We start from the raw sequence: 144,179 nt of genomic DNA, 5'->3' as shown, positions 1-144,179 counted from the left end.
GGACGTTTCATACTTCAAGTGATGAAACGCGCCACGATTCTCGGTCGCCGAAGCTCTTGACGATGCATGATAGAGTTCTAGGCATTTATGTGTTTCTTATGCATTCATTTTACATTGATTTGCACATGTTAGATCTTTGGCCATCATGCATTGAGATGCGTGATTGATGGTCTTGGATCCAATTATGCCTCTCTCTTAATGTTTTGAGGTGATATGGAGTGGCATAATGCATACATATCCTTGGGAGACCCTCCATTTTATCTATTTTGTGCTCTGCTGCAGCTTGGTGTCACAGCACACCAGTGGCCGGCACCCTCTTGTTGTTGGCCGGCAGTTCTTCATTCTTGGCCGACAGTACCTGCTCTTGGTCGGCAGGGGGGTCGGCAGAAGCTCCTCATGGCCGGCAGGCCACTGGTGCACTCATTAGCACTGTTTTGGTAAGTTTCAGCAGCAAGCACTAGAAGACACCCTGCAAACAGAGCCTCTAAAGAGCATTTGGAGAGCTTTCTGGATAGAAACCGAGCATGCATCTTCTACCTCTTCGAGCAAAGCTGGAGCAGCTTAGTCTAATGCTTACTTTGTTAGTTAGCTTCAATTTGTGATTCAATTAGTTAATTTGTTAATTAATTAAGTGCTGTAATAATTAGTAAGTAGATTTGCTTATTATTCAATTTGGTTGTGTAATAATTAATTAGCTTGTTAGTTAGTTAATTAGTTGGTTTGTATTATTTATTCGGACCCTCCGTCGAGAGGGCGAATTTTGTAATAAGTGTGCGTGTGTGCGATGCATGTCTTCCAACCCCCATTTCTTTCTCCATTTTACTTACCTGCTTTCAGTGGTTAGTTTTAGGGCATATTTCAATTAGCATCCTTATGCTTGCATGCGTGCATCCATTCATCTGTCTTGCATGCACCGGGCTCGACGCATCATACAAACTGCATTGCATTTCAATTCCGATTTGAATACATGATTATCAAGCTGCATTTCACATGTCATTCTAGAATAGCCGAGTCTATTTTAGTTACATTCTCGCATGCGTTGCATTAGCCATCTTAACATGAACTAGGGTCATGCATGACTTCTAACTAGTTTTTTGTTTTGGCTCGAAGTACACTGTGAGTGTTTACGCTTTAGCACACTGCATGTGTGTTATTGATTGACATGGCAGCATGCTTACCATGAGGTTATTTGCTTAAATGATATAACTGCCTGAATGTCTATGGGTGAAGGTTGGATAACTTGAATTGGAACAATTCATCAAATCCTTGATTTAGCCTACTTGCGAGTAGCAAACTTCAAACCATTTTCAAACAAACGGATATGCAACATTTTGTTCCAAATTAGGCGATCTAGTCTATACTTGTTTGCTGTGTGTATCACGTAGTAAGATTAGCTAATTAATCGGAATAAGAGCACACGTGTTTTCAAAAATAAGATATCATGTTAGTAAAGGTCGATCTTTGATCGGGCGAGCGGGGGTGCTTATTGCATGACCTTCTCCTCTCGTACCCAAGTTCCCGAGCCGAGGCAACTTTGGTGATGACGGACACATGGCCTTAGGCACGAGTCAGGATTTCCTAAATTTCCCAAAACAAAATATTTAGGTGACGACTCTATATCTGGAAAAACAGTCCATATGTGGCACTTCTTTATAAAAATTAGTTTTTCAAAACGATTTGTTGGATTTCGACTCTTTGGTGATTTATCGGTCTTGCATTGCACTTTGCGAGATTAGATTCAGAACCGTGACATAAGTCCGAACTGTAGTAGTAAGCTCAATGAACAAAATCAGATTTTCGCGCCAATTTCACGTGCGGGACCCGTGGCGTTCGGGCGCGTCTACACTGTCAAAACACACACTCACACACAGCATCACATAACATCACAGATTCCTGGGCAAAGACACACACACACAACATCTACTATTGTCAAATTTTAGTTCCAAAACTGAATCTAAATTCATCAGGTGGACTGTGACCTTTTACCTCATGTATTTCGAACCTTCTTGTCGGGGACGGCGGGGTAGGGCATCAGCATCGGCGTCGGCGGGGTGGGACGACGATGCCCTCCTCTTTCTCTCCTCTTACTAAATCGAAGAAGGTATGGGTTTGTTGCAAAACAAAGACCTAAAATGGGAAAGGAGGATGATGGAGCGGGAGATGAAGGGAGGAAGACAGGAATAGAGGGTTCGAGTTTGGGTCTCCGGCGAGGGAGAGGAGAGGTGGTCGGTGGTCATCACAAGAGAAGAGAGAGTAGCGTATGAAAAAGATAGGAGGAAGAGAGAGATGTATCTGTGAAAGAGAGATGTATTCAAGAACAGAGAGGGAGAGGGAAAGAGAGATAGAAAGGAAAGGTGGGGAGGTAGACGTAGGTAGGTGGAGAGAAGTCTTGGGCGAGAGATCTATTGATCTGAACCATTGATATAAACTTGGAATTAATCTCAGCCATTAAATTAAAATGTATCTCTCATACATTTTATATATTTTCAAAAACTCTCTTCCCTTATTATATAGATTTTATAATTTAATATATATCATATAAAATTATTATATGATAATTTCACTTTTATAATACAATAGAACTAAAATTATTAAAAATATACAAATAATTTAACTAAAATTAATATGTACATATATAAGTATTCAAATAATAATTTTATAAAATAATAGTGTCAATATTATCAAGATAAATAATTAAAATTATATTTTAATTTTAATTTAAAATTAAATACCATTAAATTTTTTTAAAAAAAATAATAATAACACGTCCATTTATACAGATCAACGACTAGTTATAAAAATGAATTAGAGCGTGCGACCCGGCCCAGGGTGGTCTCTCACTGTCCCTTTCGAATCGTTTACAATGCTGAGATTGGGCTCAAATTTTCTGCGGAGAACCCTAGCTTCCCCGAACCGCCAACGAGACTGGTTCGCGCGCTGCATCACCGGTTCGGCCTCGAACCCGGCCCTGTCGATATGGAGGCGCAAGAAGGAGATGGGCAAGGAAGGGTTGATCGTGGCCAAAGAGCTCAAGAGGCTTCAATCCAACCCGGTTCGGTTCGACCGGTTCATGAAGTCCCATGTGTCTCGCCTTCTCAAGTCCGACCTCTTAGCCGTCCTCGCCGAGTTCCAGAGACAAGACCTCGTCTTTCTCTGCATCAAGGTTCGTAGATTTTAAAATTTTCTTTTTGTTGTTTGTTTGCTGAGAAAATGTCGGTGGAGAAAATATAATTGATGGAATAAAAAAATGAATTTTCTTTTTCTTTTTGTTTTTTTGGATTGTTTCTGTTAAAACTATATATTTGGTTTCCAAGAAAATTTAGGAATAGGAAAGCAACAGGATGTGAAATTGGGCATCTTTCTACCTCATGTCCTTTCCTTTTTTCTTTTTTCTTTTTTCTTTTTTCTTTTTTGGTAATTTGTGTGGAGTGGATGCAGCAAAATGTGGAGTGGAAGTATGGCTACCCTTCAAATATGATTGCCAAAAACATTTAGGTAGTGTTTGGTGAATGATCATTCTATCAAAATATTCATTCAGGTAGACTTAAAAAATAATGACAAATGCATTACAAATGAAATCATCTTTTACCGTTTTAAAAGAATGGTCATTCCATAGGAAAGCTGGAATCACAATTCCCTCTCATTCCAATGAACCAAATACAGCACTAGTAACCTCTGTTTTTCACAGTAATGTAGGAAAAGAGAAAAAAAAAAAAAGAATGTGAAATGTCATTGCTCACCGATCTTCGGATCTTTGTTTAGTTGCTGGGAAAATCTGATGAAAGATAATAATATGTTTTTTTTTTAATTTTTAAAAAGCAAAAGGATTGAATTGTGTTGGAATCTTTAAGTTATTTAATTGAAACTACTAGTAGATTTAGGCGACATGGAATGAATGTTTGAGTACTACAGAGAACAATAATTGTTGATTTGTAACTGCTTTGGGGGTATCCCGAATATCCTCATCTTATTACATTTGTAAAAGAGCATTTGCTGTAATGTGTTTTTAAAATTAATGTTCATGGAAGAGGATGTGTTCATGTTTACCAACATATTTTAAGATTGTCCTCACATAATGCACCAAAATACCAATGGGCTAGGGTGGAGCCCTTACACAACTCAAATATTATGGATACATTCATGTATATTTCGTGTATGATTTAGTTTGTGAAAATAAAAGATATCAATTCCTCATTTTACTTTTATTTGGAATTAGTTGCATACAATTTAAGGCTGTGATATCAATTTTTCATTAATTCACTAGCCGACACTTTACGGTAGTGCAAGGTTGTGTGCCACGTGCCTTGAACGGTTACCAAAGAAGCCTGCCAAAGAATACTAGCGCACACACACACCCACAGTGCACAAGTGAGCAACAAATAAAGGTACAAGATAGCATGCAACATAGAAGCACAATAAAACAACAAGGAGCACACTTGAAGGCAACAAAAGCACCTTTATTAATGGAGCAAGTATCCAGACAACAGTTAGAAAGGCGGGGCATGTAAGCTAACACAATGCACAAGGGCTTGAACCTATGAAGCACGAGCACCTCTCTAGAAGCAACGTATGGGTGTCCGACACGGACACGCAGTGGACATGTGTCGGACACTCTACCTAACGTGTCCCTTTTTTTTCTTTTTTTCTTTTTTGAATTTTTGCAGCAAGGCACGCTTGGGACACTCTTGAACACCTTAAGGACACGTTTGAGAGAGAGAGAGAGACCCTAACCCATTGAAGACAGAGAGGTTGAAGCCCTAGATCGAGGTATCTTCTTCAAATCTATTCTTCTATTTTCTTCTTTTTTCATCCTTTCTTTCTCTGTCACTGTGTCTGTGTGTTCAAATCTGTTCTTTAATCTTCTTCTTTTCTTCATTGTTCTTCTTCTTTCATCCTTTTTTCTATTCGTCACTCTCTATTGTTGTGTTTGTTTGTTTGTTTGTCTCTCTTCCTCTCTATCGTTGTGTTCGACTCCCTCTCTCTCTCTCTCTCTCTCTTCCATTCGTTTTTTCTTTTCTTCCCTCCCCCCTCTCTCTCTCTGATGAAATTTTTTTTTATAGTTTTTTTTTTTTTTGGGTAACAAAAACCTTTCTTTCCTCTTTTTTTCCTTTTTTTCTTTTTTTCTTTTGGATATTCTTGTTTGCTAAATATTAACATACATAGAATAAATTATTTGTATTTGTAGAAAACAATTAATTTGTGAATGATATTTGATATTAAAGTAAATAAATAAATAATATAATATAAATAAATAAAAATTAGGGCCGTTAACAAGACCGAATCACCCGACACAACCAACCCAGAACGACTAGACCGACCCTTTCACGAACGGTTTCGAAAAGCTCTCGATTGGCAACGGTTCAAATGCATCAAAATTCTGCAAATTTCGGTCGGCCATCAAATTGCACACAACATAAACCGTTAAACCCAACCCAACCGAACTATATATATTTATTTATATAGTGCAGTGAGTTACGTGCAGGGGTGTGCGTGGTACGGTTCGGACGGTTTGAGAGTAAAATTACAAACCGAATGGCAGATTGACGGATTAGCAGATTAGCAGATTAAAAAATATTCTAACTAATTATCATACATTTGCATAATATACAACACTAATTTGTATAATACTTTTTAAATACATAACACAAAGTAATTTTACATAATATGTTTCATATATATAATCACTAATTTGTAATAAATTTCATATCTTAAATCTTTCTCACACTCATTTTTACATTGATATTTCATTGGAAGTTAAAAAATATATATGTGTGAACTATAGCGGAGCAGTTCGGTTGGCGGATTATAAATTTTAAAGTTTAAACCGCGGTTAGCGGTTAAAGCAATGCGGATTGATGCGGATCAGTGCAGTTTTAGCAGATTGGGCGGTATTTTGCATACGTATTGAAGCAGCAGTGTAGACCTCCTAGGGAATCCCTAAGGTTACAGATTATCTTCCCAAGATCTGTCTCATCCCCCCAGACTCTGACATCTCCTCTCTCATGAAACCCTTTCGTCTCCTCCACTCATCCTCATCATGTCTGTCTCTATCTCTCTCACCCTCTCATCTACCCTCTTCTCTCTCAAGTTTGAGATGTACCAAACCCAAAACCCAAAAGCCATTGAACCCTCTCTCTCTTTTACCCTTTCATCATCTTCGAGTCTTAGATCTACCGAAATCAAAACCCTTGTGCCGGAAGATCAAGAATCGTACATGGCGGTGATGTATAGTAGTGATGACGGTGACATTGTGCCATGGCAAAAAGATATGTATCTTCTCTCTATTTTCAATTTTTACTTCATTCTTTCTAGTGTGTGAGAGAGAGTTTGTTATCTCTGAGATTTGTATAATTTGCTACTGTAATTGTGTTGTGTTGCATATATGTATGGTACTGTGATTTGTGTGAGAAAGGAAGGGACAAAAGCCATGGAATTGAAGCAATAAATGGAAGATTAGTGGGCCGATAACCGCCTGCCAAACCGAGTGCCCGATGTCCACGGTTTCGAGCAATGTTTGGGTCGAAATCAAATGAACACTCCTGTAAACCGAGGTCGGTTCGACTGACGGTTCAGTGTGAAACCGACTCGACTCAACTCGTGAACAACCCTAATAAAAATAATATATTTTTTTTAATTTTGCATATAATAAATAAAAATATAGATATTGAGCGTGTCCCTAGCGTGTCGTGTCCCTCATTTTTTGAAAATTTGCGTGTCAACATGTCCGTGTCCGTGTCCTATCGTGTCCCGTGTCTATGTCCGTGCTTCATAGGCTTGGACTCACCTCGCTTACACTCCCTTATATATGTTTTCTAAGCCATTACAAAACAGACAGGAGGTAACATCAAATTGTTTGAACAATCATAGTGGGTCTTAAAAAATAATTACAAGAGATTTGCTTGAACCGGTTGGAATACAACTATATGACCCTAAACTCCTTTGGAAAAATTACAACACATCTTCTTGATATGGCTCTGACACAATTCTTCGGTCCACCACCCTTTTCATTGGAAAATCGACACATGCTCCTACTACAAGATGTGCATAATTGGACACTACTACCTATACAAAAAGATTTGGGTTGGCAAGAGACAAGAAAATAAGGGCATGGTCCCATGCTTGAAGCTTGGCTTGTGACACATTGCAAAGTGAAGAGAAAAATGCCTAGCTAAAAAGAGGAGGGAGAAAAAGATAAAGAAAGATTAGATGTGCCAATCATCTTGAACTTATTGGAAAACCCTGATTTATTTGGTTAACTTTATTCCTCCATCTTCAGATTGCCCAAATTTTCTTTCTGACATTGAATAGAAGTGGTGATAAAGGATTTTCTAGTATGGTAGTCACAGGTTTGTTTGCAACCCACTCCTTAAGATCAGGTTCTTACATTAACTTTAATGGATAAAAAATTGATTACCTTACCTAGAGGCTGCTGCGTTAAGAGAAAATTGTTTCTGGGAGAGCTGCATTTATTCAAAACCATTATCTTACAATGGATTTTATAAAGCGTCGTCTATAAATTAAGTTGGTTGGAACGGAATAAGCGAGTTTTTCAGAGTGTGTCTCATTTGGTTTCTTGTTTAGAGAAGCAGTTTCTTATGGTGTTACATAGTTGGGTTATGGGATCGGTTGATTTAGATGTTTTGGCTTTTGTAAATTTTGTGGATAATTTGATTTCTTCGCTTTGCTAGGCCTTTGGGGGTCGTGTTTTTGTGTTCTTTGCATCATCTTGATGTTTTTCTAATAAAGTTTGTTTAAACCAAACCAAACCAAATCAAGCCTTAAGTCCTATCAAATAGGGTCGGCTACATGAATCTTTCTTCTCCATGCAGCCCTATAAAGTTTGTTTATTTATCAACAAAAAAAAAAAAAAAAAGGTTAAGTGGGTTGTACAGTCAGTGAGACACATTCTCACATTCCTGTTCACCGGCACCCATCCACCACTATCTCCTTCGTAAAACAAAGACAATAAGTTGAAATAAAAAAAATGTTTATATTATGATGAAGAAGTCTAGTGAACACAAAAAATGGAAAATAAACAAGTTGAGCGTTCCCCAGATGAGACTTCTCAATACTTTCAATTTAAAATGGAGGAGGTGGGCGAAAAAAAAAAAAAAAGTTTTGAGCGATTCTTTGAGTAAGCCATGTATAGTGGTTACTAATTACTAGGGGGGTGATAACTCTAGGCCCGTTGCTTTTATCCTCTACTGTTGAATATTATTTTGAGACATTCTTTGGTAAAATCCTCCTTGTAGCTCTAGGTTTGTGCTCCTGAACAAGAAAAGAAGAACATGCAAGAGAGTGCTCCCATTTGAGGCTCAATAAATACTTCCGGTCTGAAATTTTGAGAGGTGGAGAAAGGCCAGTGGATGGATCACCAAGACCAAATAGTCATGGTGTGAATGTTTCTATAAAGGGAATGATACCTCTAGATCTATACATTTACCCATATACATTTGAATGGCATTTGATGAGTCATTCTTTGTAAAAATGCTCCCCTCAGCTGTGAGCATTTGCATTGTCCAGATAGCAGTTAACAAGAGGCTTGAGTTCAGATCAGCTATTAAGGGAGAGGTCTACCTAATGATTGAAGTTGTCTAGACCTCTTAATATGTAATGTCAGATTACCTCTAGCTGTTGGTTCCCAACGTTTCTGAATATGTTCTGTAACGCCCTCAAAATAATAACATTAAACCCATCAATATGGACATACATTAATATATATAAAAGTTCCACATTCTTCTATTCATCAGAGTTTCATGACAAAAAAAAAAAATATTACATGTTAACGACAAAAGCAAATGCCCTAAAGGCTTACAGCTTTCCAAGCTAACACTTGGTTACAACAAAAGAGTACTAACTCATCTACACATTAAGCCCTTGGCTTGAATATACATGTAATACATCAAAGGGAAAAGACAACAAAAGTCTGCCCGCCTCTAGCCTCCCAAGTTACGTCCTTGGAGGTGGCATGCTACCTGTACCTGAAAATGATGTTCCCATATAGGGTGAGCCACAGCCCAGCAGAGATATACTAAACCAACTATGAGCAATGACTAAAAGATTAGCAATTGATAGATGGCCAACACCGATACATCCGCATATATCACGTCACAATTTCATAACATACGAGTCTAGGTCACTTTCCATTTTCCATCCTTATTTAATAGATAAACATATTAGCTATATCAACACATCAACAGATAAACATCTTACGCATCAACAGATAAGCATATAAGCTGTATCCACACTTCACTAGATAAGCATATGAGCTGTATCTATACTTCACTAGACAAGCATATGAGCTGTATCTACACTTCTCAAAGATAAGCCTATGAGCTGTATCTTCACTTCTCTAGACAAGCATATGAGCTGTGTCTACGGAGTTCATACCCCATCTCCTCCAATCCTATCCGGTTTAGAGGTACATCCCCCATCTTTCCCTAAACCGCGGAGTGCATCCCCCATCTCCTCCTCTACACACAACGCATATAAACACAAAGGTTCTATACACAATCAATCAATACATAGAATTAATGTATTCAATTCACCGTCATACTCTATGACACATTCAATCGATTAGTTTTAGTTTGCCTAATCATCATGCATTGTCTACAACAATCAAGACTATCCTCCACCGATAACCCAAAGCAGTTATTTCTATACAGAAAATAAATGCAACAATGGATATATAATCAACATTCCAACTCGGTGAGTGATAAATAATCCAACTACACCCTTTTATCCCATGACTTCCCAAATCAATTCCTCATTTCTCATAATTAATTATGCAAATTAATTAACCAATGTAATTAGGGCATTTTCCATAATTTACATTACAACCCTTTGGTTCCATTTTCATTAATGTCTTAACATTAATTTCACATTTTCCATGCCAAACATGCATCTAGGTTTGATATAATTAAAACCCCAATTCTTGTAAATTTACACAAAAGTCCCCAAACTTTCACAAATTACTAAACCAACCCCAACATCTCAAAATACTAAAATTTAAAGACAAAGCTCATAAAGAGGAGTAGGATATCCCTACTTCAAAGTTCGAGCTCCAATGGAGATGAAGACCAAAACCAAAACGCTTCAAATTCCGAAATTTTCAGATTAAAATGTAGCCCTCGACGATCAACACAACTTTCGTAAAGACCAAAAGTGAGCAAACAACTCCTACTAGATCAAATCTAAGAGAGAAGGGCCGGTTTTAGAGGGAGAAGTTCCGAAAATGGCTTTTTGGAAAAGTAAGAGAGGAAAGATCTTGAAAAAGTGATCCAAAAGTCGGATCTCGGGTTTATATAAAAGTCGCCCCGCTCGAGCGTCACTCACAGACTCCCGCTCGAGCGTCAACAATCCCGCTCGAGCGGCGGATACACACTTCCAGAACTTTTACAGAACCAGGTCTCCGCTCGAGCGTCAAACCTCCCCGCTCGAGCGTCACACACAACAACCCGCTCGAGCGTCAAAACTCCCGCTCGAGCGCACAACACTGCAGAGGAGATACTGGAAGATGAAAAACTACGCTCGAGCGTCAACAACCCCGCTCGAGCGGACAGACATCAACGAAGGGCCCGCTCGAGCGTCAAAATCCCCGCTCGAGCGTGAAGGCCAAAATCTGGGCAACTACACTTGGTTCCTAAGCTCAACCAACCTGTTATACACCTGCCCAACACAACCCAAGACTCAAATACAAAGAGTAAAGGATGTAAACGAGATGTACACCCCAACCAATGAAAAGGGAAACCGGGATCGCTATATGTTCTTTGTGAAGTGACAAATCACAGCATGTCCACATGTTTTGCTGATTTTTTAGATACGATATTTCATGAAATAGTTCTGTTTATATCATTCTGGCTCTGATACTCCGAGTCTCCTGGAATCATCCATCCGGAAAAAAAAAACCACTGTTCCTATTTCAGACTGAACTCCAGACCCAGTGAATTTCTGGGTTTATAATTGATCTAACCTGGGCTTTCTGATTATTCTGCCTTTACTTTTTCATACAATTTATTACTCAAATTTTATGCTGAAATTCAAGTGAGAAATTTGATTGAATGTATTTTAATTCAATGAAAAATTTATATACTGTCTCATACTTGAAGTTATTGCCTATGTTTTGCTATAATAATTGTTTCTGATTTCCTCTTTAAAAATTAGTTGCTTACTAATTCAAGCAAGTAGAACATGCATTGTGGTGGACTGTAGGTCCAATATTAGCTGTTTTTGACATTCATATTTCATTCTGCAGTTGTATGATGTGGTGCGTAAAGAAATATGGTATCGACCAGACATGTTCTTCTACAGAGATATGCTTTTTATGCTTGCAAGGAACAAGAAAGTGGATGAAGCAAAGCGGGTGTGGCAAGATCTGAAGCGAGAAGGAGTTCTTTTTGATCAGCATACCTTTGGTGACATTATGAGGGCATTCTTGGATAGTGGATTGCCCTCAGATGCAATGGACATATATGATGAAATGAGACAATCTCCTGATCCCCCACTTTCTTTGCCTTATCGAGTCATACTAAAAGGACTCATTCCATACCCAGAATTGAGGGACAAGGTGAAAGATGACTTCTTGGAGCTTTTCCCAGATATGGTTGTGTATGACCCACCCGAAGACCTGTTTGAAGATCAGGAATGGAGAAGAGAGAATGAAGAGGATTAGAGGATGCTACAATTCACTGTCATTAGCTCACCTTGGACTTTCCTAGGGCAATAGCCATTGATAGGACTGGATGCTTAGTAGACAAGATTGGAAAGTTGTTGATGAGTTACTACAGATATATGCTTCCAAATGATACTAACTTGTTCCAGTAGAATGCTTGCGCTTAGGAGCTTGATCTCCAAGAAATTAGGGTTGACATGATGAGATTCTCATTACTTGAAGCATGGTTAGGGCAGAAATTATCTAGTAGGTACGGTGCACCACGTGTCTGTCTGTGTGCCAATCCAGTAACGCCTTGTGTTTTTTGTCTCATTTTTCAGACCCTCTAAGTATTGAATTTATGGAATACAGGATGATTACTCTAGTTAGAGACTTGATTCGTAGTTTATGCATGTTTTTGGATCATGCATTTGACTAGAGATTTAAAAAGAGAAAAAAAGAGAAATGAAAAATATAAATAAAATATAAGCTAAATTTAAATTTTTTTAAAAAAAATTCTCACTTTTTCTTTTATTTTTTCAAATGTCGACTTAAATTTATGCTTCTAAACACATCATAAATGATTTTCTTTTATAAATGACTTCCGTGGAAATATAAAAATGTTAGAAACATCAAAAGTTTTATTAAAAATTTTATCAAATGTCTTACATAAGTGTAGGATTCACATGGAATTCATATGATATGGATTCTACACCTATATGAGACATTTAATAAAATTATTAGAGTTTCTATCATTACTCGTGGAAATATACCAGTGTCAGAATGCGGAACAATTGCTGTAACATTTATTTGATTAATTAAATTTGACATGTGTGGAGAGTTATTGGACAAGATTGGCTTTTTGGCAAATTTCTTTCTTGAACCATTTTGTGCTCCATTTATGGACACCGGTGAAATGCTGGTTGACAGGCGCATGGTTTGAGCGTTATTTTACCGTGAGTTGTCATTTGCAATTATTTATTTATTTTATTTTATTGGTGCATCTTATTTACAAAAATAAAATAATTATTTGCAATTTTTTTGAGTGCCTCGTTTACCGTTATATTTGCTTAATCATGTTGCACATGCCAATGTAGGTATGATGTTCTGATATTGATCTTCTGTGAAACTTCTTTTAACGGGTTGTTTGGGATTTGGGTTTTTTTTGACGTTTTTATGAGGTTAAAAATTTTAGTGAGTTTTGAGGAGTTGGGTGGTTGCTGTTTAGTTTTTAAGATGTATTAAGTGAAACATATTTTTAAAAAATTAAATTAATTAAATATTGTTTGTCTTTTCATTAAATCATTGTGATTTGATGAAAAAGTTTATGTTTACTTAAACATTTGATGAAAGGTTCACTTACTTAAAACATATTCTTTTCTTTTCTTTTCTTTTCTTTTTTTTTTTTTTTTTTGGTTCTTTCAAAATACAAAAACATTTTATTACATCACCATCTTTACTTTTTTTTACACGTTTTTTTTTTTAAAAAAAAAAAATCAAATAACTAATTAAAATAATTTATTCACAAACCACATTTAGGCTTCGTTTGAGAAGCCCAACTTGGGGTTTTTTAACTATTTTAGTCACAAAAAATAAAATAGGCTTTTTAGCTCAATAAGACAAAACATCACCTCTAACCCATAATCATTACATTCTTTCTCTCACAAAAAAGATCAAAAAAGTTAAAAAAATCAAAAGTCCTTTCTAAATCAAGTTTTTTAGTCCCAAACTAAAATAGTCAAAAAAAATTAAAAAACCAAAAAGCCAACTCAATTTCCAAATGAACCCTTAGGTTTTAGGGTGGCTGACAAATAGTGACCACAAGTCAATCATGCATCTCTCATGTCTCTGTGCGAACAAAATGCTCAAGGATTTGTATCTTGGATTTGGACCTCGCTTCCCGCTTAATGCTTAAGGATTTGTATCTTAGATTTTGGTTTTACAATAAATTTATGAATGAAACTAATTAAAAAAAAATTAAGAATTTTTTTAAAAAATAAATTATATTATAAATAATTTTTTTTGAATAAATTTAAAATTCAAGGGATTTTTATTGATAAATCCCATTTATGGGTGTTCTAACCTAATAAATCCTTGAAGAAAATTTATAACCTAATTAGTCCCATGTGTTTTTGTTGGACTATTATACTTTTATATTTATTGTTGATATACATTACAAACAAAAATGATATACACGTTTCCTTTTTCATTATCCTTTTGTTTTGGCAGTTATCATGATTCACGCTTTTGATTGTGATTCAGTTTCACTCTCATTATGGTGTTATTTATTGTGTTGGGGTTTCGTTGGTGTTGGAGGAAGATGACGAATCAAGACTACATTAGTGTTATTTGTTTATACTCGGTTTTTTTACGTAATTTTGCAAAGCCAAACATTGATAAGAGGGATAAAACGAGTAGATAATTTCGTCTCAAGATTAGTATTATTTTGTTTAGAGATGCATGTTCTATGTTTGGATTATATAAAGAATTGTATGCTCTGTTTTTTTCCTTTGAACTTCATTTTCTGGAATAGATGGAGATGCAAGTTTATTTTCGCTGAATGAGGTTATGATTTTTGTTTGGTAATACGTTCATATAGGGCTCTATTTTTGTTTTTATTTTTATTTTTGATGTTGTGAATGTTCACATTGCGTGATTATATCATTATGGGGGAATGTTTACATGTTTATTGCCATTATATTTGATGGTGTGAATTTGAACTTGTCTAATCTATAATGATGTGTAATGATGGCAATATAATTTTCAGTTTGGGATTAACAATACAAAATATGGACATAACTATATTTTTTTGAAGAGGTGAATGTTCATATATTATTGGTCATTTCATGCTTATGGTATTATATTATTATAATGTGGGGTGTTCACTTTCTTATTTTTGTGTTTTTGCAACAGATGTATACCTTCATATATTAATGTATGTATGCTTATTGGGTGAGTATTTTAGTGAATGTGAGCGTTCACATTAACTGAAGTTATTATTGTTATGAATTATCATATTTTAATATTTTACATTTTATGATATGAACTTCAACATTAGAAACATGTGATGGTTGCATGACGTGTAATGTAGAGTAATGATTGCATGGTTATTGCATAATGTGAATGTTTACATATCACTGGTTATTGTATGAGTTTTACATGATTATTACATAGTGAATTATTACATTGTAATGTGTTGCAATTGATGTTGTGACCATCACACTATTAATCAATGTTAATATTCATATTTATAAATAGTCATACAAGCGTAAACAATATTAATGTGTTATTTTACCAACATACTTTTATAATGTGAAAGTTCATATCAACATTTATTTACCACAATTTATATTAAGCCAATTGTTATGTGTGTACAAATACAATTAACCACCAGCAATGTAGATGTTCACGGTGCCTACACTTCGATCGATGTGAATGTTCACAGTGTTGTTTCTTCACGTCGGAGTAAGGTAGACGATTTAGGATTTTGGGAATGTGAGAGATTTTCTCCCTAAAATAAGAAAGAGATTTTTTCCATAGAATAAATGAGAGATTTCTCCATTAAATAAGAGAGATTTTCTCACTAGAATGAGAGGGAAATTTTCTCCATGAAATGAGAAACAATTATTATTTTTTGAGAAATTTGCTGATAAGTCTCATACACAAAATTCAAAATCCATCTAATCCCAAAATAAAAAACTTGTACCAATTAGTCCTATATATTTTTAATTGTTACCAAAAAAATCTTTGTTTTTTTTTTTTCAAAAAAATTTAAAGATGATGCTATATCTCATTACCACTGGAGTTTCATCAGAAGGTCATCGGAGACTCGCTAAAATGTTCAACATCATCGGGAAGTCACCGGAAAATTCGCCAGAGTATTGCAGAAATGTTTTGAATGTCACCAGAAGGATGTCGCCGAAGATTCACCGGAATGTTCTGAACGTCACCGGAAGTCGTTAGAATGTCTAGAATGTTCACTGGACGTCAAGAATATCGTTGGAAACTCACTGGAACGTCTATAATATTGCCAGAAAAAGAGGAAGAAGAAATTGAGAAATTAAAGTGAAAAAACATAGCAAAATGTGCTAAATATTGATCCAAAAAAAAACCTAAGAATAACAAACAACAATGGAAAAAAAAAACATATGTTATTTTCAATTTTTGTAGGGTTTAAGCAAATAATTTCTAATATTGATTAAACTGAAAAACAAGCTTTGAAAATGTAAAATATTACATTTTCAAAGTATGATTCTATTAAATATTTATCTTTATTAATCAAACTGAAAACATATGTTATGAAACTGCAAAATTTTACAGTTCTGAACAGTAAAATTTTACAACTTTCACTACCTGTAATTAAAACTCGAAAACAGCTTGTTCAAAACTTGAAAATTTTCTTCATTACAACAGAAAAATAGAAGTGTGTAGTACATAAAAACTATTAAAACTGATTGAGAGATCGAAGGAAAAAGATAAATATAGAGAGATGCTTATACTCCGACAACTATTTTTTTTTTTTTTGGTTTAGATCTAGTTGGATCTAATGTAGATCTACTTCTTCGTCAAAAACTCATCTTTTTCACCATCAGTGAACACGAAGTAAGGAGTTGGTGCCTGGTGGTTGCCGTGAACCCCAATCAATGATGGCCGCTGGTCGCCGGTGACTATAGATTAGAAAGAGAGAAAAAAGAAAAGACAAAAAAAAAAAAAGGAAGGCACGGTCATCGTCGTCATCGATATCAGAGAAAAGGAGATAAAGAGATAAAGAGAAGAAGCAAGGGGTAGGGAAGAGATGATAAGATAAATGGGTATAGGACTTTTGGGTCTGTCTAAAAAGTTTTGGAATTAAATAGAATACACACTTTTCAGAAGGGGTATTTTTTTTAAGGTCCCTGATATTATGATTTTATAGTATAAAGGACATCAAATATTTTCATGATGTCTAAGGTCCCTTAACAGGATCCAGAGAAATTTCAGTCCCAGAGAAATTCTCTCCAAAGAAAATTGAAATCCAGAGAAATTTCAGTCTCAGAGAAATTCTCTCCAGAGAAAATTGAAATCCAGAGAAATTTCAGTTCTAAAGAAATTCTCTCCAGAGAAAATTGTGGAAAGGAAATTTGTATGGCTATCCAGGAAATTTCTTTGACTTCGCAAATTTCTCTGGCTCTATTAACTACAATTAAACCCATGTCTAACAAACCCACAAACCCACAAATTTCTCTGGTTCAAAACCAGAGAAATTCTCTTCAAACCAGACAAACTAGAGAAATTCTCTCTATTTACAGTAAAGTTGTATTTTTATGAACAGAACTTGGTGATTGAGTTCAAAAACCAGAGAATTTCTCTGGTTTCAACCCAGAGAAAATTCAGTTAAAAAATAAAGAATTTCTCTAGTTTCAACCAGAAGATCACTTTTCTCATTAATCTACACTTGGCTTCAATTTCTATTTTTGTGAACTTAAGAATATAGGATTCAGATCCTCCAGTACAACAGCACACCAACATTTCAATAGTCAATGTATTGCTTTTTGTCAAAACATAATTGGAAATGCTAAAAGAGAACAAATACACATCCAGAGAAATTTCAGTTCCAAGGAAATTCTCTCCAGAGAAAATTGAAATTTCTCTGAGTACCAAATAAATCCAGAGAAAATTGTGGAAAGGAAATTTGTATGGCTATCCAGGAAATTTCTTTGACTTCGCAAATTTCTCTGGCTCTATTAACTACAATTAAACCCATGTCTAACAAACCCGCAAACCCACAAATTTCTCTGGTTCAAAACCAAAGAAATTCTCTTCAAACCAGACAAACCAGAGAAATTCTCTCTATTTATAGTAAAGTTGTATTTTTATGAACAGAACTTGGTGATTGAGTTCAAAAACCAGAGAATTTCTCTGGTTTCAACCCAGAGCAAATTCAGTTAAAAAATCAAAGAATTTCTCTAGTTTCAACCAGAAGATCACTTTTCTCATTAATCTACACTTGGCTTCAATTTCTATTTTTGTGAACTTAAGAATATAGGATTCAGATCCTCCAGTACAACAGCACACCAACATTTCAATAGTCAATGTATTGCTTTTTGTCAAAACATAATTGGAAATGCTAAAAGAGAACAAATACACAGAACTGTACGTGTAACTTGGAACAAAATAGAACCACACCAAGTACTTGACTCCATACGGGTATCCATCTTTATTGGAAGTTCATCAAACAAAATAATTACTGTGTTAGATATAAACTGTAATATTCAACAAAGACGACTTCACCTAGAAGAATCTTTAGAAGTGAACTTAAGTGAAATACTATTGACGCAACCAGTACCGATCAAAAATATCATAGAGTATAACCCAGCGCCGTCGGAAGCGAACCTGGATCAACGCTGCACCAAAACACATGTCCGGAGCCGACAAAATAGCTCGATGTCGCGGATCTTCAGTCCGGCGTAGGAGATGAAGATGAGCGCCTGGATCACGAGGGCTTCGGAGACGAAGATGTATGCGATTGCGATGAGAGGAAAGGAGAGAAGGAGAACGAGGCCGGGAATCTCCACTGGGTAAAGCTTTGGGAAGTATTGGAAAATGAGGAGGACTGAGAGTCGGGTTGTTGGGGATGGCAGTGGGTCAGATGATGAAGATAATATAAAGGACTGAAATTTCTCTGTTGTATGTTTAGGGATCTTAGACATCAAAAAATAATTTTATGGATCTCTTCCATTATGAAAAGTGGGAGAGGGACCTTAGACCAATTTTCCCTTTTCAGAAAGGATTTCTAGGTAATTTGCCCTAATTTTTTATTGTATATTAGTTTCAAAATGGAAACATGCTCAAAAATTTTGGAAGGATGATTTGGTCATATTACCTTAAACAAAACCTAATAGAATATTAAAAAAGAAAATGGGTTAAATGAAATACAATATTTAAGAATAAGACTTTCTGAAAAATGACCCAAATTCAAACACAACTAAATGCGAAAAAGAATATTTTTGTTTAATTGATAGGAGGAGAATGGTAGCTGGAGATTTTGGAGAAGTAGATATAAATTTGAGAGAGTATGTCCTAGTCACCAGTGAAACCATCTCCTGTCATTATTTTTATTATTTTATTTGAGTAAAATTTTCATTTAAGATGAAGCATTCAAATGGAAAATACAAATATTTTCTATTATTCATTTTGCAAATTCCTATTATATCCCAAATAATGATAATTTGTAAATAACTAAGGTAGACATAATTATTGTTGAGTATTTGAGTCTCACTTTCTTGGTATAAAAAAAATGTCCTTAATTTGCTATGGGCTTGAGTTAATGATTTTAGAGGGGTTTTGAGTATTTTTTACTCAAATTTAAATTTAGAATCAAGGTTTAAGTAAGTATTGAAAATGTTTCGATTTTTTTGATTTATTTTTATTTCAATCATCACTTGCACATAAAAAATATATATTTATCTATTACAAAAGTGATATATGAAAAGGCTTGAGACGGTATTACTAGATTTGATATTTCATTTTTTAAAATGTCATGTAACCTGTTTTATAAAGAAAATTTATATAGTGACATGGATGGGGCTCCAACTCAAGACCTTCGGTCTAGGAAACAACATATATATTTTTAAATGAAAATTAAATTTTATATTTTATAAATTTAACAGTACATTCACTAGTCTATTATAACATTAAGGGAAAATTTTATTTTCACACACCTACATACCTCAGTACATATCATTTCTTAGTACACACTTATTAATTTGATTATTAATTATTTTTCTCAATCCACACAATAAATATTCAATTTTGCCCTTTACTCATGCTATTGTATCCCTCCTTCCACACACTTATTAAGTAGACCACTGCAAACTTGTTGAGCAATTCGAGAGCTCTCTAGCACTGCAGGATCCTTATTCGACTCGGCATTGACCTTTATAACCCTAACAATACATACAAATATATGTATGCAAGAATATGCAGCCGCAAAAAATATGTATATATATAGTTTATAATGAAGTACAAGGAAACCTCTTTTTCTCTCCTTTTTTGTTTTTGTTTTTTTGCTCAAACCCTAGAGAGAGAAAATTGTTGTGCTGTTTTGTTTTCATCATTTGTGAGTTTGTTTTGTTTTGGAGGTGTGAAGGACATGTGGTTTCGTGTTTTTTTTTTTTTACATACAGTGTTTTTGTTTTGTTCAGTGATGGCATAAGTTAGAGTAGGTATTTGCTTGTGAAACCTACAGAAACCGAATATAATGTAATAATTCAGTATTACTTGTTCGATTGAAAATCGCAAAAGAAAAAAAAGAAGAAGTTATGCATGACAAAACTAATATATTTTTATGACTAATATAATATAAATTTAGAGATTAAAATAATATGAGAGTTGTTATGAGAGTATTACTTTGCAAACAATAAATGAGTATAGAGTATGTAGGAAGCAAAGTGACAACAACGAAAAAATTAGAGTTTAGTTTTTTTTTTTTTTTTTTTTTTACTCAAAATGTGTACATTGAGATTTTTTTTTTTATTTTTAAAAGATATGTATAGAGAATATTTTCATATAATATTGTGAGTGTTAGTGAATGTCTATTATGGTCATTTTAGTTTAGGATATAATTGCCATTAAAATAATATTTCATTAAGTGTATACACTGAGATAACTAGGTATGTGGAACATTAAGGTTTCTCATGATGTTGGCACAATGTGACATTTTTATTTTTTGAAAATACCCTTGTAGCCTATTTATGGTACAAAATTATACAGTGAACTGAATGGGATTCGAAGCCCTTGACCTTAAGTCTGAAAAATAAGATCTTTACCACTTGAATAATACACAATATATATACTTTTAAATCAAAATCAACTTTATATTTTACAAATTTAATATCACACTTATCATATGAACACATGCCCACTAGTATGTATATTTTCACTTCATTTTCTCCTCTCATTTCCTTTTCACTCATTTTCACCATCCAAACATAATAAAGTACCCATTCCCTCTTAGAGCATATGTTTCGTGTCACAACCCAAACTTGGTACTTAGAGGTTAGCTGTTGCGACAAAACAACAACTGAGGTCATAACCAATTAATAGTGCAACAAAGTAAAAGAAAAGGGCGCCCAAATATTTATTTAATTAAAAATATACATTTGAGCTTTTAGTTATTGGCATTGCCAAAGCTACACTATGTTTACAAAGGGTCTTGTGCCTACCCTACCCAGTGGTCCTGCTACTTCCACTTATGAACAAGGAATTAGTACTCCTCCCTAAGCCTCATCACCTGAAAGTGTTTAACAGCTATAAGCATGTGGCAAAATGAAAAATATTATATCGAAAGCATAAGGCTATATAAATCACTACAGATAATTATTTAGGCTAGGCAGCGAATAGTTCGGTTTGAATGAATAAATTATTTTAAATAACAGAAATATAATACAAAAATCATATAAACAGAGTAATCATAACCATGGTACAGAATAGAACAGAGGGTTAATGGTTACAGATGTATGGACTCAAGAGGTGGCTCGTACGGACTCTAGAGGTGGCTTCGATAGCAGTGTAGCATTTAACTTCGTATAGCATTTTGCTCCACACCAGAGGCCACCCAAGTGACAATCAGTGTGTCATTAAAGTGACAAGTCAGAGGGTCAATGGTTAAATTAGCCCCCAAGACATGGGACAGTTAGAGGGTCACTAAAGTGACTATTCAAAGGGCTAATGGTTATTAAGCCTCCCAAGGTAAGGGACTTCCGTGGTAATATTTACAAAATACATAATAAAATATCAAATCAAAATCAGATTTAATAATCAGTTTATATTCGTGAATTTATTTTTTTTTAAACAAATAAGGTTCATAAAATAAATAACATAATTGACATGTTAATGTAATTTCTAAGACATGATTTGCGTAAAATAATTCATAAAATAATAAAATAATTTATAATTACTCAAAATATAATATAACCCACTTTTATATCAATTCCTACTTTTTATTTTCTATTTTCCCCGATCTCCCCCGTGACTCCACTTCTTTACTACTATTTCCATTGATTTATCTTCTTCTTTTTTTCCTTAGCTTGCTGCTCCAGTTCCCTTATATACGTGGGTTTAGGTAATGACTCTTCACCTTGCAATCATGACTTCTACATGTGGTTTGATTTGGAGCATCCGGGCAATTGATTACCTTTCTCTCCAATTTCAACTTGACCCAAATATTAAGATAATTTCATGGTTATGTTTTGGTTTGGTCCAAAAAATATATTGTTATGTTTTAGTAATAACAATGTCCTTAATTTTAAATTAGATTACTTTTTAGCACTTATAACTATAGGACTAAATATATTCATTGTGTTTGGTTTGAGTTTTTTGGATTAAGTTTTTTGAAAATTGAGTTTTTTGATTTTCGTTTTTTTTTTTTTGTTTTAGTGAATATTTTTAAAATTTTAAACATTTTTTTACTTTTTTAGATGCACCTTAACTAGATGTATTTAAAAAGTAAAAAATTTGTAAAAAAATATTTTAAAAAATTAATAAATACACAAAAATACAAAAAATGTACTAAATTCTAGTTTTTTTTATTTTTGGTATTTAGTGAATTTTAAAAAAGTTTTTTCACAAATTTTTTACTTTTTAGGTATATTTATGTTAGGTATGTCTAAAAAGTAAAAAAAAAAATTGCTTAAAATATTAAAAAAATTAAGTAAAAACAAAAAAAACACGAAAAACAAAAAAGTAGAATTTTCTAAAAAGTGTTTTTGGAAAAGAGGCACCAAGCAGAGTAAATTAATTATTATTATTAGATTAATTAAACATTTGAAGTGTCATATTTCCCCCTTCTAAATAGAAATTTGTTTCCAAAACTTATTAACTATGATTTTTTTTTTATCCAAGCGTTAATTTAACTATTTTATATAATAAGATAAATCCTAATTTAACTTAAGGCATTCAAAAATAGATAATAGTATGATTTTCTTAAATAGTATTATTCGGGGTGTTATATTTAGTACGATGGAAAGAAATGAAATGAGAATAGAATAAGAGTGAAAATGGAATACTAGATTGAATGAAATGGATTGTCCATTCCTATTCCATTATTTGGTTGCCAACATGGAATGAAGTAGGAATATGATGATAATTCTTATTCTCATGTTTGGGTTATACCTATTAAACTCATTAAATGGAATAAATTTTTATTATTTATTTATTTGTTTAACAAGTTAGTAACTAATAAATTTAAAATTTATATAGATCATGATAATATTGATAGTTGTGGAAGTGATGGTGTGAGTCATAGTAGTGGTGGCGGTGGCGGTGTCGGTGGCGGTGGTGGTGGTAGTATTAGTATCAGTGGTGGTGGTAACAATGATAGTTGGATGATGGTGATGGCAGCCAACAATAGTAGAGTGATGGTTCTCATGATGGTGATGGTGGTGATGTGATGTTTATGAAGGTGGTATATAAGTGGTAAGGTAGTGCTTGTGGCAATAGAGGCAGTGGTGGTAATGGGAGCGGTGGTAGTAGGGTAGTGGTTCTAACGATTGTGATAGTGGTGGTTTTATGGATGTGGATGTTGTGGCGGCAGTAGTGGTGGTAATAAAGCGACATCGGTAGTACGGTGGTGGTAGAACGGTGGAGTGGTGGTTGTGGTGGCGACCATGGTGGTGGTGGTGGTGATAACGGTAGGGTGGTGGAGTAAGTGGTAGGAGAACAGAATGATGGTAGTAGCTAAATAATAATATTTTTTTAAGTGTTAACCAAAAAAAAATAATAATAATAAAATTTTATAGTAATTCAATGATGGAATGGAATAACTATTCCTTAAGTTGGAAGAATAAATAGGTATTCCTACATTTTGTTGGAATAATTATTCTAATGGAATGACTATTCCCACTTAGATAAGAAGTACCAAACAAGGGAAATGGACTACAAAGTTAAAATAGACATTTCATTTCAACCCATTCCATCGTACCAAATGTGCTCTTACATTCTTCTCCAATAATTCCATTAAAACAGTGTTAAGTTAACCAAAAAAAAAAAAAAGAAAAAAAGAAAAGAAAATAGAACACTCTCTAGAAACTGTAATTGTAACCCACAAGCATCTTTAAGTCATGTTTAATAATTAATTAAGATTTAATTATAATAAGTTAAAATTAAAGGAAACAAAACCCCACTCAGTTGCAATTTTCCTTCTTTCTCAAATCTTGTTACCGTCACTCATTCTCCTCCCTACCTCACCTCCTTTTGCGATTGCCCTTTCCCTATATCTCATTGTGACTACCTATTCCATTGCAATCTCCCATTTTCTCTTTCGCCATCACCAAACCTAGTTTGATAGTTTATGTACAAACCATCACCATTAGTTCAACACTGATTTTCTAGATTAGGGACTATGGGTTCAAATAAAAGGGAGAGGACGACAGAGGTATGGTGGAGGAAGGCATTAGGTGGTTGTGCACGTAGCGAGAATGGCAATTGGTAAGGGGAGTAGATAAAAAGTTAGGTAAGGGGAAAGGAGCTGGGAGGTCATTAAAGTAGGGTGAGAGAAGGACTAGGGCTAGGAGTATGCGAGGTACAGTTTGAATGATTTGAGAATAAAATTATAAATCAAATGACATATTGACAAATTGACTGATTAAAGAATATTTTAACCAATTATCAAACATTTATATAATATATAATATTAATTTGTATAATATTTTTTATATATATAACACATTAATTTTACATAATATTATATATATATATATATAACTATTGATTTGTAAAAAATTTCACATCTGAAATCTCTTTCACACTTATTTTTACTTTAATATTTCATTAGAGGTAAAGAAATATGTATATATTAACTATAGTGAAACGGAGCGGTTTCGAAGGCGGACTATCAATTTTAAAGTTTAATCCACGATTAGTGGATAGGATGGTGCGGATTGATGAAGATCAGTGCGATTTTAACAGATTGTGCAGTATTTTGTACAGTTAGGGTTGGCGAGGGAGTAAGAGAGGAGTGATAGAGAGTGAAAAGGGCTTAGGTATGATAAGGGGAGTTAGAAGGATATAAGAGGGGGCTATGGTGGCTATTAAAGTTGGCGGTGATTGTTATACGAGGGATAAGATAGTGGTAGTGCGTTACTTGATTTAAGGGATAATGGTTTTAAAAAAAATAAAAGTAAAAACTAAATTTAGGCTATAAAGGCTATTTGGTTAGTCACATTAAAAAGATTCATATTTCTATTTATTATACTAACCCACATCAATCTAGGTCCGTTCCTTTTCCTAATATTTCCCTTTGCTGTCATTATATCACATATCTTCACTATTGTTTCCGTTAGTCTCCATTGTATATGACCAAACCATCTTAATCTATTATCTCTTAGATTATGTTCTATCGGTGCTACTCCTACCCATTTACAAATATACTTATTCTTAACTTTGTCTTTTCTAATCTTGCCACACATCCAACTTACTATCCTAATTTTAGTAACACTTATCTTATTTATATGTTGTTTCTTAGTTGCCTAAAATTTTGTCCCATACAATATCATTAGTCTAATAGCCATTTTGTACAACTTTTCTCTTGATATAGTGGGTACTCGTTTATTGCACAGTACTTTAGATGCACTCCTCTACTTAAGTCACCTCGTCTTAATTCTATGGATTACATTTTCTCCAACCTCCCCAATAATCCGTCTTAAATAACGAAAATCACAGAGTTTGCCTCTTTTAACAAAATAAATCTTGAATTTTTAATCTTGTCAATTTAAACTTAAACTTTTGATTAGTTTTTAATATAAGCTATTTGCCTATTTTCATTAAGGGTTGTTTTGGGTATGACTTACAAGTTAATTTTTTTTTTTTGTTTATTACAAAAATACGTGTAAAAAAATAAAAAAGGTGATATAATCTAAGGCCTCGTTTGGGCACAAATTATTTTAGTAGTTTTTTTGGCTTTTTACTAAAAGATGTGCAGAAAAATAGAGAGAGTGATGTGACAACTTATAGTAACTTTTTGGCTTTTTGACTAAAATTGAAGGTTGCCAAATGAGGCCTAAGGCTTCATTTGGGAATATGCTATTTTAGTAACTTTTTGACTTTTTACGAAATGATGTGCAGAAAAGTAGAGAGAGTGATGTGATAACTTAGGGTTCGTTTGGGATGTGGGTTGGCTTTTTGATTATTTTAGACTGGGGTTAAAAACCCCGTTTGGTATAGGTTTTTTGGCTTTTTTGAGAGAAAAAAATGAAATGCTTATAGATTAGATGTGATATTTTGTTCTATTTGGCTAAAATAACTTATTTTGTCATATATGACTATTTTAGCCCAAATGGGCATCCTAGACGGTGCTACTGACTTTTTGATTAAAATAGAAGGTTGTCAAATGAGACCTAAATAAGCCAATAATTTGACTTTTTTAGTTCATCCCAAAAGTGACCTAAGTAAATGTAACCAATTTTTTTTTTAATCATTAAATTCAATAAAAAAGAATATTTTAGATATATTATGCACACCTTTAGCCTCTGTTTGGAAAGATGGCTTGGGTTGGGTTTGACGCTATTTTAGCCACAAAATGACAAAATAGGCTTTTAGTCCAATAAGATAAAACATCACATCTAACCCATAATCATTATATTCTTTCTCTCACAAAAAGTCAAAAAAGTCAAAAAATTCTTCCTAAACGAAATTTTTTAGCCCTAGGCTAAAATAGCAAAAAAAGGGGTGATTTGGAAAGATGGTAAAAAGTTAGCTTTTGACTTTTTACCAATTTTTTTGATTTTTTTGGAAAGTGATTTGGAAAGTTGGTAAAAAACTGCTTTTGACTTTTTTAGTTAATATTTATTTATGATGTCACATCACAATAAAATGACCAAACTACCCCACCAAATTTAGAAAATTTATATTTTCACTCATGTATAACCCCAAATAATATAAAGGGTATAATTGTAATTTTATATGTAGCTTTTTTTCACCTTGCCAAATGACTTTTTGCTAAAAAAGTCAATGTAACTTTTTTGGAACCAAATTGCAAACACAGCTTTTTACCATGTTGCCAAAAGACCACAAAGTCAAAAAGCCAATCCATTTCCCAAACGAATCCTTAGTGGGTGTTTGGGAAGTGAGTTTTTATGTAGGTTTTTTTAGTTGTAGGATATTATTGGAGAAATTTGTTTTTGTTTTTGGGAAGATAGTTGAGTTTTTTTGTGGTTTTATGTGATATTTGTGAGAGAAAAAGTGAAATGATTATGGAGTTAGATGTAATATTTTGTTTGGATATGTTTTTTTTTTTATTTTGCAAAAAGTTTGTCTTTTTGTGATAAAAAAAAAAAACACGAGTCCCAAACTTCCCAAATGCCACCTAATAATTAAAATACTTTTGCTCTTTCACTTGGTTTCGTTTGGCATAAAAAGCCTAGGCTAAAATAGTCACAAAAAGACAAAATAAATTAAAAAGTTAATAAGACAAAACATAACATCTAAATCATAATTATTTTATTTTTTTCTCATAAAAGTAAAAAAAACAAAAAAATTTATCCTAAACAAAACTTTTTTAGTCTCAGAGTTAAAAAGTCAAAAAAGTAAAAAAGTCAATTCACATTCCAAACGAAGACTTTATTTAACAAAAAATTAGTTGATGATATAGATTAAAAATAAATTAAGAGATCAGATTTAAATTGATAAAAAAAAATTTAAGATTTATTTTATTATAATAATTAAATTTTAATTTTTTTATAATAATAATGTTTGGGTGTAGAAAAATAAAAAAATGACTAAAAAAAAACAGTAGTGAAACAACACGGAACGCAAGGCAACACCTGGCAGCGACGATGGACCGAAAGCTTGCCGAGGAAGAACAAACCTTGACCCCTCTCTCTCTCTCTCTCTCTCTCTCTCTCTCGTCAATCAAATTCCCCGCATTCACAGCCAAAAGGTGAAAACGGGAAAGCAAAGTAATAATCACTTACAAATTGCAATCTTTACCTAATCTACTAGTCTAATCCTTCAAAGCAAAATTTGTCTAGAGTGAGAGAGAGAGAGAGAGAATTGGCAGCTCTACCCTCTGTTGGGTGCTTCTCTTTCTTCTCCTCACGTGTCCATTCCGAAAACCCTAGTTTCCCAAATCAAGCTAGCAATCTTACCGTCATATATCTGCGAGCTCAATGGTTGATTTGGAGGACCCTTCTGGTTGAAATGTTTGGCTCTTTTGGGAGCACTTTCAACTGGGTTGATTACAGTTTTAATGTCTTGGTTCCAGTTTTGGTATTAGCGTGTCAAAATGTCGATATCCCGAGCTCACAACGAGGTATGTTCTCCTTTACTTTTTCTGTATTAGCTCCTCCGTTTGGTTGCTGAGAAAAGAAAGCAGAGAATTTTGAATCTTTCTACTTGGAAATCTGAGAATTCACGATTGAAGTTTCCCTCTTTGTTTGCATTTTGTCATTAACCAATTGAAATGTACTGTCAGCATCGTCTTTTGGAGAGAGAAATCAAACTACTTTAGAGTATGTACAATTGCCTATATATAGGTGTTGTTTGATGAAACTAAAAATTTTTCAGTACTGAAGACTTAATGCCGAATTGTTTAGTTTGAAAAGTTGTTTGGTATTTTCTAAAATTTGAGTGCTTGATTTAATCAAGTTGTTCTACATGTAAAAGAAGTTGAGATTTGAAATTTATTAATTTTTTCTTACACTTTATATTTGTGGTGGTGGGCTAGTGGTAGCCACATGGTGATAGTGGTGGTGTGGTAGTGGCCGCGAAAGTGGTTGTTTGGTGGTGGAGATGCCGATGGTGGTAGGGTGGTGGTGTTTGTGTGAAGTAGGATAGAGTTGGCAAAGATGGTGGTTGTGCTGGTAGTGGAGTGATGGCGACAATGGTGGTTGTGTGGTAGTTGTGGTAATTGAGTAGAGATGGTGTGGTGGTCGTGTTTGTGACAATGTCGTGATGGCAGAGGTACATGTGTAGCGCTGACAATGGCGGCGGTAGTGGAGTGATAGTGGTGGTGGCAACAGGGATGTTGGTTATGTGGTGGTGATGCTATGATAGTGGCAAGTTAAGAAGCACGGACACTTCTTAGTCAGACACCGACACTCTTCAAAACGTGTTCTATTTATTTATTTGATTTTTTTTTTAAAGACCCTCGATACTCTTTGGACACATGTATCTATCATTTAAACGCCCGTGTCTATCGATTAGACATAGGTGAAACTAATTATAAGTTTGAACAAAACAACTTAAGATACAATAATAAAACAAAACTATATAAATTTATAGGAATTAGTGTCATATTGCATTTTTTATTATCTTTGAATGGTATATTGATATGTATATAACATACAACAGATAAATAAAAAAAACAACGCCCAATTAGTGCGCATTAATATGTGTTTGGGAGGAAATTATATATTTCATGCGTGTCCTCCACGTGTTGAGTCTTGTATGTTTTGAAAATTGACGTGTCGGCGTGTCTGTGTTGTGTCGTGTGTCCGTGTCCATGCTTCTTAGGTGGTGACAGTAGTAGTGATATGGTGGGTAGCTGGCAACAGTGGTAGTGGAGGTGGAGGGTGGTGGTAGACTGGTAGTGGTAGTAGACTGATAGTGTTGTGGTAGCATCGGTACATCTCAAAGATGGTATAACCATGAGAGGTTGAACACATGCTTTTTTGGATCAACAACAGACAAAAATTTTATTAAAATAGAAAAGAAAAGAAATAGTACAAAAGGAGGACAAGAAGTCCTCAAAAGCAGAAAAATAAAATTCTAAGAGACACACACGGACTTCCAATCACTTGAGATCAAGAAAAGCGGAATTCCCCTAAATGGAGAAGCCAATGATGCCCAAAAAGATGCCAAGAATATGATTTTCTCCCACAATGAGAAGACATCAACACTTCTATCCTCAAAGATCCTCGCATCTCTTTCCAGCCATATGACCCATAAAAATGCAAAAACTGCACAAGGCCCCAGCACCCTCGCTTTTTTATTTGAGCCCAAAAATTGGAAATCGGTAAACAACATGGAACTAGATGATTCGGGAGCCACCCAAGCAATGCCACCCAATGAGAAAAACTGTTGCCACAATCTCCTTGCCACTGGACAATGTAAAAAAAGATGGTCCAAAGTCTTCCCCTCGCCCTTACACATAATGCACCATTGAGGAAAAAGATAATGATTAGGCCTTCTCTTTTGAAGAACATGGTTGGTCAAAATGCTTCCATGAACCAAAGATCATATAAAAAACTTCATTTTGAGAGGTGCAAAAGACTTCCAGATTCTTTTGTGAAAGGGAAAGAACGGTGCACTTGAATTTTCAATGATTTTATCAAAAACAGATTTGCATGAAAAGACACTGGACGAATACAAGAGCCAAACTTGTTTGTCACTCGAGGAAGAGTTCAAAGACAAATGATCAATACGAGATAACAAGGATGCTAACTCACAAACTTCCCTATCAGTGAGATGTATAGAGAATCTGAAATTCCATGCTACTGGAGCCAAACTAAAACATGCTAATGATGCAATGGAGGAATCATGGGAATTTGCAACTCTATAAAGACCTGAAAAGTCCCTAGCAAAAGAGGAATTTCCAACCCAAATGTCCTCCCAAAACCGAGTCTTCTCCCCATTTTCAACCCTCATAGAAAGGAAACTAGAAAAAAGGGGGAAAATATGAGATATTGACTTCCAAGGAGCTCGACAATTACCCCTCAAAACCACATGAGCAGACCTATCAAAATATTGAACCCCATACTTGCTCTTAACAATACAATGCCATAATGAATCACTCTCCAATAGAAATCTCCATAGCGACTTTCCTAGAAGAGCAAGATTTCTTGCTTCAATGTTGCCTATTGCGAGCCCCTCCTTATCCCTAGATAGAGAAACAGTCTCCCATCTAGCCAATTGCATCTTCCTACCCTCATCCTTTCCTTCCCATAAGAAATCCCTCATTAAACCTCTATTGATTTTGCTATCCTCACCGGAATCTTAAAAAGGGATAAAAAATAAATGGGAATGCCACTTAGGACAGATTGAATCAATGCGTACCTTCCCCCTTTCGAAAGCAAAGCTCTCTTCCAACCTTCAAGCTCTTCCCTATCTTTGCCACCACTAGCGACCAAAAGGATTCACTCCTAGGATTACCCCCAAGAGGAAGCCCCAAATATTTCATGGGAAGCTTCTCGATGGAACACCCCAAAATAGCAGCCAAACTGTGAACATGACTCTGTTGCAAATTAATGCCCACAATACTACTCTTGCTTAGATTAACCTTAAGACCTGAAACATCCTCAAACATTTGTAAGAGCGATAAAATGCACCTCATCTTACTTTCCTCCCTTGACAAAAAAAAAAACGTAGTGTCATTTGCAAATTGGAGATGGGAAACACAAACTCTGGCTCTATTTGGTTTAGTTTTAGAATTATGATTTGAGTATGGAGTTGTGATTTAAGTATGTAGTTGTGAGTTGAGTTTTGAAAAAAGAAAATTTGTTTGGTTATGAGTTTTGAAAAGAGTTTTTGAATTTTGAATTTTGAATTTTGAAAGAGTTTTGAGTTGTATTTTGATTTTTTTTGGATTTATTTTTGTAAAATATTTAAAAATGTTTAAGAAAATTTTATTTTTAATTTTAAATATATAATTTTTATTTAAATATTTTTATTTTAAATATTTTATTTTATTTTGTAAGTATTTTAATTTTTTTAATATTTTAAACTTAAAATACAATTCTACACTCAAATCGTAACCAAACACATAACTCAAAACTTAATTCAAAAATTATTTTCAAAACTCATAATCAACACATAACTCAAAACGCAATTCAAAAACTCTTTTCAAAATTCTATTAAAAAAAAATTCAAAAAAATATTTTTTATTTTGTCCTTTAAAATTATTTTTTATTTTATATTTTTTTTTGAATTTTTTTTCAAAAAATATTTTGTTTATTTTTATTTTTCAAGAAATATATATATATATATATTTTTTTTTTTCAAAAAATATTTTTTGTTATTTTTTTAAGTATTGACCAAATAATTTGTTGTGATTTAGATATATATGACGATCCAAATTTTTTTAAAATTTAAAAAATTAAATATTTAAAATACTAAAAATTTAAATATTTAAAAATATATTTATAAAATAAAATATTTAAAATAAAAAAAAATTTAAAATTTAAAATAAAAAAATAAAATTTTTAAATATTTAAAATGTTTAAAAAAATATAGTACACAAATGTATGAAATATTGTGCACATAAATATTTAAACTGTAAAATATTTACCCTAAAAAAATAAAGTTAAGAAAATTTTTAAATACTAAAAAAAATTAAATTCAAAAAATTTCAAAATATAACTCAAAACTCGTTTCAAAACTCATAACTAAACAAATTTTCTCTTTTCAAAACTCATAACTCAAAACACGACTTCACACTCAAATTATGATTCTAAAAGTAAGTTTAAAAACCAAAATAAAAAATATTTTTTTGAATTTTTTTCTTAAAGAAAAATAGAGTTTTGAAAAGAGTTTGGTTTTGAGTTTTGAAAAGAGTTTTGAATTGAGTTTTGAGTTGTATGCTTGATTATGGGTTTTGAAAATAGTTTTTGAATTGAGTTTGATATGTTTTTGAGTTGTGTGCTTGGTTATGAGTTTTGAAATTTTTTGATTGGAATCACAATTCCAAAAGAGAACCAAACACAAGCTATATCTCTCCCTACCATGAAGTTGTCCACTAGATGTAAATCTTTCGCCCTATCAATCAACGTACCTAACACATCCGCCACTAGGATAAAAAGGAAAGGAGATAAAGGATCATCCTGGCTTAAACTCCTTGTAGCCTTAAAAGAATTCCCAGGTTTCCCATTCACGATAACTGACATATTACAAGTTGACATTCAACACTCAACACTCAACATTCAAATTAGAGTAAGAAGGATGTGATTTAGAACTTTAGTCTTATTTTTAACGGGTGCTTAAAATTTTGAATGATATGAATTACGGTTATCAAATGAACTTATTTTATTTTCAATGAATATGTTCAGTTTAAAGCGATGAATTGAGTTATCAAATAACACCTTAACCTTTCTTTGCTCCGATCTATTTATTTTTTGGTTGAAGGAGGAGTTTTGTGGATCAGTTCTTTTGTTGGTTGATTTTATAGGAGAATTACATTTTTCGGAGAGCATAAAGTGGTGTGTTTTATTTATTTATTTATTGTTATTTTGATGTATAGGGGTGATGTCCCTTGGTGTCCATTTATTCTATTGCCATACCTATAAAAAAAGGGGACACTAAATCCTCCATTAATTAGAACCTACCACCCAAGAAGGTTTACTCTGCCATGGGATGGTATACCATTACCGATGTAGGACGAATAGGGACAGCACTGGATTTTCAAAACAGAGGTTATTTGATGGCCTAAACAGTGAGTAATTTATGGTTTCAAGAGTAAATTGAAGGCTAATGGGTAGGGGAAGGGATTAGGGTTGATTTGAGGGTGATTGGATGGAGTTTTGAGGTTGAAAAATGCACTTTTAGAGGGCTGTAAATAGTAATCCGAGAATAGTAAATTGAAACATAAAAGAAGAAGAAAGGAGAAGAAGAAGATAGGTCTAGGCATCACACCTAGATTTCATAGGCATCACACCTAGGGTTTGATTGCTTTACACAATCCATAAAGAAGCTTCAAAGCTCTTTAACTTTTTATAAAATATCAACTCTATTGAATTATAAACATTTCATGGCTTTATATAGGACTAAGAGACTTCCTAAACTGATTAGAACTAAAATAGGAAACTATCAAAATATCTTTGACTTCCAAAATTAATTTAAGACTAAATAAGAAACAAAAACAAAGACTAATTAAATAACTTGACTCACAAAACGACTCATGGGCGGCCCCTACAGCCCATGTAGGCAAATATAAAATTACCAAAATACCCCTCACCTAAAAATCCTAGAAACATAAAAATAATCATAAAATAAAGTTATAATAATATTAGAAAGATGATTATGTATAGTTCCTATCAATTTCTCTTTGAAACCATTCCAATTCCCAAATATCGCCGCTTCTTTAAATTTACTCTTCTTTGAGTTTCTTATATTCCGCATCAATTACTTTATCTTATTAAATTTGGGGGCAAACTCTTTAAAGAACACAGTAATTTCTTTGAAATTGAATTAACCAATTTTGTTGCCAAATAATCAAGGAAAATTAAACTAACCTGAACCATAATTGCAAAAGAACTTGTATATTTATTGAATTCTTGAAATTGCATTTAGCATCGAATTATGTTTACCGAAGTTTGGTATTTAAGATAATATTGAAAAGCAATTTGTGACACATTTTTTATTTTATTTTTATTTTGTTTTCCTCAGTTGACTTCTTATTCCCCACTTTAATTCTCACACTTTTCTTTCTATAATAAAGTTTTATTTTGCTTATAAAAAAAAAAAAATTTGTTTGAGAAATTTTATACTTCTGGATGCCAGTTTTATTAAGTCTCAGTTTTTAGACATGCTTTTAAAAATTTAGCGTATAATGTCCATCCATACAGTAGTTTTCTCAAAGTTCAATTTATTTCATGACTTGAAATGCAAATTACAATTCTCAAAATTGAAAAGAATTAGGCCAAATTCTGTAATTTTCAGCTGAAATTTTAAAAAAATTTTAATGGGTCGAAAAGCAAGCACTTCTTTTTTATGTAGGTTCAAAATAACATAGAACATAGGGGAAACACAGGTTTTCTCTGTGAATCAGGATACAAATGAAAAGGCCAAAGGATTTTTAACTTCAGGAAATTCATTGGAGACTCCATTGAACTTGTGGAAGTTCAGAGCACATATAGTTCTGTTCCACAGCCCTTGGAATGTAAGTTGTATGTTGAAGGCTTTTACTGAAACCCACCAATGCTTGTGTTACCTGCTTGAATATGTCTGTTCAATTCAATTCTATCCTCCTATGCTTACTTTGGAAAATAGTTTTGCTTAACACTAGTCAGGTATTTGTTCATGATTTTGACCTTCTGAGATAATTGACAATTTGACAGGTTATCAAGAGCGGGCCACTTTTCACAACATCCAAAGGTCATCTCTCATTTTTTTCTTTTGTAACTTTTTTCACTTATTGTTGGGGTCAACTTTTTCATATGATGCTAGAGTAATCATTATTTTATTTTATGCATTTACAACCATGGCTCATGCTTAGATACACTGCCTTCACATTGTAGTACTTTGGTTTATAGAAAGGCCTTACTTACTGCATTGGTTGAAATTAAGTATAAATTTACTCACCTGTCCTAAATAAACAACAAATTAAGACTAACTTTTTCGTGTGATGCTATGCTAATTGTTATTTTATTTCATGTATTTACACACATGGCCCATGCTTAGTATTTGAGTACATAGAAATGGCTTTCTTACCACATTGATTGAAATTATGAATCAATTGAAATTAAGAATACATTTTCTCATCTATTCAAAAGAAACAATATACACACATTTTTGGTAAACATTTGTGTATCATTGCATTAAAACTTAAGTATATGTAAATTTTTTTGTTTGCATTTACTCCAGTACTTGCTATTGTTATGCTCCATTGCTGGGATGAGCTGTAGACTGAAAAAAAACAAATGGCATCTCTTGGAAGTTGCTTGAGGACTTCTTCTGGGAATTGAAGTCCAATTTCAAAAGCCTGATGTTGATTGCCTTCTCATGCATGTCACTGGCTCTTAAATCTGTTATTCGGTTCTTCATGTAACAAAATTTTTTACAAGTAGATTGATTCACATGTTTTGGTAGCATGCTAGTTCATGTTAGTCTGCCAGTTTTGTTATCTGTCTAGGTCAGTGCTATATTTTGCTTACAATTACTAATTTACTAGGTTGTCTACTTGTGAGTAAAGGTGGTCTAGGTTTTGGTCATTTGATCTCGAGAACTGTTGCCCTCCTTGGAGAATTGATGTTGGAGAGTATAATTGAACAGAGTTTCCTCCGATATTTAAAGTAAAAATGACATTTTAAACAATATTTGGTTTCTAGAGCACAAACTGGTAGAGACATTCTTGTGAGAAATGAGTGTCACTTGGAAGTTGAGTTCTACTTGCGATCATAGGTAGCCATGCCATTTATTTTAGGCATAGCCAAAATTGTAGGCTTAATTTGTTGATTTTGATATTCTTAGGCTTAATTGAGAGTTTTATTCTTTCGTTCTTTTTATTTATTTCTTGTTTTGGGTTTACCTGTACATATTAGGTGTGATGCATGGGATTCCACACGTGGTTTTTTTTCAGTATGTTGGAATGTTGGTATTATTTTTCTTTTTCTTGATAAGCAACAAAAAAAGATTGTATCAGAGCACGTATCAAGGGGGCATCGAGAAAGAAAAAAAATAAAATAAAAAGAAAAAGTATAGAAAAAAAGTCAAATTACTTGTATCAAAAGGTCAAAATAACCCACACCCAACTATGAAAATACATTAATAAAGTGCCATCTTGACAAAAGGTTCTTTTTCAGAAATGGATTTCCATTTAGCCCCGCCAACTTTGCCAATAACCTTAACTGAAATGACATCCGGGTGCTCTTACTTACTCTACTTTCTCCTGAAATTTTCCATAAAGATAAGAAACCTCACTTTTCCCACATTCCCACCTGAGCTTCCATCAGTAACCTTAACATCACTTTTGCACGCTTGATCCCCTCTTCAAATGACTGTCATAGCTTATTGAGCATGAAACGTTTGACAGCTCCCTATCCTTCCTAGAGGACAATAAACTGTTAGCATATTATATTATTATCTGAGCTTTTTTTTTGGTTTGTAATTATTCTATGCCCTCAGGGCTCGACTTGTAATTGTCTCATCTTGTAAACCCTAATCTTCATTTATAAATAGGGGATGATATTCTATCAAACCCTAAGCTGGTTACTCAAGCTTCATGGTATCAGAGTAGAACCTCTAGAGTTTCAGCTCACCCTCGTTGGTAGACCTCTACACCAACGACACTCTAGGGTTCGAAGCTTACCTGGGTGGATCATCTGCTGAGTCGATCTTCAGCTCGTCGATCTTTACTTCGTCTTCATCACTCAGTCGCCGTTGTCACTCAGCCGCCTTCCTCTGTCGATCGTCACTCAGCCGCCTTCCTCAGTAGATCTCCTCAGCTCGTCTTCCTCACATCGTCGATCTCCTTCATCTTCGTTCGTCTGGTATACTCTCATCTCTGGTATACAACATACCTCATCTCTGTTTGGTATATATGTCGTGTATACACATGTATAAATAAATAACCTATATGCCTGTATCCGTACCAATACCTATATAAATAAATAAATAATTACTCAAAAAAAAAAAAAAAGAAAAAAAAGAAAAGGGAAGAAAACTTTATGGTTTCTTAATTTTGTTATGCCTTTATAGTGGTCATTGTGCCTATTCTTTTACCACCACCTTCCGGGTTTGTGATTGCCACTAGTTTTGTTGCGGGTTCGGTAGTATTGTATCCATGGCAGATTCCACCAGTGTGTCCCCTACTTCTCAAACACCGAGGAGTGAGAGTCTCATTATACCTACTACCATGACTGAGAACCCCAACCCTAGTTTGAAAATCACCACCTCTCTATTTAATGGTCAGAACTACCTAGCATGGTCTCAAAGTTTGACTATATTTTTGAAGAGTCGAGGGAAGATAGGGTATGTTGATGGCAGGATACAGGCACCTAGTACCACTGACTCGGGTTATGACCAATGGGAGATTACCAACTCTTTGATTATGGGTTGGCTTATTCATTCGATGGTTCCTGAAATTGGTGAGGGCTACTTGTCTATAGAGACTGCCCAGGATGTTTGGGATGCTGTGGTTGCCACCTATTCCCGCAAAGGGAATTTCTCACAAGCTTTTGAGTTGCGCCGCTCTATTGAGAGCTCACTTCAGGGGGAGCAGACTGTTCTTCAGTATTTCACTTTCCTCACCAATGGCTGGAAACGTCTTGACCACCTGGAAGACTATAAGCCCGTTTGCCTTGCTGATTCTGTCGGGTACAAGAAGTTCATCGCACGGGAACGGGTCTTTAAATTTCTGACAGGCCTAAATATGGAGTATGATCCAGTTAGGGGTCGAGTTCTGGGTATGGACACTCTTCCTTCATTTCAGGAGGCATTTGCCTATGTACAGAATGAGGAGAGTCGCCAGTCTACTATGATGTCCCCTGTCTCTACTAACCGCTCAGCATTACTGTCTACTCCTTGAGATGGCCTCAGCCTGACTCCCATCCCTCCGTCTGCTGCTAAGGAGTCTGTATTTTGTGATTATTGCAAGAAGCCGCGGCATACTCGTGAGACATGTTTGAAGCTTCATGGGACTCCATCCGGGGGTCGAGGTGATCGGTTTGGTTCTCGAGGAGGTCGGTCAGGCCAGTCTAGAGGACGTGGTTCCTATTCCCGGGCTCATCAGTCTAGTGCCGTTAATACACTTGATTCTAATTCTGCTTCTGTTGGCCAAGCTTCTGATACTGAGCTGGAGGATGCTTTGCGCCAATTGTTGGACCGTCGGTCTTCTACTGCTCTCAGTGCAGCTTCCTTGTCCTTTGCCCGCTCAGGTAACTTAGCCTCTTCTCCTTGTGTTTTCCTGTGTCATAAGTCTTTGCCTTAGATTATTGATTCCGGTGCCTCCGATCATATGTCTGGCTCCTTTGATCTTTTCTCTGTCTATAAGCCCTCTTCAGGTCAGGACAAAGTCAGGATTGCAGATGGTACTGTTTCTTCTATTTCTGGAAAAGGTTTAGTCCACGTCACTCCTACCATACATCTATCTTCCGTTCTCCATGTTCCCAATTTTTCTGTTAATCTGTTAGTCTTGAGTCGTCTTACCCAGGATTTGAATTGTAGTGTGACGTTTTTCCCTGATCATTGTCTTTTTCAGGACCTTGTCACGAGGAGGACAATTGGCAGTGGTAGTGCAGAAAATGGTCTCTACTTCTTGGATTAACCGAACAAACTTGCTTATTCTTCCACCATGTCTTCTACTACCCCCGCTGATTTATGGCTGTGGCATTGGCGTCTTGGGCATCCTTCCTTTTATTTACTTAAGCATTTATTTCCATCTGGTTTCGCAAATCATCATGTGTCTGACTTTCTTTGTGAGTCTTGTCAACTTGGAAAACAACACAGAGTTTCTTTTGCTCCCAGTTTGAATAAAAGTTTAGTTCCTTTTTGATTAATATATTCTGATGTTTGGGGTCCCTCTCGTGTTATGTCTGTGAAAGGTCATCGATGGTTTGTTACATTTATTGATGATTTTTCTCGTGCTACTTGGGTGTATTTCATGAAAGATAAGAGTGAGGTTTTCTCTGTATTTCGCAATTTTCATAAGATGATTTGTACTCAGTTTGGGGCCACTGTCAAACTATTTCATTCTGATAATGGCGGGGAATACATAAATTCTGGGTTAGGACAATATTTCTCTTCTCATGGCATTATTCATCAGACCTCTTGCACCAATACCTCTCAACAAAATGGGGTGGCGGAACGCAAGAATCGGCATCTTCTTGACATGGCTCGGTGCATGTGTTTTTCTATGAGTGTGCCTCGGCCCTATTGGGGCGATGCTGTTCTCACCGTTGCCCATCTTATTAATCGTCTCCCTACCCAGGTCTTGCAAAACCAAGCTCCTCTTCACGTCCTCCTAGGTTCTCAGTCCTTGTTTTCTACTCCTCCCAAAATTTTTGGTTATGTTTGTTTTGTTCATAATCACTCTCCTTCTCGTGGTAAGTTGGACCCTCGCTCCCTCAAGTGTGTTTTCCTTGGTTACTCTCCTACTCAAAGGGGGTATAAATGTTACCACCCTTCTTATTGTAAGTGGTTTGTGTCCATGGATGTTACTTTCTTTGAGTCCCAGTCCTATTTCTTGTCCTTTCCGGTGTCACCGTCCTCATTTCCGGGGGAGCCTTGGTGTGAAGTGAGTCCTGTGTGAAGTGAGCCGGGGGACCCAGTTGTTCTTGCACCATCCTCTTCTACGGTGCTTCCTACGGTGGAACCAGTTGTTCTTGCACCATCCTCTTCTACGGTGCTTCCTACGGTGGAACCAGTTGTTCTTGCACCACCCTCTTCTACTGGGACTATAGAACCCAATGTCACCAAGGATCAGGATGGGCATGTTTATGTCCGGGACATAGATAGATAACAAGTTAACTGGATACAAGGGACCACCTCTGCTCCTCCACTCCCATCTCCTGCTTCTGATGAGAGTCTAGGTAACTTTGAATCTCTTGAGTCCATTGATCTTGATGTTCCTATTGCCAAGAGGAAGGGTGTGAGATCTTGTACTCAACATCCTATCTCACAGTTTGTGTCCTACTCTCATTTGTCATCCTCATATAGAGCGTTTGTGTCCAATATTTCCTCTGTTAGCATTCCTAACCATTTTCAGGATGCTCTTGCTACCTCTGAGTGGAAACTAGCCATGATTGAGGAAATGAAAGCACTTAGGAAGAATGACACTTGGGAATTGACTGAGTTACCTATGGGCAAACGACCCGTGGGATGTAAATGGGTATATACTGTGAAACACAAAGCAGATGGGTCTATTGAGCATTACAAGGCAAGACTTCTGGCAAAAGGGTTTATTTAGACATATGGCATTGATTATCAAGAGACCTTCGCACCCGTGGCTAAGATGAATTCAGTCAGAGTACTTCTCTCTCTAGTAGCTAATCTAGATTGGCCGCTTTATCAGTTTGATGTCAAGAATGCCTTTCTCCATGGTGACCTCGAAGAAGAGGTATATATGGACATTCCTCCTGGTTTTGAGGATCATCAGACAAAAGGCAAAGTATGCAAGCTTCGGAAGTCATTATATGGTCTCAAACAGTTTCCAAGGGCTTGGTTTGAGAGATTCACTCAGGCTATGTTTAAATATGGCTTCAAACAGAGTCAGACAGATCACACCTTGTTTGTGAAACATTCCTCACGTGGTAAGACTACAACACTTATTATTTATGTAGATGACATAGTTCTTATAGGCAATGATAGTGGGGAAATACCTCTGTTGAAGAAATATTTAGCTAATGAGTTTGAAATCAAAGACTTGGGAAGCTTGAAGTATTTTCTGGGAATTGAAGTTGCTCGCTCTAAGGATGGGATATTTATCTCACAGAGAAAATATGTGCTTGACCTATTGAAGGAAACTAGGATGCTTGGCTACAAGGCACATGCCACTCCACTGGAACCCAATCAGAAATTGGGGGATGATGAAGGAGGAGAAGCTGTTGATAGGGGGAGCTATCAGTGATTAGTGGGTAAGCTCATTTACCTATCTCACTCCCGTCCTGATATTGCTGTTGCTGTCAGTGTGGTTAGTCAGTTTATGCATGCTCATCATATTCACTTTGAGGCTGTCATGAGAATCTTGAGGTACTTGAAATCTGCTCCTGGTAAGGGTCTTTATTTTTCAAAGTATGATCATCTTCGTGTGGAAGCCTATACAGATGCTGACTGGGCTGGATCAGTAACTGATAGGAGATCGACTTCAGGATATTGCACCTTTGTTGGAGGCAACTTAGTTACTTGGAGGAGTAAGAAACAGAATGTGGTTGCCAGGTCAAGTGCAGAAGCTGAGTTTAGAGCTATAGCACAAGGTGTGTGTGAACTTTTATGGATCAAGTTATTGTTGAGTGATCTAGGTATTGATCAGACGGACTCCATGCGGTTATACTGTGATAATAAGGCCGCCATCAACATCGCTCACAATCCAGTTCAGCATGACAGGACAAAACATGTTGAGATTAATCGCCACTTCATTAAGAAGAAACTCACTAGTGGTACCATTTGTACTCCTTTTGTCCAGTCTGGTGAACAACTTGCTGACATTCTCACTAAGGGGGTTGGGAACAAACCATTTCATGACATATTAGGCAAGCTGGGTATGAGAGATATCTTCGCACCAGCTTGAGGGGGAGTGTTAGCATATTACATTATTATTTGAGCTTTTTTTTTAGTTTGTAATTATTCTATGCCCTCAGGGCTCGACTTGTAATTGCCTCATCTTGTAAACCCTAATCTTCATTTATAAATAGGGGATGATATTCTATCAAACCCTAAGCTGGTTACTCAAGCTTCATAAACCCCTACTCTTCTTCTTTGTAACCTTCTGCCTCTTACTAATCTTGCCGCTAACTGAACCAATAGCCTTATCTCCACCAGCTAACTCCAGCAGCTGCGCCACTAAGTCATGAGGGTAGCAATAGTATATATTTTTGTAAAATTTTTTGAACATCCTACACATCACTTGTCACCTCCCAATTTTTTTTGCACACCTCGGTGCCAATTTGTCACTTTGGAAAAAAGAAAATTTGAACACCATGAGTTGTTGGTTTGAGCTCACTTCATTAAAATTTTGGACAACCTTTTTGTTTGAGCCAACTTCATTAAAATTTTGAACAACCATTTTATCTCTAGCCCACTCCATTTCAAAAAAAAAAAAAAAAAAGGTTTTGCTTTCTCTCTAACTTCCAAACCTGACTCTATCTTTTCTAATTTTTGAATGTTTACTAAGCTTAGTACATTGACCAAGAGTACATGCATCTCACTAGAAGATTAGAGGCTTGATATTGTCCACCTATGTGCTCCTTGTATTTGTTTGAGGTCTTTCTTATGTTTGTTGGGTTTGTTGGATATTTGTGGTTGTGTGGTGTCTAGGGCTGCAAATGAACCAAATTGTTCATGAACAAGCTCGGCTCGGCTCGGCTCGGCTCGGCTTGTTAAGGGCTCGGCTCGGCTCGTCTAGTAAACAAGTTGAGCTCAAGCTCAACTATTAGGCTCATTTTGTAAATCTCGAGCTCGCATAAGCTCGGCTCGTTTACCTTTATTTAAATTATATAATAAATATATTATTTATATATCAAATAATATATAAATATATATAAATAATAATATAAATACATTATTTATATATTAAATAATATAAATAATATTTTTTATTTAAATAATATAAATAATATTAAAAAAAAATTATTGAGCTAAGCCGAGCCGAGCTCGAGTTTTATTAATGTTAACGAGCCGAGCCGAGCTTGAGCCCAGTTTCTTATCGAGCCGAGCTCGAGCTCAATAAACTAGCTCGATAAGTAAACGAGCCGAGCTCGAGCTCGGCAAAGCTCGGCTCGGTTCGGTTCATTTGCAGCCCCTAGTGGTGTCATAGTTGAATGTTTAGTTTGATGTAATTCTCGTAATATTCATAAGGAAAGCTCTATTCATATATAAAATTTATACAAAAAAATCTCAAAAATGATGGGGCAATGTCATTTTTGTAAATATAACTCTCTTCGTAGGTGTTTTGTTTTAAAATGAAATATTCATAGTGAGCCACATCATTCTGTGCAAAAATTCTGTATAGATTTTCTGTTTGTACTATATTTGTAATTTATCATCTATTGATTGACCAAAAAAATGTCTACCTTGACAAAAAGTTTTTGAGTCGCCACTGGCTAACTCAATTGCCTTTGTGACAACATGTTTAATTTGATTATGACAAAGGAGTTCAAAGCTGGATCAATGACAAACTCGGGTTTTGAAGTTGGATTGTCATTGAATTAAGGCTTCGAAACTGTCGGTGACAAATAAGGCACTGTTTGATTTGAAAAAGCTTTGAGTCGTGTGCCGGGCCAGGTTGGGTTCCGAGATAGGGTTGTAACCAACTCTGATATGAGTGCAACTGTGATCTGATCAAGTGGTTTGGAAATTGGATTGCAATGAAAACTCTGGAATTGCGAAGGAGAACAATGCAATTGTGAAGAATGTGAATACTGTAAAAGTTCCTGACAACTTAGATTTTCAGCAATCTTGCTCTGATACCATGTTAACAATTATAGAAGAGTGCGAAAATTGTAGATTATTCTTTTAACATCACCAAACTTAAGTACATTGTTTTTGTAAAATAAATAGAAAGTAGAAAAGCAAAACTCTAATAATTCCTCAAGATTAAAATACCCCTATAGTAAAAATAAATAACCAAAAATACATTTCCCAGCCCCACTACTACTCATCAATTTTCTACACTAAGAAAATGATGAGACTGATTATTTATTGTTCTATTAAATTTGTTCTAATCTGTCAAACTTTACATTTGTAATATGAATTAGTCCTTGTTCTGCTTCTGCAGGGTTAGGTTGGAAATATTGGAAAAAACGTTGGGTTATACTCACACGCATTTCATTAGTGTTTTTCAAAAATGATCCTGTAAGTACAACTCCATTCTTTTTATTTTATTTTGAACTACATTAATGTGGAATGCCATTCCTTTATTGTTCTTTTATGTTACTTTTGCCATAGTTTTATGTTCGCATTGTTGAAGAAATGCCACTTGGCCCTAGTAGCAATCAGCATTGTTGCCACATCTATTCAATCATATCACCACCAACACAACCACTACTACCGCCACCGTCGCCGTCACCGTCGCCGTCACCGTCACCATCACCAACACCACTATTGCACCACCCCTGCCACCACCACCACCACCACCACACAACAACCATTGCTATTGCTACCACCACTACCACAAGGCCGCCCTTGTACCTCTACCATCAGGTTGCCACTGCTACCACTACATACCACAACTACTCTGTTACGACCACTTTTGTCATTATCACCATAACCACAACCAACCACCATCGCCGCCATCACTCCACTACCACCACCTTTGCCAACTCTATCGTACCTCACATAACCAATACCCTACTACAACCTCTATGCACCACTGCCGCCACCGTCATTGCCACCACTATCTTACCACCACACAACCATTGTCACTTTCTGCCAGCTCCCACACTCCACCACAGCACCACCACCCTACCACCACCACAGATATAATGAGTATAAGCGAATTATTTCTAAAATTAATAAAGTCCAAATTCCAGCTTCTTTACAGATCAAACAACTTGATTAATTCAACAATTATATTTCAGTAGATACCAAATGACTTTTTTGATTAAAAATTTAGCACGTAGTTTCCACTATTTAATTTTCAATATTCAGATTTCAAACTTCAGTTTTATCAAACAGTACCTAATTTTATGTTTCAATCTATGAATCCCCTGGGCACTCATCGCTGACCCTATGCATGCGTACAAGTCCAGATGATGTATTTTATGGGATAGACACTAATTATTCTTCTTTTCATGCAGAGCACACTTCCCCAGAGAGGCGGTGAAGTAAATCTAATTTTGGGTGGTATTGACTTGGACAATTCAGGAAGGTATAAATGATTTCTTCTACTCTTTGAAAAATACTAGTAAACATGGCTTATTTTGTTTTAAGGCCAACCTCATTGTTTTTATTTTCTTATTGCAGTGTTGTTGTTAGAGAAGATAAAAGGCTTTTAACTATATTGTTTCCTGATACATATGATGGACGGGGTGAACGGGCATTTACCCTCAAGGTGCTTCATTGACTTACTGCTCTCTCTCTCTCTCTCTCCCCCTCTCTCCTTCCTGAGTGCAAGGTGCAATTTGCTGTCTTACTTTTAAAACTTATTGTACCCAGGAGTCTTAAACTTTACGGCCTTCTCTTTTACTTTTCTTAATTCAGGCAGAGACATCCAAGGCCTTGTATGATTGGAAGACTGCTCTAGAGCATGCTCTTTCACAAGCTCCAAGTGCTACCTTTGTGATGGAATACAAAGGAATCATCCGTAACAATGTTAATGATACAATTGAAGGGTCTTTCCATCAATGTTTGTACATCATTATCTTTGCACTATAACTTTTTTTTGGTCATTTTCTTCAATTGGTTATGTGTAAGATCTATTTTATGTTCTTTTTGTTTTGGTCAGAATATATTGTTTATGTAGAGTACTGAAAATTTACTTCCATTCATACTAAATTTCTCTAGATTTTGAATATTTCAACCAGGGAGCAGGGACGGAGCCAATTAAGGCCCAGGAGGGCCCCTCCTCAACTTTTTGAAAATTACACTTAAGTCTAAGAATTTAAAAGTATCTTTTAATTTACCCCCTTTAAAATTATACATATCCTTCAAATTTGTTAAATTTTTAGCCCATTTCTTTTATACTTTTCAAGAAAACCCTACAATTTATCTATTTAAATTTGTATTGTATGCTCAAATAAATTATGTTGTTAATAAGATCATTTATCAAGTTAAAATTATGGAGATTTTGTTAAACAATGGATTGGTTGTTTGAATTATTAAGTTAAACTTTTTTCCCATTGTTCTTCCAACAAACTTGATACACCATTGACATAGATTGATTCTTTATTTGCTTCACAAGGAAATCTTAAAAAAATCTCTTTTATTATATGTATTTATTTGCAATTGATATTTTTATTATTGTACTCCTATTGGTTGATAGTTTTTTAGACTTAAAATGTTACATTAGTTTGTTGATTAATCAAAAAAAATAATAATAAAAAAATGTTACATTAGTTTGTTGTAGCAATGTGTATTCTGTTGTAATAGTTTCAAAATATTAATATTGATTTATTTATTATTTTACGAAACCAAAACAAACTAAATCAATCTGACCCAATATTTATCTTAATATTGCTCCCCCTTAGCAAAAATCGTGGCTCCACCACTGCCAGGGAGGGAGAAGCGTCCTGCTAAATCTATGGTAGTTGGACGCCCAATTTTGCTAGCTCTGGAAGACATAGATGGAGGCCCATCCTTCCTTGAGAAAGCTCTTCGATATCTGGAGAAGTATGGTAAGTTTAATTTCAATTGTGATTGGGATTCTTTGTTCTAGAATATCATTTTCACCTGCTGAATTCTGTGGATCCTGGAGCATTTTCTGCATCCTACTCTCTGACATTCTTTTCTTGTTAATTCTGATTTTATTTTTGTTTTTTCTGCTTTATTGATTTTTTTTTGGCCCCTGGGGCTCATTTGAATTGGTTAGTGGGTGTGCTCCCCACACACACCGACAATGGTTTGAAATCCCCCAACTAACTTGGTGTGTGGGGATGAGGATCATCGGGGGTTTATCTTGCAAGGGTGGGTCCTAAGGGCCTTGCCTTGGAGGGGTTCCTCACCAGCCCCCCCCAAAAAAAAAAAATAGTGAAGCAGTTGGGTTTTATCACCATTTATTAGTTTTTCAGTTTTATTAATTTTTTTTTTTTGACTTGTTAAATGTCTAGAACTGTGAAGCCTATAAGGAGTTTCCTTCATGGTATGAACCAATTTTGTAGTATTGAAGTTCAAGTGTATTGTGAATGCTTGTCTTTGTTAAATATATATCTTATCGCAATTCTGTGTTACATAGACTCTTCTATTTCCCCCACAATACCCGTGTCCACCGGATATGACATGGATAAGGGTGTGAGATATGTGTCCGACGCTCGCACCCAATTTAGACACTCAGATCCTTTAATTTGTAACAATACATGAAGAAAAAAGAAACTTGCATTTGTTAGTAAAACAATATTTTTAGGCTCCCACGTGAATTAGATATAGAAATTTCATATTTTTTTCTAAATCATATTTAATTTCTAATATATTTCTACATAATTTAAATCATCTCATCCGAGAATATTATATAATATGCAATATATATATGCATATGACGTGTCCCCGTATCCATATCCAATTTTGGATACATACCCCAAGATCCTAAGATTTAAATTTATGAAGGTCTGACGCTTGGATACACACCCGCACCCGACACTCATACCCGAGTCCATGTAACATAGTCGCAATTCTCTCAAAAGCCTTGCTATGAATGGGAAAAAGGGAATCCAGATAATAATATGAGAGATGAAAAAACAGATTCTAGAGGCAAAGTTTATCATTGTATTTACTCTCTTTAATACAATTTCATCTGATTATATCTTGATCTTTCCAACAGGAACTAATGTGGAAGGAATTTTGAGACAGTCTGCAGATGTCGAGGAGATAGATCGCAGAGTTCAAGAATATGAATTAGGTTTCTTTTGCTTTCCTCCAACCAATTACTATAGTTTGTCCTAAAAGTTCTTTTCAGCAAGGTCCAACCCACCCTCATTTCTCTCTTCTCAAGATGAGTAATAATTTTCTTAAGGACGCTTCTTTTTTGCTTGGACATAAGTAGTACAGAGCTCTAGTTCGGCTTATTTTCCCTGTATAGTTTTGCTGTTTTGCTTGTCTGATTTTTCTGAAATCTTGATCCTATATTTTGGGTGATGATTGATGAATCTGTATGACATTGGATTAAGAAGACATTATTGGGTATCAGTTTGGTTTCATTGGAACTTTTCTTTGTCTTTACGTCACTTGCAAGCTGAGTTGTTCTCTTATTTGTTTATAGGCAAGAATGAATTTGCTCCTGATGAGGATGCTCATGTTGTGGGTGACTGTGTTAAGGTACTTTTGGTACTTGCTGCAACTTTTGACTATCAAATTGTTTCATATCTTTAATGTTGTAGACTAGTATTCACTTGAGCTATTTCATCTGCAGCATGTTCTTCGGGAGCTACCTTCACCTCCGGTTCCTGCATCCTATTGCACTGCTTTATTTGAGGCATATAGTAAGTTCATTTGTTGATTATATCCACAAAAAAGATTTGGCTGAGTCATGGCATCACTATAGTTCTTAATAGATCCTAGTCCTCAATCACCTTCATCTGTAACAATTTGTTGGACATTCTTACAGTGGATCATCATTTAGTTATAATGGTTCTATGCTTTTTCTGTCTTTTTAGGGTATTCAAATTTTCTCAAGTAATTATTATTATTATAATTTTAGCATTTATCTTTGGTTTCCAAAATTTGTTCAAGCTGGTTTGAATATATCTTATACGTGCTTTTCTTTATGCATGCTTCCCCCAGAATCTCTCTCTCTGTCTCTCAAACCCTAATTTACTGTCTGGAAAAATCCTAGCAGTTCCACTGTCTATATCAGTGATCAGTGTACTCCAACTAATCTGTCTATTTCCCTCTTTCGTTTTGTGGCCCGATTAGGGTTTTGATTGGAGCCCTTCTGGGCTTGGATATTTGATTCTAAGGGTTTTGCTTAGTTTTTCTTGTGTTTTCTGTTATGGTATGTATGATCAATACCAAACCTCAGGACTTGAGCAAACAATCACACACACAACAAATCCAGAACGGAGAATTAGAAGAATAGAAAATTAAACTCACCAAAAGCAACACGAGATTTACATTGTTCACCCAAATCACGGGCTATGTCCACGGAGTCACTGTGGATTCACTAAGATCAATATGAAAGGAGTTACAAAAGTCTCTCACACCCAATCTCACAAACTCTCTCTTTACAATTATCTATCTCTCACTCTCACTCTCACTATTGTGTACCTCTCACTAAGAGCACAAAACTTATGAATAAAAAAATATAGAGCTACAAGAGTGTATTTATAGGGTTAGCCTCAATCCAAAAACATAAACTAATAAGGAAACCAAAACCTAAAATAACAAGGAAAAAAACCTTAACCAATAGGGAAATAGTTTAGAGTCCAAATTGAAACAAACACTAAGTGCTTGTTTGGGATCCCCTAAAAAAGCCAAAAAGCCAACAAGTTACTAAAAAAGCAAAAAAGTCTATACTATTTGGAAGAAGTGTGTGGGGGAAGTTAGAGGCCGAAATCGTAATTTTGCCCTTTGAATTATTCAGACTAACAGTGCACTCAGTGTACTTGAAATCTACATTTCCCAAGTGGTGTTCCACGTGGCACAATGCAAGCCACCAATTCCCGTTAAAATTTTTTTTTTTTGAAATGTAGTGTACTTGAATTAGTCCATACCACGTGGCCCGTTGAATTAGTCAGTTTACTTTGCATCTACAATATTTTAATACACATCTTTTTGTAAAAAGTCAAAAAGTTAACACAAACATACATATTTTTTTCCTCTATTTTTTTTACCAAAAAGTCAAAAAGTGCACTTATATAGTTCATTCCTAGCAACCCCTAATTTTCTTATTTACTTTTCCTTTTTTGATTAGGTTTAGTCTTGTTTTAGGTTCCACCAATAACATTTTCTTCATTGTTCTCTTCCTTTGGTGCTTTGTCTGCTGCGTTTTGGGATTCCTATTGCATTTCCTTTGTTGGGCCTCTTATTTGGTTGTGTAATCCTTTAAGTTCTAGGGTTTTGATTTTTAGTTGAGATGATTTTTGTTTCCCATGTTCTACGTCAGTGATAGTAAGATTTTAGTTGTCAAGAGTTATTCTTTGCTATGTTGTGTTTGGCTATGGCGCTATCTTCTATGGTCTTCTCGAGCTGAGGAGATGGATGGTTTTGCTATGACAGAGAAGAGGCGTGGTGGCTGTGTGAGTAGTAATGTTGGCTAAGGGATGAACAAAGATGGCTTTGTTTCAAGTCGAAATGGATGTTGAATAATTTCTGACCTTAAGAAGCTTTTGTTGGACCATGATGTGAGGTGAGTGTTGATTGGGGTGATTGATATATTAAAGGTGGTGGATATGGAGGAGTCTGTGAAAGGGAAGGAGGATGTAGTTTTTGAGGATATTGGTGAAGTAGGTCCTCATGATGGCTAGATTTCTAAAAAGAAGGCAATAGGGGATTGTGAGGGAAATGATATTCGTTCTATGGTGGTTAAAAGTGGTTCATAAAAGGTTGGTGGTGGAGGAGGTGAAAGGCAGTTGGTGGAGCATGGTATTCATGATAGGGGTGCGCGTGGCTTTGTGGAGCAGAGATCAAGGGGTGGTGGAGATGATGAGTCGGTGGATGTATCTGGGAGGAGGGTTTTGACTTTGAGGAATTGATGATGGGTAGTTGCTAGGTGGCATGATCTGGATATGGGTAGAAGAAATAATTTAACAGTGAGAAGGGGGTTGGTTAATTGTGGTCTAAAAGGCCGAATGGGTTTTGGCCCAGTAGATTAGTCATGGGAACAAGTTTCATGGGTTCAAAAATTATGTATGTGAATTAGAAGGGATGTTGGATGATTTGGGCCTATGAAGCACGAACACTTCAAAATAGGTGTCGTAGTAGTTTCAGACACAAGGACAGACCATGGACACGTACGGGTGTGTCCCATTTTTTATTTTATTTTTTTGGTATGGGACACAGTAGGACACATAATTGAATCCCTAGTTCGAAAAAAGAGAAGAGACCTACCTATTTTTGAAACCCGAATACCTATTTTTTGGTATCAGAAACCCTAATTTGAAGAAAGAGAAGAGACCTAATCGAAAATTAGAAGAAAAAAAGAGAGAAGAGAAAAGGGAACTTGTTCATCGAGCGAAGTCCTCAGTTGATCTCCATCGCAATCTCCATCGAGCTTTCATCTCAGTCGATCTCCATCACCTCTCTGACCTGGTAAGTCTCTCACCTCCTCTGGCCTTCTCTCGCCTCTTGTCTCTCTTATCTGTCGTCTGTCTCTTCTCTCGTCTCTTTCTGATCATCATCGCATCTTCTTCTCTCGTCTCTCTCTGTGTCTCTCATCTATCTGTCTTTATTTATTTATTTTTCTATTTATAATATATGGTTTTTATTTATTTATTCTGATTATACTCTCTCCCTCTTCTTTAATTTTTTTTTCTTCTGATTATACTCATATTTTTTGTATAATAAATATGTATTGTTTATTTTTATTTATTTATTTTCTTTATAAATTTATATATTGTATAATAAATTTTATTCTTTATGAATTTCTCTGGATAAAGTTAATTTATATTGCTTATAATTTATTTTTTCTTTATACTCTTCTCCTGTTGCTAAAATAAATTCCATCAGAGTACTGTTATTCCTTGCAGTAAATTCAGATTGGCCTCTACATCAACTTGACATTAAAAATGCATTTCTCAATGGTGATCTTGAAGAGGAGGTGTTCATGAGCCTACCGCCGGGATTTGAGCAGAGACTTGGAAGCGACAGAGTATGCAGATTGAACAAGTCATTATACGGACTCAAACAATCACCAAGAGCGTGGTTTGAACGCTTTGGGAAGGCAGTTATCAGTTGTGGCTTCTCGCAGAGTCAAGCAGATCACACAATATTTTATAAACATTCAAAAAACAGTAAAATTGCAATTTTGATTGTTTATGTTGATGACATCATTTTAACTGGTAATGATGAAGCAGAGTTAGCAGCCCTCAAAGAGAAACTCGCAAAAGAATTTCACATTAAGGATCTGGGAGCCCTCAAGTATTTCCTCGGAATGGAATTTGCAAGATCCAAGGAAGGTATATTCGTTAATCAGAGAAAATATGTTCTTGATCTCCTTGGAGAAACAGGTATGCTTGGTTGTAAGATGGTGGAGACTCCGATCGAGCCTAACTTGAAGTTACAAGCTGCTAAGGCTGAAGAAGTCAAAGAGAGGGAACAATATCAGCGACTTGTCGGGAAATTGATTTACTTGTCTCATACGCGGCCTGATATTGCCTTTGCAGTCAGTATGGTAAGTCAGTTCATGCACTCACCAGGGGCAGAGCACTTTGAGGCCGTTTATAAGATCTTAAGATATTTGAAAGGAACTCCAGGGAGAGGCTTACTGTTCAAGAAACATGGACATCTTCAAGTTGAAGTATACACAGATGCAGACTGGGCAGGAAGTGTTACAGACAGGAGATCAACATCCGGATACTGCTCCTTTGTAGGTGGGAACCTAGTTACATGGCGGAGTAAAAAACAGAATGTGGTAGCTAGAAGTAGTGCAGAAGCAGAGTTCAGAGCTGTTGCCCATGGAATTTGTGAAGTAATGTGGATTAAAAGAATTCTTGAAGAATTGAAGCTTTCTCACCCGACACCTATGAAGGTCTATTGTGACAACAAAGCAGCTATATCTATAGCTCATAATCCAGTTCTACATGATCGCACAAAACATATAGAAGTGGATAAACATTTCATCAAGGAGAAAATCAATGCTGGCATAATCTGTATGACCTACCTTCCAACAGGTGAACAATTAGCTGATGTGCTTACGAAATGACTACACAAGAAGCAATTTGATAAGCTGACTATCAAGCTGGCTATGGAAGATATCTTCAAACCAGCTTGAGGGGGAGTGCTGGAAATTTGTGTTAATGCATATAATTAGATAGTGGCATGTATAGAATATGATAGTGGTGTTGGTGGTAGATAGTGGCATGTATATAATATGATAGTGGTAGATAGTGGTAATATATAATATGTAAGTGGCATATAATGGGTTATAATGATGTTTGTAATATCTCCTATATAAGGAGTGTCATTTGGTCTTGTAAAATAAGAAGTTTTGAATATAACAGAAATATATTCCTTCTTCCTCATATTTTCGGAGTTCTTCTTCCTCATATTTTCTAAGTGTTTAAATGCCTTCTTTGTGACTTCTATTGTTGTTTGGTTGATCATGAATCCCTGTGTGTGTCCATTTTGTCTCGTAGCTCCAATTTGATCTGAGAAATGAATGAGAAATACACTTTATTTTTGTGTTTCATTGTTCTAAAATGAGTTATTTATTCATTTATTTTATCATGATTCATTTTAGATCCTCTTATGTGAATTATTGTATGTCATGTTGAACTTCTATTGCATGGTTGATGCGACAAAAATCAACTTTGTTGAAAAAAGGGCAAACTACATTGGTAGGCTCTACATTTTACCCCTTGTGATATTTTGGTCCCTACACTTTCCATTGGCTCAATTTTGACCCTTGATTTTAGACTTTATGTCATTTGGTTCAATTGATAATGCCGTTGGGATTTTTGAATGAAAATTATCATTGAGCTGGTTAAGGTTAACTCGTTGAGTTAATAAAGTTTACAATTTTGTTTGTAAAAATGTGACAAATGCCCACCCATATGCAGATTTTTTAATTATAAATTATTAAAAAAATACTAACTGTTGAATCAATTGGATCAAATTGAGACAAATTAAAAAATTCAGGGTCAAAACTGAGCCAATTGAAATTACAAGAACCAAATTAATACAAGGGCCAAAATATGGGGACTATTGATGTAATTTGCCCTTGAAAAAAAGAGAGGAGCTACACTGGAAAATCGCGTGATTGATGAACTTACTGATTTTCTTATCACAGAATGGTAAACCCACCGAGTTTGATAAGTAAGCTGGAAGAATGTTCGATATTTAGGTAAAATGAAAAGAATTTCTAGTAATCATTTTGAAACTTTCTATGAAATTCACTCGCTCTGTACATCATACTTTTCATAGAATATTTTCTTGTCTCTTGAAAGTGCAAAATGTTAGTGGTGCCAACTCTTATTCAGTCAAAATCAAACGATCTGACTGTTAAGAGCTCCAATATTCTCCCAAATACTTCAACGGTCTGATCTGAATAAGCAGGCCTATGTAATTCCCTTATTCTACAAGTTTATTTGCTGACAAGTTTTTCCTTCAAATATTCAGATTGATATTCCTCTCTGATTTACACATGCAAACATGCAGTTCTGGTCAAAACATAAAAGTAAGAGTTCAAAGCTATTATTTCTACTGAGTTGGTAGTTCATAAGTTAGTTGTCAATGCTAGATTTGGCCTGTTACGCTGCTCTGTTTATGTGACTGACAAGCATTGTTCATAAAGGAGAAATACAATAATTATAAGTACATAATAGTGCAATTTACTTACGGAAAGTATGATGATAAAAAATTTGGCATAGGAAAGAAGAAAGAAAATATATGGATGTAGTTGCATGCATGTGTACTATGAAGATTAGGAAAAAAAAATCTGTGGTAAGCAACATGTTAACATTTACCTTGCTATATGCACAGACAATCCCGCACCCCCCACCTCTATGGATCAAAATTTGTTTCAATATGTTATTTCGGTTAACTGAGGAACAAAAATATTTTTGAAACGTTCTGTAAACATAAAGGAAACAATAAAAAAAAATTGGAAATATTAACTGAAGCCTATATATATGTTTATACAAGCTCAATAATTCATGTTTGAGTTCAGCACAATTGAACAATTTTGAAGTAAATTCAACACCAACCAGGAATAGTTAAATTATGTCAACATATTAACCTTATCAAGCACTTCTAAATGTGCAAATGTGCATAAGGTTCCTTGCAAATAAAATTTACAAAATAATAATGATTATTATATTAATAATAAACAAAGGTCAAAGGGTTAGAGAATATGCGAATCGATTCCTGGATGCGTACCAATATCTGACACCCATACCCAAGTCCGTGTAACATAGCTCAATATGTGTGGTTGGTCTGGTGTGCTTAATATGGGCTTGCTGATGAATCTGGACAAAGATATAAACTGTGTAACTGGGGATGGCTGATTTTTGTAATTTCTTATGGATAATGCTTTAATATTCAAATTCAGTGGATACCATATTACTAATGGCACAGGAGAGATAATAATGTACTATATCATTGTTTCTTTTTTTGTTTTTAAAAAAACCGCTACTCCTCTGCCTGTTCTCCTCTTAATTTATGCAATTCATTTGAGTCATCATAAAACAGAGATTTTTTTGTCTCTGGCTTGTTTTCCGTCTCATTTTCTAGCTTCTATGTTCTATCTGGTTCGTTTATGAATTTTTGTTTTGTTTTGTTTTCTTTCTTTCTTTTTCTTGCCACCCATTGAGATTTACAATTACAAATGGAAAACCTGCAATCTGTTATTTCCTTAGCAATAAAGGTTATTTCTTTTTACGTTATCATGAGAGTATTCTCCACTTCTGAATTAAGAAAATCCTGCAATTGCTTATTGTTATCTACAATTTAATTTAAAGGTGTTATGCCACCTTTATGTTTCTGTAATAAGCCTTTGTTCACTTGTTTTTATTTGCTTGTGGAATTAGCTTATGTAATCTTGGTATATTGAGTATTCTATTAAGCTTAAATTTTTTGCAGTTGCTTTGTTTTACTTTTTTATTTGTGTTTAGCTAATTTGTTTTTTCTTCCTGTTGCAGGATGATAATCTACATAGCTGCTCTATTTCAGCTGATTCTCATAGCAGTGGGAGTGAAGATTCAACCAATGATGAAAATATGGATATCTACCATGATGCAGAAAATGAAGGGGATCCAGATACTGATGATGATCTTGATCGTGTGCTGAGTGGGAAATTGACTGAAAGCAGTGGTTATATCGGCAATGATCTTTATGACTATAAGGTTCTCTTTCTCTCTCTCTGGGATAAGTAATAGCAACATTTGTTATCTAGCTGTGGAAACTAAAATTTTATCGGTTTCCACTCAGTGAGGAACCTTAACAATGCAGACAAGTCATATGTTTAAGCAACATTTGTTATCTAGCAGCAGAAGTAAAATTTTATGGTGTTTCACTCGGTGAGGAAGCTCAACAGCACCCCAAAAAAGATATTGAGGGTTTGTTACTTGACCAAAAAAAAAAAAGAACTTTTGAGGCACCAAGAGGTTGATGTGAGGAGTGCTTTCATGGTGTTCTTATTGACCTGAAGTCCTCATTTTAAAATCTTTTTGATGCACCAAATGAATTTTGTTATGTTTCCAAGTTTTGTCATTTATTTCCTAATATGTTTGTGACCTTTCTTTTTCCTTTGTTGCTAACTGTTTACATTTCTTCACGAACTGGACGAGACTTCCATGGCAAAACTTGGTAGCATGGGTGAGAGCTCCTTTCAAATTTGAGCATTTGGTAGTGTGTCCTCAGATACTTTAACATTTTCACAATCTACACAGGTTTTCCATGAAAGAAAATGTTCTCTCTCTCTCTCTCTCTCTCTCTCTCTTGTTTTTTTTCTTTTTCTTCTTTATGCAATGATGTAAATAATATCATGATTCAATGTGTACTCTTGGACAAATACACTTGGTAAAAGATGGTAACTTCACATATTTGTACATGTTAATAACTAAAGAATGGATGGTTTAGGCATCTTTGATCAAAGCAATGTAATAATTTGTTTCTAATGTTCGTTTATTTCTTTAATTTTTTATATTGTTGTCTATTATTTACATATTTAACTAGGTCCCACATTGTTATTTTCTCATTATTGTGTGCATTTCTATTTATTCAGGCTTTTGGTGGTAATGATTTAGATGGCGGCCCACCTGGGAATAATCTCACATTAACTGCACAAACAAATCCACCTGTAGATTCTCAGTTATTAAGAGAATCAAACACTCAATTTAATGAGCAGCAAGGCCAACAGAAACCAAGTGAAAATGAGATGGACAGTATTAGTATTGTACCTTTTAATGAGTCTCATCGGTCAATGGGGGAGATAATGTCTTCAATGGATCAAGGGCTGCCTCAATCTGTGGTTGGGGCCGAATCATGTGTTGAGAAGTCAATGAGCAAACTTACAAGCTCCACTCTCAATGTTAAGCGATCAACATTTTTGGGAAGAAATACTGTGAGTCATTTTTGCATCTTATATCTTATATCGGCTGTAGTTTCACAACTTTTTTTTTATGTTACTGTCCTACCTTATTTATAACATCTTGAGCTCTTCAACAATTTAGTCGATTTCTCCTCGCGGTTAATAGTGCATTTCCTTTTATGGCTTTATGTTTGATCTTTTTGGTTCTAACCCTTATTCTTGATGCCATATTTTTGGTCCACTGCCACCTGGGGAAGCTTTCAACTGTTGCTCACATATTTTGATGTACCACTCTTTATAATGATGATTTGAACTTTTTTTTGTTCACGGTTTACATGATTCCTCACTTGGTTAATGGTGAAGCCTTTTGCATCCCCCAAGTAAGGTGTGCTTTGTGTGGCAGATTGTTAGTACAGTTCCCAAACATGTGTTTTAGAGATATGTACAAGAGGAACTAATGGGAACTAATGGGTGACAAAGAAATAATGAAGTGCTTGGTTGACAATGGAAGTGTAATATAAGGCACAATCTGATCAACATGCTTTGTTATCATGATACTACATAAATATAAGGATGAAATATTGGTCATGGAATAACTGTGGAGAGAGAAGAACACGAGGTTTTTGTGCCATTCTAGTATTGACTCTTATGTTTCCCTTTTACGCCATTCTCTTATCGCTCTAACTATTTTTTACTTAGTGAATTAATTTAAAAAATCATGAAGGGGTTGTTGCTCATATAATAATTTCTAAAAAACTAACCAAAGAGGCCTATACACTCTAAAGAAAATGAAAAAAGGCTTATGGATTCTTGCAAGTCCAAAGAATCTACAAAATCTACAAGATTATCAAAGATAGGCCTAACTTTCCTAGAAGTCTAGATATACAAAATGACCAAATAAAAACTCTTGAGCTTATACAAAGGCTCCTCTACTCTAAAAAGTTCTCTTGTTGCACTTCCTCAATAAAAGGCACATCAAACCCAACGGTGCTAAGAGCCAAGCCAAAAGAATGAAAGAATTGAATGGAGACTAACCTGTGTATGTATACTAATAGAGATTTACAAGATAGGAAATAACATAAAAAGGAAACAAAATCAAGGCCAAAACAATGGCCATAAAATAAGTCTTAATTGATTCTAACTAATTTTAATTCCAACACTCCCCCCTCAGGTTGGTGTGAAAACATTCAGCAAACCCAGCTTGACAATAGATGATTGAATAATGTTAGATCAGCAGACTTTGTGAACATATTAGCTAGTTGCTCAGAAGAAGAGACAAATGATGGACTCACAATACTAGTCCGAACCTTTTCTTGAATGAAATGTATGTCAACCTCAATGTGTTTCGTCCGCTCATGAAGTATTAAATCAGTCAATAACATAATAGCTGATTTGTTGTCACGAAACAAAGGAGAGGAAGCATCCTCAACAAATCCTAACTTTGCAAGAATGGAGTGAAGCCACAAAACTTCAAATGTATCCTGTGCCATTGCTCGATACTTAGCTTTAGCAGAAGACTTAGAAACAACAGCCTGTTTCTTACTTTTCCATGATATAAAGTGATCACCATAAAAAGTACAAAAACTAGACGTTGACCGTGTATCGGTTCTAGATCTTGCATAGTCTGCATCAGTGAAACAAGAGAGCCCTGATTGAGGATTAGCTGTGAAAAATAATCCTAAATTAGGAGAAGTCTTCAGATACCACAAAATATGATAAACTACATCAAAATGCTCTGTATGAGGTGCATGCATAAATTGACTTACAACACTAACCGCAAATGTCAAGTCGGGTCTAGTATTAGTCAAGTATATGAGATGACCAACTAGGCGTTGATACATGCCTTGATCCTTTAATAATTTGCCAAACTCATGTAAGCTTGAGGTTACAATTCATATGAGTAGAAGCTGGCTTACACCCTAGGTCTTGAAGAAGATCAAGAACATATTTCCTTTGGGACAACGAAATCCCTCGACGCGAGCGAGTAATTTCAATACCCAGAAAGTATTTAAGAGGACCTAGATCCTTACTATCAAATGTTTGACTCAAATCCCTCTTTACTTGAGTTATGCTAACTGAATCATCACTTGTAAGAATGATATCATCAACATAAACAAGCATTAACAAGCAAAATAATACACTAACCAGTGGGAGTTATGCGAATAAAGCAAGTATGATCTGAGTGGCACTGAACAAATCCCATGGATAAAATAACAGAACTAAAGCAGTTGAACCAGGCCTTGTTTAAGCCTATATAAGGACTTGCATAGTCGACGCACTTTCCCTGCATACTCCCTCTCAGTCCAAAAACCGGGTGGAGGATCCATATAAATAGTCTCAAGTCCCCATGCAGAAAGGCATTCTTGACATCCAGTTGATGCAGAGGTTAAGAATGTGAGACAGCAAGAGAGATAAGGACACGAATAGAGGTAAGCTTGGCGATCGGGGCAAAGGTAGCCCCAAAATCCTTGCCAAGAACCTGAGTGAAGCCCATGGCAACTAACCGTGCTTTGTAGTGGTCCACAGTACAATCAACAAGATACTTAATAGTAAACACCCATTTACTTACAACTAATAGTCTTTTCACCAGATGGAAAAGTGACAAGATGCCAGGTTTGATTCTGTTCCAAAACTGCCATCTCTGTTTGCATAGCAGACACCCACTTGAAGAGCTTCTAACACAAAACGAGGAATAGTGTCCAACTCAAGCTTGCCAAGGAAGGAACGATAGGCAAGGGAGACATTGTCATAAGAAAGATACTAGGAAATAGGATGATTAGTACTGCAAATATAACCAAGACGATCAGGGGGATGTCTATTACGAGAAGGGTTATGACGAAGAGCAGCAACCAAAGGAGAGGAATTACCTGACCCATGTATCAAAGAGGTTGTTGGCAGGGGACGAGGACGACGAGAATATACCTGCAATGGAGGAGAAGAAGGAGGAGCAGCATCAGCTTCAACCTCATGAGAGACAGCCTCAACCTTATGAAAAATGGGAAGAGGCCGAACATCAGATTCCACAAATGGGATAAGAATAAAAGAGGAATCCTGCGCAGAAGGGTGAGTACCAAAAAAGGGTGTTTTCTCATAGAATGTCGCATCACAAGAATGATAGTACCTACTAGTGCCAGGATCACAACACCGATACCCTTTGGACATAGTAGAGTACCCTACCAAGATACATTTAATAGCCTTATCATCTAACTTAGTGCGAGTAAGACTCTGGTTTTGAACAAAACAAGTACACCCAAAAACCCGAGGTAGGAGAGGAAAGAGAGTCCTAGTAGGGTCTAAGGCCTGGAGAGGGGCAAGACCATGCAAGACACGACTAGGAGTGCGATTAATAAGATAAACAGCAATAAGAACATTATGCCAGTAAGACTTAGGTACATTCATTCTCCTGAGAAGACAACGAACCACAGACATAATGTGACGGTTTTTTTGTTCAGCAATCTTATTTTGTTCAGGAGTATTAGGACAAGTAAGTTGTTGAAGTATACTAGCCTGATTAAGATGGGAACGAAAAGCATCAAAGATGTATTCCCCACCATTATCAGATCGGATATTTTGAACAATAGTGTGAAATTAGGTTTTAAGCATTTGAAGAAAGTGAACTAATATGGGAAAGACATTAGATTTACGCTTAATAAGATAAACCCAAGTACAACGAGTGTGGTCATCTATAAAGGTCACATAATATCTACGGCCCGACAAAGCAGTAATAGGTGAAGGGCCCCAAACATTAGAATGAATAAGATCAAACACAAAAGGAGCACGATGCATACGGGGAATATAAGTAGCACGGGTATGTTTAGCTAACTTATACAAATGACATTGAAACTTATGAGTCTTACAAGCTTTATCAAAATTTGGAAATAGTAAACATAAATACTAAAAATTCGCATGACTAAGACGAGCATGCCACAATGCTAAAGTCTTAAAAGAAAAAACATAGGAGTATAAATCCTTAGGTAACACAGAAGTGGAAAAGCTAGAAAGAAGTGGCTGATTTGGTTCCAAAGTAGTATAAACCGTCATGCTCATATCCCCTGTCGAAAATTCTCTTCGAACTCAGGTCCTATAACAAGCAAGAATCGGGTAAAAAAATGACAGCACAGTGAAAAGCCTTGGCAAGTTGACTCAGACAAAAGATAATATGCAAAATTAAGGACATGTTGGACAAAAGAAAGAGTAATATTAGGAGATAGAGTAACACCACCCCAATGACGAACAAAGGTAGTAGAACCATCAACAAGACAAATAGTTTGGGTGGTAGTAAGAACTGGAGAAGAGAGGTAGGAAAGCTCACTGGTCATGTGGTCATTAAACTCAGAATCTAGAACCCAAATAGGACGTGCAAAGCGAACATGGAAAGCAGTAGGAGTACCTGTAGCCAAAGTGGCAGTCGAGGATGATGTCCCTGAAGATATCATAGAACCAAGCTGAGCTTGAAGTTGACCAATCGGAGTCTAAAGGAGATGCAAATATGGAGTAGTGGAACTCAGGACAGTCTCCACAACAGCAGTAGTGCGGGAGGAGCTTGATGGATGAGCACATGAGAAACGCTGTCTCAACTCATGATGGAGTTTGAAACAGCGAGCCTTGACATGGCTTGGTACTCCACAATGATGACAAATTACCTTCCCACTAGAAGAACGAGACATAGTCTGTGCAGCAAGAGCCATCTGATCAGAGGAGACAAGAGGCTCAGGGACTAGAGTAGAAACAGGAGAAACCAACCGATGGCGGCGCTCATCACTATCAATAATAGCAAAGGCCTCATAAAGGGAAGGTAGAGGAGATGTGTTTAAAATCTGAATACGAAGAGACTCGAACTCAGAGTTTAAACCCATCAAGAACTGATATGTATGCTGCCGAGCAAGTCTCTTGGTCACAAGTGAAGCAGCCTCAGTTGGAAGATCAATCAAAGGCTCATATTAAGCTAACTTTTCCCAACGTGCCTGAAGATACCCAAAAAATTTAGCCATAGAAATACCTAAAGCAGACTAAGAAGCACGAGCAATATCCTAATAAAGCTCAAAGATGCGAACATCATTATGTGCATGAGCATACATCTGAGATAAGGCGCTCCATAAACTAGGAACTGTATCAGAGTATAAGAACATATGATAAATCCGGTCCTCCATGGAATTGAACATCCATCTCAAGATAGTGCAATTGTCAATATGCCATTGACCACGTGTAAAATCTCTAGCGTTTAGCTAAATAGTGGTAGATGAAAGCCAATGAGCTTTCCCCTTTCCCCCCAAATAGAGTTTAAAGGAACGACTCCAAGCAATGAAATCTTTTCCATTTAGCACCACACTTTTAATACGATGAACCGAAGTATAGTGTGAGAGAGAAAAATCTGGATTCACTGGAACGAGTTTAACAGGAACCACAAGTGAAACATCAGACTTAGTCATGGTGGTTAGAGGAACAGGTGATGTGTATAGTTTACATTCAGAACAATACACAAATCACAAAACAATTGCTATCAAACAACCTAATAGCCTATTAACAAAACTAACAAAGAAAAAGATGCTTACTGCATCCACACCAAGTCCCAAAACAGGGACAAAACCTACCGAACTGCCCTAGAAGCCAACTGGTGAGGAGAGGGATGGGTAAGGGCCGGAAGAGAGAGAGAGAAAGGGTATGGGAGCCTAGTGGCCGAAGGTCTTGGGCAAGGGTGGAAGTCAAATGGTTGAGATTGAAGCAGAGAGAAAAGGGTTAGGATTAGGGTTTGGCTTGGATACCAAGAAGAATGAAAGAATTGAATGGCTTAGTCTAGAAAGGAGACTAGCCTGTGTATATATACTAATAGAGATTTACAAGATAGGAAATAACGTAAAAAGGAAACAAAATCAAGGCCTAAACAATGGCCATAAAATAAGTCCTAATTGATTCTAATTAATTCTAATTCCAACAAAGCCTTTCTCTTGCACTTCCGACTCCATCTCTCCACCAATAAAAATGACTCTCACCTTATCTTCATGGAAGACCCAACCCAAACAATGCCAAGACCAACCCCCACACATTCTTAGCCATGTTACAATGAATAAGTGTAAAACTGATTCATCCTTACATACAAAGGCAACACCAATTTACGTAGATCTGACATAATATTATCATAAACTACTACTAGCCTAGTGATTTACATTTCGAACAATATTTATTGCCTCGACATTTTCCTTGCAAGCAAAGGTGTCAAATGTAATGAAATAAAATCCATGGACCAGAGTTTTGCCAGAACAATATAATAATAGAGACCCTAATTCTCCAATTATTGTGCTTTTACATAATTATTTTGAAGAGAAATAGACTATGTTCAATTGGATGTTTAATTGTTAATGAAAAATTCTCATATGCGAAAATGCCTTAATAGTTATAATAATTATGATCTAAACTATAGAAGCCTACCCCCTATTTAGAGCTTAAGGCATACAATGTTCTTGCCCCATTCCTTATATTGGAATGATCCATGGTCTGGGTAACTTTGATTCTGACGCCTCCTAATTACGATGCCAATCATAAGAATCTTTGCATGGATTGGATTCCACACAAAGAAAGTGACCATAGATGGAGCTCCAATAGTCCAAAACCCTTTTCGAGATAAATTCATCCTTTTATTCCTCAACTCAACATATCCCCATAAAAAAAAATTTCACATTCAACCTTCTACTCTTAGATACATCTCATCTTAAAGAGTCAAGCCCTTCTCATATTCCTTGTACCGTAAAACAAATTGAGTAGATTGATAAGCTAATCTAACACATAATCTTGCAGATCCTTCTTAGCTTGACATCTCAAAAAACATTACCATTCATCCCCTAAACATGATTTACGACTTAAGCTTATAAATAGGAAGATAAAGATGAAAGTTCTCTCCAAAACATCATCTACACATCACTTGTGCTGCCAAAATTTCACCTATCTCCTCACCCCACCTTGAAATTAGGAAATTTAAAAAATTCCTACCAAACTGGACAAATACCTTTCCACTTGCTTCTACCATGAGACATCAACACCTGTAATGAGTTCCAATTTTCCCATTAAGTACCATATTTTGCTGTTACCACCATTCTCCAAAACTTGTCCCTTTCACAAGCATATCTCTGTAGCCACTTGCCCAACAAATCTTTATTAAAATACCCAAACTCTTGATGTTGAAACCTCCTCTCTTCAGAGTGCATACTGATGTATTAGAATAAATAGGTTAAGTGTATGTTAAATTTCGTATTAGTTGTAGTCTATATATAGGTGATGTAATATTCCATTGTAGTTAGTTTTTGATTGAAAGAATCTACATTGTGATTGGAGTAGAGCTTGGTTTCTCTCTCTAGCCTTAGGGGTTTTACCCCTAATTGGGGCATTTGTCTTCTCTCTCTCAATTTGATCTTTGATTTGCATTTGGATTGCATTACATACCATCTTCCAATTAACATGATGATATTTACACGTTTTCCCTATGCCACTCCGTAGAAATTCCCACCGTAACATGTCAAGTCTCTTAGTCAGCAAAAAGGAATAGTTTGCAAAGACATAAAATAGGTTGAAAATCTTGACAAAAAGTACTCTTAACATTGAGTGATCTTGCCCCCTCTGGTCTGCTCCCAACCTGCCAACTTCTTCCAAAACAGCTCCACCACCCATACAGCATCACCTTAGACATGAAAGATGGTTACAAGTGATGTAGTAGAATAAAAATCGTAAGTGTCAAAATGAGTCTTATGCTTATGTGTCATTAGTTTTGTATGTTAAGTAATTGGGTTAAGTGTCCTATTAGTTGTGGTCTATCAATAGGTGATGAAATCTCCATTTATATCCCTGATCTCCAGAAAGCTGGGTTTGGGAGTTGAAGGACTTTGGCCTATTAGTTTGGTGGGGTCATTTACAAGTTGTTGGCAAAGACTTAAGTAGGAGACTTGAAAGATGTCTTTGAATCTCTGATTCTCGTAATGCTTTTGTGGATGGGAGACAAATCGTAGATGTGTTCAGCTCTATTTAGTGTCGAGATTCGAAGTTAAGAAGTGGACGACTAGGGCTCATTTGCAAGCTTGATATGAAGTAAGTTTACGATCATATGAATTGGGATTTTCCTTGGTACATTATGGAGAGGGTAGGTTTTGGGCAGAAATGGTGCACTTGGATCAATCATTGCATCTCTATGGTTCGCCCACTGGTTTCTTTTCGAGCTCTAAAGGCCTTGAGGGGGTCCTATCTCCCTATTGCTTTTTATCACGGTGATGGAGGCTTTGAGAATGGTGATATTGAGGGCAGTTGAAGGGAATCAAGTCAGGGTCTTTGAGGTTGGTATGGCAAAGTTTCTCTCTTTGCATCTGCATTTTTCTGATGACAGTGTGTTCTTATTTGTTTTGATGTTGTTTCTGGATTAAGGGCTAGTGTCAGCAAGAGCAAGTGTGATCCTGTCGAAGAGGTACCAAACATTCATGATCTTGCTATAAATTTGAATTTTTTTGTTGCTTTTCTTCCCATTTCTTATTTACAGCTTCCTCTTGGGTCTTTCTACAAGGCTACAAAAGTTTGGGATAATGTGATTGAGCGCTGTAAGAGAAGGTTTCAGGTTGGGGTGGAAAAAGGAAATATCTTTCTTAGGGGGAGCTCACCCTTATAAAAAGTACTTTTCTAGCCTCCTACTTATTTCCTGTCAGTCTTCAATATTCCAGCAACTGTGGCTAAAAGGTTGGAAAAACTTAAAATAAACTTTTTATAAGGTGGTTTGGGTGGTGAATTTCAGTATCATCTTGTGAAGTGCAATTTGTAAACCGTTGAAGGTAGGTGGTTTGGGCATTCATCAGTTTTTTACCTATAATCAATCTCTTTTTGAGAAATAGCTGAGATGCACCACAGAAGCTAGGAGTTTTAGAGGATGGTGGTGGAATTCAAGTACGGGTCCATTGTAGGAGACTGGTGTACTAGAAAGTTTCACAACTCGTATGGCATAGGCTTAATGGAAATCTTTCAGGAATGTATGGTACTACTTAGTTGGACCTGTATTTTGCTATCAGGGGATAGTCGTAGGGTAAAATTTTGGATTGATGTGTGGAGTGGTCAAACGCCTCCATACTGGTATGTTCCAAAACTTCACCATATTTTTACATGAACACTTCTAAGAAGGTAACATGTCGTGTCTGACACGACACTAGTACGTGACACTCGCCAGATACTTCGCAACACTTGGACACACAAGAAATACGTTACAAATTTGAATAAAATAACTGGGAACCTAATGCCAAAATAAAAACAACATAAATGTATATCTATTCTTTTCATTTAGACTTTAAAATTTATTATATTTGAGTTAAATATTCATATCCATGACATATATATAATTGTAGTTATCGAAAAAATCTCAAAATTACTATGTTCATTAACCAAGATGATAAATTCTAATGCTGGCAATTCAAAATATCAGAATCCATGACACAACTGGATTACATTATGATTTTGACCTTAGATTTAGTTTATTTGGTGATGGTAATTGAATTGGAAAGAAGATGTACATAGATGCAGTCATAGTGAATACTATAATGTATTAAAATACTATGTCAAAGAAAGAAGGAAATGTAGGAGTGCATGTCCAATATGGGTCACTTCACTCGTCTAGTAGAATTAATTATCGAATACCTTTATTCTGTTTTTCTGGTTTTGCACCTTGAAATAGAAAGTGTTAGAAAACTGACATCGTTTTATTTACTTATTTACAGGCTAGAAAGACACCCTCAATGGAATCAATTGATTCTTCTGGAGAGGAAGAGTAAGATGTTCATAAGTTACTGTTTTCTGTTGCTCTGCGGACCAGATATACTTCTTGGTGGCTCATTTATAAAACACTTGCTAGTTATCTGAGATGTAATTTTTAGTATGCTGGTGTATCTACTGTGAAATTGATGCTCATATGTCCTGCTTTTTTGAAATTCCCCTGTTTCTGTGGAACAATTTGTTGTTGCCTTTTCAATTCAGGTAGAGACGGTTGAGAAATTCCCTTTTGGGACAAATAACACTTTTGCAGATCTCAATTTAATGAACTATTTTGATGTGTATATGGATTTTAATATTGATATGATGCATCAGTTCCTTTTTTTCAGGTTACTGCCTGTTTGATGGTTAAGACAAATTAAAAGTGGAACCAACCAATGGTTTCTAGTCTGGATGCTGTCATTTTTGTCAGGAGTTAGCATATTGTTGTGTCATAAAAGTCAATGAAAATATATTTCAACATCATTTTACTTAATCTCCCTTCTGCTGATCTCCTTTTTTGTGTGGGATTACCATACTGTTGTGAGTTTTTTGTACCGTTAGGAGTCGGGAGTGAGTAACCCTTCTCTAGTGGCATTTCCATAGTGTTCTCTTTTCAATAAATTTTTTTGATACATGAGGCATATAGAGGCTTTTTTGTTTTTTTGCTTTTCTCTTCTATATGAGTGGCATTCCCACAGTGTTGCCTTTTCAATAAAATTTTATTATTTTTCCAAAAAAAAAAAATTGTTCTTGGCTGTTGAACTGGGTGCAGAAGCAGATGCCAGTTAAGGTTATGCAAGACTAAGGAAAGTAGTATAGGACACAGTTGATACCATCTGAAGAGAGTAGAATAATCACTCATCTATGTATAATCTTAGTTTTTCCAATGGCCTTCCAAGCACCAAAACTTATTTTTCCAAATCTTAGATTCTTGGGTAAATTAGTGACACCACCTCCCCCAATATAAGTTCATATTAATTCAAGTCCTTTGGAAAGAAGAGTCTTCAAAGGTGAGGTGCCACAGTTTTTAACATTTTGAGGACAAGGTCCATTTTTCACACGTTTATGTTTTTTTATGTCACCCATTTCGACCAACTTATCTATAGCAGTGTGCTCTCTCTTTCTCTAACCATGGCTGCCACATTAGAAGTTTAGCACCACACCTCCCTCTGCTATGCTATGCTTCAAACTTCAAGATGGCATGTGATATCAGATCCCTTAACCAGCAACCCTGCTAGTGCCTGTTACTTCACTGACATGAGCTACAAATCTTGTCACTTCTCATTTTTCATACCCTTTTTTCAGACAAGTGCATCTTCTTTGGTGAACTAGGCAAGTTTCCTCTCAAAATCATGATGTTCACCTTATGGGTTCCAATGGATCCTCAAGGGCAGGAGCTAGCGGAGCAGTTGATTCAGATTCTGCTGCTGATTTTTGCGGTGGTGGCTTTTGCAACGAACTATGCCTTGGGGTCATTCTAGACAATGTTGCTAATACATGCCTCTAGGGCAGCTATCACTACTTTGATCACTATTCCCTATTGGCCTTTGTAAAATCAGCACTCTCTCAAGTGGATGGATCCAAGTGTGGCTAAAAAGCACCAAAGCCGTAGATAGTTAATTCTAGTTCAAAGAAGTTGAAAACTAAGAAGTAGGTCATTTCACTGATTGATCAACCTATTGTTGTCTTTGATAAAGTTGGGTGTATTTGATATATAAAGTAGGTCAATTTTGTTTTTTTTTTAGCCTCTCAAAATAGAGAAAAACAAAGAAATTTCTTTGTTTGGAGGAAATTTTAATCATTCAATTGACATTTTACTAAGAGTGTTGCTATTAGCACCCCGTCAATTATTTTGGACCCCTCATTTCTGTGAACCCCCACTTATAAATTCTAAAACCCTTAAAATTTCTTCTCCCCCTAAATAATATCAAAATTATCTTTGTGAAAACATTCGATCCATTCAATTGAATGCACACCCCCCACACCCCAAAAAGCCTCTCTCCCAAAAACCCTAACAAAATCCACGAAAGTGATTATTATTTCATCTCTACATACTTGTTCATGACCTACGAAAATAAATGTAGGGTTTTTTGTTGTTGATTCAACATTCCCCTTCTGTGGGCTTTGCGATCTCCACGAGTTTGGATTTGTTATCTCTCAAGTGAGTTTCTTTGAATTTTCTGACAGTTTCAATTCTTGTTCCTTATCTTACCTGGGTTTTGTGATTTTAAAGTTTGAAAAAGGTTCATTAACAATGTTCAGTTATTTGTTCCCGAACAAATAAGAAATGTTCAGTTATCTGTTCTTGAACTAATGAACAATGTTCGGACCTGTATTCCCAAATTTTGGTCATATGTTCGGGAGTTCAGTTCTGAAAAAATGACAAACAGTTTTTGTTATTTTTGCCCTTTTTTTTCAAGAAACTTACCCTTACAAGGCCAATCTCGTCTGAGCTAAGAATACCATCAAAGTTATGAAGCTTTTATTGTTGTACTCTTCTCGTCACATGAAGTTGTGGTTGCCGGAAAAACATCCACTCATTGTCATTGCCGGAGAAGTGTAGGTAATCAAATGGTTGCCACCATTACCGCTAGAATATTACTGCGAAAGAGTGTTCAAGGTTTTGAGGGTGAGTCGGTTTTGAAGGTGAGATTTGGGGAAGATCGATGGGTGGTGATGGAGGTGGGTGCTCTCATAAATCCTAACTCATGATGTAGTGGGTGTGTAGGTTTAATTGTAAGATAGGGTGTTCCAAAATTATTGATATCCTTTTTTGTAATTTCATTTGAGGTTATTATTGTAATAAAAAAAAAGGCTAAAAAATAGGGGGTCTAAAATAATTGATGGGGTCCTAATAGCATCACTCTTTACTAACTTTGAAATTTTAGCCCTAAATAAGAAATTAGGTGCCTGATTTTTGCTATGACCCTTATTATTTTTAATATTTAGTCATTAAAAAAATTGCTTTTTGAAAACAATGAAATTTCAGTCTTTATAAAATTAAAAAAAAGGGCGATCTATATCGAAAGTTATTGAATTTTAAAGATTCAAAAAGTGAAAGGCGCTACTTGTGAATCAACTATGTCGGAAATTAGTTTCCCAAATATTAGAGGACTGGAATTAGGAAACCTTTTTTTGGTGTCATTATACTAGTTTAAATGAGGGAGCTCTGATCAAGACTCCCTATAATCTTTCCATGATATATGATCCACCACTTTCATAGTTCAATGTGTGAAGAAAGAATTTGCTGACTAAATTATTTTAATGTTAAACACAAGTTAATTGTCATGGCTTTGCTCTAGTATGATACCTTTTGTGTGTGTGCATATATAGATATAGAAACCTATCTGTTGACAAATAGATTTGATGACTTGTTTGCAGACTGGCTATCCAAAGGCTTGAAATTACAAAGAATGACTTGCAACACAGGATTGCAAAGGGGGTAATACTTTACTGTCATTGTAACAGCATTTTGCACTGATCTATAGAACAGTAGCATTCTCACTAACGAAATTTGGCTGCCATCTGTGTTAGGCTAGAGGAAATGCTATTTTACAGGCTAGCTTGGAGAGAAGGAAAGAAGCTTTGCATGAGCGTCGCTTGGCACTTGAACAAGATGTATACTCTTTTTTCCCCATTAGATATGGAAAATATTTGTGGTTGTTTTGCCATTACTTGGTTTCTTTTGATACTATTTTCTATCTCTGTTTTTTTACTCAATATGTTCAGCATTGGGCATGAACTTCAGGTTTGTCCCTTCAGTTAAATATGTTCATTTGCATGCCATTTTATGCCTTGGTTTTGTTTCACACTTCTTCTAATAGTGAATTTTCTGATGTAATTGAAAATAATCCATAATAGGGAAGATGTTGAGTAACTGTTGTATAGCCAAAAACTCAGAACTGTGTTTTCTAAGAATGCCTTAGAACACCCCCTCCCCAAAAAATCTAAGATGGAATGGGCTGCTTATTTATAGACACAAGTTGAATAAATTTTCATCTCTTCACTGCTTGATTCATGCCATTGAAGAGCGCTCTCTCTCTCTCTCTGGTGCGCGTGCGCACACGCACACACATCAGTATCTCTTTATAGAATCACAAAGTAAAATGGCAATGATTTTCCCTGTCAACACTTTGCAGAATAACAGATTACAAGAAGTTATTGATGCATGGAAAGACCTTTATTTTGTGTGTGTGTGTGTGTGTGTGTGAGAGAGAGAGAGAGAGAGAGAGAGATATGTGAAATTCGTCAATTAACTGCCTATTATGAGATAAGTAAAAATTTGGGTCTTACGAAACTGCATAGCACATTAGAGCCAATTTTAAAGGGGAAGTGAGACGTTGCTTGATTGATAGACTAGGAGGAAGAAATAGCATCTGAGTTTCATTTGCTGTTTGAAGAGAAGGCCAAGGTGCATATTTTTTTGATATGAGAGAGAAAGTTCTAACTGTTAAAGATCCTAATTTTTTGCTGACAAACTGGTGTGGAGAGAGCTGGGCATGACAATTATATGGTTCTGTCAGCTGGCTAGGGGTTTGGACTTTGGAGTGTTGATAGTTTTGTCCAGAATGATTATATTGTTAACAAATGTTAACTGAGGCTTGACTGTTGGTTTTGCTTTTATTAGACAGTTAACGCTACCTTTCAGAATTTATTGGTACAATGGGTTTCGGGTTTTCTGGATTGAAAAATTACATTTATCCCTTAAATATGAGCCACTGCAAGATTTATGTGCTTCATATTCTTGTTTTTATTAGTTTCTATTGATTCATTTTAGTTGAAGCCTTACTAAACCAGTCTCTCCCATTCCAAAACTTGATTGACAGTCAGCTTTTTCAACCACTAGTCACAGAAGAAACAAAATTAGTAACTACTAAATTGGTAGATCCAGTTGCTCTCCAACTGCTGCATCTAGGAAAATTGTTGACAAGTATTCAATGTCTCACACAAAAAGCCCTTGAAAATTGGCCTTCAATGGTTATCCAACTTTTCAACAAGAATAAAATGTCCCTCTTTGGGACATAAAGCGATAAAAAAAATATTTGATGTCCTTTTGCCGTAAACCCATTCAGCCTGGTGTGAACAAGTGTTAAGCTCAAATATGCTATGAAAGAGCTCTTGCATTATGCACAAGAGAGATCACACAGCTCCGGGATTAATGTAACGTTTTTTATGCTGGAGGGTTAAGCAACTAGTTAGTTCAGTCAGGACTGTGAAGCAAAAGGCACCATCACCTACAGCCCTTTCCTCTGCGGGAACTTCCCTGAACCCCATTGATGTATTAGAATAGATAGGTGTATATTAAATGGCCTATTAGTTGTAGTCTATACATAGGTGATGTAATATTCCATTGTACTTAGTTTTGGATTAAAAACACAATTGTGATTGTAGTAGAGCTTGGTTTTTCTCTCTAGCCCACAGAGGTTTGACCTTGATTTGCATTTGGATTGCATTATTTGGTATTAGAGCTTAGCATGATCCTAATTTCTTCCTAATCTGCACTCTCTCATGATCGAATCATGAATTTGTGAAAACCTTAACTGGAAAGTCAGTGCTGTTTGGCACTAGATTCGTTGAAGCAACCTAAAGTGGATCGTTTTGTATCTATTCGAGTATAGCGAGATCAGATTCAACTTTGCAACTCAATTTCGACCCAGATTCGACTCTTGATTCAACTTCGCGATGAGATTTCAATTTGCGATCCTACGTTCTTCGGTTCAAATCTAGTTCGAATCCTCAGATCTGGTTTGAGAAACTTCAAATCTGTTAGAATTCTTTAGATCTGTGTCCGAAAAAGCTTGGTTGAGGTCGATTTGTGTTCAAGTCTGTTGGATCTAATTCGAAACTCTTAGAATTCTTCATATCTATGTTCGAAAAGGCTTGGTTGAGGTCAATTTGACTTCAAATTTCATGGATCTGGATTGAAACTCAGATGTCTTCGGATCTGTGTTCAAGTCCCTCAGATCTGGTTCGAGAAACTTCAAATCTGTTGGATCTGATTCGAAACTCTTAGAATTTTTTCAGATCTGTGTTTAAGTCCCTCAAATCTGTTTCGATTCTTTCAGCTCAGGTTTGCTTCAAAGTAGATATGTGTTTGAACCCTTTCTCTATGTTTGGATTCTTCAGATCTGTGTTAAAATATTTGATTGAAGTCTTCTCCAGCTTGAATCCTCTAAAATCGAGTTTGGTAGTTGTCGAATGCCTCTGATTGTGTTCTATCTGGTTCGAAATCCAGCATATTTGCCGAATGGCTCTGATTGTGTTCGATCTAGTAGAGTGAAACGTTGGATCCACTCTCTTGGAAGGGATAATCACAATCAAAATTGTTAAAATCCACCTACTTCACCCACTTAAACCTACTCCACTAAACCTAACCCACTACACCACTACCACCTCACCTACTCCACTAAACCTAACCCACTACACCACTACCACCTCCACTTCACCTACTCCTTACCTACTACACACTCACCCTCTTCTATATATAGGAATCATGAATCATTGTAATAGATATCAACATTATATCAATCAATAATACATCATTCATTCTCTATACAATTCTCTTTATACATTGATTTTTACATGGTATCAGAGCAAAGTTAAGCACTTAGTATTTTTCGCTTTACCGGCGGGCGGCAACCTCGCCTTAGCCGCCCGCCGGACCTCAACCTAGTCCGCTAAAATTTTCTACACATACCTTCATCCATCTTCACCACCACCACAAATGCCCCCAACATCACAGTTCTCCTCTCCTCTTGTTTCTCTTTGGTTTTGGAGGCTGTAGAACCACCTTGATTGCAACATCAAAGACAGCCTTCACATTCTGCTGGGTCTTGGAGCTGCACTCTACATATGCCACGGCTCCTATTTGCTTCTTTAGTTCTTCACCCTGTGCTGTAGAAATTGTACATGCACCGGGATAATCAATCTGGAACTGCTTGTCTTCTCTCAAATCAAGTTTAGTCCCCACTTCTCTTAATTATTTTAATCTGAGTTGTGGGTGGTTTCGTAGTAAACCGTGGGCTGGTTTTGAGGTTTGGTTGAGTGTACCATTCAAGTCTTTGTAGAGCTGGCTACTGCAAGAGGGGTTGTTTGGTACTTGTGCAGTTTTTTTTTTGGGTTCGGCACATGCTAGTAGCATGGAGGGGAACTCAAAATTTGGGTTAAGTTTTGATATGATGGACAGCGTGGTTCAAAGTTTATGCACATGGGCTGGTTTGTTTTATATATATATATATATATGAGTTTCTTATATTTATATATTATGTATGCATTTTCAAACACATGGGCCCACAGTTGCTAGTGCCTCCAAGAGGTTATTTATTGTTTTGGTTTTAAACTTGAACCGATTAGCACGTGGGGTAGATTAATATGGTGGCTGGTTTTCTAAATTGGTGGACTGAATTTCAGTTTTGTCTCTAAAAAAAAAAAAAAAAAAAAAAAAAAAGGACTGCCATACACACACAGCTGTATGATTCTTTTCTTTATTCTCCACCCACATAACCCAACACTCTCTCTCCTCACTTTGCATCCACCGCCCAAACTTTTTTTTTTTATTATAAAGCTTATTGGTGCACTCCTTGTTCCCCACTTTCGTTATTATATATATATATATATATATATCTCTTTTTATTATATTATATTAAAAAAAAAAAATCATCATCTCTCCTCCGTTTGATTTCCAACTCCATTATTTTTATTTATTTTCTCCAAACCACTTTCCTTATTTTTCCCATCTTTCTTTTTTGCTTTCAAATATATTTTTATTATTTCTTTCTTTATTTTTCTTTCACATTATTTTTCATCTTTTTCCAATTCCATTCATACCCATATAGCTTTGCACACCAAACCATCTTTTATTCATCTCAACGATCAGCCCCGATCGCAATTTTACATCATATATAAAAAAAAAAAAAAAAACAAAAAAAAAAAAAAAAAAAAAAACAACAAAAACCCACACCCACAGTGGGATTTTTCTCTACTCTGCCGCCGGTCTTTTCTTCTTGCCTCCGTCCTGGGCGGCCCTTGCCGGTGTTGCCTCCGTGTTTCCCACTCCACTGGGCATGATCACTACTCCTTGCTCCTCCACTGCAGCATATGGCGGACCTCCAAAACGGAACATCACGGTGGCCTTCCGCTTCAGCTCCTTGTTTTCTGCCTTTAGCACACTTATCTCTGCTCGCGCATCCTTATACATGCGTTGGAGCAGAGCCAGCTGGGAGTTTAACTGTTGCACCTCATTTGTCCTGCTCTGCAGCCGGTGCGACAAGTTTGTGACCGCAGTCATGGTTTCCACACATGACTTCAGAGTATACTGATTGGCCTCAATATCAGTTTGCACCGCCATTTTTTGCTCCACCGACCGCATCGGAAAGTTCAACGGAGCAAACACAGAGGTGTTTGGTTGAGGTTCACTGGCCACTGCTCCAGTTCTCTCTCTTGTTGACTCATTGAGGTCGGGAAAGAGAGTGAGCAGCCCACGGGAAGACGAAGCCATTTATGAAGGAATTGTTTGACTATTTTGCTCTCATAGTTGAATAATATCAATTACACCAACACCCCCAAGGTTTCTAACCAAAGCTTTAAAAGGTGTTATTGAAGCTCACCTCAAGGTGAGGCAAGTCAAAATATATCGATCGTTTGATTTTTAAGCAACACTCCCCAAAGGCAAGGGGAGAACAGTCTTAGGTGCACCTTATATGCCGTTGTGCATAAGCATATGAGGAGTATGCATATGAAGGGCTTGTCTTAGACTTGTTAATCTTAGGCTAATAAATAGTTTAAACATATAAAAGAATAACCACTTTTGTAATGGTATTCCATGAGAAAATTCAAGTGAATGACCTAACAAGAAACACAAAGTTGAGGCGCAAGTGAGGAGCTCAATAATTGAAGTTAAGAATGTCAATTTCACCTTCGATGAAGGCAAACTTTCCTCTCTGCGGTGAAATTTTCGACAATTCGAGGAGAAAAGTATTTATACTTTTATATTTAAATTGTAATATTTTATACTATTTTATTTTTTATTTTTTAAAAATTTATTTACTAAATATAAAAATTCAAAATGCTTACCTCTCGACTTTTGGCATTACTCATTAGCCTTTAAAAACTTTGTTCCTAACACATACATAGACTCCCCTTATTTATCAAAAACCTCAAGGGTGCGATGCAATTTACGCTAAATGAATATGGTTATTTATATTAAACTTTTAATATCTATCAAATATGTTTTTGCCTCTGATCAAGTAAAATAAGGAGAGACCTAACACTTCATAAAAAAAATTGCATCTCAAATTTTAGTCAAATAATCAATAAATGTTTATGGATTTTCTAATTAAAAGGTGTGACTGATTGTTTGCCAAAACAATATACAACTTAAAGAATATATGCTTCACTTTTTTTTTTCTTCTTACAAAATCCATAATACCCGGTAGTTGTATTGGTCATTAATTTCTATCATGTCTCCTAAATTTATTTATTTATTTTTGTTGTGGTTAAGTAGAATTTGTTCATATATTATTAGTATTACCATATTTGCTTTTAATTTTTATAAGGATATGAATCAAAATGCATATGAAATGTAAATAAGCGTTACTTTTTATATGACCCTCGTAAAATCAAATTGTGTTTAAAATGCTGCATTTCATTATTAAGGGCAAAATTATATTTTCATTTTCATCTATCACATTTTTGCCAAAATAGTGATCTTATATATGTAATAAAGGCATTTTTGGTATTCTAGAATATCAATTTGCTGACATCACCATCTTTCATTTGATTTATTAATGTTCCATTACCATATGGGGTGTTCTCACATATTGTTAGCAAAAGTAAGGGGTGTTAGTGGTGTTTTTCATTTTATTTTAAAGGGGGGTGTCAATGTCCCATATCTGTTAGAAATGATGGTAGGTTTTAATGTAATATATGTTAGAATGCGTTAGGATATTTCTTATTTTTATTCTCATTCAGTCTCTTTATTTGGTGTAATGGGCCTTTATTTAGGCCTTAACTTATGTTTATGATTTAATATAAAAGGGTATGATAAACCACTCATACCCTAATTTTTTCTCTTCTAAAAAATAACATGGTATCAGAGCAGAACTAGAAGAAGGAAAAAAAAAGAAAAAAAAAAACGTAGTTGTACCACCCCAGGCGAAGCCACAGCACCACCACCTTAGCCCGAAAGCCCCAGGTGAAGGCACCTTGGGTTCCGACAGCCCCAATCGAAGGCACCTAGTGTTCCGATAGCCCCAGTCGGAGTCACAACTCCAGTCGAAGACATAGGCGCAACCCCTAGGGCTTCACCAGCACCCTAGGGCTCGTCGACGCCTTCCTGCTCCACCCCTGGTCTGTCGTGGCTTGGAGCCCTGTGGTCTGTCTTCGTTGACATCTCTCTCTTGGTCTCTACTTGTAACTCTTTCGTCTTCATCTCTCTCTGTGTCTTCGTGGTATGTAAGTCTCACTCTGTCTCTCTATATGTAACTCCTCTTCTTATTCTCTCTCAGACGGTCTTCTAAATTAAAAAAACAAAAACAAAAAAAAGAAAAAAGAAAAAAAAATAATGTTCTCTTAATTTTATTTTTAAATTCATTAATATATTCTCCCATCTTTCGGGTTTGTGATTCACTCTGGGTGTGTTTGTGAGGGTTCCGTCGCGACGTCTTTATGGCCGAATTGACTGGTGAGTCTACTACTTCGCAGCCTACTACACAGGGCGCGAGTCCTGTTTTGACTACTTCGATGACCGATTCTCTCCACCCTGGCCAGAAAATCACCACCTCTCTCTTTAATGGTCAGAACTATCTAGCGTGGTCGCAGAGTTTGACTATATTTTTGAAGAGCAAAGGGAAGATGGGATATGTTGATGGGCGTGTTCAGGCTCCCAGTGTCACCGATACAGGTTATGATCAGTGGGAGATTACCAATTCTTTTATCATGGGTTGGTTGATACACTCTATGGTTCCGGAGATCGGTGAGGGATACTTGTCTATGGACAGAGCACAGGATATTTGGGAGGCTGTGGCCACTACGTATTCGCGCAAAGGTAATTTCTCACAGACTTTTGAGTTACGACGCTCTATTGACCGGTCCGTTCAGGGTGGGATGACTATTCTCCAGTATTTTACTTTCCTTAGCAATGGGTGGAAGCGACTTGATCATCTTCAGGACTATAAGCCTGTTTGTCCCACAGATTCTGCTAGTTACCGGAAATTTGTTGAACAAGTGCGAGTCTTCAAGTTTTTGGAAGGATTGAATGTGGAGTTTGATCCTATTCGGAGTCGTATGCTTGGTATGGATGCGCTTCCTTCTCTTCAAGAAGCGTTTGCTTATGTGCAGAATGAGGAGAGTCGTTATTCTGCTATGCTTCCGGCTGCCTCTTCTGATCGATCTGCCCTAGTTTCTGCCCCCTCTCGAGATGGGGATCATGGTTCTTGTCCTCCTTCTGAGAAGGATACTCTTTTCTGTGATTTTTGTCGTCACTCTCGCCACACCCGTGAGACTTGTTGGAAGTTGCATGGGCAACCATCTGGAGGCCGTGGAGACCGTTTTGGTTCTCGAGGGGGTCGCTCCGGACAGTCTTGAGGCCGTGGGCCCAATGCTCGAGCCCATCATTCTGATGCAGTTGAGCCATAGTCCACAGCTCTAGTTGATTCATCTGCTGATACCTTGGGGTTTTCTACTTTTGAGTTGGAGGTTGCTCTTCGCCACTTGCTAGACCGTCGGGCCTCTAGTTCATCCTCAGGTAATATCGCCCAGTCAGGTAACTTAGCTTCTTCTACAAGTGCTTTCCTCTCTCATCAAACGTTACCTTGGAGTATCGATTCTGGTGCTTCCGACCACATGTCTTATTCTTCTGATTTGTTCTCCGCATATACCCCTTCTTCAGGGCAGGATAAAGTTCGAATTGCTAATGGTACCATTTCTTCTGTGTATGGGAAAGGTTTAATTCATGCCACTGCTTCTCTTCCTTTTTCTTTTGTCCTCCATGTTCCTAATTTTAGTTTTAATCTTTTGTCTTTGAGTCGTATTACTTGGGACTTAAATTGTAGTGTGATCTTTTTCCCTGATCATTGTCTGTTTCAGGACCTTATCACGAGGAAGATGATTGGCAGTGGTAGACACGAGAATGGTCTCTATATCTTGGATCAAGCAGACAAGCTGGCTCACTCATCCATTCAGTTTCCATCTACCAAAGAAGACATCTGGCTGTGGCACCGCCGTCTTGGGCATCCATCTTTTTTGTTACTTAAGCATCTTTTTCCCTCTGTTTTTTTGAAAAATAATGTTTCTGAGTTTCATTGTGAGTCGTGTCAACTTGGCAAACAACATAGAGCTTCTTTTGCCCCTTCTATTAATAAAAGTTTAGTTCATTTTTCTTTGATTCATTATGATGTATAGGATCCCTCTCGTTTTGTGTCTTTAAAGGGTCAAAGATGGTTTGTTATCTTTATTGATGATTGTTCTAGGACCACTTGGGTGTATCTTATGAAGGACAAATGTGAGGTGTTTTCCGTGTTTCAAAATTTTCATAATATGCTTTGCACTCAATTTGGGGCCGTTGTCAAAATTCTGCGTTCTGATAATGGGGGGGAATACATTGATTCTGGCCTTGCTAGCTATTTTGCCACTCATGGTATTATTCATCAAACTTCTTGTACCAATACCCCTCAACAGAATGGTGTTGCCGAGAGTAAAAACCGGCATCGTCTTGATATTGCGCGTTGTTTATCCTTTGAAATGCGCGTTCCTCGATCCTATTGGGGGAAAGCGGTTCTCACTGCTGCCTTCCTCATCAATTGGCTTCCTATCCAGGTTCTTCATAAACAAACTCCTCTTCAGGTTTTGTTCGGCTTCCAAGCTTCTGCTGCCTTCTCCATTCCTCCCAAAACCTTTGGGTGTGTGTGCTTTGTTCATAACCATTCTCCTACCCATAGTAAGTTGGATCCTCGGTCTCTTTGGTGTGTCTTCCTGGGTTTCTCCACCACTCAAAAGGGCTACAAATGTTATCATCCCCCCTCTCGCAAATGGTTTGTCTCTATGGATGTGTCTTTCTTTGAATCTCAATCCTACTTTCTCTCCTCCCCGGTGTCCCCGTCATCTCTTCAGGGGGCGCCTTGGTGTGAAGAGACTCCTGTATCACAACCATCACCATCAGTTATTGTAACTCCTGAGACTATTATTACTGAGAATGCTGCTCTCCATCTGAGAATGTTGACTTTCCATCTGCAGTGAAAGACGGCAAAGTGTATGTCAGGGACAAGGGTAGACAAAAAGTTACAAGAGACCAATTCGGATTCTCCACTGCTATCTTCTTCTTTTGATGAGTGTCCAGAATCCTCTCCTTCTGGTGAACCTCCAGGTAACTCAATTTTTTCTGATCTAGATGTTCCCATTGCTAAAAGGAAGGGGATTAGGTCGTGTACTCAACATCCTATTTCTCATTTTGTCTCCTACACTAATCTGGCTTTTTCCTATAAAGCTTTTCTATCTAAGGTTTCTTTTGTGAGTCTTCCTTTCAATTTTCAGGATGCTCTTTCTACTCCTAAGCGGAAGCATGCCATGATGGAGGAGATGAGAGCGCTTGCTAAAAATGGCACTTGGGAATTGGCTGCGTTACCTAAGGGCAAACGACCTGTTGGATGTAAGTGGGTGTACACTGTAAAGCACAAAGCCGATGGTTCAATTGAACGTTACAAGGCTAGGTTGGTGGCCAAGGGTTTTACTCAGACTTATGGAGTAGACTACCAAGAGACATTTGCACCGGTTGCTAAGATGAATTCTGTCAGAGTCCTTCTCTCCCTTGCCTCTAATCTCGACTGGCCTCTCCATCAATTTGATGTGAAAAATGCTTTCCTCCATGGAGATCTGGCAGAAGAAGTGTACATGGACATTCCCCCAGGCTTTGAGGATGTTAAAACCACAGGAAAGGTGTGCCGGTTACGCAAGTCACTTTATGGCCTTAAGCAGTCTCCTAGGGCTTGGTTTGAGAGGTTTACTCAGGCTATGCTGAGATATGGTTTCAAACAGAGTCAAGCTGATCATACTTTGTTTGTGAAACACTCCTAACGTGGTAAAACGACAGCCCTCATTGTCTATGTGGATAATATTGTACTCACAGGGGATGATGTTGAGGAGGTTCCTCAGTTAAAGGAGTATTTGGCTAATGAGTTTGAAATCAAAGACTTAGGCAACTTGAAGTACTTTCTAGGCATTGAGGTTGGTCGGTCCAAAGATGGTATCTTCATATGTCAACAAAAGTATGTGCTTGATTTGCTAAAAGAAATAGGAATGCTTGGAAGTAAAATGTGTGATACACCACTAGAGCCCGGACTAAAGCTTAGTGAGGATCAAGGAGGCGAGCCTGTAGACAGGGGGAGATACCAGAGACTAGTGGGTAAGTTTATTTACTTATCCCATTCGCGGCCTAATATTGCTATTGCAGCAAGTATGGTTAGTCAGTTTGTGCATGCTCCACGTGCAACTCATTTAGAGGCGGTTATGCGGATTCTGAGGTACTTGAAATCTTCTCCGGGAAAGGATCTTTATTTCTTAAAGCATGGTCATCTCAGTGTGGAGGCATATACAGATGCTGATTGGGCTGGCTTAGTAACTAATAGAAGATCCACCTCTGGCTATTGTACCTTCGTTGGAGGAAATCTAGTTACTTGGAGAAGCAAGAAACAAAATGTTGTTGCGCGGTCTAGTGCAGAGACCGAATTCAGAACTATGGCTCAAGGTGTGTGTGAGCTTTTATGGATTAGATTATTATTGCGGGATTTGGGGATTCATCAGACATATTCTATGAGGCTCTATTGTGACAATAAGGCCGCCATTAATATCGCTGACAATCCGGTTCAGCGTGATCGGACCAAGCATGTGGAGATTGATCGGCATTTTATCAAGGAAAAGCTTACTAGTGGCACTATATGTACGCCTTTCGTGCGGTCCGGGGATCAATTGGCTGATGTTCTTATCAAAGGATTAGGGATTAAACCATTCCGTGACATTCTCGACTAGCTGGGCATGAGAGATATCTTCGCACCAGCTTGAGGGGGAGTGTTAGAATGTGTTAGGATATTTCTTATTTTTATTCTCATCCAGTCTCTTTATTTGGTGTAATGGGCCTTTATTTAGGCTTTAACTTATGTTTATGATTTAATATAAACAGGTATGATAAACCACTCATACCCTAATTTTTCCTCTTCTAAAAAATAACAATATACCCAATTTTTTATGGGAAATTCTATTTGCACGCCTACAATACTCTTAGTACACACCATCATCCTTCTTTTTATTACAATTTTGTCCCACAATCAAATTATCTTTTGGGACAAATTTCTAAACCGTAATCTCTCCTTACACACCACCATCACCACAAGCCTTCGCTACCTCTGGTTGCCGTCCCAAACCACCACCACCACCACCTTCACCTTCCTATACCATTAAAACCCGACATTGGCCACCGCCATGACCAATAGTCCCCACCACCATCACCAACAGAAAGAGAGAGAGAGAGAGCAACCAGGAAACCAGATCTACGATTTGAAGAAGAAGAAGAGAAGAGAGGGATGGCTATGGCGTTACGATGGTTGCAGTGGTTAGGATGAGATGGGGGAGATGATGTGGAGGGTGCCGAAGTGTGAAGGGGCAATGCGATCATGATCATAACGAAGGGCAACGTGATTCCGACAGTAACAAGCAACGAGGGTAGGGGAAGAGGGCTGGAGAAGGTTGCCGAAGGGGGAGGAGGGCTGGGGTTGATGGCAATGACAACAATGGTAGGTAGTGATGTTGGGATTAGGGCGACAACTGTGGAGGTGGTGGCAATGGATATAGTGGTTAATGGAGGCAGCAAGAGGGAGGGAGGTTAGAGGGGCCGGCGACTAGAGGGTTGGGGAGGGGTGCCGGCCGGTAGTGGTAGTGGTTATGGTTATGGTTATGGTTATGGTTTATTGAAGAAAGGGGTAATTTGTTATTATTTAAAAAATAATGGTGTGTATTAAGACAAAATCAAACTTTCCAATTTAGGTGTGGTGTGAACTAAGTAAATAGGCAGTAGATGGTGTGAATTGAGAGATTTTGTGCTGTCTAAATAGAATTACCCATTTTTTATTGTCTGAATAAAATTGATTTCATTGTCCAAATATTTGACCATAAATAAGACCATGATTCTATCTATTTCACTCTATGGATTTGTGTATGTGTGTACATGAATTCTATCATGTAGAATTTATCTATGGTTTAATGTATTTGGCACATGTCAAAAGCTAAGAATTTGTTCCTATTACACTTGTCCCCTTTCCATGTGAAGAATAATTAGAGAGGGGGGCAGTTGAATATTTTGTTAGCATTTCTGTATTCACTTCTGAAGGTTGGTATGATAGGTTTCAAGACTGCAAGAACAGTTGCAAGCCGAGAGAGATCTGTGTGCTGCTTTGGAAGTTGGGTTGAGCATGTCTTCTGGACAGTTCTCAACCTCTCGTGGTATGGATTCCAAGGTCTGTATTGTTAAAAGCAAACTACTCATCAAAGAAAAAGAAAAAAAAGCGTATTAATTTTTCTTTTGTTTTCTTCCACTTTTTGTGTGTGTTCATTCACTGCTCTGCACTATACATTCTTATGAGTTTACTCTATTGTGAAGACAATGGCTGAGCTTGAGGAGATTGCTCTTGCTGAAGCAGATGTGGCCAGGTTGAAGCAGAAAGTTGCAGAACTCCACCATCAACTAAATCAGCAATGTCAGCATCAGTACAGCTCCCTGTCTGATGCATGTGACAACTTTCAACATGTCCAAAATCATAATTCTCAACTGTGAGCTACAAAACTCCAATTATTTCATGTTTTCAATTTTTAAGCTTCCATATCTATGATTTATAGGCTGTGTAGTTGTGTGTTATTTGAGGATTTACGGACTTCAATTTTTCTGTCTTTTTATACAACAATCTTATTTCCAACCCTTGAAAAGGCAATGCAACTGTTTTGTAGCTGGGTTCTCCTATGGTGTGCACCCTTTAGGGGTGCACACCATATGCACCCCTACCACGAAATGTGTAACTTTACCACAAAATTTCATAGCTGACCACAAAATGCATAATCTCGTCACAAATTGACATTACAAAAAATGTCGTAACCAAGCCACAAACTTTTGTAACATTAACTACAAAATTTTGGACATTTTATTACGCCAATTTGTAGCGAGGTTATGTATTTTGTGATTGATGTTACAAAATTTTGTGATAAAGCCACATTTTGTGGTAGGGTGCATATGGTATGCACCTCTAGAGGGTTGCACACCATAGCATTTTCCTTTGTAGCTGGTCCATTAAGGAACTTGTTTCCATCATTGAGGATTGATTGCTTTCTTAACTTACATTATTTGGTGCTTGTAGAAATGTAAAAAAAATAGTGAAATATCTTAAATGAAAGAGCAATTAAGAGACATATATATGGTATAAGGTTTACATGGACGTTATTTGGTGCCAGTAGAAATGTAAAAATGATAGTGAGATGTCTGAAATGGAAGAGCAATTAAGAGGCATATTATATATAACGTTTATGTGGTTTGGCCGTGATGACCTAAATCCATGGGAGAAAGTCAGTAACACTATTTTTACTCACTCAAATAAATTTATAGATACAATCAAATATATAGAACTATGGAGGTAGAGATAAGGTTGTTTAAATATGGAGATAGAGATAAGGTTGTTCAAATATTTCTTGTAGAACTATGGAGATAGAGATGAGGTTGTTTCAATATTTCTTATAGAACTATGGAGATAGAGATAATGTTGTTTAAATATGGAGATAGAGATAAGGTTGTTTAAATATTTCTTATTTCTTATAGTACTAAGGAGATAGAGATGAGGTTGTTTAAATATTTCTTATAGAACTGTGGAGATACAGTGGTGCTACATGTACCAATTAGTATTCTAACATATGCTATAACATTACCATTTCAAAACTATAGAGATAGAGAAAAGGTTGTTTAAATATATCTTATCTTCTATAAATACGATTGTATCACCAATTGGTATATAATTAGTTTACTAATGGATGATGTGGCATAATTTTAGAGGCAATGTCATAGCATATGTTAGTACACTAATTGGTATACCAATTGGTGCATGTAGCACCACTGATAAGTTTATGAATTAAGCTACACGCACCAATTGGTATACCAATTAATGTATTAATGGATGATGTAGCATAATTTTAGAGGCTTCGAGTTTTTATAATTTAGATAATTGGTGGGGCCCATAGTTTAAAGTGGCAATGTCATAGCATATGTTGGTATGGTGCATGTAGCACCACTGTAAATTTATTTGAGTGAGTAAAAATAGTGCAATTGACTTTGGCCAAACCACATAAACCTTATATATGCCTCTTAATTGCTCTTTCATTTCAGATATTTCACTATCATTTTTACATTTCTCCAAGCACCAAATAATGTCCATGTACACCTTATACCGTATATAGGTCTCTTAATTGCTCTTTCATTTAAGATATTTCACTATTATTTTTACATTTCTACAGGCACCAAATAATGTAAGTTAAGAAAGCAATCAATCCTCAAGATGAGTATGGATCATAGAGAAGTGCTTATCTTGGTTAAAGTTGAACATATATAAACATGGGTGTGGATGCAATTGTCTGTATCTAAGGCAAATTAGATGTTATTGTTCTTATGCTATTTAAATTTTTTAATGCCTGCAGGAAAAAATTTCAGCAAGATTTTGATGCGACCCTTGCTTTTGTTAACCATGAAAGGAAACAAAGAACTGAGGTACTTGCTTTAGATTGTTCTGTTGTTTGTCTATCTTTGTTGATTGACATGTTTGAATCATAGTTATCGCTTACATTAGTTATGTCTAACTAATAAAAAGCTGTCCTCGTCTAAGATTCTTTTTCTACAACAGTTAGAGTTGAACTTGTAATTCTATTATCTCAAATGCCATTCTTGAATGACATTGCTATAAAAGCTTTGTCTTCAACCTGAACTCTTTTTAGATTTGGTTAATTGCAAGATGCAGCCCTCTATTTTAGATGAGAATTTTTGCATGAAACACCAGGCCAAATTGATATCATGTAGAACTTTGCCACTTCTTATCCCCATCCACTTTTGTGAAGTGCACATTTTGTAAAGCCCATGGATGACATGTCCATCGCATCCATGTTGTGAACGGTGAATGTTGAACTGATCAATGAAGCACGAACACACGCCTAAGGGAAACGTAGTGGTGTCGCTGGACACATTCTAACATGTCCTGGACATGTGTTCCTTATTGGGACAGCTCTCAGTTACAGAAGGGACAGAGTTATTTGAAAACATGAAGATGAAGCGGTACAACTAAGTAGAACAAAAAAGAAAACTTAAGGTGATGTTTTTTTGCTTGATTGTTGTTGGGCTATTCTTGTTGCTGTATTGGTTGCTTCTTTCTGCTCTATTGAAATCTCTGGTTGCTCTTCCATCTTCCTTTGGTATTATGGCTGAACCAAGACGTGCTTCTCAATCCTTTGTAATCAAGGATGACGAAATACCCAAGTCAATTACGACTAAGAAATTGAATGGTTTAAATTATCTGGTTTGGGCTCATGCGGTTAGGATTTTCTTACGTGGCAAGAAGTAACGGTTTTTTACTGAACTTCCACCTACTGAGGATGATAAAGGCTATGATGATTGGCTAAGTGAGGATTCTTGTGTTATTGGTTGGATTTGGCATAGTCTAGAACAACATGTTGCTACTACCGTGGAATTTTGTGATACCTCTAAGGAAATTTGAGACTCCCTAGCTGAATCTTTTTTGAATCAGAGTAATGTCTCTCGGATCTATGAGTTATATGAGCAGATTTTTGCTATGTGCCAATCTGGCCGGTCACTTCCTGAGTATTATAGTAGTCTCAAGACCTTGTGGGATCAGTTATTGCAGCATCGACCCTTCATTACTGATATGAATAAGTAGAAGCAACATTAGGAGGAATTTATGATGGCTTCCTTACTTTCCGGCTTAGATCCTGACTTGAGGGGGTTCAAGCATCAGATTCTTGCCAGTGAGACTTTACCATCTGCTGCTAATGCCTATTCTCGGCTATTACGTTCTTTTTTGGGCCAGTCCCAACCCCCATCTAGGTCCTTTACATTGGCTTCTTTTGCTTTGGTCTCTAGTAGTAGTGATCGAGGGGCTACTCACGGGGGTTTTTATGGCTCTTCTGGTTCACAAGGTTCTTATTCTGGTCCCCGTGGTTGTAGGTTTAGAGAAGAGAAAGAGTTAGGGAATGAGTTAGACTTCATTCCCTTTTATATTGACAATACTGAGTAATTACAGGAGTGCCATAAGGCATAATATAAGGAAACACCATCGCACAATCACGCATTTCCTATTCTAACTTAATTCCTATTCTAATACTCCCCCTCAAGCTGGTGCGAAGATATCTCTCATGCCCAGCTTGTTGAGAATGCTATGAAATGGTTTGCTCCCTAGCTCCTTGGGTGAGAAAATCGGCTAGTTGATCTCCAGTCTTCACAAATGGAATACATATGATACCACTAGTGAGTTTTTCCTTGATGAAGTGCCTATCAATCTCCACATGCTTAGTTCTACCATATTGAACTGGATTATGAGCTATGTTGTTGCAGCCTTGTTGTCACAGTATAGTTGCATGGAGTCATTCTGATGGATTCCCAGTCTCCCAACAATAGATTAATCCACAATAACTCACATACTCCCTAAGCCATAGCCTTGAATTCTGCCTCAGCACTAGATCTAGCAACCACATTTTGTTTCTTACTTCGCCATGTGACTAGGTTGCCACTAACAAATGTGCAATATTTGGAGGTTGATCGTCCGCCAGTGACGGATCCAGCCTAATCTGCATCAGTAAATGCCTCCACACTGAGATGACCATGTTCTGAGAAATTGGGGCCTTTTTCCAGGAGAAGATTTTAAGTATCTTAGGATTCTCATAACTCCCTCTAAGTGAGAAGTTCTCGGAGCATGCATAAACTAACTCACCATACTCACGGCAATGGCAATGTCTGGATGTGAGTGGGATAAGTATATGAGATTTTCCACTAGTCTCTGGTATCTCCCCCTGTCCACTGGATCTCTCTTTTGATCCTCACTCAGTTTCTGGCCCGGTTCTAGACGTGTATCACATGGTCTACCTCCAAGCATTCCAGTTTTCTTTAGCAAGTCAAGTACATACTTCCTCTAATATATGAAGATGCTATCCTTGAACCGAGCTACTTCAATACCCAAAAAATACTTCAAATAGCCTAAGTCTTTGATTTCAAACTCCTTGGCTAAGTATTCTTTCAAATGAGGAATCTCCTCAACATCATCTTCTGTCAAAACAATATCATCAACATTGGCAATAAGAGCTGTGGTCTTACCATGTGAGGAGCATTTCACAAACAAGGTGTGATCAGCTTGACTTTGCTTGAACTCATATTTCAGCATAGCTTGAGCAAACCTTTCAAACCAAGCCCTCAGAGACTGCTTTAGCCCATAAAGTGACTTTCGGAGCTTGCATACTTTACCATTGGACTTAGCAGCCGCAAAACTAGGAGGAATATCCATATAGACCTCTTCTGCTAGATCTCCATGAAAGAATGCATTCTTCACGTCAAACTGATGAAGTAGCCAATCCAAATTTGCAGCAAGAGAGAGTAAGGTTCTGTTTGGTACAGCTCTGGAACGTTAGTTCCAGGGCTTATTTTGCACATGATGTTTGTTTACGCGTTTCAAAAATTAATTCCACTCACTTTTGAAAACTCTGTCCAAGGCAAGAAAATTTGGGCTAACCGGTCGTCTCACCGGATGTCCTACAGGTCGTTTGGCCGGTTGACCGAAACAGTGATTTTTTTATTTTTATTTTTATTTTTTGCAATTAACACATGTTAGTTTTTATATATTCAATAAAAAATATTTTTCGAATTTTTTAAATTTTTTTATGAGATTTGAATAGAATTTTGAGTTGTGTGTTTGGTTATGAGTTGTAAGCTTTTATATCAAGTATCACATGTTACATCAAAAATTTCCCACTCAATTCAAAATTCTTTTCAAAACTCATTCACCAAACAATTTTCTACACTCAAATCATAATTTCAAAACTCACAAACTCAAAATACAACTCCTATTCTCAAATCATATTTAGAAAACTCTACCAAACACTACCTAAGATTCTCACAGAATTCATCTTAGCAACCGGTGCGAATGTCTCCTGGTAATCCACCCCATAAGTTTGAGTGAAGCCCTTAGCAACTAGTCTTGCTTTGTACCGTTCTATAGAACCATCTGCTTTGTGTTTTACCGTGTACACCCACTTACATCCAATTGGATTTTTGCCTCTAGGTAACTCCACTAACTCCCAAGTGCCACTCTTGCTGAGAGCTCTCATCTCTTCCATCATGGCATGCTTGCATTCAGGAATAGAGAGAGTATCCTGAAAATTGATAGGTAGACTCTTAGAAAATACTTTAGACAGAAAAGTTTTATATAACGACGATAGATTAGAATAAGAGACATGATTAGTAATAAGATGCTGAGTACATGACCGAACCCCCTTCCTATTAGCAATGGGAACATCTAATCTGAAAAATCAAGAATAGAAGCACTAGAATTAGAATTACGTAGACTCTCAGGAGAGAAGGTTGACTTTGGATACTCATCCGAAGAAGAAGTTGGCAGTAGAGGAAGGAAAGTAGTCTTTTGCATCCAGGTGACTTGTTGTCTGTCATTGTCCCTAATATAAACTTTGCTTGTTTCCTTTTCCTCAACAATTGCTGTCTTATCATCCTCTATCTGTTTAACCACGGGCGGAAGTGGAATAGGAATCTCTTCACATCAAGGCTCCCCCTGAAGAGATGACTGTGATACCGGGGAGGTCAGAAAGTAAGGCTGAGACTCAAAGAAAGTGACATCTATGGAGACAAACCATTTGTGAGTGGGAGGATGATAACACTTATAACCCTTTTTGGTGACAGAATAACCCAGTAAAACACACTGAAGGGACCGAGGATCTAATTTACCATGAGTGGGTGAATGATTATGGACAAAGCAAACACAACCAAAAGTCTTAGGAGAAATAGAAAACCCGGAAGAGGTAGACACGAACAAAACTTGAAGAGGTGTTTGTTTTTGAAGGACTCGGGTAGGAAGATGATTAATCAAATAAGCGGTAGTGAGAACCGCTTCTCCCCAATAGGATCGAGGAACCCGCATCTCAAAGGATAGACAACGAGTGACATTAAGGAGATGGCAATTTTTGCGTTCTACAACACCATTTTGTTGTGGGGTATTAGTACATGAAGTCTGGTGAAGAATGCCATGAGTGGCGAAGTAAGCGACAAAACCAGAGTCAATATATTCCCCCCATTATCAAAACGGAGAATTTTGACAGCTACCCTAAACTGAGTACAAACCATTTTATGGAAGTTTTGAAACACAAAAAATACCTCACTTTTATCTTTCATCAAATAGATCCAAGTGGCCCTAGAACAATCATCTATGGAGGTAACAACCATTTTTGACCAGTTAAAGACACAAAACGGGTTGGACCCCATACATCAGAATGAATCAAAGAAAATGGAACGAAACTTTTATTAATAGGAGCAAAAAAGGCTCTATGTTGTTTTCCAAGTTGACAAGACTCACATTGAAAATCTGACACATTATTTTTCTCAAAAACAGAAGGAAATAAATGCTTAAGTAATAAAAAAGAGAAATGTCCTAAGCGACAGTGCTACAGCGAAATGTCTTCCTTAGTGGATGGTAACTGAAGAGATGAATGAGCCAGCTTGTCTGTTTGATCTAGGATGTAGAGCCCATGTTCTTCTCTACCACTACCAATCCTCTTTCCCGTGATAAGGTCTTGAAAAAGACAATGATCAGGAAAAAAACGTCACGCTACAATTTAAGTCACGAGTAATACAACTCAAAGATAAAAGATTAACACTAAAATTGGGAACATGGAGGACAGAAGACAAATGAAGGGAAAATGTGGTATGAATTAAACCTTTTCCTAACACAGATGAAATGGTACCATTAGCAATACGCACTTTTTCCCGACCTGAGGAGGGGTTATACTCTGAAAATAAATTAGAGGAGCCAGACATATGGTTGAAAGCACCAGAATCAATAATCCATGGTACAAACGTATGAGATAGCAATGCACATGCAAGTTACCTGAATTGGCAAAGGAAGAGAGGGTGCACTTGGAGTGGACGGGGAGGCTCGACGGTTTAGCAAGTGGTGAAGAGTAATCTCAAAATCCGAGGCAGATAACCCCGAAACATCAGCAAACGGGGACACAACGGGAGATGAAGGTGGTGGCTCAACCATATCGGAAAGATGCACCCGTGCATTAGTCCCTCGACCTCTCACTTGACCAGACCGACCCCCTTGAGTACCGGGGCAGTCTCCTCGGCCACTCGAAGGGGTTCCATGTAGCTTCCAACAAGTTTCCCTGGTGTGGTGAGGTATACGATAGTCAAGGTTTTGAAAAGCAGTTGCGGTCACCATAACGGTAGCAGTGGCGCAGTTGCGGGGTGTAAAGGCCGTAGCGTAACGATTGCGGTAACCGAAACCATGAATTTTTTTATTTTTTGCACAATTTGAAAAAAATTTACCGATATGCGAATTTTTTTTTCCATGATCATATTTATTGGGTTTTAAAATAAATATTGATCAATTTTTGTAAATTTTTAAATATGATCAAATATATTTCATATTTTTAAATTACTATAAACTGAGTTTTTTATATTTTATTTTGATAATTAATGACTTTATATGTCATAAATCCATATTACGCTTGTGGTAAAAAAAAAAATAATTATTTGACTTAGATGTATAAAATTATTATTTTTTTAATTATTATACTTATGGAAGCATATGTAAATTTTAACATGAATAGTTTTAAGAAATAAATTATACATGCTAATATAATCATATAAAAATTAAAAAATAAATTATAAAGAAATTTATTTTTATTTTTTTGGGTTTTGGATTACTTGAATATTCATTCTCTTTTTGGATAACATGTAAATAAAAATAAAATAAACAAATCAAATCAAAAAAAATTGACATGCATAAAATACGTATTAATATATAATTATAGATGTGTTTTCTAGATATTTTATAAAAAAATCAATCACTAACTATTATATATAAGATAAACAATGACAAAAGTAAGAGAATAAATAATAGCCTATATATATATATATATATATTTTAATCAAGCCAAATAGATGATGACCACACTTACTATTATTATTTTCAAACAATATATAGATAGATACAAACAAAATGGTTGAGTGACAGCAGCCGAATAAAATAGCATAGGTCTTACAACTTCAACAAATCAATAGCATGCTCTTCATCTTCCCTCTCTCTATCTCTTACTCCCCCTTCTTCGCTCTTCTCTCTCAATCCCTCTTCCCCCATTTTCAGTTTTTTTTTTTTTTTTGGGTTTATTTCGAAAGAAGCAGTTCGGAATCGTTACATAACAGTGCGTAACAAGCCGTTACGACACTGTTACGACCACTATGGCACTGTTACGCCTGCTACGGCCGGCACACCTGTAAATCTCAATCACACTGTAAAAGTGGCTGTAACGGGTGGTGGAAACTACCACAACCGTTATGTAACGGTGCTACGTAACGGTTGCGGCCACTTTTTAAAACCTTGACGGCAGTAGTCACAGTAAAGCTGATCCTTCTCAGAGGAGGGACGAGAATCACGAGGCACACCATCTCGAGAAGGGGTAGAAACTAAAGCAGAGCGATCACTAGTGACAGGAGGAAGCATAGCAGAGCGCCGACTTTCCTCATTTTGCACAAAAGCAAAGGCTTCCTGGAGAGAGGGAAGCACATCCATGCCAAGTACTCGGCTTCGAACAGGATCATGCTCTACATTGAGACATTCCAAGAACTTGAAAACCCGCTCTTGCACCACAAACTTCCGGTAACCAGCAGAATCAGTGGGATAGACAGGCTTGTAATCTTGAAGGTAATCAAGCCGCTTCCACCCATTGCTAAGGAAGGTAAAATACTGGAGAATAGTCACCTCACCTTGTACCGACCTTTCAATGGAGTAACGTAACTTGAAGGCTTGTGAAAAATTCCCCTTCCGGAAGTAAGTAGTAACGACCGCCTTCTAAATATCTTGGGCAGTGTCCATAGACAAGTAGTCCTCTCCAATCTCAAGTACCATAGAATGTATCAACCAACCCATGATCAGGGAGTTGGTGATCTCCCAGTGGTCATAACTCGAATTTGTGGTATTGGGTGCTTGTATTCTTCTATCAACATAACCAATCTTCCTTCTACTCTTCAAAAAAATAGTCAGACTCTACGACCAGGTGAGATAATTTTGATCATTGAATAGAGAGGTGGTGATCTTAAGGTCAGGGTTGAGGTTATCAGTCATAGTAGAATGTATAATGGAACTCTCACTCTTAGGTGACTGAGAAGTAGTGGATTCACTAAGGGAATCTGCCATGGATACTCTACTTTTTAACTCTCAAACACAATGCCAATCACAAATCCGGAAGATAATAGTGGAAGAAAAGACCCAACTACCACGATGCAAGCATAACGGATTAAGATCTCATAAAGGATTCTGTAATTTTTTTTTTAATTTTTTTGTTGTATATTTATTTTGTTGTTTATATATATATATATTTTATTTGTATGTATTAAGAAAGAAACAGAGAAGACAACAAGTTCAGGTTATGTATTAGACCTCAGTCAACACAGCAGTGAACCAAGACGACCAGACGAGTGCGACTGAGGCAAGGGTTGACCAGACAAGTGCGACGGAAGTAGGAGTGGACCAGATGAGTGCGATTGAAGGAAGGGTTGACCAGACGAGTGCGACGGAAGCAGGAGTAGACCAGACGAGGACTACGAAGCCTCTAGGAATGCTGACAGAAGTCGAGGTGAACCAGACGAGGTCTGCGAGGACTCCAGGTGTGCTGACAGATCTATATGGATGAGCTAGGGCTACCGACAGGCCTAGAGGAGGGTAGAGGTTGCGTCGGCTGCCCTGGAGAAAGCCGACTGTCCTTCGGCTTAGTTGGGTGAAGGCCAAATGGCCAAGGGCTGCCTTCGGGTGGCCTGGGCAATCCTACGGTGTTGTTTGAATGGTGTTAGGTTCCTCCTATTGAGGCTCTGATACCATGTAGGTTTAGAGAAGAGAAAGAGTTAGGGAATGAGTTAGATTTCATTCCCTTTTATATTGATAATACTGAGTAATTACAGGAGTTCCATAAGGCATAATATAAGGAAACACAATCACACAATCACGCATTTCCTATTCTAACTTAATTCCTATTCTAACAGTGGTTCTTGTGGAGGTGGTTCCTGTGGTGGTGGATTCCATAGTGGTAGTTCTCATGGAGGCAGTAGTAGTGGACCTGGTTCTCGCACATGTGGTGATCGTAAGTGTACTCATTGTGGTTCCCAAGGTCATATTGAACCTTGGTGTTGGCAGAAGTGTGGCAAACCTGATCATGTGCATCAGGTTATGGATGCTCCATCCTCACAATCACCCTCGCTTTCCATCGGTTCTTTTGCTTCTCCAGTTGATTCTCATGAGACTCTCATTACTCAGATTAGTGAGCTTTCCGCTCTTGTCCAGTCTCTTCGGCCTAGTCTGCCTTCATCCTCTACTACTACTATGGTTAGTTCAGGTAATGTTGTATGTGTGGCCTAGTCTACTTAGCCTTGGCTTCTAGACTCTGGTGCTAGTTCCCATATCTCTGGTAATTTCTCTCTTTTTGATACTCTTCGGCCTATTGATCATACTATTATACTTGCTAATGGATCTTCTCGGCCTGTTAGTAGTCAAGGTCCTCTTTATCCCACTCTATCCTTTTTCTTACCTTCTGGTCTTTATGTTCCTAAGTTTCCATTTAATTTGCTTTTTGTTAGCCAATTGACTCAAGCTCTCCACTGGTTCATAACCTTTTCTCCCACTTCATGTGTTTTACAGGACCTCTAGACCCGGAGAATGATTGGCTCGGGGCATGAGAATGATGGCTTATACTTTTTAGATACTAAGACTTCTCCTTCTCCTTCATCTACTATGTTGAGTACTACTATATCTCCTCTTTAGTGGCATGCCATCCCTCTTTGGCCAAGCTCGAGTTAGCGGTTCCTGGTTTGAGTCATGTCTCTAAAATTGAGTGTGAAGCCTATCAACTTGGAAAGAATCACCGGAGTTCTTTTCCTAGTCATAGTGTTAGTCATGTGTCTGAGTCGTTTGCTCTTGTCAATACAGATATTTGGGGTCTTTCTAGAACTCCCGCTGTTAATGGGTTTTTTTATTTTGTTATTTTTGTGGATGATTACTCTTAGATGACTTGGTTATTTTTAATGAAATAGCGCTCTGATTTGCCTTCTATCATTTTTAAGTTTTATAATGAAATCTTTACTTAATTTGGGAAATGTATTAAGACATTTCGGTTTGATAATGCTTTAGAATATGTGCAGTCTATTGTGACTACCTTTTGTGATGATCGTGATATTATTCATTAGACTAGTTGTTCTCATACATCTCAAAATGGTATTGCAGAGCGAAAACATCATCATTTGTTAGATGTTGCTCACACACTAATATTTGATTTGCATGTCCTTAAACAATTTTGAGGTGATGCAGTTCTCACCGTTTGTTTCCTTATTGATCGCATGCCCTCTAGTGTTGTCCACACATCTCCATATGATCAGTTATATTCCACATCGTACCTTTTTCCCTTGTCCCCTCGAGTTTTTGGCTGTGTTGCCTTTGTCCATGTTCTTAACCCCGGTTTGGATAAGTTATCTCGTTGTGCTTGCAATTGTGTTCTTAGGCTACTCTCGTACTCAAAAAGGGTATCGGTGTTATCATCCTGAGTCATGTCGACACTTTTAGTGCTGATCTTACCTTTTTTGATTCCACTCCTTTTTTCTCATCCTCTAGGCACCAGTTATCCACTGATCTTCTGTCTTGTCGTGAGGGGGAGCCTGCCTCCCTCATCCTTACTCTTCTCTCTTGTGATCCTTCCTTCTCTTCTTCTATATCTTCTCCCTCTAGTATCACCTCTACGTCATTTGCAAGTTTATCAGCGGTCTCAAACTCGTCGCATTGTGTCTTATGGCCTGACCAGTGCATCTCTTGCGTTTGAGGTTCCTGCCTCCCCTGTTCCTTCTGCCAATATGCCCTTTGATGACTGTCCTATTGCCCTTCGCAAAGGTAAACGTACTTGCACTCACCATCCTATTACTAATTTTGTTTCTTATGCTCGTCTCTCTCCTAGTCTTCACTCCTTTGCTTGTAGCTTGTCTAGTATTTCCATTCCCCTGTTCATATCAGTAGGCTATGTCCATCTCTGGTTGGAAGCATGCCATGGATGAGGAAATGCATGCCCTTCATCAGAATCAAACATGGGAACTTACCCCTCTACCTTCTGGCAAATCTGTTGTGGGTTGTCATTTGATATATACTGTTAAGTATCTTCCTGATGGGACTGTTGAGCGGCTTAAGGCTCGCTTAGTAGCCAAAGGCTACATACAAACCTATAGTGTCGATTACCTAGAGACTTTCTCTCATGTGGCTCGTCTTAATTCTATTTGGATCCTTCTCTCTGTTGCCGTTAGTAAGTCTTGGCCTTTATATCAACTTGATATCAAGAATGTCTTTTTTCATGGCGATCTTCAAAAGGAGGTCTATATGGATCAGCCCCCTATCTATGTTGTTTCTGGTCATGAGTATCTTGTTTGTTGATTGCGGGAAGCTTTGTATGGTTTCAAGCAGTCCCCTCGTGCTTGGTTTGATCATTTCAAAGCTATTGTGATCACCTATGGTTTTAGCCGTTCCACCTTTGATCACTCTATTTTTGTTCGCCACTCGTCTACAAGGAGTATTGTTCTTATTGTCTATGTCAATGACATCATCATTCTGGGAGTGATTGCACTGGTATTGCTGATTTGAAGTGGTATTTGGAACGACAATTTCACACCAAAAACTTGGGTCATCTTCGGTATTTTCTTGGCATTAAAGTTGCTTTCTCTTCTCGGAGCTTATTTCTCTTCCAATGGAAGTATGTTCTTGATCTTCTCACTGAGACTGGCCTCTTAAGCACTCGTCCTAGTGATACTCCCATGGATTCTAGTGTCAAACTTGATGGTGACACCGGGGACTTGTTTCCTGATATTGGTCATTATCATCAGTTGGTTGGGAAGTTAATCTATCACATTGTCACTCGTCCCGATATTACTTATGCCGTAGGAGTGGTTAGTCAGTTTATGCATACTCCCCACCAATCTCATTTTGCTGCTGTGTGTTGTATCTTGCAGTACTTGAAGCGTGCCCCCCGGTCGTGGTTTGCTCTATTGCCCTTTTCCCTCGTTGTCAGCCACCGGCTTCAGTGATGCTGATTGGGCTAGTAATAAGACTAACCGCCATTCCACCTCCAGCTATTGTACCTTTGGTGGTGGTAATCTTGTTACTTAGCGTAGTAAGAAACAGATTGTTGTTGCTCGTTCTAGTGCCGAGGCTGAGTAACGTGCCATGGCTCATACTGCTTCTGAGATACTCTGGATTCAGTCTCTTCTCCGGGATTTTGGCTTTTTTGTTCCCACTCCAATGTGCATGTCTTGTGATGTGATAATCAAGCGGCTATCTTCATTGCCAACAATCCCGTGTTTCATGAACGAACCAAACATATTGAAGTTTATTGCCATTTCATTCGTGATCTTTTACTCTGCAAGCAAATTGTGACTCCTTACTGTCGTTTTGAAGATCAATTAGGTGATATTCTTACTAAGCCTTTGGCTCGATATTCGTTTCATCATTTATTTGCCAAGCTGGGCATGTTTGATCTCTATGCTCCAACTTGAGGGGGAGTGTTAGAGTAGTTCTTATTTTCTATTTTATAGTTCTTTTGTTAATATTTACTTAAGGTGAGGGTACGATGGTCATATCACTAGGTTAGGGTTTGTATATATATTTTGGCTGATGTAATTTATAGATTTTTCCGCATATAAAATTCTCTCTTTTCTCTTATCTCTTCTTCTTCCTCCTAAACCCTAACCTTAAATTGCTTCACTATACATTCTAACTGACCCAAATGAGCACAACTGTTCTACACACACAGAGAGAGTGAGAGGTGAGGGAAGTGAGAATTCCGATGACCTTGCGAAAAGCTTCCAATGACTGGCAACGAAGATGAAGAGGTATGACTACGCAGCCAGAAGAAGAAGAAGACGAATAAGCCATTGTACGTAGTTTTCAGCCGGTTATTAATCTTTAATTTCCACAGTCCCACTCACTCTCACCTTTGGCTAGTAGATGATGATTCTATGTCTGCCCCAATTCTTCAACCCTGCTTCATGTGGCAGCTCTTCACATGCAAGCTGATTTCCATGTGCTGAGGTATTTTGTTTTAGCTGCTTTATGTTTTCTAATGTTTGAATGGGCTCGAGCATCAAATCCATTAATCTTTAGTTTGGGAAAATGGGACTGGATGGATAAGAAAAATAGAAAGACTTTTTCGTGAAGGAGAGATGACCACTATGATCCATTAAAAATGTTTCTATGTATGGATCATTTGACGTGTACAGTACTGGTGCTTTCTATGTATGGATCTTTGATTAGTACAGTACTGGTGCATTTGCTTGTACTGTAAAATCCACATCCATCCGAAGTTGCTTTCATTTTAATTTTATAATTCATGCTTATCACATAAAATAAAATTTGTTCTATGCATAGTCACCAGACCTGTTGCAGCCTGCCCAGCCCTCTATTTGGTTTGAATGGATGTGCCAGTGATCCAAAGCTGTAAACCTGGCAAAGTATGTAACTGAGCCGGTGAGCTGACCCATCAAAGTGGCATGGTTTTTTCCTGCCTGGTCAATGTGAGCTGGTTTTAAAGAACCATCTGGGTTTCATTTTCATAAATCTTAAAAATGTCTGAACTGAAAGCTGAACTCCCGACCTTAAAGTTGTAATTGGAATAAACAAATTTTACATAAAATCTTACTTCATTAATTATTGAATTAATTCTCATATGAACATGACATACCTGAAGATGAAGTTTGACTAGTTTTGTTTTGTAGCATAATAGTTTGATCAAGGAAGAAAAAAAATTGTATTCCTTCAATAGTCACAAAAGTGTGTCAGCTTAAAATCACCTTAAACATATAGATAAAATAAACAAGTAAAAATACTTGTATATATACTCCAAGCAAAATAAAGTAACTTTTATGCATATAATTATATATTGTGCATTTTTAATTGGGTTTAATTATTTATTCTAGAACATATATTACAATCTCCATTGAACCGATAGATAACATTTTTACAAACTTCTGCTAAACTGATAACTAATGGTTTTTCGGATACCTGGTTCTTATTTCTGCCCTCGGTCTTACTTTCATTTATCTTATCTACTCTTAACCCTTGAATATTTGCTGCAGGAGAGTTTATTGGGGGCAGAGTTGAGGAATATTAAAGGACAGGTATTAACATCTGGAAGAAGTAGCAGACAGCCTGCTCAGAAGCAATTCATAGACTCAGCAAGCTTCGGTGATTCTAAAAGTATTGAGGCATCCACAAGTATATCTATGGATGAACTTTATGCCGTTGATTCTACCTCTGTGCCTTCCACTTCAAGGGTAGCAGAGGTAAGACTTTTTGTCTAAAATTCGGGCATTTTTTAAAAAGAAAAAAAGAAAAATTCAAAAATCTGGAGAATAATTATGAATCATAAACTTTTCTTTCTCAGACCTACTTTTATTGTATGGAACTGATTGCAAATGTTCTTTTTAAAAGGATGGAGTTTGATTCTCAAAAGTGATTCTGAAATTTCAGGAATAATTTTATAAGAAATTATTGAAAGTGACTCTACGGTTAACATTTGTCTTTTTATGTTCTCTTTTCTTCTTTGAAATTATTCTTCTCTTTAAAAAATGAACGAAGAAAATTAATGCCGTCAATAGTCATTTGACTTGTGCACAAATTTTCTTTGTTGATTTTCTGATCTTAAGTTTGTCACAATGGTTGCAGGTGTTAGCATCCTCCACTTTCGTAGAATTAACAACACGTCTTGACTGCAAGGAACGACGCACTCAGCTGATGGAACAACTTCACAACCTTGATTTAAACTATGGGACTGCTTCTTCACAAGATTTTGCTTATATACCAGCATCTCCTTCATGGAAGTGACAGATGATGATGGCTTCTCAAGCCAGATGAATGGCTGGCTTTGTGCCATTTGTACATCCTTGGTACTATTGCATATAGTTGTGCGCTTGTAATCCCACATACACTTATTCTCCTTTTTCCATTTCCATGCAATAAAATGGTGTCATTGCTATTTGAGATGCTTTGAAGTGATTTTTTTTTTTTTGTAAATATTGACTCTTTCTTTAAACTAAAATATTGACTTGTTTATTAATGCTCTTTTTCACTGAATTGGGCAACATTATTCATCCTTCATACATAATATCAACCACATTGTTGCTTTAGTCTCTTGTGGAGTAAATGGATGTGTTACTAGCTCTAGTAAAGAGAACAACTCATCCATTCCATGTCACACTGCTATGTCTCAAGTGGGTGAGGATGAGGGGAGGGGTCTATGTGTTTGGCAAACCAATACCGAACTATTCGTAAAACTTGGATCAATAAAAACGTAAAATAAAATACAAAAAAATAAAATAAAAAATCAAATAGGAATGCTAGTTGGAGTATGTCGAGACGGTTATGAATTAAAAAAACAGAAAAACATATCAAACACTCATTTTAGAGTATGGGTGTTGTCACCATAATGTATCATAGATAGTGCGATGGTTGGACTTGTTGCAGGTGAGGAAAAACTAGGGTGGTGGTTGGAGATGGCTGCAATGGTAGCTGAAGATGGTAAAAGGATGAAGACTTGTCGTAGGTGAGGAAAAACTAGGGTGGTGGTGGAGATGGCTTGCAGTGGTAGCCGAAGATGGTAAAAGGAAGAAGTTAATGAATGGAGAAGAGAGGGAAAAGAAGACAATGTTAGGAGAGGAAAGTAAAGTTTGGGAATAATGATAGAGTTGGCATATTGAAAAGTGTAAATAAACAAAATTAAAATTTTGAATTTTTTTATTGTGTGATGAGTCCAAAAAGTTGTGTAAATAGAATTTACCCTACCGCCTATTGTCATATTCTCACTGCAAACAAAATATGTAAACAAATATTCATAAAAATTATATATTGAAGATTGCCTAATTTTTTTTATTTTTAATTTTTAAATTTTGCACTTGGGTTTTTTTGAGCACACTCTAATCCATGAGGCATTCAACCACTTGACTTAGGAGTGGACTTAGAGCGGGCTGGGCCAGGCCAAGTATATCTACCATCCAAAACTTGTTTTAGCATGACATGAGACTAATTTAGCCTTCTGAAGACTGACAAGAAAAATGAATTGAGACTTTTTATCTAAGTCAAGTTTCAATTGGTTCTTTCGTCTAATTTTTTGTTAATTTTTTTCTACGTGTATATTAGGAGATTGACATATGTCCTAGCTTCCAATTTGAATATAATGACTAAATTAAAACTAAATTTAAAATATATGGATTAAATTATTCAATTGAAAACAATAGAGATCAAAATTGAAATTTTAGTTTAACTATTAAGATTAAACGTGTGATATACTAATGAAGGGTAAATTACACTTGCACTCTTATACTTTATACAAAATCTCATTTTAGTCCCTACACATCAAATTGTGACACTTAACCCCTTGCACTTTTGGTCAAGTGTCACATTGACCCTTCTGTTAATAGTGATGCTAACAGAAGTTATCCTTTAGGGAGCTAAGTGTCACAATTTGGATGTGTAGAGACTAAAGTGGAATTTTATGTAAAGTGCAGGGGCGTAAAGTGTAATTTATCCTCACATGTTTTTCATATGACTAACCTTTGTTAACAATGAGGCTAACATAAAGGCCAAAGTGACACTTGACCAAAAATGCAAAGGTTTAAGTGTCACAATTTGATGTGTAGGGACCAAAGTGGGATTTGATGTAAAGTGCAGGGATGCAAAGTGTAATTTACCCACTAATGAATATATCTTTTCAAATTTAATTTCACCCAAAAAAATGGATGAAAAATGTGTCTTTTTTTAAAAAATCAAAATTTTTTTTTTCAAAGACAAACGCGATAAATGAAAAAGATTATGATTATTAGATCGACTTAATTTTTTACACTGATAATAAAAACATAGAATTTGACAAAATGAACGTTTTGAATTATTGAAACGAGACCAATATTAAGCTCTCATAAGTTCAAACATGACAATCACAAGCTCTGTTAGAACCTAGTGATCCTATGTGTAATGTGTGTATTTTAATGTATAAATAAATTAAACAAGTAAATAATCCATAAAATAATTATGAAAATTAAATTCTAAATTTAATGCTTACGGCGCTTTAAGATTGCAAAACTTTAAGTCGAGACTTGTATTGAATACAATCTTCTTAAAGTAGATTTCGCCCTCGCTTTGATACTTCGAGATTTACTGACGTCTACTTCTTAGGATGCAACAACTAAATCTTGGAAATGTAGCACTACCAATTCCAAGCCTGGCAAACCAAACCAGTGCTGTAACTCTCTCTTTCTCACAGACTCTTCCTAAAACTATTTGCAGAAAATATGCAGAGACGAAGAACACGAAAGGAAGAAATGAGTACAACAGAAATTTGAGATCGAATCAATAAAGATTTAAGGAAATGGTGAAGGCTATTTATAGAAGTATTCATAGCCATTTAGAAGGGTCATGACTCTTGGGTCATACCCTTTCATATGAAAAGACACTATGACGGTTCGTACCTTTTCATTTGAATAGAGAAGGGTCATGACTTTTGGGTCACACCCTTTCATATGAAAAAACACCATTGAGTCACACCTTTTCATATGAAGAGTCACCATGAAAGGTTGCATCCTTCCATACAAATGGAATCAATTCTCATTCATTTCTAAAATTTTCCAATAAGCTCAACTCCTAACCTAAAGCCCCCACAGAACCTTAGGCCTTAGGCCGCTACAAGTTAGAAAGAGTTGGAAGGAGGTGAAATTATTTTGAACAAGATTGTTTTTACTCTTTTTTTTTTCTCGAAATTTTAAGAACTAAATATATTTAGGAAGCTTTTATTTTCACACACTAAATTCTCTCCACGCATATCATCCTCCAAAATACATACTTAATGATTTTGAAATATTATGTTTTACTCAATACACAATTCATCATACTTAAAATACCCTCATCTTTTTTTCTTTTCTTTTTTCCTTCAAACCCTAATTCCCAATCCTAACTAGGGGTGTAATTTGGGCCCGGCCCGGCCCCACCCACTCGGGCCTTGCAGGGTCCTGCCATTTTTCGGGTTGGTCTGGCCCAATTCTCATTCAGAACTACTTACGCTTATAGGTTGAGATATTCTTCCACTTTTTATTGCTAAAAAACACTTGATCTTACACCTCAAGATAAGGTTGGTGTAGTGTGTGTAGTTGTATTTGCAGATACCGCTTCTCTATATTTTTCAAATAATTTTGTGCATGTTTTCATAATAGAGACAAGTTGTTTTTTGATCAACGAAAATATGATCTAAAAATTCTTATAAATCAATTTCTTTACACCTAGGACCAATTACGATAACTAAACCTAAAAACGGATCAAAATATTTATCAAATTTTTCTTTCATTGCAGTAATAATGGTTAAATAATATTTATTTGTCATATATTTTTTGAAAACTTTCATTGTTTCTGTTAACATATGTAAAACAAATGGTGAAGTAGGAATATATATATATATATATATAAGAAAATAATTTTGTTGCAGTATCAAAAACTTTTATAAAATCTTTATATAAGGCTACTGGGCACCAATTAAGTTCTGTGAGAGTCAGTACTTCTCCTATTAATGTTGTTGCAAAAAATAAATCTGTTACTTTTCTTTATTTACATGCTCTCTTTAACATATTATACGTTAAATTCCACCTGTTGTCTATATCTAAAATTAATTTTTTAAATGACATACCTTCTTGTTGACAAATTTTTCTATATTTTGAAATTGTATTAGCAGAAGATATAATGGTAACAACATCATATTTTATTACCAGTACATAAGTCTCATATAAATGCATAGCTTCTTTAACAATCAAGTTTAAAATATGAGCACAACAACAAATATGAAATAAATCACCATCAACAAGTATTGTAAAGTTGATTTTAAATGGGTTACAATCTGATTGTAATATGTTGCATTATCTAAATTAATGATAAATATTTTATTTTGCAAAGCCTACTTATATAATACATTTCTTATTTCTACCTCAAGTGAATGACCAGTGTATGGAAGTTCAACTAATCTAAATGAAATAATTATTTTATTTAATTTCCAATCATTATCAAATAAAATGTGCAGTGATACATTGATATCCTAAACCATTATTTGACCACAGATCATATGTTAAACAAACTCTTCTATTTAAATTTTAAAGATGTTAAATAATTCACTTTTAATATCTTCAAATTTCTTTAAATTCATGTTTCTAGTATTATTTCTTGAAACACCTTGATATTGCGGTGCAAAATTTCTATAAATCATTTCTAAAAAATCAGGACATTCACTAGTAGTAAAAGGTTATTCTTTTTTAATAATATAATCGACTACAAAATTTTGTGCATGTATAGGGCCATATGAAAATGTTTGCAAATTACCAATTGATGAACCTCCTAATTGCATTTGAGTTCTAATATCATTTTGTTGACTTTGTAAATATCTTTGAGCATTCATTTTTAGATGGCTAGTACCCCTCGTCGATGCAGCTCTAAGTAAATGTGAACAATATTTATATTTTACTCTAAATACAATAGTACCATCAAGATTAGTTACAAATACTCTTTCAAAATGCTCCCAAACAGTACTAGATGTGCCCCTAAATGATGACACTACTGTTGGAAGAGCGATATTAGGTACAGTAGAAGGAGAATAACCATATTCATGTTGTGTATATTGATCAACATCAATAAAAACATCAAGAAAATTAGGATCCATAGTAATTTAAGTAAAATAATATATATTAATTAACAATTAATTAAAATAATGAGTAAACAATAACAAGTATTATATGTTACGAATAATCAACGTGAAAAATGAGTAACTAATAAATATTAATTCACATAATTAATGTTACCGACTGGCGAATGCAATATAAAAAATAGCTTTTTTCTAATAAAAACTTCTTATTGCACAATTGTTATTACCACTTAGAGATGAGACTTTAAAATTAATTGAGAGAGTTGAGAATTGAGAGAGAGAGAGAGAGAGAGAGAGAGATTTGTTTGTGAGAAATAAAATGGGAGATGAGTGGTATTTATAAGAGTTAGGGGAGGGAGGGGTCAATTTAAAAAATAAAAATAAAAATTTGACCGTTGTGGAATTAATTGTCATTTGACTGTTTCAATTTTTTTTTTATTTTAAATTTTTTACCGTTGCATAGTAACAGATGGCAGAGCCCTTGGGGTAGGTCAAGTAGGTCTAGAGAGGGAAAACATTTTCAAGCCGGGAAGGGCTCCAGAACACACGGCCCAATCCCAGGCCTAGTCAAGCAAGGCCCACTCAGGCTGTGGGCCAAAATTACACCCCTAATCCTAACTAGCCACCACCTCTGCCACTAATGCCAGCATCAGATCAAACTTTTCCTTTCTCAACTGGCATTTCCTCAGCCTCCCTACCAGTCACCTACTCTAACCACTATATATGACTCGCGAAGCCTCCTTCCTCAGCCTACATTACACTCTTGCTCCCTATCCAACACTAACGCCTGCCCCAACCCTCTCTTCACCCATCATGTGACTACTATGCCCCTCACTCTTTTCTGAGAGATCTTTATCTCTCTCTCATAGTTGCACGAGGATTGGGCAATATAATTGCAATAGTGGAGATCGCAATAGTGGGGGGAAACAAGGGGTGGGTATCATAATGCTAAGGAGTAGCGTAAGTAAGAAAGCTTCATTGGAGGTAGGAAAAACGGTAGAGGTGGTTGCAGAGAAGGCCAATGACGGCGAGTGGTGACTAGGCTTTGGATAGAGAATTACAATTTAGAAATTAGTGTTTTGAATAAAGAAGATATGGATATTTTGGTACTTCTATTTTGTGAACTGAAACGGTTTGGGGGTGGCTCTAAATGCACCCCAATAATTTGATTGAGCACCACATTACTTTAGACACCTCAACTAAAAATTTGAAAAATTACTTTTTTTTAGTTAACATTTAATACCAAATTTACCCTTATCCAGTTGCTGTCTGGACAACCTCCACTGTCGGAGCCATTTCCGACATTACATTTGCATTTTTTTTTGTTGCATATCTTTTACAATGTCGGAGCTATTCCAATAGAAACCCGTCTACAACACTGTCTCCCCTTTCGACAACAACCTTTCCCACCAACGAACTCGTATGTCGTCATTTCTCCTCTTCTTCTTCCTCTTCCTCTCAAACTCTAGATCTAAGGTTTACGATGGAAGAGAGATGGGAGGGAGGATGATTCGCAGCGGGGAAAGGACTTGGGTCAGGTCATCGTTTGAAGGGAGATTTGCAGTAAAAGGAGGCAGTGATGTGATGAAGATTATTAAAGGAGAATGAGGTGGCGATGATGATGATAAAAATGAGGTAGTGATGGTGATTGTGGGAAGAGAATGATGTAGCAGCTTCAATGGTAGGAGGTGGATCTGACAATGGCGACATCAGAGGAAGGTGGAGCTGACAATAGCGATTGGAAGGATTTGGTCGGAGTTGGTTTGTTTTGGTCAGAATTGAGTGTTGATGGCTAGAGTTAGGTTTATTTTGGGTTATTTTGTTTAATATTAAAATGGTATTAATATTTTTTCAAAGGAATGAGGTGCTCAACCAAATTATTGGGCTACATTTAGAGCCACCCAAAATTTGGTGTGTGAAAATAGAAGTTCTCAGCTATTTATCATGTTTTATTTTTAAGGGCACTCGGTCCATTAATCCAATTTTAAATTTGTTTGGCCAAAGGTCCAGGCGCTCAAATACCTTGTCTATAAGGACAAGTTTAGGTAAAATGACCAAAATAGTCCATGTACAAATTCTATACCCAAACCAAACCCTAACACAATCCTCAACACAAATCGTCTCTTTCTCTACTCTACTCTTATATCGATTCCGGTTTTGACCCGATCCTTGTTGTATTCTGGACTCGGGTTTGATGGTTTTATATTGTTGTTTTCACCTTGTTTCCCTTGTATCTCCTTAAGTTTGGCTTTTGGATTGTTGTGGTTGTGTTTGGGACAGGTTGGTTGCTTAGTTTCTAAACTCTTATTGCCCAGAACTTAGCTTCTCTGCTCGAGCGGCACTTCTTGTGCTCGAGCGGGCATTGTGAACTCTTAGTATTTTTGTAGGTCTGTAAAACTACTGGGAGAGTGTATTCTACGCTTGAGCGGACCTTTTTGCCCTTAAACGACCATTCTTGTGCTCGAACGTTGGTCTGCTGTCAGCAAAACTACTGGAAGTGTACTTTCTGTGCTCGAGCGTCACTTTTTGTGTTCAAGCGGAACGACTTATTGTGTCTGACACTCGAGCATCACTTTTGCGCTCAAGCGGACTGTGCGTATATCAGTTCACAACAACACCCTTTTTCATCACAACAACACCCAACAACAACATCATTATTGCATGAGGATTAGGCAAATTGAAACTAATCTCTTAGCTGTTATCATTGAATATGATTATGATGTGTATACATTGTATATGTATGATGTTTGAGAGGAGAAATGAGATGTACTCCATTAAACTAAGTTGGCCTGTGTGTCCAGGGTGAAAGTCTCGAAAATCGTGCATATACATGGGTGCCGATTCTTGCAGACAAAATTTTCGTAAAATGGCAAGTGAATGTATTTGTATGATAATTATATTGGTTGGAGACCTGTGAGGTGTATGCTTTGTTTGATTGATTAAATGAAGTGGGTATACCTAATGAACCGGGATAAAATAAATTGAGATGTAAGTTTGGCATAACATGGTTTTGGAAAAGAATTGTAAAAGATTTTGTCATTGGACATTGAGCATGTGCATATTGCTTATATCTTTGCTAAGATTCATATATTGTGATAGATTGTCTCTATTGGGCTTTGGCTCACTCTACTTGGGAAAACCATTTTCAGGTGCTGGTGACATGCCTCATCCGAGGACTTAACTTGGGAGGACCTAGGAGCTGAAGGCTCTATTTTGTTGTTTTGTATTTAATATTTGTACAAGCCTAGGGCTTTATATGTATGAAGCTTAAGACACTCTCTTTTGTTGTAACCAAGCATAGTCTTGGAAAGATGTAAGCTTGTAGGGCATTTATTTTGTTGATCATTAAGTTGGTATCGCATGCTATAGATTGAAAGCCTATTATTTTGTTTTTCTCATCTTATATTAGTCATTTGCAGATGAATTATTGTAATTATTTTGGAGGCCTGACACATCTTTTCTCTATTTGCTCTCTTTCTCTCTCTCTCTCTCTCTCTCTCCTCTTTTATCTAGGGTTTCTTAATGTCATTCCACCGCCGCTGCAACCGTTGGTGGTGGTGACCACCAAACCCCAACCTTGAATCACCTTCTCTTTCGTCTTCTCTCATTTTTGGATCTCTTTCACTGCTGCTCCTTCCTCATTCACTAATCTTCATTTGCCCTCTTCTGCCACTCTAGCAGCCATATGAATGAGCTCTTTATTTTTTCTCTGAAACCTGGAACCAAATTCAACTCGCCCCATGCACAGTGGACCTTATCTCTCTATTTCTCTCTCTCTTTCTATATATATATATCATATTTCTCTCTCTATCTCCTTTGATCTTAGCATCACTCACAGTCACCGCTGACGTTTCCATCATTGTCGATGATCGCTGATCTAAGATCCACAGTTCTGCTCCACCTCAGATCTAAGATCTAATCGACTTCAATCTCCTTCGCCGTTTGATTTTTAGGGTTCAGAATCGAAGCCTCAAATAGATATCTCTCTCTCTCTCTCTCTCTCTCTCTCTCTCTCTCGCTCGCTCTCTCTCTTTTCCTACCTTTGTCACCGTTGACACCACCGTCGTTGCCCGTGCCATAGTTGGAGTAAGTGTTGTACTGCCGTCGTCGTTGCGTCTTCTCTTTTCGTTTCTCTCTAAATCATATGTATATATATTTGTCAACCATTTGAATTTTTTTTTTTAATTTTTATGTGATTTAGGTTGGTTATGTTTATCTGAATTTAGCCAACCAAGTTAGGTAAAACCCTTTTGCAGATTTTTAAGCTTTTATGTTAATGTGATTTTATTTTAAATGTTGTATGTTTGTTGTTTGGTAGAAGTTTTGAAGTTTTTAGCTTATTTGTTTTTTGAACTTATTTTAACATTTTCTACTTTTGAAATTGTTGTTTGGTTAAACTCATATTAGGGCATCTCTAACGGTATATCAAATATTTCATCAAATCTAAGTAAAAATTTGAGAAATTCCTCTATATGATATCTAACGCTCCAACGGTGAATATTTGGCTATCAGCAAAACTCAGGTCATCCAGAGAGATGACCAGCCGATCGACCGGTAAGAGCAAACACCAAAAAACCTATTTCCCTCCATTTCTGTTTCCCTCAATTCGTTTGCCATTTCTTTTTCCCTCCATTTGATTTTTTCCCTTTCTTTTTTCCTCCATTAATTATTTCCCCTAAAAAATAGATATAAACAGATTAAACCATGTACTATATAAACCCAGCAAACAACGTTATACCAAGAACCAACCCATAATTGAAAAGTAGACCATAATGACTAGCCCAACTTCTTATTTGTTTAGTGATTTTTCATCTTTTTTTTTTTCCTCATCCTCTAATGATGAAAGTGACGATGAAAAAATTGTTGCACTTTTGGGTCTTTATGAGATAAATAATGCTAATATGATACAGATTCTAAAAGCAAGTGATCAATCAAAGAAAATAGGTGGTTCTGTTGTAGGACATAAATACATACGTCGCGAAAGAAGAAAGGGTCATAATCGATTGTTTGCGAATTATTTTGCAGCAAATCCAGTTTTTCAGCTACAACGGTATATTCTGTACTAAACTACATGTTCTTTATATGAAAATTGAAGAAGAAAACAAAAAAGTGGGTGTGAAAATTAAATGTGAAAGATACCCAAAGAGTTTGTAGGATGCTTGTATGGTAAAAGAACATATGTGACAAGAAAGTATACTTTATCATGAAAAAGCATCGAAAAATGCTTCTGACAATTTTTCCTCCTTAATTATTTATTTATAAACTAAATTAAATTCAAAAAAATATCATTACTATAACGAAGATCATTAGTAAAACAAATTTGTTTCATTATTATAAGATCATTAATGAAACAAATTGAACATCATTACTAAAAGAATAATAACTGAGAAAAAAAACTAAGAAAATTGATATGAAACAAATTTTGAGCCTATCAGTGGTCTTCATAAAACAGTCAAGAAAATCTATTTGTTGATTGAAACAAGATTTGCAGTTAAAGATTTTATAGTAGGCCATTTGCATAGGATTTAAATTGGTCATATCTATTGACTTTATTTTATGATCCTCATCTCGTTGTTCTGTTTCATTCATCATAAATAAATTTTTAGTTATTTCTCCCTATCCTCGTCCATTCTTCGACGTTCTGCAGCCTTTTGTTCACGTTTTATCGCCTTTTGTTGATCTTGCTCAACAATTCTAGAGGACAAACTTGACAACACTTCAACAATTTTAGATTGATTGGTGGTCATTTCATCAAATCTAACATCGTGAATTGCTTGTTTCTTCAACTTTTCTTTCACAGCCTTATTACCAATTGGTCATGTTGATGTATTAGTCGGTTGTTGGTTGTAACGGCCCCAAAATGTATGTCACAATTATCCTTATTTAATTCTGCGATAATATGAATTAATTGGAGAATATCTGTTTGAATTAGAAAATTATATGTTGAGGTTACAACTTAGGGACTGGAATTGACGACCATACTGGGTTCAAAAATTGAAATTGAGTACATGGATATGTTAATTGGAATTTTTAGAATCATCTAGGAAGTCTAATTGAAAATTAATTTCGTCTGCTTCACTAAGTCATGTTTGGATCATTATTTAACCAAATGTATAGGGATATACATATGTGCCTTAGTTGTTGACTCAACACAAAAAAAAAAAAAAAAAAAAACACATGAGAGATAAATTTGAGGGATATACGGAGAGAGAGAGAGAGAGAGAGAGAGAGAGAGAGAGAGAGAGAGAGAAAGAGAGAGAAACCGAGAGAGAAGTGAAGAAAGGGAAGAAGAATCTCAACTTGGCTTGGATTTGTCAAGATTATGCAAGATTAAGTGTCTATGAAGACTCTAGGTAAGGATTTACCTCTCAAGCCTTGAAGATCATATGGTATAGAGTTGGATTTATGGGCTATTGCATGTATTTTGCTTGAGCATGTTAAGAAGAAGATGATTCCTTGCATACATACATGAAAATGTTGGATTTTGAAGTTACATGTTGCATGCGTTCTAGGATTGAGTTATATTGAAGTTCAATCTTATAATTTGAAAGCTATGGAAAGAAATTTAGACTAGATTATTATATGCATGAAGTATTTATGCATAAATATTGAAGAAAAATGATGAAAGTTATGAGTTCATGGAAGTTAAAAACTTGATTTGGAAAATTAAAAAGGAGTTTGATTTATTTGAGTTTGGTTTTACAGTGATAAGTTTATTTGAAGTTAGGAAGTGTTCATTCAACATGTTTTTATGGGTTTTGGGCCTTGAAATGTATGAATTTAAAGTTGACTTGGCAAAGGAATGAGTTCCCATTGAAAGCAGAATTTCGGGCTGGTTTTTCACCTAGACTGCTCGAGCGGCCTGGGCCATCGCTTGAGCAGCCAACCTTGATTTGGCCAAAGTTGCACACTGTTTTACTACCGCACGTGCGGCCATGACCACCGCATGTGCGGCCAAACAGGGCAGATTTTCCAATGTTATTATTTTTCCGTTTTCTGATTTATGGGCCTTTATTTACATGATTTTCGCGTGTCGTACACATCCATATGCATATTATAAGCATGAGAGAAATTAAAGAAAGAATAGAAACAACTGAACGAATAAGTAACGGATAAATCGAAAAAGGTTAAGAATCGATTGATTAACTCAAATGTATATTGAGAAATTGTACTATGAATATTGTGTTTGTAGGTCAAGACTCAAAGACCGAACAACGGGTATTGGAAGGCCACTGTGAGTAACGTTATTGTAAAGATATGTTCATATGAATTATGTTCCAAATATGATTTGATAAGTTATGATTTCTGAAATGATATTTGTTTACGTGAACGAATGTCCTATGTTTGAAATCTATTATGGCATCCATAGATAGTCCCAAGTCATGGGGGACGGCATGTTAATGTGGGTCCATGACATATATGTAATTACGAGATCTCGTTAGCCACTTCATTGTGGTGATATGTGTTTAATTGGTATCCGGAACCGATTACTCTAGTCGAAAAACGATACGTGATATGTTCTGTGGGATGTACCATTACATTATGTTCTGATACGAGACTGATATGATTGATTGTGATATGATTTGTTTCACGTATATTGTATTTGGAATTCGTTCACTAACCCCTTTACGTTAATGTTATTCACTGGGCTTTAGCTCACTGTTTATATATATATTTATAGGTGAGCGTTCTGGAGGGTAAGTGTAGAAGGGCTTTTATCGAGCCGCCGTTTTGAAACCGACCAAGTGTTTTGTGTGCCTCTGAGTTGGGGCTAGGCTTGGAAGGCCGTTGTCAAGCTTTCGAACGTGAAGTAAACTTTCGTTATGTGCATACGTTACATATTAATGTTAAGTTACAAGTTATGTACTGAATGTGGGTAAATTAACATTTTTGCATTATTAATGTTTTGTTTATATAGATGCACAGCTCATTGGACTATTGGTGTATTTTTGAATATTGTTTCCGCTAGCCCCAATTATTTTTTATTGTACATGAAGGCCTTTGGTAATCTCGGATTACTAGCCGGTTACGATGCTAAACCTATAGGGGCAGGTTTGGGTCGTGACATTGGTCTTCCTCAATATTATTGTTGGGTTGAAAAGCCTCACCTTCAGCTATTGGATTCGAAAATGGATAAGGTAATGGTGTGGATTTTTTTGCATTGTGTTCTAATTTCATCCGACTTACAATTTTGGAGCAAAATATCCCAACTTGTATCAAATGTAAAGTTTTTTTTCTGTATTGCATAATACATGCGCTTAGCTTTAGCGGCCTAAAAAACAAAAAAGATAATCAGTTCGATAAAAAGTCTATACAAATCATAAAATAGATATGCTACAAACGAAATGAAAATTACCATGTCTGCCTTAGTTGTTCTACTTTGTTGCCTCAATTGGATTTGCTCAAGAAAACCACATAATTTATTAATTACCTTTTGTATCATACACCACCGGTGAGACAAAGAAATACGGTTTCGATTTGATTGACCATACAATTGTGAATTAAAATAAACGAGTTCTCGTTCCCAGAATATTGCCATGATCTAACTATTACTAGCAATGGGATCTTGAGAGACGGCCAACCAAGATCTACAAAAAGTTTCATCTTCTATAATGGTGAACGCTTTACCACGAGAAACACGAGAAGTTTCCGAAATGAAAGTAACATCAATGTTCTGCTCTGATGTTTGTGATTCCTCAAACATTTTAAAATCTTCCATAGTTTGAAGGTAAAATTTTTACAAATAAACAAGTTAAAAAAATTCAATAGGATACAGCAATCAACATGTAGTTAAAACTATTATAAAAGAAACAAGTAAAAAAATTAAAGAAAAAAGTACAAAATTCAAGAAATACTAAAGACTAAAGATCACACAAAAAGAATATTGTAAAATAAACAACTGACAAATGAAAGAAAAAGTGAAGATTGAAGTTAATAATGACAAAAAAAAAGAGAAATTGTAATGATATTGTGAAATTGAAAAATAAATCAGTCTTATTTTATAGACCACAACAACGGTAACTTTGTGAAATCCTTTGCAAAACCAATGGTAACCTTATTGGAGTTGCACCCTGCAAAATCAACAGCTAATTTCAGTACAAATTTGAATCTGCATGCAATGCATTTCCCTCAATTCCATGTATCACTGTTGGTAAGGAATTTGGTCTTGGTGTCATAAAAAGCAAACAACTTTGCAAGCCTATTTACACTTTGGTTGTTTGGGAGGACATCCCCGGTTGTCCAAACTAGTGCTGGACATTTTTCAAGTAAGCGGATGACCGGTCGGACATCCGCCCGGACGACCGACCGGTCGTCTGGTGCGATCCTCAACGGCTATGCACAGTAAAATGCTGAATTGTGACAGCCATCCTCAGATTGGTGAAATATTTTGTATATTCTTAATTTGATATAGGTTTGATGAAACCAATGGAGTAGAAAAAAAGGAAATTTTTCATCAAATTGTATTTGATGATGGAATTGGTGCAGCGTTGGAGATGGCCTTAAGGCCCCGTTTGTTTGGGGTTATGGGGAGGGGATTGGGTTTGATAGTGAAGAGGGGATTGAGTAACACTATTTTTTATGATTATTATTCTTATTAAAAACCAAAAGGTGACCTATGCGATGCACGGAAATTTATTTTTAAAATAAAAAATTAATTTTGAGTCTTAATATTTTATGTGTAAAAAATTTTAACGATTGAAAGTCAAATAAAACAGATTTGTTAATGATTGATGAAAATTTTTGTCATTATGTGTGATGTTATGCAAAAGACTCATAAAAATAATTTCTTTCAAAGTTATAATAAAAAAAAGTGCATTCTCAATCTGACGTCAATTGTGTTAATTAACTTTATCAAAAATCATGAATTTCACTTATATCAAAATATTTTTTTTAAAAAAAATAAAAACAACGAAAAATTCTATAATATGCAAATTATGACTTAGTTATAACTCATGGTATATTATATTGTGATATGTATTACAAAAGAATAATATTAATTTTAATTATTTATTTTAATAATTTTAGCCTTATCGTTCTATAAAACTATTATTTGAATACTTATGTATGATAAATTTAGTTAAATTATTTATTTATTTTGATAATTTTAGTTCTATTGTACTATAAAAGTGTAATTATTATATAATATATATTAAATTATAAGATAGTAAAATAAACACTCATTTTGATATTAAAAATAATAGTTAAATTAGAAAAAGAATTAGTAATATAAAACTAAAAGTGATTTTAATTATTTAATTTTAATTTTAATTTTATATTGATTTGAAAAATAAAAATATGTATAAATAAATCTTCACAAATTTTATTTAAAGATTAAATACAAATATGTTGTGATTGGATTAAGAAAAAAAATACATAAATTAATTATGTAGAGTATTTATATTTTCTTTAATATTCTTTGTGAATTATTCATACATATTGTATGTATGTATATTATAACGCTGCGAAATAATAGGCAATAGACCATCCATTGTGTACATTAAATAACTACGCTGACATGAGTAATTATCTTTCATTGATTCCAATTGAGTTTACAAAAGAGTGACATATGCAGATATACATTCATAAGTCTATCCCTGAGTTTACAAAAGAGTGACATAGCATATGCCATAGCAAGGGATAAGCTATGAAAACAAAACAGATAATAAATGCCCTAAAGGATTACAACTTTCCAAAATAGAGGTTAGTTACAACAAAAGTAGACTTAAGCCTGAAAAACAAATACAGTAAATACACAAAAAAAGCTCTCGCTCCAAGCTATTGCCTTGGCAGAGGCATATCATCAGCACCTGAAATGTTTTTCCCATGTAGGGTGACCCAAAGCCCAGTAGATATAATCCAACACAGCATATGAATCTTAATAAAGCTATAAGGTAAATGCATATGCAATGTTCGTGCCAAAATATTTTTATATGTCTTTCCAAAACTATGCAATACCATAATAATATCTTAAATAACTTCCTTTGGAATACAAGATAGGGCAGTGAATCACGCTCTGGGAATTTCAAAACAATATAACCTTTCCTGAAAATTTTGTCTAGAGGAAATTGTAAACCTGGACCCATCTAAACGTAGGCTATACAAGCATTACTATTGCCATTTCATGAAAATTTCATCCACGGGATTGGGACCTATGTATACGCGCGGTTTTTAGAACGTTTACCATGGACACTCAAGCCAACTTATTACAACATTACAATTCATGTTTCCTAGATTCACCTATTTTTCTCAAAATGATAAACATTTCCAATGTATTAGCGTAAGATAATGCTCAATGCGAATGAATGAGAAAATGGTTTCAATTCTTCTAATCCATATTTTCTACAACACTCATAGTTATTCTCCATCGATAGCCTAATACAGATATTTCTAAACAAACAAATAATTATCAATAAAGACAAATTCTTCAAATTTTCAAGAGGTGTGAAAATATCTAACTCCACCATTCTCATCAACCTCAGTCCAATTTCACTATCAATTTTATAATTTATATAAAATCAATAATTGAGATATTTAGGGCAAAATTCTTTCTTTTTTTTTTTCCAAAATCAATCCCAAGTATCAAAACCAACCATTTTTTCCCAACTCAACATTATTTTCCATATCTAAATCATTTTCAAGGATCCATTTGAAAAACCCCTCTTTTAATTTTTATCCAAAACCCTAGATTTGTTCCAAATCTTCCAAAATCTTAATATTGATTAGAAATAACAAATAGCTAAATTAAAACTCATAAAAAGAGTGGAGATATCCCTACCTCAAGCTAGAACACAAGAGAGAGAGAGTGTGTAGAAAACTCAAAGACGCCAAAAATCAACTTTGCTCTGATTAGAACGAAACCCTCGTTGAACTCTATTTTTTTAACAAAGGCACACTGGGACAAAGATCGACGGATCTAGGTGGATTTGTGGAGAGAAGGTGAGTTTTAGAGAAAGATGGTCTCAACTTAGGGTTTTGAAATGTTTAGAGGGAGTGAGATGAAAAAGTGATGTAAAAAGTGATTTTTATGGACTGATATACGTGTAGACTGCTAGAGCGCAAGAAGTGACGCTCAAGTGTACAGACACAAAAGATGTGACCGCTCGAGCGCAAGAAGTTATGGCTCGAGCATGAAATACAAACTCCCAGTAGTTTTATAGACATAATGCCAACGCTCAAGCGCAACAAGGGCCGCTCGAGCTAAGACCGCTTGAGTGCAAAAAGTTTCGCTCGAGTGAAGAATACATCTCCCAGTAGTTTTGCAGACCTGCAAAAGTATTGAGAGTTCATAAAGACCGCTCAAGCGCAAGAAGTGACGCTCAAGCGTAGGACCAAAATTTTGGGCAACGACTGTTTGAAAAATAAGTTACCAACCTATTGCAAACATGACCAACACAACCCAAAAGTCAAACTCAAAGAGGTATAAGGGGAAGCAAGACATGAACAGCTGTATAAGACAATGAAACCCATATCCAAAACATACAATGGGTTGGATCTAAACCAGAAACACTATATATATAAAATTTAAATTAAATATAAATATTTTGTAATAATTAATTTCATGTTAAATAAAAATTAAATATAGATTATTAGTAAGACATCAATAATATGGACAAATATATATATTATATAATTAATTTGATCAGTGTGATGTGCATAATTAAGAACATTCTGTCTTATTTATTTATTTGTATATTGAGATAATTATTTTTTAAATATCACAATAATGAAATTAAAATATCAACCATATAAAAGAAATCTGAAAATGATAAAACCAAATACATGATGAAAAATATATAGAAAATAAATATTTCTTAAATAGAGTCTATATAAAATTGGTTATTATATTTTTAGTTAATAGTGAAATTTTTTGACATGACACGTTGACATGATACGAACCGGACATGGATTGAAAATGACATGATAAGTGTAACGCCCTCAAAATAAACCCATTTTATCATGCATTCATGATAAAGAAAAGAGATTTCATATTACAATCATCAGAGTATTCTTACAAAAGGTATTACATGTTGACAACAAAAGTAAATGCCTTAAAGGCTTACAACTTTCCAAGTCAACACTTGGTTACAAAAAAGAGAGTACTAGCTCTACACATAATAAGCCCTTGGCTTGATATACATGTAATACAACAAAAATAACAAAAAAAAGAAAGAGTCCAACAGCCTCAAGCCTTCCAAGCTACGTCCTTGGAGGTGGCATAACACCTGTACCTGAAAATGATGTCCCATATAGGGTGAGCCAACGCCCAGTAGAGATATGCTAAACATAATATGAGCAAAAACTAAAACATTAGCATTTGGTAAATGTTTAACTCATATATGCCAACTTATAACACATTTCAATTCCATGACAAATATGCCCATGTTTCATTCCATTTTCCATTACTTATCCGGTTCTCAATTTATGAATAAGGCTCAGAACCTGGCCAATAATTTAAAGAGACTACAGCTCATATCAACAATACTTCCATAATTCACAACAGATACACATATTTGCTGTATCAATAACGCATCTAAACACTTCCATACTTCACAATAGATACACATATTCGCTGTATCAACACTTCAATAGATACACATATTTGCTGTATCAATGGAGTACATCCCCTATCTCCACCCAAACAATATTCCGTTTAGGAGTCCATCCTCTGTTTTCCCCTAAACCGTGGAGTACATCCCCTATCTCCTCCTACACAACACAGTGTATATAAGCATCTATCATATACATGTTCAATCAATACACAAATTTGATGTATTATTCCATTTATCATAATCAATGACATACAACTGATTAGTTTTAATTCGCCTAATCATCATGCAATGTCTACAACAATTAAGACTATCCTCCACCGATAGCCCAAAGCAATTATTTCTAAACAGACAATAATTATATCAACAGATAATTTATCAACATTTTCAAAGGTGAGTGATTAAGGAATCCAACTCCACCATTCTACCTTATAATGAGCCAATTTCATTATTTCCACTCAATTTCATATTCCCATAATAAATGTCATTAATTACACTAATGACCCAAATATACCCAAACATGGCATTTTTCCCCTTTTCCCAACATTGACCTAAAGGTCCAAATATTATCAACAACCTCAATAACCTCCTTTTTAGACCCAAAACACAAATGTTTGAATCAAAAGAATAAAACCCCTCTTTCCAATATAACACATCTAAAACCCTAACTTCCCAAATCAAACAATTTATACAAAAAAGCTCAACATTTAGGTTAAAGCTCATAAAAATGAGTAGTTATCCCTACCACAAATTTGGCGCTCAAAGGAGGAAGATGAAGAAATTCGAAATGCTCCAAACCCCAATATTTTCGGATCAAAATGTAGCCCTCAACAAGCTCCACACTTTTTACAAAGGCCCAAGGATAGAAGATCACTCCTACTAGATCAAACCCTAGAGAGAAGTTGGAGTTTTAGAGTGAGGTGCTCTCCAATGGAGGTTTTGAAAAGTAAGAGAGAGAAAGAAAATGTGAAAAGTGATTTAAAATCACCCAGCTGCCATCTGATATACGACTAGTCCACTCGAGCGGAGAATAGGATGCTCGAGCGTAAAACACAAAAACTAGACCCGCTCGAGCGTAAGAATACCTGCCCGAGCGTCAAGACACAACTGCAAAACACATCCGCTCGAGCGCAAAGAGAAACCCGCTTGAGCGTAGATTACCCTCTCCCAGTATTTTTTACAGACAAAGAACACTCGCTCGAGCACAAGGGTACCCGCTCGAGCACGATCCGCTCGAGCATAAGGAAAACTGCTCGAGCGTGAAAAACACATCTGCAGCACTTTTGCAGACGGACAAACTACTGAAGGTGTGCAAACTCCGCTCAAGTGCGAAGGGATCCGCTCGAGCAGACCACCAAAAATGGGCAACAAGAAATGGGACTAAAGCTCAACCAACCTGCTCGAAACACGCCCAAGACATTTCTAAACTCCAATCCAAAGCATTAAAGAACGGAAATGAAATATAGACAACCACAACTATCAACGGAACCGAGTCCGGAATACAATAAATAAGGAAGGAAGGAAAGACCGAGATCGCTATAATAAGATAACATGAAATAATAAAAATATAAATTAAATAAATATATATATATATAATTATATTAAATTAAAACACAAAAAAAAAAAAAAAAACATTCATTTGATAATTTTAACCTTTCGTACTAATTATAAATGAACTGGACACGGATAAAAAATGACATAACACGATAACACAATAATAAACATCTATATAATAAAGTAGAACTATTTTTGACAATGTATCAAAATGTTTAAGAGATACATTTTATTTGAACGGCTAAGATGAATCCTAAATTTATATTAATGGTTCAAATACCCAAACATTTCTCTCCCTAAGAATCACACCTGTTGCCTTCCTACATACTTACGTCTCCTCCACACCTTCCCTCTTTATCTCTTTTTCCTTCTCTGTTCTTCTTCTTGAATAGAACGAAAAAACCCTGCCTCCCCACCTTCCCTCTCTTTCTCTCTCTCCCTCTTTGTTCTTCTTCTTCAACAGAACAATTTCATCCACACCCACCCTCCCTCGTCGCTACTGACGCTGATTGTTTTAATTCCCTTACAACCCTTCGAACTCAGTTGTTCTTCGCAAGGTGCGATTACGAATTACTTTAGTGTTTCAGTGTTGTTTTCGGCTGAGAATTGTTGACAATTGTTTCAGTATTTCACTCGATTTCTACTTTCCTTACAACCCTTCGAACTTGGCCGTTCATCGCAAGGTGCGATTGAGAATTACTTCAGTGTTTCTGTGTTTTTTTCTTCTAAGAATTGTTGAGAATTATTTCAGCATTTGACTCGATTTTTACTTCCCTTATAACCCTTCGAACTCGGCTGTTCATCGGAAGGTACCAAACCAAACCAAGCCTTAAGTCCCATCAAATGGGGTTGGCTACATGAATCCTTCTTCTCCACGTGACTCTATCAAATGCCAATTCGTTAGTCAAATTAAGTAAATCCATATCTCTATTTACAACGCTAACCAAAGTTAATCTAGGCCTGCCCCATCCCCTAACACTCCCATCTACCATTACAGTATCACATCTTTTCGCTACTGCCTCTGTTGGTATAGCGATCCCGGTTGTCCCTTTACTGTTCTGTTGTATTCCGGACTTGGTTCCGTGAAGTTAGTAGTTGTATCTATCTTGTTGTCGTCCTTTAATTCCACTTGATTGAGTTTTAGGATGTTTCGGGCAGGGTTGTTACAGGTTGGTTAGGCCTTGGTTTCAATTCCTTGTTGCCCAGTTTTTAGGCGGTCCGCTCGAGCGGGTCTTCTTGTGCTCGAGCGGGGTTTACACACTTCCAGTATTTCGTGGCCCTGCAAAACTTCTGCAGGTGTGTTTTCTACGCTCGAGCGGGTTTCTTACGCTCGAGCCGGTCGCGCTCGAGCGGTATTGTTGGCGCTCGAGCGGGTAGTCCTTTTCCTGTAAAGTTCTGGGAGATGAAAATCTACGCTCGAGTGGACTGGTTTTCACGCTCGAGCGGATGTGTTTTGCTTTTGTTTCTTGGCGCTCGAGCGGTTATCTATGCGCTCGAGTGGGACCAGATGTTTGTGCTTTACGCTCGAGCGCTCTATTCTACGCTCGAGCGGGTCATGCGTATATGAGTTATCCGCTGGGTGATTTTAAATCACCTTTTACTTTTCTTTCTCTCTCCTATTTTTTCTAAAACCCTTTTTGAGAGCCTCTCTCTCTAGAAACTCCCTTCTCTCTAGGGTTTGATCTAGTTAGAGTGTCTTCTTTCTCTTCGGCCTTTGTTAAAGTTGTGTTGATCGTCGAGGGCGTCGTTTTGATCCGAAAATCTTGGCTTTTGGAACATTTTGGTTTTGGTCTCTTCTCCATCCGAGCTCTAACTTCGAGGTAGGGATAACCTACTCCTCACTATGGGTTTTGTCTTTAAATTTTAACATTTTGAGATATTGGGGTTGGGTTGGTAATGTTGCGAAAGTTTGGGGCTTTTGTGTAAATTTACAAAAGTTGGGGTTTTAGGTATATAAAACCTAGATGCATGTTTGGCATGGAAAAGTGAAATTAATGTTAAAACATTAATGAAAATGGAACCTAAGGATTTTAATGTTAATTATGGAAAATGCCCTAATTACATTGGTTAATTAATTCGCATAATTAATTATGAGGAATGAGAAATTGATTTGGGAATGTATGGAATTAAAGGATGTAGTTGGATTATTTATCACTCACCTGGTTGAAATGTTGATTATATATCCATTGTTGCATTTATTTTCTGTATAGAAATAACTGCTTTGGGCTATCGATGGAGGATAGTCTTGATTGTTGTAGACAATGCATGATGATTAGGCAAACTGAAACTAATCACTGGAATGTGTCATTGAGTATGACGGTTGAAAGAATACATTAAATTTATGTGTTGTGTGATGATGTGTATAATTATTGTTTATATGCATTGTGTCGTGTTGGAGGAGATAGGGGATGTACTCCACGGTTTAGGGGATGATAGGGGATGGACCTCTAAACCGGATGTTGTTGGGAGAAGATAGGGGATGGACTCCATAGATAGAGCTCATATGCTTATCTAGTAATGTGTTGACATAGCTCATATGCTTGTCTTTGGAAGTGTGATAGTGTTCTTATGCATATCTATGGAAGTGATGATATAGCTTGTATGCTTATCTGTTAATGTGTTGATATAGCTAGTACGCTTATCTAATATGAATTGGGAAGAAGTTTAATATGAGTTACTGTCTCATATAAGTTGTTTGGCCAGGTTCTGAGCCATGGTTATAAATTGAGAATTGAAAAGAATTGGAAAAATGGATTGTAACATGGACTTGTATGTCATGAAACCGTAAAGTGTGATAAGGGAAAGTATCAGTGTTGGCCATCTATCAACTGCTAATCTTTTAGTCATTGTTCATATTTGGTTTAGTGTATTTCTGCTGGGCTGTGGCTCACCCTATATGGGAATATCATTTTCAGGTACAGGTAGCATGCCACCTCCAAGGACGTAGCTTGGGAGGCTAGAGGCGGGCAGACTTTTGTTGTCTAGTTTCTTTGATGTATTACATGTATATTCAAGCTAAGGGCTTAATGTGTAAATGAGTTAGCACTCTTTTGTTGTAACCAAGTGTTAACTTGGAAAGCTGTAAGCCTTTAGGGCATTTGCTTTTGTCGTTAACATGTAATACTTTTTGGTAATGGAACTCTGATGAATAGAAGAATGTGGAGCTTTTATATATCAATGCATGTCTATATTGATGGGTTTTATGTTATGATTTTGAGGGTGTTACAGTTGGTCTCCGTTGAATGTGACCAAACCATCTCAATCGATTCTCTCTCAACTTATCTTCTATTGATGCTACTCCTACCCATTCCCGAATACACTCATACCTAATTCTGTCTTGTCTAGTCTTGCCACGCATCCACCTTAGCATCCTCATCTCAGCCATACTCATCTTATCTACATGTTGTTTTTTGGTTGCCCAACACTCCGTCCCATACAACATCACTGATTTAATAGTTGTTCTATAGAACTTACCTTTTAGTCCAGTGGGTATTTATTTATCGCACAGTACTCCAGATGCACTTCTCCACTTACACCATCCCGCCTTAATCCTATGGGCCACATCCGCATCAATCTCCCCCGCTATTGTGATAATCGACCCTAAATAACGAAAATGTTCACTCTTAGGAAGCTCTTGGTTCTCAATCTTCACTTCTTCTCTGCTTTCATTATTCCTGTTACTAAATTTACACTCCATGTACTCTCTCTTAGTTCTGCTTATCCGGAATCCTTTAGATTCAAGAGCTTTTCTCCAAATCTCCAACTTTGTGTTAACTCCTTTTCTAGTCTTATCCACTAGTACGACATCGTCTGTAAAAAGCATACACCATGGTACGTCATCATAAAGATTTCTCGTCAACTCATCCATAACTAAAGCAAAAAGATAATGACTTAAGGTAGATCCTTGGTGTAGCCCTACAATGATAGGAAATTCATTTGCCTCTCCAATAGGCAATCTAATAGTGGTCACCACCCCTTCATACATGTCCCTAATCACATCAATGTAACCTTTCGTTACACCTTTTTTCTCTAACACCCACCATATTATATCTCAGGTCACTCTATCATATACTTTCTCAAGGTCGATAAACACCATATGAATGTTTTTTTTCTTTTCTCTATACTTTTCTATGGCTTTCCTTAAAAGATAAATCGCTTCCATTGTTGATTTGCCAAGAATATACCCAAATTGATTCTCTGACTTCTTTGTTATATCTCGCAATTAGCGTTCCATCACCCTCTCCCACACTTTTATTATATGACACATTAGCTTGATTCCTCTATAATTGTTGTAATTCTAGACATCTCATTTATTCTTATAGATTGGCACTAAATTACTCTTCCTTCACTCATTTGGCATGTTCCTAGTCAACAAAATTTTGCTAAACAACCTAATCAACCAAGCAACCCCTTTTTTACCTAAACACTTCCAAGCTTCAATAAGGATATCATTGGGTCCTAAAGCCTTATTCGATTTCATATTCTTAAGTGCAATCTCCACTTCAAAGTTCTTAATCCTACGATAGAACCTATAGTCTTGGTTTATCGTATTACTGGCTATCTCTTCCCCTATTGTCGTACCTCCATGTTCCCCATTTAATAATTTCTCAAAATAGTTCTTCTATCTTTCCTTAATCTCTTTATCCTTCACCAATACCTTAGAATCCTTACTCTTGATGCACTTAACTTGATTAAAATCTTTTATTTTCCTCTCCCGTATCTTTGCAAGTTTGTATACCCTCTTCTCTGCCTCATTACTATATTGTCTAGTGTATAGGTCATCATAAGCTTTTAACTTAGCCTCTCTCACTACTTTTTTGACCTCTTTATTAGCCAATCTATAGCTCTTAAGGTTTTTCTCAGTTTTATCCTTCTGCCACTTTTTAAAGCACTCTTTTTTTTGCCTTAACTACTGCTTGAACCTCTTCCCTCTACCACCAAGTTTCCCTAGAGCTGGGTCTCGTCCTGTAAAGCCCCCCAAAAATAATACAAATAATCCAACTCATGAGATAAATGATTATAATAGAATTGGAATACTTTCATATATCAGAGTTCGTATTACAAAAGTTAATACATGCAATATACATTCACAAATGTTCATCCTGAATCTATAGCATATAACACCAGTTAACAACAACAAAATAAATACTATTCGGGTTTACATCTTTCCAAGACATTGCTTAGTTACAACAAAAGGGAGTCATAAGCTCCATACATATGAAGCCCTCAGCTTGAATAAACATTTAAACATAAATTAACAAAATAGAGCCTCCACCTTCTAAATCCTCTCAAGCTATGTCCTTGGAGGAAACATGTTATCGATACCTGAAAATGGTTTTCCAAGTAGGGTGAGCCAAAGCCTAGTAGAAACAGTCTATCACAATATATGATGTTTAACTAAGATATAAGTGTCAGCTAACATTCAATATTTATGACCAACATACAATCTTCCCATGACCATTTCTATTTATTTATTCCAAGTTAATTAGTTTCATTTTAATTCATATGCCAAGTGTATAATTTTTCCAAATAACCCAATAGAGACTAAAACTCAGTGGTTTTAATTTTACATAACTATCACACAAGCACTTCAACCTTGCCATTTTACGAAAATTTCGTCTGCGGGATCAATACCCATGTATGCAAATGATTTCGGGACTTTCACCCTAGATACTCCGGCCAACTTAGTTTCAATGGAGTCCATCCCCTATCTCATCCCAAAACATGGAGTGAATCCTATTTCTTCTCCCAAAACATTATATATGTACAATGTATTTAAAGTACCATCATATTCAATGACTCTTAATTATACATATTCAATGCCTTAACACACCGTCATGTTCAATGACATAATTAAATGATTAGTTTTAATTCACCTAATCCTCATGCAATTTCTACAACAACCATAGCTATCCTCCATTGATAGCCCAACACAGCTATTTCTAAACAGATATACAATCTTTATAACAGATAATTCATCAAATTTCCATAGGTGAGTGATTTAACAAATCCAACGACACCATTCATTCATACATCCTCCCAATTTCACATTTCTCATACCAATTTCATTATTTATACAAAATAATTATTTAACACACATTACGGCAAATTTCCCCATTTTCCAAATATCAATCCAAAAGTTGAAATCCACCATTCTAACCCAAGATAACCTCATATTCAAAACCCCATATTCATTTATAGAACATAACATAGAATCCTTCTTTTCAATTTGAATCCAAACCCTAGGTTTTCTCCAACATCCCAAAACTCACCATTTATACATAACAACAAATAACTAGGTTAAAGATCATAATAAAGTGTAGAATATCCCAACCTCAAGTGTAAAAGCCAAAAGGAGAAGAGGAGGAACTTCAAAAATGACGAAATCAAACTCTATTCGGATGAAATGGTAGCCTTTAAAGTGCTCCACCTTTTTCTCAAAGGGAGTAGGGTAGAGAGACCCTTAGATTCTAGGGGATTTTTAGAGAGTAGTCGGTTTTTAGAGAGAGAAAGAACCGATCTAGGATTTTTGAGTAAAAGGGGGTCAAAAAAAATGAAGAAGAAAGTGTTGCTGTGAACCGATATACGCAAGGCTCGCTCGAGCAAAGAAGTTGTCACTCGTGCGACCAGACATAATAAGTGACCTCGCTCGAGCGTAGAATACATACCTTCAGAATTTTTTCAAATGCACACAGTTGCTCAAGCACAAAAAGCTTCACTCGAATGAAGAACATCACCCTCCCAAAATCTCTACAAGTTTGTAAAAATGCTGGAAGCTCACAAAGCTCGCTCAAGCGCAAGAAGCCTCGCTTGAGCGAAGAAGCAAATTTCTAGACAGCAACAACGTGAACAACTAGCAAACAACCTATCCCAAACATGCCCAAGGCTCTCTCCAGGAATCACTTTACAATCATTGCATTTTAGGCCGTCTACTTTTCTTACTAAGAAGTAATCTATTTGGCTCTTAACTGACCCACTCTTAAAGGTTATCAAATGCTCATCTCTTTTCTTATAAATAGTATTGGCCACCACCAGGTCAGAAGCCAACGCAAAATTTAAGATACTCTCTCCAACCTCATTTCTGTCACCAAAACCATATCCACCATGCACCCTTTCATAGCCTAGTTTATCTATGCCTACATGGCCATTAAAATCTCCATCTATAGCTAGGTTCTCTCCTACAAGTATCTCCTGTAAGATCTCATCCATTTGCTCCCAAAAATCCCTCTTAGCCTGATCATCTAATCCTACTTGAGGGGCGCATGCACTAATAACGTGTCACGACCCCATTCTGCCCCTAGTAGAATGGTGCCGTGATGGCCAGTAATCCGAGATTACCGAAGGCCAACTTTCAAGATTCACACACAATCAGAGTATTACATATGGGGCTAACATGTGCGGAAGCAGTATATACAAATCTAATTAGTCCATAAGAGCGGTGCATAAGTCAAATGAAATGGCATACATCTTTACATAGCTTTACAACTTGGGTACAATAAAATGAAGTACAAAAATACATCTTGACCAAAAGGCTTCTCGAACCATCATATACAAAATACAAAGAAATGCAAGCTAAGAAGCATGATCTTCAAGATGCTACAAAATGCGAATCCAAAACAAGTTGCAAGGCACATCTAAGCGTCGCCGCCGTCCTGCTCAGCACCTACATATATATAGAGAGGGTGAGCTTGGATACTCAGTGAATGGTACAAATAATAAAGGGTTTGCATGAATAATATCCAAGATCCTTATCGAACGACACACACTATATCCTGCACAAAATCAAAGACAAAACAAGTTCATCTAACAAGTCTTTCAAGCTTCATCAATCAAAGTCTTTCAAGGCTTTCAAGTTTCAAGGGGTGACATTAACAAAGTTTGTGCTACAAATGCTTATAGTCCCTAGCACGTACGGACTTTCAAAGGTTGTGCTACAAATGCTTATAGTCCCTTAGCACGTATGGACTTTCAAGGTTGTGCTACAAATGCTTATAGTCCCCTAGCATTTACGGATTTTCAAGGTTGTGCTACAAATGCTTATAGTCTCCTAGCACGTACGGACATTCAAAGGTTGTGCTACAAATGCTTATAGTCCCCTAGCACGTACGGACTTTCAAAGGTTGTGCTACAAATGCTTATAGTCTCCTAGCACGTACGGACTTTCAAGGTTGTGCTACAAATGCTTATAGTCCCCTAGCACGTACGAACTTTCAAGGTTGTGCTACAAATGCTTATAGTCCCCTAGCACGTACGAACTTTCAAAGGTTGTGATTCAAAACAAGGCTAACACTTGATACACAAAATAGGGATAATCATTCATGCTTAACAAATACTCTTCCAAAACAAAGCAAAACAAGGCTTTAACAAAACTTTATAACATAACTTTATTAAAAATACCACTCACATAGTTCTTCAACGTCGGGGTTAAGCGAGAGTCCAAGTCCTACAAACACATGGCAAAGTCTATTGAATGCACTTTCAAACAAACTTTACACGAATGCAAATGATTTCGGCATTCCTTCAAAACTAAGTCGAACCAAAACAAAACACTGTTCCTCATCTCAGGAAAACATAATGGGCACCGTCCAGGTCTTGGCCGAGGTCCCACATCTCCTTGCTGAGGTGTGGTCCTGATGGCCACATTCAAGGAAACGAAGTCGGGAAAATCTGGGTTTCCCTTTCTTTGAAGAACATAAAGAACATGGATGCAAGGATCATAACTTATCATTACAAAATCTGAGATTTCATGTTATGAATTCAAAAACATGGACCTGGGTACCCATACTCGAAGATTTTATGAAAACAAACACAAAACATGAATCTTGATGCAAACTTTCGGATCAAACAAGACTTTTTCTTCAAGAACACATGAATACCACTTTCACTTTCTAAACCCAACTTTAAATCGATGCATGGCTTGCAAATCAGGTTTGATCATGCAATGCAGCTAGATGATCAATAAGAACAACAAGAGTAGATTAAGATTCTAACCTCAAAACACGAATCAAACGGTTTGAACTCTAAGGATCAAGCTTGGAAATCTATTCCTCCTCTAAGAACTTCTTCTTCTTCTTCTAGAGCTTCTCTCTCCTCACAAGCAAAGACATATAGCAAATGATACATTTCTAGGTCTGCTGGCTGACTTAACACTCAGCTCGAACACGTGGCAACGGCTGGTTGATTCTCCTCAAAAAGGTGACTGAGTGAAAAGACAAGACTATGACAAAGTGTGTTCAACAAGCAAAATAGCATAGGCACTCCGGTAGGTAATGATCTCGGTTAAGAATAAGGCATCGGCAAGTAGGGGAACAATGATCTCGGCTAGGAAGGATAACACTTGACTAAGCTGTGCCACACCTCGGTCTAGGTCATACCACTCCAGGAAAAGATCGCTTAGGTGCAAAGGTAACATCTCGACCTAGATAATACACATCTCGGCCTTGGTAATGAACACCTCGGCCTAGATAATGACATCTCGGCCAACATGTCAGGGCGAAGGTGGAGGTCAAACAAAGTGGTTCCAAGATAATTCTAGACTGAAAATGACCTCGGCTAGACTCACACCATGCAAGGTACAAAACATGCGAGAAACACTTAAGCAAACAAATCAAGGTTTTGCAAAAATGCAACATATCAAGACAAGATCGTGTAATATATGCAAGCATGACTAGAGTAGAGTGAGGGTTGTTACATAACGTTCACTATATTCCCTCCAATAACTAGTTTAACAAACATAATTCTATCCCCTTTCCTAATGACCGCCACTACATTCTCCACAAGAACCCCAGCAATTATGATTCTTACTCCATTCCTGTGTCTATCCTTACCACTATAATATAGTTTAAAATCGGTATCCTCAATTTTTCCAACTTTCTCACTTGTGAACTTAGTTTCTTGTACGCAAACTATACTAACTCTCCTTCTAATCATAACATCTACCAATTCCATCGTCTTACTAGTTAAGGTTCCTATATTCGAAGTGGCTACCATAAACCTGTAGTCTTGGTTGATTGGTTTCTACTTTGGAGGAAGTGATAGGGAAAACAAAAATTTTGTAAACCCATATTTTCATGGGGTTTGCTCCTAGAATTGTTTTCTGTGAGGGAAATATAGGAATCTTTTTTGGTCCTTTTTCACATTTTGATAGAGGAACAGTAGTCCCTTTAAGATTGCCTTGCCTTTACTCTCTGTTGCATTTTTTTTTAAGTCAGATACATTGTGTTCTCTCCTCTGTTATTGAGTGCATGAATTATTCATTTATTCCTTTATTTATTGTGTTTGTGTGCTCTGATTTTTGTTCCATTGGTTTTCTCTTCTTGGTTGATTAGTTTCTGCGCTGATTTTTCTACTTTGGAGGAAATGATAGGGAAAGCAAATATTTTGTAAACCCATATTTTCATTGGGTTTGGTCCCAAAATTATTTTTTGTGAGGGAAAGGTAGGAATCTTTTTTGGTCCTTTCTCTCATTTTGATTGTAGGAACAGTAGTCTCTTTAAGAATGCCTTGCCTTTATTTCCATAAAAAAAAAATGAAAAAAAAAAAGAAGGAAAAGGTGGTGGTAAGGGAAGTGGGAATTTCAATTTGTAGGTTATTGGCTAGGTGTGACTCATTACAGTAGGTCATTGGCTTATGGCTATTTTTGTTTTTGGCCGGGTTTGTTTTTGGCTCATGGCTGTGTCTGTTTTTGTTTTTGGCTGTGTTGGGTTAGCATTTTTATTTCCCTTGTTGCAATTCAAACAACGCTGCTCCTTCTTACCTTACAACCCTTCGAACTCGGCTCCCTTTGAACTCGCATTGGCACTCGCAAGGTAAGACTTCGAACTCGCTGCTCTTGATCACTGTTGTGTTTTTTCCTTTCTCTGTCTTGATCGCTGTTGTGTTTTTTGGTTGATTGTTGTTGTGTTTGTTGTTTGAATTTTGAATCATGAAGGAGTTGTTTGGATTTGTTTGTTTTGGTGTTTGATAGATTGTCCAATTCTCCAGCTTGAAAGAGTAATTTTTGGTTTTGTAGTTTAGGTGTCTGACAGAATGTCTAGATGAGAGAAATATGGTGGGGTTACTCGCGGTTGCTGGAGTTTCATCTGTGAGTCTTTGATATTGGTTTGGAATTTTAGGAAATTAGGAGACAAACTTATATGAGCATCAAATTTTCTTGGTTTGTTCATGTTAAGGCACTGAAAATTATATAAACTTTGTTCACCTGAAAATTAACTCTGTAAATTTTGTTTGGTTTTTCTTTTGCTACTATGAAATCATTTACTAATTATTACAATGCTCACATGCTCTTGAATTCCCTCATCATCTGCTTCTTCCCATATTCTGCAATTATAACCGCTTCTATTTCTTTTTCATGTATACTATAAAAGTATCTACAAAGTTAATATGCCATTTTTTGTCATGCAATACCAGAAGCTAAATGAATTTTTAAAAAAGAACACAAATTACTACTTCCTAAAGTACAAATGTCAATGCAATTCAAAATTTAATATCCAAATTGCAAAGAAACAAATTAATTGGCAATATCAGTTTTCCCACTGACAGCTTATTCACCCATTCTGATACTTTGTTCATACCAGGCTATCATGTGAGACTCATGGCTACCTTATTAGAAAACCATCAACCTTTTTAAAACATGGAGATAGCTAATTTCGATAAGCAAGGGCTTACTATAAAATTCCAATCAATCAAAACAAAACAAAACAAAAAGGACATACTATCTCTGGTATCATAAACATGTGGCGTAACTTTGACCATTTCAAAACTCCAAAAATCATGTAACAAAGATGCTGACTTGTGTCTTTATAAAAAGGCCATCAACAATCTTATAATGCACGAAGAAAAAAAGAAAAATAAATAAGAAGAAGAAGAAGATATGCTATGAATATGAATTTAACCACCTGAAAACTTTGATCATTTCAAAACTCCAAAAATCATGTAACAAAGATGCTGGCCAGTGTCTTTATAAAAGGCCATCAACAATCTTATAATGCACGAAGAAAAAAAAGAAAAAAAAATAAGAAGAAGAAGCTATGCTATGAATAAGAATTTATCCACCTGAAAAATATATATTAGAGATCTGATATTTAAATATGAATTTAACTGTGTTGTTATTGCTTTGGATCTTGATATAGTGACTTATTAAAGCTTCATATCACTACTACTTATTGAAGTGATTAACAGTAAGTATGGTTTAACCAATTATAGGCGATACATTTATTTTATTCCCTTGCTGCAATTCAAAACAGTAGGTATGGTTTAACCAATGTATTTTCTTAGTTTTTTTCCAGTACGTATAGTTTGTATTAGTATTTTCAATTGTATTTTTTTCCATTTTTTATTATGAAATTGGAGTTGTTTGTCCCATTGTTTTTTGGAATGTTCCATTGTATTTTCAATGTGTTGTGTTAGTTTTACTTGATAGTTAATATAAATTGCTGTAGTTGTTACAGAAACTAACCCCAATTAAAAATTTCCCTCCATCGAACACATTGAAATCAGTAGGTATGGTTTAACCAATGTGTTGGGATAGAGTTTTTTTTTTTTTTTTTTTTCTTGTTTAAATATTTAAACTTTCACCTCATAGGTTCATGGATATGATTGTTTTGGATTTCCACTTATGTGAAATTGGCAATCCTAGAGCCTTCTACCGTTGCAGGTAAACTACTTCCCATCCCAATGTGCAGATAAGTTGCTTCCCACCCTCTTAAATTATTCACAATGGTGAATAGAGTATTTTTTATTCACAATGGTGAATAAGTATTCCCACCCTATTGCTTTAGTTGCCTTCATTATTGCTTATAAAATGGCTTCTAAACTGCTGTTCACCCTCTTGAATTATTCACAATGATGAATAGAGTATTTTTTATTCACAATGGTGAATAGAGTATTTTTTATTCACAATGGTGAATAGAGTATTTCCACCCTCTTGCTTTAGTTGCCTTCATTATTGCTTATAAAATGGTTTTGTTGGGGGTATATTTATCATAAAATAAATATGATGGGTTTTGAACAGTTTCTACAGAAAATGCAAAAGTATTTAATTGATCACATTAAACAGTTTTTGCTTTTGATTAAACAAAAGGGGCTAGTGAATCTATATGTGTGTATTGTTTTACACTGCCTTCAGGTACGGACATACGCTAGTACTAAAATATAACACAAAAATATAAATTAAATATATATATATATATATATATATATTAACTTTAAATTATATTAAATTATAACACAAAAAATAAATATTCATTTAATAATTTTAACATTTCATGCTGCAAAAATATAACTTAAATAAATATATATAGATTTATATGATATTAAATTATAGGTTTGAGCCCTAAATAGAACTAAAGGAATTCACAAAGAAAAGTAGAAATACATAACTTTATATAGAATGTATATATATATTTTTCTTGTTTTTCTTGCTTTAAGGAAACATATAAAAAAAAAATCAACCAAGAAGCAAATAGAGAGAGAGAGAGAGAGAGAGGACTTATGGGGAAGAGAGACACTTTGTCTACGTTCGAATAAGAAATTCAAAATTCAAACAATACAAACCTTCGAGCGATTAGTGATGGAAATGTGTTTCACAAAGAGAGACACACAGAGAGAGAGAGAGAGAGAGAGAGAGAGAGAGAGAGAGAGAGAGACGAAGAGAAGTTTGGGCAGTGGTGGAGGGAGTGATAGAGGGAATCTAACAATTTGTGCATGTTTTCTGATTGTATAAAATGAAATAGTTAAGATTTTCAAAATATACTCTGTAAGTTGTGATTGTATACAATAATATAGGGAAAATTTTCAAATTATAATCCATATAAGTTTTGTAATTAGATTTTATGTAAAACTTGAATTGGGTTTTTGACTTTGTCTGGGTTTGTGAAAAGAGAGAAGTATTGTATAATTGAAATTGAGATTTGTGTGAGTTTGTTCAAAAGAGATAAAAACCTGTAATAATAATAATAAACAATATAAAAAAAAAAAAGACTGACGTGGCTCTCTTAAAAAAAAGTAAGTCTTTATAATATGCCACATAAACATGAAAAAAATACCACTTTTAATAATATATATACAATTCTTAGTTATAAATGCAAAATGGGACATATGGATCTCTTGTTTAGTTTTTTCATTAGTGTAAATATACCACCAAATTCACAGGTTGTCAAAGATCAAATGCCGATGTATATCCAAATTTTTGTCTAATAACCAACAACTCATCACTCTACAACCTAAAAACTGAACAGAGAAATGGCAAGGCAGATCTGTTCAAAAAAATGAACCAAGGCACATCTGTTCAAAAATTTGGACAGATAATCAGAGTTATATATGTAGTTAAACCGACAAGGAAAAAATTGAATAGATAATAAAATTAGGACAGATAGATTTAAAAAAATAATAAAATTTGGATAGATATTTATTTGTTATCGGATCTCGGCGCCAAAATTTGGCTTCGAAGCCAAATGCTGTATTTCGAAGCTGATATCAATATTGGAGATATGTTTTCCTCCAAAACTATCAACATTGAGGGAAACCTTTCGCATCCGTATTTTTAGTACTTTTTGTGAATTTCGTCCGTGTCACATGACCAGGTATATTTTCAGACACAAAAGTTTTAAAACCCTTTTATTTCGTACTTGGAATTCACCTATTTGTCTATCACACAAACCCTTTATCTCTACCGACCTTCCACTTCTTTCTACTCTCTTTCCCAACTTCGTCCTCTGAAAAAGCTTTCTATCAATGGCTTCTTCTTCGTTGAAAATACCAGTCGTAGAGTGTACGAGCCCGTCTGTAACCCTGAAAAGGATCATTGACGCGGAATGTGAGAAGTACAAGGCTGGTGAGAAAAGCGCCATTGACGGACGCATCTTCACGTCATGAGCAGCAAGACTATGTGCTTGGGCTCATCTTCAAGGAGATTCTTACTGAGCTTCCAACTTTATATCCACATCTAGAAGGCCATTTTCTCCTTTGCGAAGGTGGTCTTGACTGGGGAAACTGGAGGATGAATCGCCCCCACCGTTGCTGGCGCATAGTGAGACCAGAGTGGCAAGAATGGTATGATCGGGTTGTCCTTGATAGGACTCTGGACCTTCAAAAGCTCTGCCTTTTCAACACCCTCCAACTATCCAAGTTCACTATCTCAGAGGACCCTTTCTTAATACCTACTGCCCTTTGCTTTTGGAATTCTGCCTTTAATTTCTTTCAATTCAAATGTGGGATGATGGCCCCTACTGTTCTTGATATCTGTCATCTATTAGGATTTTCCTCCATTAGAACCCCCATTGGATTAGATTACCCTGACCTACCAACCCCTTTTTCCCTCTCCTCTCTTAACTCATCCTATAGTGACTTTGTCAAGGCTGAGAATAGAAGGGAGGGCCTTGTGACTGATAGGGAATTCTTTTCTTTCATACTATATTGGCTTTGCAAATTCCTTTTCTGCACCTCTTCTCAAAGAATCATACCTGAATTCGCCCCTCTTGCCAAAGCCCTTGTTTTACAGAAAAATGTGGCCTTGGCTCCATACGTTCTAGGTCACGTATATAGAGTCTGTTCTCTTTTTTGTGAGAAACCCTTGGATGCCAATCAAGGGGGTCCATTTTGGATACTTTAGCTTTGGCTTTTTGCTTATTTTACTGAGCTAAAATCTAAATGCCTTAAATTTTTTAAGTCAAACCCTAGTACTCATGGCATGAGGCTAGCCACCGCATCACTCTATCTTTCTACCTTTGCTTTTTTACTTCCCTTTCTTCCACCAACTTCCAGCTTCCCTTCTTTCTTACAGTTTTCATCCCTTCGAACCTACTACCATTGGCCCATCTTGGTTAAAAAACTTTCTAAGTGATAAGTTCTGTGTTTCACCTCATCACAAGAACATATAAGCCTCTATTCTGATCCCTAGAGAGTTATTCATTGGGACTATGAACCCCAGAGCTTACAAATGCATACCCATCAACCAACAAACATAAGACATATGGAGGAAATTTCTAATGTCCCTCAACAAAGATTGGCTAGAGATAAATAGCCTATGCAAATTAATGGACATTCTAATGGTCAAGCTAGTAATCAGAACTATGAAAAACCATCACCTCAGTCTTGGTATGAACCTATTTCGAGGCCTATAGCAGGTCAAAATGTCTCAGTACTTAACAGTGAAGCCATACAAATTGATGGATCTGGCCCAGTACCAGAAAATAGCGTAAGAATGGTTCCAAATCCCATGTTCGAAGCCATGTCTAGCACGAGGGGGTTCACTAATCCTTTATTCGAATTTATACCCGGGCGGTTTGAAGGTTTTTCTACAACTGGAAGAGACACAACTTGTTCCAGCACCTTTCGCAGGTCCTTTCGCAGGACATGCTCAAAGGGGTCACCCATACGCCCAATAGCAGCCGGCACCACAAGGACAACCAGTCCCAAATATACCACCTTATGGACCAAGAGGACCCCAGGCACAAGGTTGTCCACCAAATCCTGTGCTTATTCCCCCAGTAATGGTTCAACAGGCACAAAATATGGTCCCTAGGAACCAAATTGCTGATATTGTTAGAGAGATGTGTGGACCAATGGCTCGGGGGGTTCAAACTCCTGTGTACAAGAAACCATATCTAGAATGGGTGGATAGGGTACATGAATACCCAAGAGGATTCAGGATACCAGACTTTGCCCTTTTTTATGGGAATGGAAACCAGTCAACGGTGGAGCATATTGCTAGGTTTGCTTCTCAATGTGACGAATTTACCAATAATGATTACATGAAGTTAAGATTGTTCCCAAATTCTCTTACAGGGGCAGCCTTCGTATGGTATATTAACCTTACGCCTGGCTCCATTCAGACTTAGCAACAAATGAAAGAGGCATTTCATGCTCAATTCTTCCAAACGGAGCCAGAAGTGTCCATGGCAGATTTGGTAAGGTTGAGCCAAAGGCCTAAGGAAAAGACTGCTTAATTTATTGCCAGATTTAAAAGAGCGCGAAACAAATGTAAGGTCATCCTACCAGAGCCAAAATTCGTGAGATTAGCTCAAAATGGCTTCGAGTTTAGACTTCGAAAGAAGTTTGACTCAATTGAGTTTAGAGACTTAGTGGAACTAACTTATAAGGTGTCTAGGTATGAAGCATTACTAGAGGAAGAACAAGATCGAAATAATGCATCATACAAGACATATTATAGAGATCCTAATTATGAGATTGATGCAGTAGAGATTGTGGGGAAAGAATATGTGATCTGTGAAACATTAATTCATAAAGACACAACAATTGACCAGCAGTTTAAAAAGAAAGACCTTCATAGGAAATACTCTTTCGATTTAACAAAGGCAGATGATATTTTTGATCATTTGCTTGCGGCCAACTTCCTTAAGTTACCAAAAGGAGTCAAAATTTCATCTCCAGATGAACTTAAAGGAAAATTGTATTGTAAATGGCATAATTCTTGGTCTCAGTCGACTAAAAACTATATTGTTTTTTGAGACAGGATCCAAGAACAAATTCGGAAAGGAAGTTTAAAATTCCCAACTGAAGCAGAAAAGGCCATGGGAATCGACAGTAATCCATTCCCAGAAGTTGGAGAAAGTGCAGCCAGTGTTGTTGTACCAGACTTCCAGAATTTATCGTTGAAAGAATTGGAAGAGGTCAATGTGCAAATGCATGTTGCCAGCCAGACTACTGTCAAGAAAGACATTAGAAGTTCACCAGTTGTTGGACAAGGCTCTACAGGTCAAGAAAAAGACTCTGATGAGGAAGCACTGGATGATGACTCTTTAGAGGCAGTAGTTATCCAAAGAATGTGCCCCAATGGGCGTGCCAAAAATATATGTTGACTTTTTGGCTTTCGAAGGTTGTTATTGTAATTGTGAGCGTGCCAAAAAGGATCAATCAGTCCTTACAAAAAATTAATCGCCAACCAATTATCAGACGATTGTGTTTTAGTTCTTTCAGGCTCAATGAAGAGGACTTTTACTGGTGGCTTGATTTAGGAGAATTAAGTAAACAACAATCAAATGAAGAATAATTGAAGCATTTCATTAAAATGAAAGACTTACAATGATCCAATTCAGCCTTGTAGAAGTTTACAGCAACAATCTACTTGAAACTACTCCTATGAATGAAGTGCAGTGCAGGAATTAAAGTACAGAAATGTAAAAAACAAGAAATGTAAAACTGGAAAGGAAATAAAGTAGAATAAAACTGATTTTTTTGATCTGAGTCTAGAGCTTTTTTCTGGGGCCTTCTCTGCTATTTATACTTCTAAAGGATGACCATCGAACTGCACTTCTAACCGTCGAATCGTTCCTCCATGATCGCTGATCATGTTGCCTTATAGTTAGCTCCACTATGCCATCACTTACAGTTAGGCTTCCTTCCTGATTTTGAATTTAAATGTGAGTAACCGTTGAAGCCACATCACTTTGCATCTCTTTGCTGATCCAGTGCTGCGCAGATCTTGTAAGAACCAATACTAACTGTCACATGTACAATCATGATCGAAAACTTAAATAGTCTTCCCGTATTGCCCTTATTTTGCCACGCGTTGAATTGTAATTGGCTTATACAAAATATGTAGCCAACAATATTTCAATAGATAAAGAAAAAAAATTGAACAGATTGATATAAATTTGAATAGATAATAAATAAAAAAAAAAATAAGGGTAGTTTGGGATGATCTAAATAAGTGTATTTTTTGACTTTTTGTGAAATATAAGTTGGGTATGTGTTGGGTTTAAAGTGATGTGGTAAAAAGGTGATGTGATGATATGACTTAAATAAGATAGTGACTTTTTCATTTTTTTAAGATACCCCAAACAAGGTCTAGAAACAAAATGTTCTCTTAAAATAACAAAAAAATTTCTCACTAAATTATTTTACAAAAGTCTCACTAATAAAAAAATATTCACTAAACTTAATACCTTATTGAATTTATCACTAATTTTCTCTATGTTAAAAAAAATAGTAATCAAAAAAATCTTTTTATTTTTTGGATAGTAGTAATCAAAAAAATCTTGATAACTGGCAAAAACAAAAAAAAACAAAAAAAACAAAAAAACAAAGAAAGGAAGAGGGCCAATCTCAGAATGTCAACTAATTAACAGGTGTCGACTAATAATTTGTGAGACGGAATCTACTGAAGAATCAAACCAAACCACACCACACCACACCACACCACACCCCGGACGGAGAGACCACCACGACCCTCCTCCCCTCCATAAACCCTTCTCTTTCTCTCTGTACTTCCTATTGATGAATGAATACTCTCAGGTATGTTGTCCAAAATTAGGGCTTTATGAGTTCATCTTCAATTCAATTCAAGTTTTATTACTTGTACTACTGAATTGTGTTCTCTACTCTCAGTTTTATCGCTTACAATTGTTGAATTCCACACTCATGCTGTGTTAGCTTCTCATATCTTCTGTTTGGTTGCACAGAAAAAAAAAGGGGGGGAAATCCCTAGAAACATTTTCTAATATTAGTTTTGAGGGTTCACAAAATTGTTTGTTAAAGTGCAGTGGAGAGCAGTTAAAAAAAAAAAAAAATTGACTGTAACTTGCATGACATGGATCAAGTGAGATTTGTATCATTCTTTATTAGTTAGTCGCCATGTTGAGTATGGAATAGATACAACATGTGCTAGTATGGGATAAGATGGGTAAAGACTTTGTGATTCGAGCAGCGGAGGGGGCAACTTTTAGGTTGTTTGTGTTGAATTATGATAAGTGAGTGAAGTTGCCAGAAAGGACTACTATTGGGTCAACGTCGATAGAGTGGGTTGTCATGGTCATCGGTTTCAGGATGTAGTGGTATGTTATGATCCTAACTTGTTCTATATTAGTAATGTGGGAGCTTGGCTATGTGAATATAAGTCTCTTGGGTACCTTCCCCTGTAAGAATTTATGTATTATTGATTGATGTCTTGATTGATAGATTACAAGATTCATTAATTACAATTCCTATACAATCTATATATAGAAGAAAATGTGGTAGTAGGTGTAGTGGAGGTGATAGTGGGTTAGGTGAAGTGGAGTGTGTAGTGGAGTAGAGGTAGGTGAAGTGGAGTGTGTAGTGGAGTAGGTGAAGGTAATGTGGTAGTAGGTGTAGTGGAGGTGATAGTGGGTTAGGTGAAGTGGAGTGTGTAGTGGAGTAGAGGTAGGTGAAGTGGAGTGTGTAGTGGAGTAGGTGAAGGTAAAGATGGGAAATTCTAACAGCCCCCCGCAAACTCAAGGAGGAGAGAAACTAACCAACTTGAGTTTGGAGAGAGTAACAAAACAAGAAAATACATAAAAATAAAAAAGGATAGGAGACACTGTATGGTCGTGTCAGACCGTTGGTGAAGACACTGTATGGGGTGTCATAACGTTGTAGAGGACACTGTATGGTGGTGTCAGACCGATGTAGAAGACAGTTTATGGGGTCATGTCGGACCGTTGTAGAAGACAATGTTGTGACAGTTTACGGAGTCTTGCTGGACCCTTGTAGAAACTAACCGGAATCAATGTCGGGACAGTTTACAGAGTCTTGTCGGACCCATAAAGGAGCTAACCGGAATCAATGTCGGGACAGTTTACAGAGTCTTGTCGGACACTTGTAAAAACTAACCGGAATCAATGTCGGGACAGTTTACAGAGTCTTGTCGGACTCTTAAAAAGTTGCACCCTCAAAAGGTGTGCCCAATTTTGTCAAAAGGCGTGCCATCAAAAGGCGTGCCCAATTCATCAAAAGGCGTGCCATCAAAAGGCGTGCCATCAAAAGGCGTGTCCACTTTGTCAAAAGATGTGCCATGAAAAGGCGTGCCAGTTTGTCGGGCGGCAAGAGGCGCGCGATACGCGTGGCTGCCTCGGCTATTTAACCAAGACGAAGGCTGAGGCTGAGGCATACCATTCTGAAACCTCTGAAACCAACCCTTCGCTGAAAAAACTCTGCCTCTGCGGAGAGAGAAACTGTGGAACACTTTGTTGCCATTCTGTCACCAACCCTTCCGAACATTACCAGTCTGAAATTGCTATTTCGCTGAAACACTTAGCAACCCAAAAACATGGCCTCTTCTTCCCGTCCAGCTACCCAGAACCTGCTCACGCTCTTTCCAGAACTGAACGAGCCCACAAGAGAAATAACTGGTGCGGTGGCCAGTGAACCTCAACCAAACACCTCTGGTTTTGCTCCATTGAACTTTCCGATGCGGTCGGTGGAGCAAAAAGTGGCGGTGCAAACTGATATTGAGGCTAATCAGTATACTCTGAAGTCATGCGTGGAAACCATGACGGCGGTCACAAATTTGTCGAACCGGCTGCAGAGTAGGACAAATGAGGTGCAGCATTTAAATTCCCAGCTGGCTCTGCTCCAACGCATGTATAAGGATGCGCGAGCAGAGATAAGTGTGCTGAAAGCAGAAAATAAGGAGCTGAAGCGGAAGGCCACTGTGATGTTCCGATTTGGAGGTCCGCCGTATGCTGCAGTGGAGGAGTATGGAGGAGTGAACGTGCTCGGCGGCGTAGGAAACACGGAGGCAGCACCGTCAAGGGCCGCCCAGGACGGAGGAAAGAAGAAGAGATCTGCAGCAGAGTAGAGAAGAAAAATCCCACTGTGGGTGTTGGGTGTGTTATGGTGGTTTTTTTTTTTTTTTTTTTTTTTTTTTTTTTTTTTTTTTTTTCTCGTGTAAAATTATGATCGGGGTTGATCCTGACATGAATAAAATAAGTGTGTTTGGCAAACTCGAATGGTAGGTGTGGTAAGGCAGAAAAATCAACTGGAATGAATTTTTTTTTTTTTTTTTTTTTTTTTTTTGTGAAAATAATAATAATAATAATAATAATAATAATAATATTAATATGGAAATCATGGAGTGGGCGGTGGTACAAAAATATTGTGTAGAAAAAGAGGGAGATGGTGGAAAAGAGAGGCCACTCATGTTATTAAAATAAATTAAGGAATTAAAAAAAGTGATATTGGTTTTGTTTTCAAAAAGATGGATTAAAATAAATATAAAAAAAGAAAAAGAAAGTGGAGACCATGATGAAAGGTGGGAACAAGTGTGCTGGTGCTGTGTTGTAATGGTCAGAAAGAGAGATAAGAAAATAAAATAAAATAAATTTCAAGGTGCTGTGTTGTAATGGCATTGAAATATCCACCATCATAAAGAGTATCAGTGGTGCTGCATATGTTTATGAGCATTATTTGAGGCCTTTCTTTCTTAACCCACAGCAGACTGTTAACGTCTAGTATGTCCCAAGGAAGAAGGACATCTTCAGTAAGCCAGATGACATTCTAACTGCTGCTGAGAAGTACATAGAAGAACATGGCCCGGAAGCATTTGAGAAGCTTGTTAGCAAGGATAGGGAAACCAAGTTCAGGAGTAGCAATTACATGTATTTTGATGAGGACCACAGCTATTGAGCCTTGTTTGGCTGAGGGAAACACCTTTTTTCCGCTGCTGTTAGGAGTATCTTTCCGGTGGAGAAGCTGCTATGGACTATTTGGGGAGAGTGATGTCGAAAGCCGGAGCCTTGGATCTCGCCACCGGCGTCGGCGGAAAGATCGAGAAAGACGATGTTCTCTCCGCTGTCCAGAAGTATGAGCAGTATCACGGCTACTATGATGCCGAGAGAGAATGAGATGTTATGAAGATATGATGAGGAGGTAGGTATGTAGTAGACAATTCTAGCGGACTAGGTTGAGGTCCGGCGGGCGGCCAAGGCGAGGTTGCCGCCCGCCGGTGAAGCGAAAAAATATTAAATTCTTAACCTTGTTCTGATACCATGTAAGAATTTATGTATTATTGATTGATGTCTTGATTGATAGATTACAAGATTCATTAATTACAATTCCTATACAATCTATATATAGAAGAAAATGTGGTAGTAGGTGTAGTGGAGGTGATAGTGGGTTAGGTGAAGTGGAGTGTGTAGTGGAGTAGAGGTAGGTGAAGTGGAGTGTGTAGTGGAGTAGGTGAAGGTAATGTGGTAGTAGGTGTAGTGGAGGTGATAGTGGGTTAGGTGAAGTGGAGTGTGTAGTGGAGTAGAGGTAGGTGAAGTGGAGTGTGTAGTGGAGTAGGTGAAGGTAAAGATGGGAAATTCTAACAGCCCCCCGCAAACTCAAGGAGGAGAGAAACTAACCAACTTGAGTTTGGAGAGAGTAACAAAACAAGAAAATACATAAAAATAAAAAAGGATAGGAGACACTGTATGGTCGTGTCAGACCGTTGGTGAAGACACTAACGGTGATATCACGTCATCTGTATCACCATCCAATAACTTATTTCCATTGACCCTACCATTTATATGTGGCAAGGTAGCTATTCATTGAAAGAGGGGTTCACTCTTATGCTCATTGTTGGTTGGTGATACCACATCATCATACTGAAATTTTACTCTTCCCTTACAAGTTGGTTTTCATGAGTGAGCTTTACCTAGGATTTTTGTATCAATTGATATTGAAGAGAGCTATGAAAGGTTTCTCCTCAAGAGAGTTTTAAGAATTTAAAAATGTAAATACAGAAAGTGACCAACCCTACTTACTTGAGTTGATAATGCCCTACCTTTTCACAGATTGTCTTTCCACTTCCAAATCATAGAGATGGGAAAGTAGAAACCCTAATTATTTTTCCTGTTAAGTGATAATTTGAGTTCAGATATGCCTATTTGTGTGTGTAATATTTACTATCTTGGCTTCAAAATTTGAGATTCACAACTTTGATTTTTCCCCAATATGGCTCCGCAAGATCCAAACAACACCTTAAGTAGATCCTCTACCCCCTATATAGATTCTCTTTGTTCAAAGGAATTTCTTCTTTTGGTTATTCAAATTGGGAAATTGTCCGTTAATAGGACTATAACAATGTGGACTGGTGGTGAAATATGAAATTTGTTGTAAAAAAAAAAAAATTAAAAAAAAAATAAATTCTGGGCTTGTATATGACTATAAATTATCATTTTTATTAGAGTACAAATGTCTATAACATATGTGGGATTCAAAGAAGTGGTTGTAATTGTAAGTCATGCTTGACTTTCCAAATTAGTCTGCCCCTCTTGATATAGCGATCTCTATTGTATCAGTGAATCCCAAAGTGGCTCGAATTTGTATGTTTGTAACGCCTTGTGTTCATCAGTGGTTAACTTTGAATTTTCCTAGTGATATATCCCTTAATTTGAACCCCATTCAGTCTTAATTTCCCCGATTTCTTGGATAGTTTATTTTATTAGACCTGGGTGTCATTATTTTGGATTTGAACAATTGAATTTTATGATTATTTTCATCTGTTATGATTTCTATATTTATTAGCAACCACCTTAGGCAACTTTTTCGTAGCAGTACATGAATGAAATATTCCTTTGTCTTTTTTTTCTATATTAATATATTAATATTGGCTTCTTTGATTTTTCTATTGCTGTTGTGAGGATTTGTTTTTTTAATTTAAATTGGGGGGGGGGGGAGGGGGAATGGGTTATGGGTG

General features: G+C 36.3%; 3 protein-coding genes across 6 annotated transcripts in view; all 3 read left to right on the top strand.

Moving 5' to 3' along the window:
• Nucleotides 1–2,786: 2,786 nt before the first annotated feature.
• Nucleotides 2,787–12,035, top strand: LOC145814019 (pentatricopeptide repeat-containing protein At1g62350-like). Its single transcript, XM_082910515.1, has 2 exons — nt 2,787–3,163; nt 11,255–12,035. The coding sequence occupies exons 1-2, from the start codon at nt 2,864–2,866 to the stop codon at nt 11,669–11,671; spliced, it is 717 nt and encodes a 238-aa protein (XP_082766641.1). The 5' UTR covers nt 2,787–2,863; the 3' UTR covers nt 11,672–12,035.
• A 15,423-nt stretch (nt 12,036–27,458) lies between these two features.
• LOC145814067 (rho GTPase-activating protein 7-like) lies at nt 27,459–99,955 on the top strand. The gene is made up of 22 exons (XM_082910592.1): nt 27,459–27,935; nt 34,675–34,711; nt 43,767–43,843; nt 44,788–44,858; nt 44,954–45,041; nt 45,191–45,335; nt 46,177–46,323; nt 47,463–47,540; nt 47,901–47,956; nt 48,051–48,120; nt 51,325–51,896; nt 53,895–53,972; nt 55,435–55,638; nt 56,520–56,858; nt 66,560–66,609; nt 69,975–70,035; nt 70,128–70,211; nt 82,979–83,092; nt 83,236–83,405; nt 85,308–85,377; nt 99,049–99,255; nt 99,638–99,955. The coding sequence occupies exons 1-22, from the start codon at nt 27,909–27,911 to the stop codon at nt 99,794–99,796; spliced, it is 2,904 nt and encodes a 967-aa protein (XP_082766718.1). The 5' UTR covers nt 27,459–27,908; the 3' UTR covers nt 99,797–99,955.
• A 38,855-nt stretch (nt 99,956–138,810) lies between these two features.
• The window catches only part of LOC114258301 (uncharacterized), a 13,589-nt gene continuing 8,220 nt past the window's right edge, over nt 138,811–144,179 (top strand). For all 4 annotated transcript variants that reach the window (XR_014357478.1, XM_082910476.1, XM_082910477.1 and 1 more), the window contains exon 1: nt 138,811–138,994. The gene's annotated coding sequence lies outside the window, so the exon portion shown is untranslated. The remainder of the gene's footprint in view (nt 138,995–144,179) is intronic.

Source organism: Camellia sinensis, unplaced genomic scaffold, assembly GCF_055761805.1.
Source record: "Camellia sinensis isolate YWXY unplaced genomic scaffold, ASM5576180v1 Unanchor1, whole genome shotgun sequence".
Classification (NCBI taxonomy): domain Eukaryota; kingdom Viridiplantae; phylum Streptophyta; class Magnoliopsida; order Ericales; family Theaceae; genus Camellia; species Camellia sinensis.
This window is presented reverse-complemented; position numbering and strand designations above follow the sequence as displayed.

Bases quoted from the DNA above. Each gene is read 5' to 3' on its own strand.
- LOC145814019 (XM_082910515.1), top strand. From the start codon at position 2,864: ATGCTGAGATTGGGCTCAAATTTTCTGCGGAGAACCCTAGCTTCCCCG. The intron at 3,164-11,254 runs GTTCGTAGATTT...TTCATTCTGCAG, and splicing joins TCGTCTTTCTCTGCATCAAG to TTGTATGATGTGGTGCGTAA.
- LOC145814067 (XM_082910592.1), top strand. From the start codon at position 27,909: ATGTCGATATCCCGAGCTCACAACGAG. The intron at 53,973-55,434 runs GTAAGAGTTCAA...TTCCTGTTGCAG, and splicing joins GTTCTGGTCAAAACATAAAA to GATGATAATCTACATAGCTG. The intron at 56,859-66,559 runs GTGAGTCATTTT...ACTTATTTACAG, and splicing joins CATTTTTGGGAAGAAATACT to GCTAGAAAGACACCCTCAAT.